Below are 121,304 nucleotides of genomic sequence, written 5' to 3' on the forward strand. Positions count from 1 at the left end.
CCATGATCCCCACTGAGCTCGAGGTGGCCTAGCTTTGGTTACTGGTGGTTACTGGTGGCCTATATAAAACGTTTTTAGCCCGTGTTTTATTGTTATGCTCAAATATGTTTCATAAATTGTTTTTAAATATAGTATGCATGCTCAAGTATGTTTCATGAATTGATTTTAAATATTGCTTTGCATAAACGACTCAATTATTAAAATATTAAATTTGGTCTCCTCGCTATATGGCTGAAATAATGCCGATGCGACGTTAAATTTTAATTCACTCACTTTCATATTACATCAAGCATGGGTTGCTGAAGACCTATTCTAACACGGAGAATGATACTATGAGCAACAATTCATGCCATCTTGATATGATGCAAAAGATATACACAGAAACTCAAACAACCAATGGAGGAGCTTGATAAAGTTATTACCATTAATGGCCGTGACCGCCATACTGAAAATCAGATTCGAACCTCTTTAACAAATCAGGGCATCATCTTTGATGGGAATAAATTTGACAGTTTCAGCTTCGTTGGATGCAGTGTTTTCTTCGGAGAAGATATTTATGTCGGAAAAACAGTCAGCTAAAATAAATTTGAGAAACTCTCAAGATTATTTTACAGCAATACCTTTCCTATTGATATGGCTGCCTCCGTCCTCCAGGCCCTTGCTGTCAATGAGAGTCCCATCAACGCAGCCTTGACCTTGAGGTAATCCTGTCTTGTTCTCAACAGCTGTCATGATGCTTTCAGCCTGTGCTTCAGATGGCCATGCTAAATGACGAGCACTGAGATTGCCTACAGACTTACAATCCGATGTTGATGTCCCTCGTCAATACCAAACTTGTCTGCAACTTCTCTATAAGATTCCCTGGTACCCAGGAACCACAAATATGACAGACCTTACCTTCAAGAGACTGTGATACACATCTACCCATAGAGCTGGCTATATCTCCCGTGAGAATCTTCGATAAAATTTCAGTTATATCAATGTATATCTTGTAAACTTATACCAGTCACTGAAGGAAAACAAAGTTAATTAAGAGTTACTTCCCTTATTCAAGTCTATCCTTATAAGTAACTGCAATTAGTTTGAAGAAAAGGGTATGATGAGTTCATGAATAATTATGAAATAACACTCGTACAATTCTTTATGGAGCGTTGGAATCCAGTACAATATCTTTTTAAACATTAAAACATTTATAATATGAATATGACATTTTGTCACAAAATAAAAAAATAAAAAACATGCAGTGAGTGTTGATTTTCGATGCATTTACCTTTGACCGGAATCGAACCGATGTCAGTTGCAATTGATTACTCTTTAGACTGCCATTCAAAGGTTTCATTTGATACTCCTGGATTGATTGATGATTCCACGCTCGATGATTTGACAATTATTTTCAAAAAAACGACGGCAGCGGAGAGCGATATAACATATTGATATGACATAATATCAACATAATATTGTTATTGGTCTGTCATTGCCAGAAGAACAATTTAGAATATTAAAGATTGTTTTTTAAACGTTTACCATCCCTCCCCAAACTTCAGAACGGATGAAAGTAAGTAAGTATACACGTCGACGGGATGAATGTAGGGCATATGTGATTTTGTACCCAAAACAAAATTGTACCCAAAGTACCGGGTGATTTTATACCCATGAAAACTAAACTAAATCTGTTTGATTATATTGATTTTGTCATGTTTATTGCAAACAATGAGCTGAACATTATGATAAAACATGTCATTAAGTTCATAATTTGACTAACCTAAATGTACGTGGTATTTGATTGAAGCCAGTCCACATTGGCACAACTCAAATTGATTGATTGTGATAGGAAAATAATAAATTCCTGCTTCTCAAGAAGAGGCCAGTAAATTGGTGAACTGTAAATTAATTGTAGTGTTTTGACAGGAAGATGATAATAAGTTACCTTTTCATAAAAAGTAATGTGTATCTTTGATTTCACAATGGTTCATGAGTATTCTCAGTTGGGCTAGTGATTCCAACAATAACATGGGCATATCTTACGCTGTAAAATGCATTCATAACTGAAGATATACTACCACAGTTCTGTATCATTGATAACAGATAAAGAGCACCATGCAAGGGTACTAGCTGAAGACAATCTAGGTACTACTAAAGCGCATCAACACTCTGCCGTAAAAGGCGACTATGCTTGTCGTAAAAGGCAACTAACGGGATCGGGTGGTCAGACTCGCTGACTTGTATAGAGGGCGCTTGTATGGAGTATAGACGTGACGTCATAGCTCGGGGAGTTCATTCTCGCCTGCGGTCTAGCTATAAAGCAAACAGCTTTATATAGAGCACAAGTGCATCTGTTAATTGAACTATGGCCATTCCGCTTGAGATAAACAAAACACTTCCAAAGAAGACACTGACAATGCAGTGGATGCTTAACTCGCAGATTTGCATGCAAGTTTGAATAGAGCTTCTTTGGAACTGCAAAAAAATAAATCTGAGAAAGAATTCGCGCGAACAATGGCAAAGGGGAGTATCTTCACGAGCTGATCGCTACTGAGATTTCACGCATTGAACGAAGAAATACGCAGCAGATACGTCAGAGGCTGGGTGGGAAACAGTGGGTCAATACGAAAACAAGGAGCTGGCTGACAATTCCGACGATGAAAGAGGGTTGTTCCGTTTGACATGTTTTCTCCGTATAGGTGTATTTGGTAGCGAGAGTGTTGTTTTGTTTGTTTGTTTGTTGTTTAACGCCGCACTCAGCAATATTCCAGCTATATGACGGCGGTTTGTAAATAATCGAGTCTCGACCAGACAATCTGGTGATTAATATCATGAGTATCGATCCACGCAATTGGGATCGATGACATGCATCAACCAAGTCAGGTAACAGGCAGGGATAAGTTGCACTCAACTGTGAAGTTTATTGTTTTGATCTAAATGGTTTTATGGAATGTAGGATTTGGAGGAGGAGACCAAGATTACTATTACAATTGGATTAAAAGATAAGTACATAATTGATTGAAAGGTTAGTTTAAATTGCACAGTTCTATGACAGCGATGTAATTAGCTTGTGAGGAAAGGTACTAGATATACTTGCACTTCTGAAAACTGTTCATGTGGCCAACCCCAACTTCGGGATAAAGGTACAAAATTCAACAGTAAAGTCAAAGTTCGGGATAGCGCTACGTACTTTTTTCTCGATCTTAAGATAAGCTCGCAAATTTATATATGTTCATGTAGTGAGCCGGTCGGGACCGAAGAATAAGTTCGAGATATCGATACATTCGAGATAAGGGGGTTCGATATAACAAGTTTCGACTGTTTAGATGTATTATATTTATTGTAACATGGTCACATATTATATTTCGTCAAAACGTCTTCCCCAGCGTGTAAAGGTGGTTTCTTCATAACACGTTCAAAACTACATACAGCATGTAAAACATATTCCCATGTAGCCTGTTACAATGTGATCCGACCCGTGAAGATTCCGGGGTAGAATAGCTCTTCAGCAACCCATGCTTGCCGTAAAAGGTGTCCATGCTTGTCGTAAAAGGCGACTTACGGGATCGGGTGGTCAGGCTCGCTGACTTGGTTGATGCATGACATCGATCCCAATTGCGTGGGGGGGTTGGAGGTGTTTATGAAGGAGGGTGTGCGTGGTGATGTTGGTGGTTTAGCTGGTCATGGAAGATCGTCGTACTGTTCTTTTGAAGCAACAAAGGAACCTGATGTCGCCACTGGTAACAAAGCAGGACCTTTTAAAATAACTGCAGCTTTTAAACAAAAGTTGTCATGAGTTTTAAACGTTGGCTTTGGTGCAAGGGGGCGGTTTTAATTGAATGGTTGTCTCATCCCTTTTCTGGTATTTCTGGAATTTCACCGATAACACAGCATTGTGTTCCGATCAATACTAAACTAGTTCCTGCGTATGGAGGTTTCTAGGCCTCTAATGCCCCTTTTCAGAGGATCCACTTCTAGTTAAGGCTGTATAGTTTACACCAGGTTGTGGAACGTGTTATTTGTCAAGGCGACACTTCTAGTAGATTGCTTGGAGAAATTATTTATGTGATTTACCGTCCCGGTTTCTATACGAATAGGAGATGTGCAGTGCAAAGTTCGATTACGATACGCGGATTTTCTGAGAAATATTGCTTTTTTGTCTCGAACAAAGAAATATGTTGGAGATCCCTGCTAACCTTTAGCCTTGCTTGAAAGGATTTTTTAGTGTGGATACAAAATCTATGGAAAAGCAATAACATCACTTTGGTTAACTTGGTTTCTCAAGCACAGGACATTTCTGTTTGGTTGAGTTAGTGAGTGAATAAGTGAGTTTGATTTAATCCCGCCGAGCAGTTTTTCAGTTTTTGCATTGTTTCATTTTGATGTGTCAGGAGGGTCCAAAATGAAGCAGCCCATAGACGCGTACTGCTTCTGAGAAACCAGTGAGCAAGGCTATGGGTCGTAACTTCGCACGACGAATTGTGATGCTTAAGTAGACTTGGTCACCCGGTTGGACGAATGTTTAGATATTGTACGTACCTTATGGCCACTACGCTAAGACACCAACTATGTCGCTCGGCTGGGACTCCAGTTCCTGCTGCACGACCACCTGCTTAAAGTTGCCTCGAGATCCGTCAGGTATGCTGTATGCATAGAAGCAAGACAGGCGCATAACATCAACGTGGAGGGAATGAGTATTGTCTCATGCGTCTTGGGGGCACACAAAACTAGCTTCACAGATTCTACCATTTTGGGTAGCGACTTTACTAATACCATTAAGTGCAAGCAAAGCCTTCTCACATCACAGGACAAGTATACTTAGTTGAAAGTGGAGAGGGAGAAAGTCATAGAAATTATACCTATGTATAATATAAATGAATTATAAACATTACTAAATGATTTCTGTAATATCAAATATTGAATTAGTGATATTTAGGAGATAAACATACTGTGTTTTCAATGTAGAGCTAGGTTACCTGTAGATTTAACCCCGCTAAATTGAATTTGGAACCGAACGTGTTAAATTTTAGAATTGGATATAGAACAGGGGGAGTGGTTTGAGCCTGATTTCAAAGAATCGGATATAGAACAGGGGGAGTGGTTTGAGCCTGATATCAAAGAATCGGATATAGAACAGGGGGAGTGGTTTGAGCCTGATATCAAAGAATCGGATATAAAACAGGGGGAGTGGTTTAAGCCTAATATCAAGGAATCGGATATAGAACAGGGGGAGTAGTTTGAGCCTAATGTCAAAGAATCGGATATAGAACAGGGGGAGTGGTTTGAGCCTAATATCAAAGAATTGGATATAGAACAGGGGGAGTGGTTTGAGCCTAATATCAAAGAATCGGATATAGAACAGGGGGAGTGGTTTGAGTCTGTTATCAAAGAATCGGATGTAGGACACAAAGAGTATTCTGATAATAAATCAGAGGTTTTTTGTATGGTCATTTAAGAGAGGCACCTGGAGTTTTTTCCAAATAATGTTAAATATAAAACTGTAATAAAATAACTGGTACTAAAACACCTGACAAACAATATGTGGGATTGTTCTTAACCTGACATTTCAGAATAGAAAATGAGGGAGGGGTTGAAAACCTTTATAATACAACATATGTTTGATCTTTTCTGTAATTAATTTAGTTCAAAACAAGGGGAGTCACTTGGACCCAGTAGGGGAGTTAGCTTAGCCTAGAGGGAGTGATTTGAGCCTGGCTAGAGTCAAATTTAGGGGAATCGTTTGAGCCAACTACACCAGCACTAAGATATTATATGTAGTATGGATAAGGGTTTTTGTTTGTTTTGTTTGTTGTTTAACGCCACACTCAGCAATATTCCAGTTATATGACGGCGGTCTGTAAAATAATCGCGTGTGGACCAGACAATCCAGTGATTGACATCATGAGCATCAATCCACGCAATGGGGATCGATGACATGTATCAACCAAGTCAGCGAGCCTGACCCCCCGATCCCGTTAGTCGCCTATTTACGACAAGTATAGTCGCCTTTTACGGCATGTATGTGTTGATGATCGAAGACCTATTCTACCCCGGAATATTCACGGATAAGGGTAGACGTATCAGAATAGAAGGTGAACGTGGGACACAAGTTGGTCTGCCTATGTTCATGTGTGTGTCGTGCATTGTTGCTATAAGAGTTACCTGCCTTGTCCCTATTCTTTTCCCTGCAGCAGTTGTGTGCATGACCAGTTTCATTCACAACACAGCACGAGTCAGGGACAGCAATATGATGAGACTTCCTGCGTATGACTGACTTCAGACGGAATCTGATCATTACCTTAAGGCAAAAGACATGAATGTCACACTGACCAGAACATACTCGCTGTGATTCATTTTCCCCCATTGTAAGTGGAAATAATGTGATAATACCGGTACGTACCGAGCCCTTAAAACCCTCAATGGGCCCCAAATCTCTCATGTCAATGTGTGCTATAGTTTCATAAATAAAAAGGACTTGTTCCAAAAGAGTTAAAGGCTGGACTAAGTTATTGTATAGCGTTAGACACTTGACAGAACATTAATAGTTTTCACCCCATATAATTTTCACCACTCTTTCGCAGTTTACACCCAATAGAATCTGTATCGGGGTATATAAGAGGCTGGGTATTTTTCTGCTTTTTCCGTTTTATATTTACAATGGGTTATAACATGTAAATCAATAAGATTGTATCACAGGATGTCATGCAGAGGAGGGGCGGTCGGGTAGCCTAGTGGTTAAAGCGTTCGCTCGTCACGCCGAAGACCCGGGTTCGAATCCCGACATGGGTACAATGTGTGAAGCCCAATTCTGGTGTCCCCCGCCGTGATATTGCTGAAATATTGCTAAAAGCGGCGTAAAACCATACTCACTCACTCACTCACTCACTCATGCAGAGGATGAAAATCGACTACTTTGGATAGTTGAGGAATATAGGACGGAATAATTCATGAAAAGAGAGAACCTGAAATCAAACATTGTTTCGTGAGTTTAACATATCGTTTTTATTTTCTTGCGCTATCGTGTCACTGGATTTACTGGTCGATCACTTTAGTCTAGTCAAGACGCGATTGTTCACAGGCTGCCGTCGTATGGCGGGAGTACTGCTGCGTGAAGTCACGCAACAAACACTTACTTGTGAGGAATCGATAACAGCCTAGCTTGCATCCCTTTCGCATTATCGGACTGCCATCCTAAAAAAACTTTATCTCAGCACATGTTTGAGTACAAGAGATACAGATGTCTTTGTCAGCTGTCCTGTTGCGTAATTGTTATCATATAACTTAACTCACAATAGTTTTATGTAACCGGTTGTCCTCTCGAAATGTGACATTTTTTTGAAGATGTGTCAGGGTAAGGATACCCTTTTCTCAATCCGGTAAATATTACAGCTGTAAATATCACAGCAATTAATATTACGGCTAGGATAATTAAGGCGGAAAATATAACATTCGTGAAAGAGCAATTGACACATATAAATGTACAAAATTCCAAATATTTATGGAACCTACCAGTTACAACATGGTTGAGGGCAAATATATGACTCTTTTATTTCTCTAGTGATAGAAATATTCATTGAACCGTTTGGTAAGACAAAACAAATGTTTATCGATAGATGTTTGTTTGTTGAGACACACACAGCGATACCACCAGCCTCTCTGTGAATAATCTATGAATAATCTATTCACTGAAGCATTGTCCAAAAATCATCGAAAACATGCAATCAAGTGATTGATGCTCATGCAGACATCGTCCCACGCCGCCAGCGTATGATGAGATGCTATCAACTAAGTCGCCACGCCTAAACACCTACCCATTTAGTCGCCTCTGAGTGAGCTAAAATTTAACGTCGCATCGCCATTATTTCAGCGATATAGCGACGATAGTCACCTATGACGATAAACACACATGAATGTTGCTCAGTAGCTTTTCAGACTTGGTGTCACTCCGATGTTCATCTGTGTCTGTAATTATACAAGCTCAGTCTCGTATCTCTCTCTATCGTCACGTCAGGTGACGTGTATGTACATGTAGTGCAGATATTTATTCTTACATCAGATGTTACATCTACTGTACATGTGCGGGTTGTTATCTGTTTATTGAAGGAGCCTTGTGTCTCGTGACGACAACAGTGTGAATACAGTTGATTCTACTACCAAGATGTCGGACGCTCGCGTACATATAGCCACATGCTTGAATGTTGACTGTGAAATACAGTATGCTCGAATGTGTGAAGATCTGGAGACCCGGGGGGTCGTCTGTGTCATGGAAGGGAGGGGGGATTATGGCATCGGGTCTACTTTTGTGAAGAGGTTCAAGGAAATTGTGGAAAGCACCCTTGTGACAATAATACACCTGTGCCCTGACATGATCAACCGCCTATCGAGTTTAACTGACGTTCTCCGAGATCACCAAACTCAGAAATATTTATTCATACACGTCAAATCTACGCCGAAAGAAGTTCCGGACGTTTACAAAGAAGTTACAAAGATTCTCCTTGTGAATGATTCATACTATAACAAGGTCATTGACAAGGTTGTGGAGATTGCCCAACAGCCTCCTAGCTGTGTGTCGTCTGCTACTGAACTGGCCCACACGTCTGCTTCAGATTTGTCGTCTGCTACAAGGGGGGAGGATGGTTATGATTCTGACTCTGGTACTTATTCCAACCCACCGCTTGGAGAGCCTGACGTCTTTGTCAGTCATGTAGAAAATCAGCAGTGTAGAGACACCGGGGTTTACTTTCTGTCCAGCAAGATACAGTACAAGCCTCACCATCTCTTGAAATGTGAGTACCTGTAAATATCAGATCCGGGGTAGAATAGGTCTTCAGCAACCCATACTTGCCGTAAAGGCCGACTATGCTTGTCGTCAAAGGCGACTTACGGGATCGGGTGGTCAGGCTCGCTGACTTTGTTGAGTGAGTGAGTTAAGATTTAAAGTCATATCGGCAATATTTCAGCCATATAGTGACTAAATCAAGTTATACAGTAATAATACATTCATATAGATATTACAACCTGTCGACAAAGGACAGTAAAAGCACTAGTCTATCGCAGATATAGTTTTAAAACTAACATGTTACCATAGAAATGTGAGTACTCTGAACAATACATTATAAAAATGGGCTAGAGATCACCAGCAACCAAAGTTAGGACACCATACTAGGGACCATGGGGACTTACGGTACATCTGCTTCCTGCATGGTACCCCAGCAGGATTTAAACCATCCCTCTGGCTACTGGTGATTATTAGTCATTTGAAGCCAAAGTATTTTAAAACAACAAGCATACTACGATTAAAATCAAGGAAAATGAAACATACTTTGAAGGAAGTGGGACTTACGCACCCTCTCAGGGGGACAGTTATTTTACGATACTTCAACCCCCTTTGAAGGTACAGCCACAAATAATCACAGTAATTGAATCATTCTACCAAATTAAGATCACATACTTTTTACAATACATGTAATCAAAATTTATCTATTAACTCAATTTCTTTTAAAAATCCAAGAATTAAATGAGAGCTTACATTAAAAAGATCCTTTATGGATAAAACCTGGAAATAATTATCCCTTGTGATGGAAAAATCAATACAGTCAAGCAGGACATGCTTGACCGTGATTCTTTCATCACAAGGGATGCAAAATGGAGGATCTTCACCTTGCAATAAATACTCATGTGTATAACGCGAATGGCCAAAACGACATCTTCGCATTGGTGTCCTCCCATTAGTCATACGGCCCATTAGTCATACGGGTTAAAACAACATATAGAGTGTTGTCTAGTTCTGGCGTATCGTCCATGGCGTCGACCCAGGCATCTTGGACGTCAGCTTCCGATAACAGAGCCAGGGATGATGCTCTTCTGACCCAGCGTCTGACCTGAGGATTTTCTTGGTATGGGACAGTTTACCCCAAGTCTTGTACTTTCATCCAGATGGCTTGGGTGAAGTGAAAGTAACATCCTCTCATTCTGGCTGCAGGAAACTCAGTCTCGATAGCTCGGATGGCGGCTTGCTCAAAGTCGGTCTGAACGGTGACAGGAGCGAGGATTCTGTTGAGTTTCTGCTGTACTTCTGCCTTCAGTCGGTGGAAAAGCCGGCAGTAGGTTGTTGTCTGGCCAACTGGAAGAAGAGCAAACACCAAGGGGTAGGTCTTCGAACATCTTCTGGCATGGTTGGCCGTCAGCTGTCTCAGTCCACTTTCCCTCAAGTTCCACATCACCTCTTGCCAGTGGGAGTGCTGGTATGGTGTGTCGTCTATGCCGGTAAAGAGCACTGCTGAGACTTGCGTAGGATGGTAGATGAGGTACTACTGGTACAGGGTTGGCATCGGAGTGATCTCTTCTCTGGCCCTCTTCCTCATGTTACTGACAAATCTAACTGTGTCAGGTTCTTGTGGGCCGTGGTTATGAGGAGTGGTGTTCCTGACATAGTTTCCAACTGTTGTAACTCTACCACGGCAAGTTCTTGTTGTGAAGGTGACTTTGAAACAGTACCTGCTGTGTACCTCGCCTAGAAGTAACATATTCCACTTCAATCAATCCTGCCATGATAACAAGAGTGATATGCTGGAGTCTAAAACATAGACACTTTTATGTACTAGTTTCTGTTTTTTCACTAAATTGAGTAAACTCAAATTAACTCAGTAAAGAACAGTAAATAGTTTCAGATGAATCCTGTACTTGTTCCTTAAACATCATAGGTATTTATTTAATTAACATTACTTTGAATGTTTTGATTATCAAAGACTGTCATGTATTATGTTCAAATAACTTCAATGTATGTTATGTTTTCATAATAAACTAATCCCAGCTTTCTAATTAGTGGACTAATCCATTTTGACCAAAGGGTATATGCCTATTTTGGTTTTAACTAATCCCTCATTTGCTGTATAACTATTGGGAGTATTACAAATCGGCGTATGACTAATTGGACATGACCGTCTCATTATGACCACATCAAATCTGGACTGACAACCCAAGTAAGTGTAACCGATAGTTGGTTTTATTGCATGTAATTTATTAGTACCTACTTGGGTGTCCCACTTCTTTTGCATAAGGTCTTTGATATAGCATCTAATTAAAAGTTTGTAGTCACTGTATGGTAGAAGAAGTGGTGTCACTGATTTGCTGAGAGCTGCTTTTGCTGCAGCGCCAGCCATAGTGTTACCCGTGATTCCAACATGACTGGGCAACCAGCAAAAGACGATGTCGTATTTGCCGGTAGCAAGGTCATTGTACAATTCTAAAATATCTAAAATGAATGGATGACTTGAAGAGCTCGATTTGATTGCCCGTAAACAAGAAAGTAAATCTGAAAAGATGATGAACCGTTTACTGCTAGATTGTTTTTGAATATATTCCAAAGCCATTAATATGGCTTTGGCTTCAGCTGTGAAAATTGAGCTATGGTCAGATAATCGGGATAATATGGTTTTAGATTCAATGACAGCAGCACTGGAGACTGTGCTGCCGTCCTTGGATCCATCTGTAAAAATGGAACGGTGGGATTCATATTTAGTTCTAACTTGTATATATTCTTGTTGGTATATTAATTTATTTATGTCTGATTTTTTTAAATTGTGTAAGAGTAAAGTCCACCTCCGGTCTGATAAGTTGCCAAGGAGGGGAAGACAGAAGCCTGAAAGGTGAAATATTATCTAAATCAATATTTGCGGCTGTAATGTGGGGTTTAATCCGAATGCCTAGTGGTGGGACCAGCTTAGGCTTACTATGAAAAAGTTATTCGTAAAGGGGTTGAAATATACAGTTATATGCAGGGTTTAACGGGTTAGAACGTAATTTGGCAATGTATTGAAGCGATAATTTGATACGCCGTTGCTTCAATGAAGGTTCATCAGCTTCAACATATAGGCTTTCCACGGAACTTTTGTAAATTGCTCTTACAGGCTCCACCATAAACGATGGAGCCATAATCTAATTTAGAGCGGATCAGAGACCTATACAAGTCGAGGAGGGTTGACTGATCACCTCCCCACTTTGTGTTGGCAACAACTTTCAACAAATCTAGAGCCTTCAGGCATTTAGTTTTAAGATAGTTAATATTTGGCTTAAAAGTTAAATGGTGATCGAAAATGAGACCCAGGAACTTGACCTCTTCTACAACCTTGGTAGGAGTGCCATGTAAAAAGAGCTCCGGATCTTTGTGATGCTTGTATTTCCTACAAAAATGAATACAATTGGTCTTAACTTTTGAAAACTTAAAACCATTTTCAAGACACCATTTTTCGATACAGTACGCATTTTTTTCCAAGACATGAAATATTAAAATCGTCCACAAAAAGAGAACCATCAATGGAATCATTTAAAACCATTGACAGACTATCAATCTTTATACTAAACAGAGTTACAGACAAAATACTGCCTAGTGGAACACCCTGATCCTGATTATGATGGTCAGACAGGGTGGAACCCACACGAACCTGAAATTGTCGGTCTGTTAAAAGTTGGGATATAGATTGAGGCAAACGGCCTTTTAACCCCAAATTATGTAGATCTTTTAAAATACCATGCTTCCAAGTGGTATCATACGCCTTTTCTGAATAAAAAAAAGATTGATACTGCATGCTGATTATTTACAATTGCATTTTTGACAAAGGATTGTAAACGTACCAGATGTTCAATGGTACTTCTATTTTGACGGAAACCACATTGTATGTTACTTATGAGATTATTAGTTTCTAAGTACCACACCAGTCGATTGTTTACCATTCGCTCCATGGTTTTGCACACACAGCTGGTTAGTGATATTGGTCGATAATTGGGTGCATCAGTATGGTCCCTACCAGGTTTAGGTATGGGTACAACTATTGCATTACGCCACGAAGGCGGAAAATTTCCTGATGTCCAGATCTGATCAAATATATCAAGAAGCGTGTCTAAACATGAATTAGGCAAATGCTTCAGGAGCTGATAATGAATATTATCATCTCCCGTTGCAGTATCGTGGGCTTGACTTAAGGCAGTATTTAGCTCGTGGAGCGAAAATACCTCATTATAGTCTTCTCCATTTTGAGATCTTTGAGATGTTGAACACTCGATTTTGAACCTTTGCCTTTAATTTTTGCGATCATGTTCCACACCTTGGATATAGGCGAGAATTAATTTTAGAGACATAATTCCTCCAAGACTTACGTTTATTTTGCTTGAAGGTACGGCGTGCCTGGGCACTTGTAATTTTAACATGATTTAAATTATGGACAGTTGGATGTCAGCTGAAATATTTCTCAGCCTTTTTCCTTCTCTTCCTAGACTGTTTGCACTCATTATCAAACCATTGTTTTCGAATGTGTGGATTTGCAGAGGACTTAGGGATGGTGATATCAGCAATTTCATTCAGCTTATCTCAAAACGATTGGATTGGGTCGGTAACGGTCCTGAACAAATCAGGTGTTAATCTGTCTTTACAGAGTTCCTGAAAGGAAGGCCAGTTGGCCTTGATAAAATTCAACCTTGATGTAGGTGGAACATCAGATGGATTATTTGCTGTTAATATTGTAGGAAAATGGTCCCTTCCACACAAGTCATCGTGGACCGACCACATAAATTCGTTCAAGATATTTGAATCTGTTAGTGACAGATCAAAAGCGGAATTAGTTCCAGTAGCAGGATGTAAATAGGTATTTAATCCATCATTAAAAATGCATAAATTGTTATCAGAAATAAAATCTTAAAGTATTTTCCCCTTAGGATTTATGGTAACATGTCCCCATAATGGGTTATGTCCGTTCAAATCACCCATGATCATGCAGGGCTTAGGGAGCTGATCATATAAGGATTGAAGATCCGATCTCTGAAGCACAGAGGAGGGAGAAATATACAGTGAACACAGAGTAAAGGTTATGTGTAAAGTTAATCTGACTGCTACAGCTTGAAGATGAGTTTGAAGTGAAACAGGGCTGTGGATCACTCCCTTCTTCACCAAAAGTGTAGATCCTCCAGTAGCTTTCACACCTGGTGGAGAAAATGAATGATACGAACTGTACCGGCGCAAATCAAAGGTGTCGGTCTGTTTGAGATACGTCTCTTGAAGACCGATTGCTGAAGGCGTATAATCTTGAATTTAAAGATGTAATTCGTTAAAATTGGTCCGGAGACCTCTGCAATTCCGCTGAACTAGTGGAGTGGAAATGTTCATGTTACGGGTGGGTGAACAGGAGATATATTTCTCCCATTTCGCGGCGACTTACTTCTGTTGCGCCCTTGAGAATGTGGAGAGACATCCATGTCCTCCAAGGTTTCATACCAATTATATATTTGAATAGGGTCACGCTGACCCTTGGGTACACGATCCAATATTTTTGCATAGTCAACATTTTTGTTTGCACTTTTAACAGGGGCTGGTTTTAATGCTGGTTCTGGCGTTGTGCCAATGTTGGCGCCGATGCTGTTGCCTTGTGGGTTGACACTTGAGCTGATGGTGATATATGGTTTAAACATATTTTTATTCATTGGAATGAGTTGGGATTGGTGAACAAGCTTTACAGCTTATGTTAACACCGCTCCCATACAACATATATTACATATTGAAATGAAGGATGTGAAGTCATCGATATAGACATTATTTAAATAATATGTCTGTACATATTACATCAAATACAAGTACAAAGTGATCATAAATAGAAAGTTACAGCTTGTGTGTGTCTAACAAGTCGTTTGTAACACTAGTAATAGTCAATCTTGAGGTTATTGTCCGGTTAATTTAGTTATTAATTTGTGAAGAGCTGAAACGTTTTGTCTTACTGATGAAATCGTGGACGGATTCAACTAATTTCTGGTTTTCAGAGTGACCAAGTTCATTGTTTCCGTTCATATTAGTATCCAGGTTATAGACGCTAGTGTAAAAGTGCATATTAAGTCTTATCTGAGTAAAGTTACAGCAAGTAAAAAAATAATGTAGGTCGTTTTCACTCTGATATCAGCAGGAGCAACGCGGACTGTCAATTAAATGTCTGTTATAATACTTATCGGCGTTAAGGTCGCTACAACCGAGTCTGAGGCGGCAGTGAACGATTTGACAGAATCGAGTGCCATAGCTAAGGTCAAAATAAGTCTTATTTTCGGTTTTCGTAATTAGGTTTTTAAATTCTGACAGACTGCTTGACTCTTTGGACTTTGGTAGAGCATTCCATAAGTGTAATGTGTTTGGTAAAAAGGATTTGGCGTAAGAGGAAGTACGGCTATAAATTCCTTGTATTTTAGAACTGTTTCTTAAATTATAGTTTGTAGTTTCGGAGTTTGGGATCAAATCACAAAGATAGTTTGGGAATTGGTTGTTATACATTTTAAAGAAAAAAGATACTTTTTGGCAGTATCTTCTATCTTGCAAGGATTGAGATTTAGTTTCATTATGAAGTTTCTTATGACTTGGCGCCACGAACGGCACCACATATAGTTCTCAGGGCATCAAGATGTAAGCTTTCTAATATACGCGATTGCTCAGACGTACAGTTATCCCAAATATGCGAACAATAGTCAAATGTTGGCAAGATATAGGACTTGTACATAGTATCCAAGGTTTTACGTGATAATCGGTATTTAAAACTCCTCAGACAACTGATCGTAGGGCGAACTTTTTGTACAATAACATTAATGTGATCAGTCCATGTACAGTCGCTTTGGAGTGCCACTCCTAAATGTTTATGACTTTTGACTTCTAGGTTCGGCTTTAGAGACGGTTTAGCTTCACGTGAGAATTGGATGGTTTTGGTCTTATTTGGGTTAAATGTTACCTGCCACTTACGGGCCCATTGTGAAATTGTATCTAGATCATTGTTAAGACAGGTAGCAGCAACTGATGGATCTTCTATGATAACATATAATGAAGTGTCATCTGCAAAGAGACGAATGTTACTGTCAATATCACATACAATATCGTTAATGTATATCAGAAAAAGAAGTGGTCCAAGGACTGAGCCCTGAGGTACTTCAGCTAGTACAGCTTTCTTGTCAAATTTGTACCCGTTAATTGCTACCCGTTGTACTCTATTTTCTAAATAACTTTCAAACCATTTTAATAGTTCGCCTTGGATACCATGAGTTTTCAGTTTATTAATAATTCCTCTATGCCATACCTTATCAAAGGCTTTACTTATATCGCAGAAGACTGCTCTAACTTCTTTGCCTTCGTCAAGAGCTTTAGCTATGAAATTATACAAATAGGTTAATTGATTTGATGTGGAATCTCCTGGCATAAATCCTGATTGTAAATTTGTAAGTGATCAGTGCGTGATTTTATAAACGCTTTAATCAGGCGCCACCACGTTTTGGTTCTAGGTGAGTTATTAACAGTATTTTCAATTTAAGAGACGAATATTTGTTTAGCAGTTCTGATAGCGAAAGTAACTTTATTTCTTGGTGATCTGAAATTAGCCCACTTAGTTGGATGGTTACTTTTTTTGGCAATTTTATGTAAACGATTACGTTTCCGAATCAAGGATCGTATATGATTCGTCATCCAAAGTGGATCTGCAGGTCTGATGGTGATATATCACCTGTTTGGGAAGATGAGCTGGATGGAACAAACGAATAATTCTCCGTTGATACCCAAGTAATATCTGTCTGACATTCAACAGACATGACGGATTTGGCAGGGATGCGTGACACAGCTGCTGAATAGAACACAGCTGAGGTTGGAGAAACAGAAGATTGATCATACGCTTGGCTTCAGGGAAGGTTATATTCCTTTCATGTTTCACTTTAACGATTTCATGTTGTATTTTGAATTTTGGGCATGACTTCGAAGAAGCCACATGGTCACCTGAACAGTTTGCGCAATGAGTGTTTTTTTGTACATTTTGTATCGGTATTGTGGTCATCTTCACCACATTGATGACATATCTTGCGACGGTTGCAAGATTGTGCACCGTGTCCGAATTGCTGGCATTTGTAACATCGAAGTGGGTTTGCAATGTATTGATCCACTTCGATGTTAAAATATCCCGCTTTTATATTTTTGGGACAAGTTGGCTTTGAAAAAGTCATGAGGTAGGTATTAGAGTTGAAGACTGCATTATCTCTTTTACATGTGAAACGTTTCACATGTGTCTCTCCCTGATCTCTAAGTTCATGAGCTATTTCAGTTTCAGTCATATCAGAGAGACAATGTTCCCTATCTCTGATAAAACCTTTGCTGGAGTTTAAGGTTTTGTGGGGTGAAACCAAAACAGGAGTAGAAACTAAATGTTTGGCAGCGAGTAAAGTTGCTGATTGTTTTGCAGTTTTGCACTCAACAAGCAGCAATCCAGTTCTAATCTTTTTTACATCCTGAACATCTCCAGCAATGCCATAAAGTGCCTTAGAAATTGCAAATGGATTTAACTTCAAAGGTGTACCATCGGTGGCGGAAACCACTAAAAATTGAGACCAAGTACCTGAAAAACTCTCCAATATGGTAGTCTCCTCATCCGAGGAATCTCCCAACGAAGGTTTTTTTTTTTTTGGTAGTGCCATTTTGAGTTTGTAATTGGTTCACCATTCCAGCTTCCCACCCACCATGGAGTATCACAGGGACAATGCTATACGCCAGGGGATCTCCAACTGGCGGCACCAAGGATACTGGAATGGTATACTCAAGCAGACAAATTAAGTTTTACTTAATTTTGTCCACCGGATTGGCCCATGGGCCACCGCCTTCTGGGAATACGACTCTAGGCATCTGAATGATTTGACAGTCAAACAATCAAGTTATATTTCATAACCATTTGGCCAAGACCTAAAGTCCAAGGGAAATTTGAACTAAACTTTTGTGTATACACAAATATTGCACAGGGCTCGGCATGACCAGCCGATTGATAGGGCCCATCCTACCACCCGTCTAGGCGAAGTAAGAGTCGAAGTGGTGTATTGGGCAAAGGAACGCTATTCCTGGAACCAGTGCCCTCAACCACCAGTCTCCCGTCCTCCGCCGACACAGGGGCGCAACCCACGGCAAACAGATTGCCCAATTCGGTCGCCTTTTACGACCAGCAATGGGGTGCTGTGGAAATATTCTGCTCCGGTTCCACACGGGGGAAGAGCTATTGGCGCTACCCACCACTCACCACGAGGAGGATGCTCTTCACGAGTGCCCCTGACTTGGTTGATGCATGTCATCGATCCCAATTGCGTGGATGAATCGATGCTCATGATATATATGCTTCTGTCCAAGTCCTTCACAGTCCTTCTCCTGTTGACGAAGTTACAGTACAGTTATTTCACGAGGAGGTTGCTCTTCACGAGTGCCCCTGACTTGGTTGATGCATGTCATCGATCCCAATTGCGTGGATGGATCGATGCTCATGATAATAATCACTGGATTGTCTGGTCCAGACTCGATTATTTACAGACCGCCGTCATATAGCTGGGATATTGCTGAGTGCGGCGTAAAACAACAAACCAACCAACCAACATACAAGCCACCATTGGAAATTTCTTACAAATGTATGTCTGGATGAATTGTCAGCAATAACATTTTCGAAACACACTTCCCTCAAAGACACATTGTACAATAAAAAAAATAATTACAATTCAAAAGATATATCAGTACATCTCAAACGTCTGTATCACAGATGCAATGCTTTGTAAGCTTGGTAGACAATTCATGACATGAATGGAAGACACCAATATATTTATACTGATTTACAATCTCAATAGGTTCATTACTAACTTTCAAGCTGTGTTTACATCCTACTGCCAAATAAAACTATTTGCGTGTGGTTTCTTCAGATTCATTTTACAAAAAAGTCATTAATAGAATTCAGTGAATTCTGTAATTCTAGAGGGCTGTCAGCTAGCAGCACAGTTGCTCGCATATAACAATGCTAGCAGACCGATAATTATATGTTTGTTTGTTTGTTTGTTATTTAACGCCGCACTCAGCAATATGACGGCAGATAATTATAGACAGTTCACCACCAAGGCTATAGCTAAGTGTTATATGTTCCACATTATCGGATACAAGTTAATTTTCTATGCATTATGCATTTATGCATTTATGCAGTAGTCACAAGTAGTGATAATGATGTTCACCTTGCATTGTCTTACACCACTTTGACCCGTGAAGATTCCGGGGTAGACTAGGACTTCAGCAACCCATGCTTGCCGTAAAAGGTGACTATGCTTGTCGTAAAAGGCGACTAACGGGATCGGGTGGTCAGGCTCGCTGACTTGGTTGATGCATGTCATCGTATCCCAATTGCGTGGATCGATGCTCATGATATCAATCAATGGATTGTCTGGTCCAGACTCGATTATTTGCAGACCGCCGTCATATAGCTGGAATATTGCTGAGTGCAGCGTTAAACAACAAACCAACCAACCAACTTACACCATTTTTACAGAAAATTTGTCATTATGTTCTACACAAGATTTCGTTCATAGATTTGATTACATTAAATCTGCGACTGTTTATATCATAGCTCAAATGTTTTTGCCAGTGACAAGTTCTCCAGCCTTACTAAAATGTATGAGTGAGTGAGTGAGTGAGTGAGATGAGTTAAACACCGTTTTTAACAATATTCAAGTTATATCAAGGCGTGTCAGCTTAACGTGTCACGGGGCGAACCGGGATTCAAACACACAGTCATAGGTTTCTGGCGTGCCCAATGGATGCAACTCTGCACAGCGAATCGCGGCGCGTCAGACGACTGGCTGAAATGTATGGAGGCACAATTATTTAGTATAGCAGATAGTTTATAAAGCGTAAATATGTGTTTATAGGATTATCTGAAGCGTGGTGCCAGCTTGTAAGACTGTACCTAGAAACGTAGATTTAACGACTGTAAAACATTTTGAAATTTTGAAATCAGTGCACAGTTTTATTCTATCTTCTTGCCGATTTAGAGATATTGTCTGAGATGTTGGTTTTGCTATGTGATACTGCGATGTTGTTGTGCTGGATGAAAATAATAACGTAGCTGTAGTTACGAAAGATAATCCAGTAATTAAACACTCACAGAGCAATAATTATCTTTAATGTCAATTTTATAATGTATGCTATGTCTCATGTCACTTTCAATTCATTGTAATTTGTATGTGAATCATGTTTGGGAGAGGCATTCAGATAAGCAAAATTTGCTTGTTTGCCAATCCCTCTACTTTATGGAAATAAGTATGTTTATACGTGGAAACGTCGCTATTTGCAATAAACCGACTTTGATAGAATGTCAAGCAAACAGATTAATACTATGTTGACAAAACACTCGTCCACATCAAAAGGATGTTGATTGTTTACTGTAGAAATTTATAATCCATCATGTGATGATTACAGCTTAATAATACCACGTCTATCTGGAAAGTAAGTGGATTAATGTCACCAAAATCTATTACTGAGAATTATAAATCTCATACACTCATTGGCGTTAGTTTTCCGACACTAAACTGTCCAGTGTCTATATTGCTACTTTTGTACAGTAAAGCTGTTTAAATGTTTTTACTGGAACAAATGGCGTTATTATTTTCCGACAATAAACTGTCCGGGTAGGGATGTGTCGATACTTACTACATTTGTATCAGCAAATATTTTATAAAAATTGATTATTGATGCAACAATTGGTGTTAGTTTTGTCGACAATAAACTGTACAGGTAAAGAAGTGTCTTTAGTTGCTGTTTAAATGAGGTATTTATATAACAATATGAGTGAACAGCATAGCGGCCATGCTCGATGATCGATCCAGTGTATTATGTATCACTGTTTAATTATAAATACCCCGGAACCATTTGGTACCGTATATTTTCATGCGAATGGCATGACGCTAAAGACAGCCATCGAACCAAATAGTACTCTCACGTGCGAGATAAATGATTGGCAAAGTACTGATGTGGGAGATGGAGATTCAACGTCATATCCAAAACTAGGACAGCGAATGGGTTCAGGGTATTTATCATAACTGAAAGGATACTAGTATATATTAATACATTTGATAACGAGTATACATAGCGCAGAGCATCGACGTTCACACAAGATCATACATATATTTCAGTTTGAATGTTGCATCAACAAAAAGGTAGTGAATGGGCATTAAAACCAATCATGCATGTATTCAAATATGAAGTCAGTGCATCCACAAATCTTACTTGACCCTTATATATGCAACTTTACAATTATATCGAAAACCATGTCACGCTATGTCGCAATAAGTTTGCAGTGTTCGTTAAGAAGGCAACACTCACTGATAACTGCGTGCCAAGATAACAACCGGGAGTGTATGACTCACTGCTGACAACAGGCCTAGGACGGAAGCAAAGTCCGCCTTTCGTGATAACAGGCTCAGTTTTGGGAAGGTGACAAGCGGGTTCTTAGAAAATAGGTCATTGTTATAAATACGAAGTAGCAAGCGTCACCGCTTTTCGTCTCTGTGCTATCGTTAACTTTATTAACTGTATGAATGTGAATAAGTCCTTTACTTTGGTCATTTGATTCATTTGGCATACCTTTCACTACCGCCAAAACAGCAAACGATGTTTACAATGTAGAGCTAAGTTACTTGAAGACGTGGTATTATAATATATAATGTCGATTGTGTGCAGGTTCCTGTTTCAGCTGTTTCTAAAATCCAGTCGAACGTTCATCTGTCTATATTGTCCAAAGCGGACAAATCAAAACGCTGCATTTACTTCCCTTTTTGGCGTCAGTCATTTAATGTGACCCGTGTATACTGTGTATACTATATAGTGACACTAAAGAAAAGTTAAGTGGTAAAATCAACAACCCTCCCCATGAATACAGAGGGATATCTTCAGATAGACTGTTGACCTGTCATTTATTGCTCTGGCATTGAGGTATGTCGGATATTGTTTGGTGCATATCTATGCCTACATGTGTGTGAGCTTCCCAACTTTATAATGTCACCAAATAAAAGTATAAGTGGCAATACAAATAAGCTCTGCACCTAAACGCAGTGTAAATGTACGTTGTAAACTGGATGCATACACTTCTTTTCTTTGTTTGTTTGTTGTTTAACGCCGCACTCAGTAATATTTCAGCTACATGACGGCGGTCTGTAAATAATCGAGTCTTGACCAGACAATCCAGTGATTGACATCATGAGCTTCGAACCACGCAATTTGGATCGATGACATGCTTCAACCAAATCAGCGAGCCTGACCACACAACAAGCAGCGTCGCCTTTTACAGAGGCTTGCGGACAGATGGTTGATCAATTATATTCAAAGGAGTGGAAGCGAGATATGTCGAGCATTAGATATAGACTCTTCGGGCATAAGATATATACACTGTTCAAAAAAAGAGTAAATTTATTTAACTAATAAAGTCGATATATAGCTGAAGAACTATTTTACCCCGGAATCTTCACGGGTAGGTCTTCAGCAACCCATGCTTGCCGTAAATGGCGAATATGCTTGTCGTAAAAGGCGACTAACGGGATCGGGTGGTCAGGCTCGCTGACTCGGTTGATACATGTCATCGATTCCAATTGCGAGGATCGATGCTCATGATGTCAATCACTGGATTGTCTGGTCCAGACTCGATTACGTTACAGACCGCCGTTATATAGCTGGAATATTGCTGAGTGCGGCGTTAAACAACAAACAAACAATCATATATTAACCAACATATACTGTATTCGCGTTTCTTTTGTCGGTGAGTATATGAACATCAAATGATTCTTTGTGGACTCAGTTAGTCTTAGGGATATATTTAGGGCACCTTTTTCTCTTCATCTGGTCTTATTGGTCACTGTTCTTAATTCCACATCTTTTTTCCAAATTATCAGGGTCATCCAAAAGTGAACTTCGAGAGATGTGCCGCAAGACTAGACTTTATGACAGTAGCAACAGATCAAACACAGTTCGCTGTCTTCTGACCAAAGTCCTTCCAGAAACCTTTGCAAAGAAGAATATATCTGCAATAGTGGAACTTCTGGCAGTTCCAGTTCCTGAGATACAGAATAAAGTTTTAACTAAACTCGGGGACATCCTACTTTCAACTAAACACGACACTATTGATCGGAATGATCTGAAGTCAGCTGAAAAGGCTTTGCTTGAACGCTGTCTGACAGAGAATGATGTTATAGACCCCGTGTTCCTGCATAATTTGATTTGCACGTACCTTCTGACTCTCACCTATTTAGTGGTGTCCCAAGAAGCTCGTCATTCATCCTTGGATTCGACAATCAAACAGGTAAAGCGATCGGTATGGCAATACATTTCACAGCCAAGCTCAGGAAACGAGGTTCCTCTGAGTGACATCAGTGTGTTTGTCGATGGCATACAAAAACGTATTGATGACGTCACCAAAGCAGTCACAGCATGTGGAACGAATTGGAAGCAACTTTGGTCCGTGAAGAAGAAATCCTGGCCTGTTCATTTCTCTATGGTCTTGGGGACACTTATGGAGGTAAAACAGCAACTTGATAGTAAACATTCTAAATCACAATGCCTAATTTCAAAACTCTTCTAATAGTGGAATTTGTTTCTTGAATGCATATAAATGTTTTTTGTGCATCAACTTGCCTGGAATTGTATTACCCTTTCAGGGATTTCCGTTTTGTAGACTATACACTGGATCACTGTTACCATACATATAACAAAGTACATGATATGGCACAAGGTCAATATATTTGCCGATACATTGCCGGTACATTGACAAACACCTCTTTGATACCGACCTATTATCATTTCATATTTGAATAGTGAGGTGATATTTATATGCTTTCTTTTCTTTTAGATAGAAAAGTTTGATGTTGCACTTTGTTACATTTCCGAAAGCAACTCACAAAGCTCGAAATTGGAAAGTTTCTGTTTTGGTATGGTTATAATTGAAATGTGAACCTCAAAGTAATGTTTGTTTCAATCGACCAATCGGTGTTAGGCAAGTAACGCTGCAATGATATGAAATAACACTTCCGACTTTTAGTTGTTTTAAGAATTTTATGCCCAAAGTTCAGTGACACAATTAATCTTTAAACTAAACTGTTTTGTTTCTTGAAACAGGTATTTCATGGCGACCCCCAGACTGCCCTCGTGGCCTTAGACACACTTCCAGCACTACTGAAGCCAGGGAAACCCAAAGTTCGAAACGTGTTAAAGAAACCAAAAGCACAAAAGAGAGTTGTACAGTTGGTCACTACTGGGATGGTGGCTTACCTGAATGTCTTAGGTAAGTGCATACGTGACTGTCCCAGGATTGCGTGGAATGCCCATTAAATTAATGTAATTTAAAAGAAATTCATTGTCATTCTTATATCATCCTAGTGAGTGAGTTGGGTGTAACGCCGCTTTTACCAGTATTCAAGTTATTTCGCGGCGTGTCAGCTTGATGTGGGAGGAAAGCCCGAAGTGATGCATGTCTCAGACCTTTTCCACTTCGGTGAAACCCACGAGCACGAGTATGGTGCTGACAAACCTAGAAACATAATCGGGGCGAACCGGGATTCGACCCCACATCCATAGGTTTTCTGGCGTGCCCAAGGAACTCCACTCTGCAGAGCGAATCGCGGCGCCTTAGACGACTGTGCCACCCGTGCCCCCTAACATCACCCTAAATAACCAGTTGTCCGCATATCCCTTATCAACGAACCTAAGGAAGTTGGTTTAAGATTTCTATAAAGTATGAAGGACGTTACAATGGAACGAGTTTGCGAGTTACGAAAGGTTCATTTCAGTAAATCACTGTACTGTAACTTCGTTAACAGGAGATGCAGTAGGTGAGGATATAGAAGATCGTGCAAAGGCTGCTTTCACAGCTCTTGGATTGTCACTGAAGGACTTGGACAGAAGCATATATATCATGACAAGATGTTTATTGTTTTCGCAAAGCCCTGTGATCAGACAGGGTGCCCTATCCCTGTGGAAAGATGCCAACGCTGAATCAACACACAGTTTGATGGTGACAGAGGTTCTGACGAATCTACATCCAATCAGCATCAACCGCCTGCACAAGCAACCAACCAACCATTCTACAAGCAGCACAAGCTGGAAAGTAGCTTCTACTCAAATTGGATCAGAAATAATCATGATACACGTCAATTTACCAACAGGTATAAAATTAGGAGGTGTCCAGTTTCATTAGAACACAGCTAGAGGCTATGGTCCAATGGGTGTTTTGTTATTGTTGGTTGGTTGGTTTGTCGTTTAACGTCGCACTCAGCAATATTGCAGCTATATGACGGCGGTCTGTAAATAATCGAATCTGGGCCAGACAATCCCAGTGATTGACATCATGAGCGTCCATCCACGCAATTAGGATTGATGACGTGCATCAACCAAGTCACCGAGCATGACCACCCGATCCCGTTAGTCGCCTTTTACGACAAGCATAGTCACCTTTTACGGCAAGCATGGGTTGCTGAAGACCTATTCTATGTTTTGCTATTGGTTCAAATTGGAAGTGTAAAAGTGCTGCTTACGCACACTGTACACTTTATACATATATGTATTATTCGTTTAGCTCAAGTATTTGACTGTTTTAAAACAGAGTATTAGTGACAGCACTTTTCCTGAATAAACAGGGTACAGTTCTGACAAACGTTTTACTGGGCTCACCATTTGTTCTCGCAACCGTACCTATATATCCCGATAAGGTACTGTAATTTATCCTCTATCTATTACTTAGTTTTGTGCGATCGGACATCAATACTCCACGTTATGGTCTTGCTGCATACAAACTGTGGTTTAAGTATTTACAAACTTTCCAGAGGATGTCCTTGTGGAACATAGCAGAAGTCCATCCAAATCGTCGGATTGTGGTCACCTCACTACAGTCGATATTCTGAGAGCTCTTTCTACACATAAGGGTATCCTGTCTATGTGGGCGTACAGAATCGACCAGTTCCCTGTTTTCTACATCACTGAGGATTACAGCCAACAGAACTTCCAGAAGGTGCTTTATTACAGTGCAAAGAACAAGGACTGGTTTCAACCTCTTCAGCTCATGGAGTTCCTTAAACAAGCTCTGGAAGCAGTTATCGCCCTTCATGAATATGGCACAATACACAGAGATCTTACTGCTGCCAATTTTGCATATAACAAACAGAGCAAATCTGTCAAGCTGTGTCGCTTCATGTTGGCTCGAAAATGTGGCAGAGGCGAAACTCTTGTTGGTATGTCCATACATGTTCTACTTTTGGTAATGCATTATTAAGTACATTCATCTTTAAGTACACAAATATGTATTGTATTTATGCTTGCTACATATAATGACCGACTTTCTTGTTAGACAGAGAATGTTCAACCATTCCCACAAGATGGTCCTCCCCAGAGTCCCTCAAGAAACACCATTTCTCTATGCGGTCTGATTATTGGATGGTTGGGCATCTCATCTATGAAGTCATTACACACGGTTGCCTCCCCTACTCTGATCTCAAAGGACAAAATGAGACCTCCATTGGCAATCTGGTGAATGTTTTGGAACACCGTAAATGTGACAATAACTGTATATTTGTTTTACACTATAAGCAATACTGACCAGTATTCGTCAAAGGACATAGGGGCTATTCATCTCACCGAGATAGTTGATGCATGTCATCGTATCCCATTTGGGGAGATCGATGTTCATGGTGTCAAAACTGGATTGTCTGGTCCATACTCGATTATTTACAGACCGCCGTCATGTAGGTGGAATGGTGCAGCGTCAAACAACAAAGAAACAAACATAGGCTTTGATTTTTATACTACCTTTCACTCGCTGAGGTTTAAAGTAACCTGGGTATTGTTGTGAATTATGTTGTCACATGTTGATGCTGTCAACTGAAAGTCTGATCAGCGTGGTGTTTGTTTTTGTTTGTTTGTTTGCTTGTTGTTTAACGCCGCACTCAGCAATATTCCAGCTTGTGACGGCGGTCTATAAGTAATCGAGTCTGGACCAGACAATCCGCGCAATTGGGATCGATGACATGCTTCCACCAAGTAATCGAGTCTGACCACCCGATCTGTTAGTCGCCTCTTTCGACAAGCATATTCGCCTTATACGACAAGCATGGGTTGCTGAAGACCTATTCATTCCCGGATCTTCTTTGGTGCTATATGGTATTAGTAATTTAACCACATACAACCCGGTTGCCTCCCCTACTCAGATCTCAAAGGACAAAATGAGACCTCCATTGGCAATCTGGTGAATGTTTTGGAACACCGTAAATGTGACAATAACTGTATATTTGTTTTACACTATAAGCAACACTGACTAGTATTCGTCAAAGGACATAGGGGCTATTCATCTCACCGAGACAGTGGATTGGTACCTGTGAAGATCCGGGTTAGAATAGGTCTACACCAACCCATGCTTGCCGTAAGAGGTAGTCAGCCTCGCTGACTTGGTTGATGCATGTCATCAATCCCAATTGCGTGGATCGATGCTCAAGATATCAATCACTGGATTGTCTGATCCAGACTCGATTATTTACAGACTGCCGTCATATAGCTGGAATATTGCTGAGTGCGGCATAAAACAACAAACCAACCAATTTAACCACATACAACCCTTGAAGATCCGGGGTAAAATAGGTCTTCAGCAACCCATGCTTGTCGTAAAATTCTAGCGTAAAAGGCGACGAACGGGATCGAGTGGTCAGGCACGCTGACTTGGTTAAAGCAAGTCATCAATCCCAATTGTGTGGATCGATGCTCATAATAGCTATCACTGGGTTGTCTGGTCCAGACTCGAATATTTACAGACCGCCGTCATATAGCTGGAATAGTGCGGCGTAAAACAACACACCAACCAACCAACATACAAGCCACCATTGGAGTGAGTGAGTTAACGTCACATCGGCGATATTTCAGCCATATCGTGACGAGAAGTTAGACATGAAATACACATATATTTAAACTTTATAAAAATCTGTCATCGAAGGACAGTGTGATAACTAGAATATCACAGATAAGATTTAAAACTAGTTGTGGAACATTTAAAAGCATTAAGTATTAAGGAACATCACAATATAAAAATGGGCTAGAGATCGTCAGTAACTAAAGGGAGATCACCACACCAGGGACCATGGGGACTTACAGTACCTTTGCTTCCTGCATGGGCCTGCCACCATTGGAAATTACTGGATGAATTGTAGAATTTTAAACTATTTTGGACACGCAACATAACGTATAGCGTAGTTTGTATGTATTTATTGTCCCCTGCTTGTTTAGAGTGCTTCTCATGCTCCAGATAAAGGAAGACAGAAAGAAGTTGTGCCAAGAAAGGTGCATCCCAACATCCGTGTTTGACGCCATCCAAGGCTGCACCCGCTATGATGATACCCATCGCCTGTCCGTGTGTGAGGCAAAGAGCAGGTTGGAGGAGACTTTCGATCGTTACATCAGCTGCAACGGTAAACCAATATCAGATTTGTTCCTACAGCGTAATAATTATGCTTTCACTGTTTGACCCATTGTTCATCCTTGTTGCTAAGGACGCAGTTGCCAAGGAGGTCAATGTTTAAGAATGTCCTAATGGGATAACAATCATTGTTGCGATTACATACCTTGGGCGTCGGGCCGTTTGACTGTCCTCTTATTTTCTGCTTCAGAATGTTATCATTATATGAATATCAATATTATTCTCTTTGATTTTATTCAATCAGCTTGCTGTAAGATTTCTGCTTCCTGCTTCTAACATGGATTGCATTAATAGTTGGACATATATTTCTCCGTAAGAGAATAGGTCTTCAGAAACCAATTCAATGCTTGTCTTAAGAGGCGCCTAACGGGATCGGGTGGTCAGGCTCGCTTACTTGGTTGATGCATGTCATCGTATCCCAAATACGTAGATCGATGCTTATGTTGTCAATCACTGGACTGCCTGGTCCATACTCGATTATTTACAGACCACCATCATATTGCCGGAATAGTGCGACAAAGAAACAAACATAAGCTTGATTTTGATATGACACTCATACGCTGATGTTAGCTTAAAGTAACCTGGGTATTGTTGTGAGTGCGGCGTTGAACAACAAACAAACAAAATAAAACAAACATAATTATATTTCTCATGCTAGTCATTTATCAGTTTCTAGTCATTGATCTGACTGACTATCACAAGAAAAAATACCCATATATACAAAATATACAATTTTGTATATTTGGTATTTCCAAAATATACAATTTTGTATATATGGATAGATTTTACCACTGCTTCATTGAATTTTTTGAACTGGTTGAGGTTTTCTTCGGGTTTGAAACTAATGTTACGAACAGTTTTTTTGCACGTGACAATAATACGTTAATACTATTTCATTATGGCAACTATATTTGGAGTGTTATGAAATAATTTTTATTTCTTTATGTTGACAGCATTTTACATAAGAAATAGAACATTTGTGCAGATTTTAGTAACAGATAATGTAAATAATACCGCTGTCTTAATTAGATCGCGGTTTGAAAAAGCACTGTTTGTATAACGAAAGGCTGCTGCTGTTTTAATTAGGTCGGAGTTAGAAAAGCACTGTTTGTTTAACGAAAGGCTGCCGGTGTATAAACTTAATTGGGGTTAGAAAAGCACTGTTTGTATAACGAAAGGCTGCCGCTGTCTTAACTAGGTCGGGGTTAGAAAAACACTGTTTGTATGGGGAAAGGCTGCCGCTGTCTTAACTAAATTGGGGTTAGAAAAAACACTGTTTGTATAGCGAATGACAGACGCTGTCTTAAATAAATCGGGGTTAGAAAAGCACTGGTTGTATAACGAAAGGCTGCCGCTGTATAAACTTAATTGGGGTTAGAAAAGCACTGTTTGTATAGCGAATGACTGACGCTGTCTCAAATAAATCGGGGTTAGAAAAGCACTGGTTGAATAACGAGAGGCTGTCGCTGTCTAAACTAGAATAACCACTAAACGGAATAGCAAGAGAGTAGCCTTTTAGCGATTGTCACGATCATTGCAAAATAATAGATAAAAAATCCATGAATTTAAAATTGTACAAGGAAACATATATAGGAAACACATCGTTGGAATAAATTCCTATTATATTACGTTCACGACATTAGTTCTGGAGTAAAAGTAAAATTTAATATATATGTTTCTGTGATTTCATGTAATGGTGATTCTAAATATGAAATATTGGTTGATATTGTTTGTCAAACAGTTGTACACACCGTCCATTGTGATATTTCTACTTAAGGATGTTTGTTTAGTCAATTGGCATGCGTTCATTGTAAACAAGGATCATTAGTGTGAAAGGATTACTAAGTTTGTCATCCAGTATAATGCACTTCCACGATTAGCATAATTAGAACAGAGTTTGTAATTAGGTACATCCGGACTCCAGTTAATCAAGGCAGCTACATCAGTTGAGAGTGTGAGCAACTGGAGAAGAGGCGAGCAACTCAATGTGATTAATGAATTAGTGGAATTTTAATAAATAAACGAACGCCTGTCGCAATATTGCATTCGAACATTGAGCACAATCGCAGATTTCTATGGTACATTTGAGGGTGAACGTGAACGAAGCCGTGCCGGATGCCTAACAGCGATTTGTCTTCAGAACACACAGTGAGCTCAGGTGAGTTTATATATATTCTTATTCATTCATAGATATGGCGATCATGAGCGCTGACACTATATGTGTTCGCAATAGAACATTTGGAAGACTAGACACATATAGATTCACTATGTGACTACATCAAATCCAGTATTTGTTTAATGCAACAGGTTTAAAGCATTTAAAATTGTGCATTATTATAAAATACAATGTGTGTCGCTTCGTCTCCCATGTAAAATACATTAATTATTTGTTTTAAATATAATTTAATATTACTATGAGTTTTACATTATAACTAAAATTATGGAGTCTTGCATGTCGAGCCAACAAACTATTGTACATATTATTCACATTTGAATTTCTGTTTACTGTGTTTGCGGTGGGGTCCAGACAATTCCCCAAAGGGACAATTCCAAATACTACTGCGTAAAATATTAATGCTGAGTTGGAGAAAATTACCAAATGGATGAAAGTAAGTAAAATTGAATCCAGAGAAAACAGAAGCTTTCTATTTCACGTTAAATTAAAGTCTTCCCAAGTGCAAAACCTAATCTTAAAATGAAAGGAATTAATATTTATGACTTTGGGAATAACATTTCAGTCAGATTCTGATATTGACGAGTTAAAAAGGAAATCCCTATGATTAATTGCATTAGAAGTCTTAGATACCTTTCTGGTGTCCACCGCCGTAAACCATACTCACTCACTCAGTTAAATAACTCCTTTCACATAAATCGTTAGAAGCTATGAACAAGCATATAATGCCCATATTTTGGATAATTGTACCAAGAACAAGAATTAATCCTAGAATGTTTACACTAAGATTCATTCCGGACGCTGAAATATTGCCGATGAGACGTTAAATTTTAACTCACTCACTCATTACGGACTATACGGACTATTTGTGGGGCGATAAGGGGTACAGGCCACGAGAAAATATATAGAGAAACTAACACAGCCATTACACCTTTTTACAAGATGGAAAACGTCTTTGCTGTTAGTAATTACATTTATAGAAATCAAACCAATATACAGGCTATATGTTGTAGAACAGAATGCTTTGCCAAGTTATTCCTACCTGATACCATTAATAATTGGAATAGTCATCTGATATAGAGGATTATTAAACTTGGACAGTGTGACTTATGTACAGTTAAGCCTTGATACCAGATTTTGTCACATAATTCTTTATCGCCTCGGACTCGGTTGTAGTGATTTAAACTTCCATCGGCTTAAAAGACAATATATTAAGAAACGATTCGCCTTTCTATTCTAAAGGCTAAGTGAGTTTATATTCAGTGGGTTTTTTTGGAAACAATTTGTCAATTTAGCTATTTTGAAATCGGTCCATGTACATCCTACGTTCGGGTGAATTTGCACTAATGTTATAACTTAAGAATTAATTCATATTTTAAGACACGTAATAAGTATTAAACAGTTAAATATATAGCTTTTCTTAGTAATTGAACACCTTTCCATCGACCGCACCAAACTGTTGACAAATCGTTTTTCATGTTTTCTACATCAAATAAGATTAGAACACGTGTATAATTACAACATACCCAGGATACCAATAACAACGAAATGTACAAATTAACAAACATGACCAACATTATTATTTCATGATAATGTAGGTGTCATGCATGTAATTATAGCTATATAAACATATGTTTAATTATTCAGTTTGTGTGAAGTCGGTCATAAATACAAGAAACAGTTGATTCTGAAATTCTTTAATCATGTACTTTTAAGTATATTTTCCCAATATTATGTTATCCCCAAAAGGGCAATTATATTCATGTTAAATTTATCAGTCATTTTTTTAATACGAATTACGTAACATTTATGCTACTTTGATTTTATAAGACCAATGTTGTTGTTACAGATTCATGGACCGACTAGGTTCATTACATGTCATAAAAGTGCCGGGACATAATGTGGTGGCAATACATTCTCTAATTAACACCTGTCACAAAGGGACGGGCCATTTGGGTTTGTCCTCAGGGAATGTGTTATGCAATTTGTGTATTCACGAAATAACATTCAACAAGTCGGGTGATTTAGGATTGATGCATTTGTACTTCATATAAATAAATGAATTACATTATTTTCTTAATCGTGTGCGAAATACGCATAATGTCGGAAAGCGCAAGTTAAATCCCCAAATACTGACTTCGTTCCTAAATAAATCACAACCCTCACTTATAATTGTATCACTGTATCACTTTAAATTTTAATGATGTAAATCACGTATCTGTCACTTTTTAATGTAGAATACGTCAGTCACTCAACCAGTTCCACTATTATTTTCCCAAAAGATCAAAGATTAAAAACAGTTATCAAGATTTAATTTCCATATCGTTAGATATATTTAATCTTAACATTGAAACATCTTCATGTATTATTCTGTATTGAATGACATTAGATATATGCTCCTATACCGCCGCTGGTGTCTTAATTTGCGAGAACATTTAGTTTGCATCCAACCATGCGCGTCCCAAATTATACAGCGTCAAGCTTTCAGAGCTCCAAATAAGTTTTCCAAAGTAGAAATTAAGCAAAATGAATATTTATCAAGTTTACTTTTGCTAGAACATATGCATGCTGTTATGGTTTTTCAAAAAAAAATCTTCGTTCTCTCTGTTGTTAACAATATTAAAACAACAAGTACTATAAAATATAATACGGAAATATATTACATATCATTTACGCATCTGGCTGCTCACAAAACACTGCTATTAAACAATATTTGTGTCCCAGGGACTGAATATCAATTAGACCAAGCCAGCTCTACAGATACTGACTCTCTCAAAGACAGCAAGCTACATTATACAGTTAATTGAAAACTGTAATCTCAAACATATCTAATGCTACTTCAACACTTTATCATATACTTAGCAGTTGAATATTCTGTAAAATTGAAATTAATCCTCTATTAGTTTACAATGACGATTCTTGCAGGCTATATAATGCAGGCACGGCCCGTTATGTATCATTCAATCTTTATCTTTCTCACTTTCTTATAAAGGCATAATGATCAATAATCTCTTCTGTTGCAGTGTGAAATGTTAATTTATTGTGAGTAAGGCTAATCCCTTTCTCCAGACATAAATTGATCACTCACCAACAACTGACAAGGGATTACTCCTCGTTAAGGCAATACTAAGTGATACAATATACTGCAGATTAATTAACTAATTAAGGGTTAAATGAGATTGTTTACTCAGAGTGTGATATAATCCGTTTGATGTCGAATTACAAAGAGTGAATCTTCAAAAAGGGTAAGCATACCCAACACTACCAGTAGCACCTGGCATTCCCAAATAGTGTTGTTCTAATACATCAAGCTATAATACTGACACGTTGCTTAAGGGTTATCGGAATAAATTTGAATTTGATTTTCACATATTCTCCTCCATTGCTCATGAGCATATACATGGATATACATACATATGCATTATAAATTTGAAATGCAATTGTAAATAAAGTTGTTGTTTTTCTTCAGAAGAGTCGTAACCGAGTCCTCGGGATACGCCATCGCAACCTTCCCGTCCAGAAGAAACAGAGGTACGAGGACGCATTAAAGATAGCTCAGTTGATGCCCTCCGAGGAAAGTAACTATGACGAAGACGGCATAAGATTTTTTACAGTACGACCAAAGAACTGCGAGTCGACGGAACTGCAGATGGCGAAGAGGCTCGCAGATGAGACATACATTAAGAAGCTGGACAGTACAGCAGCTTTCCCTAAGGCAAGACGTGTCCGTTGACCACCATCCAAAAACCCATTCCATGACATGAAGAAGGATATGTTATGGGTCAATACCGAGTATGGAATCCCGTGGTGTGGTGTGGTGTGGTGTGGTGTGTGTAACGTAATATATGTGGGTGGGTTAGTGACTGAATTTGCGGATGTGTGTGTTCGTTGTACTTCTATGGGGGGGATGGGTATTTTGTCTCAAAAGCCAAAATGGTTGGTTGTTTAAATAGTGACACTTTAATAAACTATTATTCTTCTTCTTCTTCTTTTTGTTCATTGTCAAGATGCTGTGTATTACTTCCCAGACTGCTGTCATGTGTTATCATTTTTTTATCTTCAAATATCACGATGTGCCCACTGATACCGTCATTATGTTGATTGCCTGATTGTTTAGAACTATCAGTTGCGATATGTTATATGATTGCTTTGTATAACATTGGCATGCTGTTCACTTTCATTGGGACTGGACGCTTTGCACAATAGCGATAGTATCTCACTGTTAATTATTTTTTTATCATTTGCATTTACATAAGTAAAGAACATATCAATTTAATCTGAATACGTCAATGTGTCAATTTCTTGTTCTAAAAAGTACAGGTATAAGTATTCATATTCGACTTTTTATCATTTGTATTTGTAAGAATTTTTTAAAATTTTCTTGCGCCTGTTGTACATTACATTTATGTTCGTAGTTTGTTGACTTTGCTAACAATATTAGACTGAGCCCCAAGAAATGTTTTGAACATTTGATTGCATTTTAAGCAATTTTGTGCCGTTTGGACAATATTCATACCAACAAATGTAACAGTGGCAAAAGTAAAAAAAACAGAGATGGCGGATGTAAAATGTCGGAGTTAAATCAGTACTTTTAGAAAATCGGGAATAGTTTCTGCGCACCCGGCCACCTGGGTTCCAGCCACTAATGCCTACGTCCACTTTTGCCTACAGTTACTATTGCCTACAAATAAATAAAACAGTGTGGAATAATGCCTACACAATGAAAACAACATACCCATGCTAGGAATGAACTCTTTGAAATTTCTTTGAAATCATCAAATATCTGCTGCTGTATATACTATAAGAACTAATGCAATGATGCAGAAATGATGCACTGATAGTAGGTGTCGCTGAAAATCACTGGTGCATGATTTTGTTTATTGTAGGCCGTAGGCATTAGTGGATGTAGTCATTAGTGGACGAGGACGCCACCTTTATTGTGTGATGATAATAAAGGCATGTTTGATGCTGAAAACTCGAAAACAGGACAATCCGCAACGGTTGTCCGGCAACACGATATTTTCGGAGTATTTTTAAAAGGACTGCCGTTTTTAAAAAAACGCGATTTTCCGCGTTCCGCCTAGATTTGACATTATAACAATGTTTTCCCTACAATTAAACCGACACCTCAGAACAAACCAAATTCAACACTTTAAATTAATAATAAAATAGTTTTCATCCTCTGTGCAATCCACACTGTTGCACGAGAGCATGTTACAAATCACATCGCGGCCTCCCCGTACAAACGAATCCAAGCTCAGCACAAATTGATTTCAACACTTTCAAAACAGAAGTCACCGCCACTGCAATCACCCACGACAGCTTATCCTCTCTGTGCATTTGACCATAAAGTCTACTCACATACCAAGCACCGCGCCAGGAAAAGTACCAGACGCCTCAATCGCTTACCCGTCAATATCATTGCAAGGAGAGTATGTACTCCCGCTAACAGTGTGGAGTACTAATTAAACATTCCAGTAATGTTACACGCCACTATATCAGTTTTTTGTAACTTGCTGATACTATTTTGCACATACAAAACAATTATCCTCCTTTACAAACATATACAAAGAAACACAGTGCTCAACTTTAAACACTTCAATTTGCATATATATATATAATAATTATACACAAATAAATAACAATTATCTCCCTTTACCAATATATACAAAGAAAACAAATTTGGATATACCATATATACAAATTTGTATATTTTTGTATATGTCGTATATACAAACTTGTATATTTTTGTATATATCATCATTCCAATCTTGTATATCCTTTGGAAATATCATCTTTCCAAAGGATATACAAGCTTGTATAAATGGATTTTTTTTGCAGTGTATATATCATATTGCTGCCTGGATATTAATCATTTTGGTGTACGTGCATTGTGTGATATCTTCTTGTAGAACTACCTGAAAAGATAACTACCGTGACACCAGACATTTTGTTTCCTGGACTTGACAGATCATCCTATCAGAGTCTCCCAAAAGAAGTAGGTGACCAAGCTGCTTTTGGCGATCTTTTTAACAATAGACTAAATAATGCATGTGGATTGTCTGGTCCACACTCGATTATTTACAGACCACCGTCATATAGCTGGAATATTGCTGAGTGCGGCGTTAAACAACAGGGTGTGGGTGAGTGAATGAGTTCAACAATTTAAGTCACACCGGCAATATTTCAGCCACATCGCGACTATCAAGGGTTTGATATAATAAATATTATTAAACTTAAAATAAAAACCTGCCAACGAAGGACAGTAAAAACACTAGATTTATCACAGAAAAGATATAAAACTAGTATGGAATCATAAAAAGAGAACTATACATTACATTAACATGATAAATCGCCAGCTACCGAAGGTTGATCACCACACTGGGGACCATGGGGACTTACAGTACCTTTGCTACCTGCTATTTATACTAGTATGTATATACCTTCAAATTACTTAATGGTGTGAATCAAAACAAAACGTTTTATTGTACATTTAATTATAATTCCTATCATGATGGGATCTAGTACAGGACATAATCAAAGTCGACCCATTAGGAACATTAGGAAATTCACGGAAATAATGTTTTGTTTTTCAGGATTCCGAAGGCGATAATCCATATGGTACGTTCTTACTGTCATAAAATGATATTCAGATATACACCTTATATTGAGTGTGAGGCCACAGATATAATAAATTCCATGACAATCAATGTTTTAGGCTTACACCGCGCATTAACATCATATTAAGATGTCCATTCTTTTGTAATCCCTCTATAACTTCAAGTCATAAAATTAATTTAGTCATGTTGAGTGCACTTTTCTTAGTATCAATATACAAGAAATAGAAAATGCATCTCCGCTTGTTTGTTCAAAACAGTGATTATTTCTGCTCTTTCGACAGTTAATAAAACATGTTTTCTCGCTTGATCCGGCAAGTTCATGTGTGTATTATTAATATAAATTAGTTTGCTGCAAATTACACATTCTAACGGGTACGTAAATGAGTGAGTGTGGTTTTACGCCGTTCATAGCAACATTCCAGCAATCTTACTGCGGGGGACACCAAATATTAACTTCATGCTTCAAACTTCTTTGCCGTGACGAGTGAACGCTTTAACCACTAGACTAACCCAACGCCTCTCCTGGGTATGTACGTCGTGTTGGTACCTTTACGGCTGACTTAGATAATTTGTCTTCTGTCTGTTTGCGCATTGTGAAAAAAAATCACCTACAGTCTATTTCGTTTTGATATTTTCCCCTGGCGAGTCACACTCTTTGTCTGACATAACTGTCATCTGTAACTTACTCGTATTTTATATATCTTTATAACATATCTTGCAGACGAGTGTTTCCATGAGTACCAAAATTTTGAAGAAATTCGAACTACCTCCACAAAAGATGCCACAAAAGATGCCACAAAAGATGAACCGTTGTACGAGGATTTGGGCCTAACTGACGATGTAGATTCTCTGGTAAGGTTCTTTCACATCGCTTTTCGCTCCATGCATAACACGTTGAAGTGATTGCCCTCCGAGCAGAGTAACATTGTTCCTTGTCTTCACACCCAGGATCCCCGAAATCAAACTCAAACATAACATGTCCACACAAGACTAAGATCTTGGTATATTAAACAACGACCTGTTCTGATTCCCTTCATATAACGATATTAGTTTCAATGCAGTTACCCTATTGTGCATATAAAATAGCAAGACGAAACTTCATTCATCGTATGTCAAATGCATTTTAAAAGACCGCCGTCTGGAATATTGCTGAGTGCGGCGTTAAAAAACAAACAAACAAACAGCATGTCATTTTAGTGACTAGTACAAGATGAAATGTTCTGATTCACATAATCCGATATTTTATATGCCAATCAGATCTCATTTCAATGCAATTATTCATGAATTAAACAGTTTAGTGAGTGAGTGAGTTTATGCTTTACGTCACATCGGCAATATTTCAGCCATATCGTGACGAGAAGTTATACAATATTTAAACATATATGTAAACCAAATAAGAACCTGTCAGCGAAGGACAGTAAAATTACTAGAATATCACAGATTGAATGTTTAAAACTAGCATACAACAATAAAAAGATATCATTAGATAGTCATGAAACAGTACAATATAAAAATGGGCTGTAGATCGCCAGCATCTGAAGGCAGATCACCATGCTAGGGTCCATGGGGACTTACATTACTTTTGCTACCTGCATGGATCCCAGCCGGATTTACATCATCCCTTCAGCTGTTGGCGATTATGACAAATTGAGCCAAAGGTAAACGAACATATATACTACTATTAAAAATGTGGCCAAAATAAATATACTTTGAAAGACGTGGTCTTACATACCCTCTCAGGGGGACAATAATTTTACACTACTTCAACCCCCTTCGAGGATACAGCCACTAACAATCTCAGTTAACAAATTTATTTTACCAATTTTAAAAACTATACTATATACAAAACATATCAATCAAAATTGGGTCAACAATTCAATTTCTTTTAAAAAGTTAATAATTAAATGAACGCTGATATTAAAAAGATCCTTTAAGGATGAAACTTTGAAATATTTATCCCTTGTGATGGAAAAATCAACACAATCAAGCAGGACATGCTTGACGGTGATTCTTTCATCACAAGGGATACAAAATGGAGGATCCTCACCTTTTAAAAGATATTCGTGTGTATACCTGCTATGGCCAATACGACATCGTCGTATAATGACCTCTTCAAATCTGGACTGACAGCCCAAGTAGGTGTAACCGATATTTGGTTTAATTTCATGTAATTTATTGATACCTACTTGGGCGTCCCACTTCTGTTGCATAAGATCTCGGATGTAAGATCGAATCATGGGTTTAAAATCAGTGTATGGGATCAGAAGTGGTGTCTCAGATTTGTTGAGGGCTGCTTTTGCAGCAGCATCGGCCATTGTGTTACCAATGATACCAACATGGCTTGGTAACCAACAAAAGACGATGTCATATTGGCCAGTAGCAAGATCATTAAATAATTCGAGAATTTCGATTAAAAGTGGATGTTTGGATGACATATTTTTAATCGCCTGAAGGCATGAAAGAGAATCTGAAAACAGTATGAATTGTTTATGTTTAGCTTGATTACTGATATATTTAAGTGCTGTAAAAATAGCGTTTGCTTCTGCAGTGAATATGGAACTGTTATCAGGTAAACGTGAAGATATTGTTCTGGATCCAATGACGGTGGCACTAGCAACTGCGCCACCATCCTTGGATCCATCTGTAAATATAGATTTATAAGTGTCGTAAGTGTTTCTTAGTTGAAGGTATTCTTGTTGGTAAATTAATTGGTTTGTAGCTGATTTCTTTAATTTTGTTAATGTAAGGTCAACCTCTGGCCGTACCATTTGCCAAGGAGGTGTTGAAAACAGTTGAGTTGGAGCTATATCTTGCAGTTTAATATTGGAAGCAAACAAGGCAGACTGGATTCTGATTCCGAGTGGTGGAACAAGAGATGACTTTTTATTGTAAAGATCTTCGTAGAGAGGATGGAATATACATTCAAAAGCTGGATTGGACGGATTAGAATATAATTTAGTGATGTATTGTAGAGATAATTTTAGTCGGCGTTGTTTAAGAGAAGGCTCATCTGCTTCTATATAGAGACTGTGAATGGGAGACGTTCTAAAAGCTCCAAGGCAAAGCCTCAGTCCTTGATGATGGATGGTATCGAGTTTTTTTAAGTTACTTTTGCAGGCTCCACCATAGATGATGGAGCCATAATCAAGTTTGGAACGAATTAGTGACTAGTACAAGATGAAATGTTCTGATTCACATAATCCGATATTTTATATGCCAATCAGATCTCATTTCAATGCAATTATTCATGAATTAAACAGTTTAATCTTACAAAGAGAGGAATGCAAATATATACAGATATCCTGTTTGTATTTGTTTTCTCATCTTTCTATTCCTTATTGCTTTCCATCTGTTTGCTATTTTTTAGAATGTTTTCAGAGTAGGTTTCCATTACTTGGACCTAATCCATTTTATAATTTCAAAATATGTACTTTAACTATAGACCCCTAAATACATGCTTATCTTCCCCTTATTTTATCTACGGTGAGCCGTTTACTTAATACAGACATTTCAAGATCACTATCTAATCCCGTGTACGTTTCTTAGCTTAAACCAAATCAGAGAATGGACATACTGTGTCATCGCCTGACGCAGACAGAAGAGTCACAATTGAACACAGAGAGCATCCCAGGAATTTACGGCCATGTGACTGTTGAGAAAAGGAATGAAACAGAATACATGGTAAGATTGTCATGTAACAAAGGCTTTCCATACCGACATGGTGGCTACTACGTATATCATAGGGGCTGTGATTACCCCTGTGGTTAAATCGTTCACTCCTCAGTTCGGGTTTATCACAATGTGTTTATTGGAGCGACAAAACCATTTCCGAAATCATAAGAAATATCTTCCGAAAGCGTCCAATGTTTATTTCCAACTAAATCATAAGTATGTGTTTATGAATCACCATCAAGAAATGATACCATGTGTTCATGAAAGGCTGAGCGTATCCGACCATATAACATATGCAAAGACAAGTTCACCCGAAAAAACACGGGAACATACGGTACACGTAAAGGTAGGGAATTGCATCAGACATCATTTTTGTCATTGATGGGTCAAATTTAGAAATGTCCTCAATATGTCTACCATTAAAAGTGTTTTGAAAGCTTTATTGAGGCCATGGATGTTGTAACAGCTTTTGGGCAAGCAAGAGTTTTATGATGCTTTTGGAAATCTCCGTACAAAGAGCATATTCGATTGTACCTCAAAAGTTGTGAAATGTAGACACCACAGGCTGAAGCTGCAGGAGTATTGCTCGACATGAAGGGAAAGTTGACTATTGGAAAGCTGAAGACATCTCTCTTCTCATACAGTCTTGTGGAGGGTTTCTTGTCACTCTTCGCTGGTCTCTTTTATTTCTAGTTCAGGTGGGGAAATCAGTTCCCATGTTTGGTGTGCCAGGAATATAACTAAAACATTCGCTGATTACTTGCACAACGACACAATCCAAGATTATAAGTGTACATTCGCACACATTGATATATAAACCAGAGTCTGTAATTTACTATCACGACTGTACCTTACAATACAAATTTGCAGTCAATTAGCATCCACCTATATTTAGTGCGCACAATATTATGACGACAGCCTACAATACCTATTCTCATACTCAATTTGACCTCCACCAATTCTTCGCTCCTATTATGTTTCAACGTTTGTCTGCTTTGTCTGTTTGTTTGTTTCTTGTTTAAAGCCGCACTCAGCAATATTCAAGCTATATGACGGCGGTCTGTAAATTATCGAGTCTGGACCAGACAATCCAGACATCATAAGCATCGATCCACGCAGTTGGGATCAATGACATGCATCAGCCCAGTCAGCGAGTCTGACCACCCGCTAGTCGCCCAACGACAATCAGTGTTGCTTTTTACAGCAAGGTGAGTTGCTCAAGATCTATTCTACCCCGGATCTTCACGGGTCAGTTTGTCTGCACCATACACGTGCTGGTGGGTTTCATCAACGTTTTAAACAGGTGTGTTATACTGTTTGGGAACAATGTTTCAAACTGAAATTTTCTTGTTGCTTTTAGTGTTGTTTAACCAGACAATGTGTGTGTGATATTCCAAGGTGCGAGCGGTGGCCGAAATGTTCTGAGTCTAATTATGATGGACTGTGTTGATGGAGTTACTTCCTTGTTGTTTTTCAACATAATCCATCTCCCGAAGCAAACACTTCTGCCAGTGATGCTGGAGTGTCTGGATCAAACTGGTGTTAAATGCTATACCCCTAGTGGTGTAACATGTCTTTCACAGCAGAATTTGCATAATGCTTGCCAGACAGTACTTTTAATCACGTTTTGGAGAGGTGGAAATCTGACGGTGCCACATGTGGCGAATATGGAGCGTGTTCATTGAGTTCAAAGCCTCAGTCATGCAGTGCAGCCATGGCGACAACAGACTCTTTCACAAGTGTACTGTCCTGGTAAACAACACACCTTTAGTAAGTTTTTGGGTTGTAGGATTTCTTTCGAATCACAGAAAAACGAAGCCACCACCTTGCCATCTGGATGGGACAGACTTTGCCTTCTTCTTCGGAGGGAACATGCGGTGTCTCCACAACTGTGACTGTTGTTTAGTCTCTGCACTCATCCATAATTACAAATCGCTGAACAAAATCAGCTGAGTCTGCTTCAAAACGATGTAAAGTCTTAAGACAGATAATAAAGCTTGAGCATTTCAGATCAAGGATCAACAGCCTTGGGACCCAGCATGCTGACGTCTTTGTTATGCCCTGTTTATTCCTCTGAAACCGCCTCTGTGGTCTAGAGGTAGAGCGTCCGCCCAGAGAGCGGAAGGTTCAGGGTTCGATCTCCGGCCACGTCATACCAAAAGACGATAAAAGATGGTTGTTGTTGTTACCCTGTCTGTCGCACGGCATTAAGGGGCTAGACCAAGGACTGGTCAGCTCGGAGTCAGTGTACTGTGTCGAAATGTGGTATTCATGTTAAACTGTGGCATGATATCTCACTGTGAAAGCACTCGAAATCGGCATCAGTCCGGACTAGTACAAGCAGCCACACACACACACACACACACACACACACACACACACACACACACACACACACACACACGTCGCTATATAAGTACAATAACCTTGGACGCTACGTTACCCCATTTCACCTCACCTCATTCCTCCGATGCCTAGTGTACTGGCTATGTGGCGTGTGGTGAGCCATCAATGATCCATAATCATATGTATTTTAACATTTGCCTTCGTGGCGGCAGTTAAAGGTCTTCCTGATCTTGGTTCATTTTCGAGGCTCTATCTTCCCCTCTTCAACGCCGCTGCCCTCCTTTGTACAGTGACAAAGGAAGGAGAATCATCCCCTTAAGTAGACACCAAGTCCGTGTTGAGAAATGTTGGAGTTAACCGGTTCGGTCGGAGATAATTGATGACAGCGCAGTAGCCAGTGTGTCCTTTTTCGTCAAGGAGGATTACCTAACCACTTTCATGCCTGAGAAATGCTGCTTGGTTGAGTATTTGTTTCGAATGCAGCCTGTAAGTATGAAAAGTAGTGTACTAAGCACTTTCATACAGCCTTCGTAGTTAGGCTTATAACTGTTCAGCCACCTCTCGTTTGCATTAGATGAACGAAACAAATGAATCATAAAAATTCTGTTGGTAGCCAAGGTAATGTTTAATGCGCAGTTGTATGACTTCCCGACTGGAGATTGTGTCTCACTGAGCAATGCGATGGATGTTAGGAGATTCCGCCTATGGTCTGTGGAGTACATTCGCTGTTTGAGTGCAGTGGCAAAGACGTTGTCTCTTCTACATCAGCAAAACTGGGTCCATGGTTGTCTATGTGCAGATAATATTTGGATAGCTTATACTGAAGATAAAGGCAGTTACAAGGTAAGATCATAAACCTATTTTCTTTGGTTCGAATCACGATTCTCCAGGATTATGTTCCCAGAATTGTCAGAACCATAAGTGGCAGGGGTAGGACTTTTCTGAAGCTGACACGTTAGTAAATCTGTTTTTCAGTAACAATTGTCAGTTGATTCCACAATCAATGTTAATTGACAGATAAATCTGTCTCTTCAGAAACCTAAGAGAAGTAACAACACTACGTTTCCTCAAGCATGCTAAAATGATATCCTCGGGATGACGTGTCGTTCCTTTGCCCAATTGTCAATAACAGCTGCCAAGTCAATCCACGAGATAAACATGTTATTTGACACAAAGTGTGTACTCATCAAACCTACCTCTCTCCCTGTCACAGGTATACTTCTCAGACCTTGGATATATCCGTATGTCACGTGACACTGAGGATGGAATGATTGCCGATGACAGTTTTGTTGTGCCACAGGATGACCATGTGTACAGAAGGTAGGTTCTCGAACTTAATACTTTGTACTGTTTGTTATTTCACAGTGACCTATCTGAAAAGTACTTGAGAGCAAAGATAAAAATTAGCAAAGTGTTACAGTACATAAGCGTTTGCTAACAGATGCCTATCCACTAAGGAATTAACCAAAGGCAGGTATTTGCTATGCAGAGTAGTGTCCCTCACATATGCCAGGTTCCTGTGGTGGCGGCTTCTAATACAAGATTCATACAGATTGTTATCCTTGGTTTGTCAACTTCAAACCAATGGTCGTTGGTTTCATCAAAGAGGTAAATGGCATCCCTTTCCTTTCAGTTTCAATTGACACACCGTGATTTCACTGAAATATTGTTCAAGGCTGCATAAAGTTTTTTGCTACCCCATTCACTCACAACAAATTATTGTTTGATGCAGCTTCGTCCCTGATGATTCATTATTATTATTTTGTCAGATCGCCCCCTGAGGTAATACGAGACGGTACCTACTCATGGGCGAGTGACGTCTTCAGTTTTGGCCTGATCTTGTGGAATGGGTTCTCCAACTTTAGCACTTACCACGATCAAAGGCATGAAAACATACTCGAGAGTATTCCAAAGGATAAGGTAACGTCATTGCTTAGCTATATTTTATTCTGCTGCAACTACCTTAGTTCCTGGGTTCGTATCGGAGTTTCGCTCCTGTCGTTCCGTACCCTTTTGTCATATTTGGTTTCAACAAAGTGGTAAACGTGAACGGCCTGTTTTTCTCAAACATACATTAAATACTCAGAGTTTAAAAAACTCAACCATTCAATCTGTACTTTGCCAGCCTTCAGATATGTTTTAAAGTGTTCCTATTTTTACAGTTATATGAGTACCTGACCACAACATCTGGACAACAGATTCTTCCCAAACCGGAAAAGTGCCCGGATACAATCTATTCTCTCATGCTCCTCTGCTGGAGCCCAGAACGACATGAAAGGCCACGGATGACATTTGTTCAACAGAAATTACTGGAACATATAAGGTATTTTCCAAATCACGACTGTGCAATCATCATTCTCAAAAATACATATTTCAATATACTAGTAATTCCGTCTGGTCTAACAGTAGCATGTGCTGTCTATAAATACTCATAACATTTGCATGTAGATTAAGACATTTAATTTGCTATTCTTCATACATACTTTCTTTATGAAATTTGATGGTTCAAATTCATAACCAATACAAGTGAGTATATAATTCCGCTCTGCAACGGAGGTCATGGAGGCTTACTAATTAGTAAACCCATGAGCCATGGAATCAATACCAAGTGTCAAGATCAGATCCTATCTGCAATTTTGGGATAGGGATCAACCGTAAAGGACGAACTTAATCAGATATATTACCTTGATTATAAACCACTGTTCGCCCATGCCCAGCAAGAGGCTGAAAATATTACAAATTAGTTTGCCTGTTCACTATCACGTCAACAAAACCTTTACCATTAAACATAATGCTTTTTTCAGAGATCAAGACCGTCCCTACAGAAATCCGGATATTTATGATACTTTAGATACTGAGGGGCAATCAAGTGAAGAAGACCCGTATACCTATCCTGATTCTGCAGACATCATACTGCCAGATGACTATGATAGTGTGGATGGGTTTTCCTCACAATGTGATGAGCCGCGCTCGTCCTTTACGCCATCTACACTTGTCGTTGGCGGCACCGGTGTGTCGGTTGACAAAGAAACATTCCAAGTTCACCCGACTCCCAGTAAACCAAGGCTTAAACCAAAACCTTTGCAAAGAAATGAGACAAATGGAAAAGTCTTACAATTACCGAAGTACCTTGCGGAATCTGGGAGTTCGTCTGAAAGCTCCGGATCAAGAACAAATATTTACTGCACAGATCAGAATACAGTGTGTGGTCAACTACCCCGAATTGGCAAGCCAGCTCATATTTCCAAATCTAACCTGGAATCTTTCCCCGAAGACTTGAAATCCGTTAGTAGCGAGGATTACCAGTATGACATGTTTAATGTGAGCAATGATGAGAAGACGAAAACGAATGAGAAACCACGTCTCCCTCCAAAGCCAAAATATGTGTCTCGCCATACTCTCGCCATACCCACAAGTGATCAACTATGTGGTTATGCATCTTCAAGTGATTATCAAATATATGATGACGGTAGGCATCCTGTAGATACAAGTCTCGAATTGTCTCCCATAAATAGACCCGAATCACAGCAACCGACAAACCAAACTGGGCTGAAGCCAAGCACTGTGCCACAACGGCCGGCATATGTCAATTATGGACCGCCCCCACTCGACAGTCCACCACCTCTACCACAGTGGCCGCCCCCACTCGACAGTCCAACACCTCAACGACGGCGGCCGCCCCTACTCGACAGTCGACCACCTTTACCAAAGCGCTTGCCCCCACGACGTTACAGGAAAAAAAATAACCGGTGATGCAACAGTTCAGGTCGGCCCTCTGTATGGATAATTGAGTAGCAACATGAAAACTGATTGCTTGCCCAGGCACTTCATCCTACTGAGATCTCAGACGCTCTTCAGTGGGATTCGTAGGCTACTTGACAAATACTTGTGTCCTGGAGTAAAAACTGACTGAAATGGAATTATGTATTTATGTGAATGTATTCGTGTCCCTTCTTGGCTAATATATACATTTAATTTACTGTAGATTGATTTCTATAGTGACCGAATGGATTATTTATCATTAGTATTTTACACGCACAGGTACCTGTTTCTCGAACTGTCAAAGCACTCCTTGCAAATAGCGATCTTTAGGTAATACGCATCGGCTCCCTATCTGTACGCATTCTTGCTGCCTTAAATACTTATTCTAGTGAGCACTTGAACACTTGAACACTTGATAGCTTGGTGCTGCCCAGCTAACACACTACCTTGTCACAACGTTGTGGTAAGATTGTGGATTGGTATTACTAACGCCGTGATACAACGTTGGCACAACGTTATTATGTCCTTTTTCACACTTTCGCCATCTTGGATCAAAAACGAGCATAGCGAGCATAGCTCCATGCAGTGTAAGTCGCATCAGCTGATAGGGAACAGACATGATGTGCATTTCACTGATAGACATTTCAAACAATATATGGTATCCTCTGTATCTAATACAGAAGATATTGCACATTAAACCTGAGGTCCAACTAAAATATGCCTGTAATACACTGAAATTCGCATTTTGCTGTCAGGATCCACGAAGTGAATCGAAAGAGGCATTTCGAGATACGTATTTCCGAAATAGATTGTTTTATCATAACCTCGTCGGCATATGGGTACAGTATGATAGTATATTGAATGAAAGGAGTTTTGTATCGTAAATGAACTGCATAACATGAAACACGTCCGTGTAGTTTGCTAATTTGCTCAGTCAATTCGGGGCCTGGCGAACTCAATATCGTCGATCATGTTTATTTCACGTTTTTTAGTGGTGTTTGCTGTACCACACACTATCGCTTTGCCATGAGTCCATTTGACATAAGACACTTTTTTCTGCTATGATTTTCATCCAAACATATTACGATGTGAATGCAATTAGCTCACAAAATAGCTCGTGTGTCAAAATAAATATTCAGAAGGGGCGATAACTCTATTCAGTGAGTACAACTTTACTTTTCCTTCAATCATCACATATTAAACCGACTATTGGCACCGTGCATGACAAAAGATATAATGTGTGAAATGTTGAATTTAAAATGAAACTTAAAATTAATAAATTTAATTTTTGCTTGAAATAGAATTCGAAGAATTGATACAAACATCAACTTTTTGAACACACTGACCTATATGATAAAATAAATGTACCGGTACAAATTTTGTTGATGGAATGAGACAAAATAAAAAATAAATTAATCAGCATATACCGTTCATTGTAAAGAGGTTAAAATATGTGATGTGTCATTTTTTACATCAAATTGGAACCCAAATATAAGTGTGCTGTTCCTTTAGCAGGACAATAATTAATTATTTGTTTGATTTCGGAATGATTTGGTTGGTTGGTTTGTTGTTTAACGCCTCACTCAGCATTATTCCAGCTATATGACAGTAGTCTGTAATAATCGAGTCTGGACCAGACAATCCAGTGATTAATATCATGAGCATCGATCCACGCAATTGGGATCGATGACATGCTTCAACCAAGTCAGCGAGTCTGACCACCCGATCCCGTTAGTCGCCTTTTACGACAAGCATAGTCACCTTGTACGGCAAGCATGGGTTGCTGAAGTCCTATTCTACTCCGGAATCTTCATGGGTCGATTTCAGAATGACAATGGAAACCATGTCAGAATAATGAAATAATTAAGGTTGCAATCTGGTTCTGTATATACATTCATTTCAGAGTGACAAGATTAAATTTTACTTATCTTCTTTCAACTTGTGTATATATGTTCTTTCTTTGATACTGATCATGAAATCACTGGCTACCAAACTATTCATACACCATATCTACTAAACAAAATTACACTGGTATAAATTTGGCAACCTCCCGGATAATAGTTAGTGAAACAGGTTTTCAAATGTACCAGTAAGTGTGTCTGGTCTCAATAATGAACTTCATGCAGATAATTGTATGATTTGATAATACTTATGACCAAACACAAAGTATTATTTTCATAAATTTTAAAAAATAAATATACAAATATATATTTATTGTCTATTTACACTCTATCTTGAAAGCTGGATATATGTAAATATAACATTGTTTATGAATTATCCCAAATTGATTATATATACTATATCATATATGTAGATAATCAAGTTTTGTAATAAGAAAATCTGAATTTCGAAGGAAGTATTGAAATTATGTCATTGTTATATGATACCAATTATTAAATGATTGAGATATCTCACAAAAAGTTCAGCATGCATATTACCAAAATCTGATAATATTATCTGCCAGAAATCGGAAATCGTGAACATACCAACCTAAAATTTTACAACCAAAATGGAATAAAATTTCATCTTGGAGAATTATTCCCACAGTCTGTTTAGTCAGTTATATAATGTCAAAGTGGGTCGGGGAAAAGACTATCTGAACATATCATCCCCAAACATTGTTATTTCTTCTACGTTTCCAAAACCGGACAATACGTTTAAGGAATCTATATTATTCTAATTTGGACAATCTGGAAACAAAATAATTAAAATCAATTCTTATATCTAAAATGTGTGTTGGTTCAAATAAATAATTCTGATTTATATCACAGTCGGATATTTGTGAGTGCCTGATATATAGCAATCTAAAATCATCTGGATTCCTCATATGTAACAATCTGGATTTCTCATATTTAATAAAGAAAACCAAACCAAGATTTTCATGTCTTTATTTCTAAGAATATAAGCTTGTTTATCGTCAACTTCAGTTATTTAGGCTTTATAAACTTAACATAACCCGGGTGTCTTTGTCAGTGAAAAGCACCTAATTACATTCCAGGAGAAAATAATTTTCTTGCTTGTAAACAAATGGTACAATGTGTTTTTTTAGAATAGTTTTATTAAAACATCATGAGGCTATTAAATATTGGCCATGTTGTTGAGTGAATGAATAAGGCTTTTCACTTCCTCGTCCTATCTAAGTGAAACGTGACAGGAAGCACATTAGTTGAGTGAGTGAATATGGTTTGTCACTTACGCGTCCTATTTAATTGAAATGTGACAGGAAGCACGTTGTAACCGGTGTGTTACTGTCAGCGGAGAGCTCCTCCAGACATCCATCACCATATACTTCATTGTGTTTGAGTCTCTGGACTCAAAGCCTGAAATTAATAATTCAATAATGTTGTAATAATATTTCTACTTCCATGAATTTTTATAAACAATGCATACATGTATTTACCTTCTCTAAAAATATTGCTATAAACAACATTCTTCAGAAATACAGAAATTTTATGCTTAATAATCAATAATACATTACATGGCATTTGCTTGCACAAAAGAAATTATTTTGTTTTAAAAATTTCAAAATATGTAACATGTTTGTTTACATAAAACCAGATGAATTTCACAATTGAACAAAGGGAATAAATGAGTTATGATTGTAATACCCATGAGAATCAGACAACACTCATAAAAATAATTCTGTTCACAGTCATCTTAATCTCAATTTATGAATTTGAAATATTTGAATACTGAGTGTTAAAAGAGTCATCTGTTCCTGAATATTACATAAAGATCACATGTAGATTTAACATTTACTGGGCATTAATTTGTCGGATTTTGTTCATTTCATGACATGATTAATTTGGTACAGAAAAGTAAATATCCTCTTGGTAGAAATATTGTTTACAAAATTGAAGATCAAACTGTACTTCACTTTAAATATTTTATTCTCATCGCTGTATTTTTACCGATGGTTCCAAGGATGGTGGCAAAGTTTCAAGTGCCACTGTCATAGGATCTAAAATGGTGTCTTCGAGAATCCCAGGAAATACATGTACATCTATTTTTACAGCTGAGGCCAATGCTATACTTATAGCATTGGACTACATTCAAAACCAATCATCTCAACAGTTCATCATCTTTTCTGATTCCGTGTAATGCCTTCAGGCAATACATAATTGTTTTTACGACCATCCGCTGGTTCTGGATATTTTAGATTTGAATAATGTTCTCGCCACTGCCCAATACAACATCCATATCCATATTGAAGTATTAAATATCAACTAGTGTTTTAATTCCTTGATTGTGATTTGATTTTTAATATTGGTAAGCTTTAAATACAACCACTGGTGACGGCATAAATCCTGCCGGGAATCATGCAGGAAGCAAAAGCACTGTAAGTCCCCATGATCCCCAGTTGGGTGGTCTAGCTTTGATTGCCAGTGGCCTATAGCCTGGTTTTAATTTATATTAATTAATTGACTGAACAATTCTTTGTTTTAATAGAGATCAGGTTTGTTTTATATCTAAACTGTGATATTTACCTTACTGTTTTACTGTCCTTTGTTGACAGGAATTTTATTATAATCAACCTGTTCTCATCGCGATATGGCTGCAATATTGCCGATGCGATGTAATATTATAACTCACTAATTTAAATATTTGCACACCCTTCAGTTGAAATATTACACCTCATGCTATCTAACCTGTCAACATTGTCAGTTAAAATAACTACTGTTCACAATCACAGCAGCACTGGTAGATCTAGATCTATTTTATTGGAATGTATTAGAGTCAATTACAATTTACATCAAATACACAACTGATGCATAATTCTGATTTGTTTATGATTGTAAATTCTCAATAGGCTACAATAAGATAAATAAAGTCAACACATCAATTTAGTCAGTTTCTGACATCTATCTAGATGTGGTTAAAAGGTCAATATTTTCTACTCGACTTCTAATACAACTCGCAAAGTTATTCAAACTCACACCTTGAGTAAACACACAAATAAATAGTTTGGGTTGATAGTGTGTAAACAATGAATTATTCTTTACACGATCCAAGTAGTAGGGTTCACTCAAGGATTTTATGTGAACATTTCAAGTATTCCAGAGGTACGCCCAAACATCACAATGTTAAAATGACCATTGTATTTGAAAATGTAGGCCTTTTTCAAATTTAGGGGCTAAAAGCACAAGGCCCCATCCTAGAATTATCCCTGCCAGTAGGATTTGCATGAAGTCTGTTCAGCTACCATAAACTGCACTGGGAGTTACCAGGTGGTCATGACTATTTGAAATTGAAATCACAACAGAACGGCCAAACTCACTTGCTTAATTTATATCAGTAAGGAGACCAGATAACAGTAGACTATTTTGTCAATATTAAAAATAAGAATAATTTTCAATACTTACGATAAATGTTGCCGTGATAGTACCGAATGGTTAAATTGTCACAGTTTATCCCGATTGCGCGCCTTGTTGACATCTCCATGTGTAACATGTGCTACGCAGCCTTTACCTTCTGCACTCCAAGCCTCGCTTTCAAGCCGGAAGTAGCGAAGTGTGAAAAAGGTCAATAACGTAACTGTGTAACGTTATTTCACAACGTTATAACAACATTACACATTTACGTTGTGAAAACGTTGTGCATCAGGCATCACAACACGTTTTGTAACTACGTTGCTGAAACGTCGGTGAAACGTTATAGAGTTTGCTTCTTGATAGTCATATAGGAATAGAACTGCTTCATCATAATACCAAGTCAGTAATGCATTACTTTGCTATAAACATATATACTGTTACTCTATGACAACGTTAGTAATACGTTACATTGTAACGTTATTCCAAAACGTTGCAACAACTTTGCACATTAACGTTGTGATAACGTTGTGTGCATTGGACATCAGAAAACGTTTTTGTAAATAATATTTAGGAAACAACTTGCTGATCTACCATCTCTTAGTTTATCTTTTTTAAACATATAATACATATTTACGAAGTAATCTGTATACTAAATGTCGAATGAGTGAGTGAGTGAGTGAGTATGTTTTACGCCGCTTTTAGCAATATTCCAGCAATATCAAGGCGGGGGACACCAGAAATGGGCTTCACACATTGTACCCATGTCGGGAATCGAACCCGGGTCTTCGGCGTGACGAGCGAACGCTTTAACCACTAGGCTTCCCGACCGTCCCAAATGTCGAATGAAAACTAAGCTTGCATGAGTAGGATGAAACTCCACGTGTTGTTAGTAGCTGTATTGTCATAAGCAATATTAATTATCCGACTGGTGGGGCGCGTTGCAAGCCATGAAGCGCAAATTAAATGCTCATCCGGGGTCTGCAACAGCTTAAAGCGCTTGCGCACCCTTCCAAATTGGCGGCGCGATTACCCTTTGGTTACCTCGCCCTAATGAAGTGATTGAGGGAGTTGTGTTTAACGCCGTTTTTAACAATATTCCCGTTATATCGCGGCGTATTAGCTTAATGTGGGAGGAAAGCCCGAAGTGATGCAGGTCTCAGACGTTTACCACTTCGGTGAAACCCACGAGCACGAGTATGGTGCTGACAAACCTAGAAACATAATCGGAGTTAACCGGGATTCGAACCAACAATCATAGCTTTCTGGCGTGCCCAAGGGACGCAACTCTGCACAGTTCTGTAGTTTCAAATTTGTATGCGTCCTTATAAATATATGTGTTGATTTATTTGTCACAGTGTGCAGCAGTTTTCTAAGTCTGCTGCATTGTTTTAGCATAGGGTGCTGTAAAGAGGGTGGACGATTCCAAACAGTCAGTGCTTTATTAAACAATGACCAATGTTTTGCACATGTATTCCTGATAGAAAACTACACTTTTCTATGTAAGAACTGTCTGATGTTTTCAATCATATAAAGGTTGAGACCAAAGCGAACTCAAAATTTGTAAATATTCCTGAACATGACACGTGAACTACCAAGTCGGCAAGCATGACCACCAGATCCCGTTAGTCGCCTTTGACGACAAGCATAGTCGCCTTTTACGGGAAGCATGTGTTGCTGAAGACCTATTCTACCTCGGAATCTTCACGGGTTTTTTTTTTATATCAAGGAAATGCTTATGCGGCCGCATCATGCAAATAATTCACCCCAGACACGAAAAACAGTGAATGCTTTTATGTTGTCTTGATTGATTGTTTAATACTTCACTTAGCAATATTCTAGTTATATGACGGTGGTCTGTAAATAATCGAGTCTAGATCAGTGATTGACATCATGAACATTGATCCACTAAATTGGGATTCAATGGCAATGATTTACGACGATGTCGTATTGGCCACAGTCGGTTTACACACGAATATCTGCTTAAGACAGATGAGGACTAACCTCTTAAGTGTATCAATTGTGATGAAAGGTTCACCGTCAAGCATATATTGCTTGACGGTGTGGACTGTGCAATCGTAAGGGATTCACATTATCAAAGCGTAAATCTGAAAGATCTCTTTTCCCGTGTCAGCGGGCATCTGATCATCAGCTATTTGAAAGAAATTGGTCTGTATAATAAATTTTGAATATGTAAATGAATAAATAAATACTTGTTTTTAAATTTGGTGTGATGCTATTCGCAACTTACATTATTGAAGGCTCTGTCCAGGAGGTTAACGTAGCGTAAAAATATAGTCCCCCTGTGTGACACGTAATACTATCATAATCGATGTAACTATCATCAACCAGTGTTTTTAAGCCAACTCATTGATGCGTATTTTTTTAATATTGTCTAGTATTATGCACAACCACCAGTAGCTAAAGTGATGACGTAAATCCTTCTGGGATGTCATGCAGGAAGCCGAGGTACCGTAAGTCCCCATGATCCCCAGTGAGCTCGAGGTGGCCTAGCTTTGGTTACTGGTGGTTACTGGTGGCCTATATAAAACGTTTTTAGCCCGTGTTTTATTGTTATGCTCAAATATGTTTCATAAATTGTTTTTAAATATAGTATGCATGCTCAAGTATGTTTCATGAATTGATTTTAAATATTGCTTTGCATTAACGACTCAATTGTTAACATATTAAATTTGGTCTCATCGCTATATGGCTGATATAATGCCGATGCAACGTTAAATTTTAATTCACTCACTCGCATATTACATCAAGCATGGGTTGCTGAAGACCTATTCTAACACGGAGAATGATACTATGAGCAACAATGCATGCCATCTTGATATGATGCAAAAGTTATACACAGAAACTCAAACAACCAATGGAGGAGCTTGATAAAGTTATTACCATTAATGGCCGTGACCGCCATACTGAAAATCAGATTCGAACCTCTTTAAGAAATCAGGGCATCATCTTTGATGGGAATAAATTTGACAGTTTCAGCTTCGTTTGATGCAGTGGTTTCTTCGGAGAAGATATTTATGTCGGAAAAACAGTCAGCTAAAATAAATTTGAGAAACTCTCAAGATTATTTTACAGCAATACCTTTCCTATTGATATGGCTGCCTCCGTCCTCCAGGCCCTTGCTGTCAATGAGAGTCCCATCAACGCAGCCTTGACCTTGAGGTAATCCTGTCTTGTTCCCAACAGCTGTCATGATGCTTTCAGCCTGTGCTTCAGATGGCCATGCTATATGACGAGCACTGAGATTGCTTACAGACTTCCAATCCGATGTTGATGTCCCTCGTCAATAACAAACTTGTCTGCAACTTCTCTATAAGATCCCCTGGTACCCAGGAACCACAAAGATGACAGAGACTGTGATACACATCTACCCATGGAGCTGGCTATTTCTCCCGTGAGAATCTTCGATAACATTTCAGTTATATCAATGTATATCATGTAAACTTATACCAGTCACTGAAGGAAAACAAAGTTAATTAAGAGTTACTTCCCTTATTCAAGTCTATCCTTATCAGTAACTGCAAATAGTTTGAAGAAAAGGGTATGATGAGTTCATGAATCAATATGAAATAACACTCGTACAATTCTTTATGGAGCGTTGGAATCCAGTACAATAGAAAAAATGAACTTAAGTTATCTTTTAAAACATTAAAACATTTATAATATGAATATGACATTTTGTCACAAAATAAAAAATAAAAAAACCATGCAGTGAGTGTTGCCTTTGACCGGAATCGAACCGATGTCAGTTGATTACTCTTTAGACTGCCATTCAAAGGCTTCATTTGATACTCCTGGATTGATCCATGATTCAACGCTCGATGATTTGACAATTATTTTCTAAAAAACGACGGCAGCGGAGAGCGATATAACATATTGATATGACATAATATCAACATAATATTGTTATTGGTCTGTCATTGCCAGAAGAACAATTTAGAATATGAAAGATTGTTTTTTAAACGTTTACCATCCCTCCCCAAACCTCAGAACGGATGAAAGTAAGTATACACGTCGACGGGATGAATGTAGGGCATCTGTGATTTTGTACCCAAAACAAAATTATACCCAAAGTACCGGGTGATTTTGTACCCAAGATTATTAAACTAAATCTTTCTGATTATATTGATTTTGTCATGTTTATTGCAAACAATGAGCTGAACATTATGATAAAACATTTCATTAAGTTCATAATATGACTAACCTAAATGTACGTAGTATTTGATTAAAGCCAGTCCACATTGGCACAACTCAATTGATTGATTGTGATAGGAAAATAATACATTCTTGCCACTGAAGAAGAGGCCAGTAAATTGGTGAAATGTAAATTAATTGTAGTGTTTTGACAAGAAAATGATATCAAATTACTTTTTCATACACAAAGTAATGTATATCTTTGAAACTACAAAACTTTTATATTAAATTATTCTGGGTACATACCGGTTTGGGTACAAACTCTCAAGAAACTTTACATACAAAAAACACATTTCAAATGGATTTTGTGGAACGTTGGGATTAAAAAAGATTTCTCATCAGTGGAATTCCTCTTCACATTAAAACAAGTATTTGTGTACGTATTCAAACTCAAATGGTATTGACACCTAAGAAATTAGGGCTTTTAAAGTTATAATTCTGTCTAATGTGTCAGATGGTTTGGCGTTGGTCTATCAAAGAAAAATCCTTAAAATAATTATTTCAAGCACTTAACCTGAGATTATTCACGGAAAGACAAAGTGTTTGTTTTTTTATTGCAAACACTTTTTTGTGTGGCATTTCTTGTCTCATGATGGCAAGGACACTTTTATACACACCAACTGAGGAACTTGTGAAACACCAGCTGATGAGCTTTGATACACTGATTGCATACAAGGCAAGAATACGTTTGCAGCAGTACATGTTTGTGAAAATAAACCACATATGGTGACATAAAGACAGTGGGTGTGGCTGGCAGGATAAAAAACATTTGGCAAGGGTAATAAAATATACAGGGACATTTCTTTTCACTCCGAAGAAAGGCTGAGACACATAGAACATGATAAGGACATCTGCTGACTGGATATTCAGAAACCCATCAAATGATCAAAGATGTCAGATTCCAAAGCTGGTGAAGATTTGCGTTTGTTTTGAATTTTTGTACATCACATTGACTGATAGACGAAAACCTCTTGATCACATTTAACAATGGTTCATGTTCCTTTAGGGGACATGCATGAGCGTCACTGTCATACACATGAGCATACTGCAACAAACCTAGAAAGTCTTGCCAGACTAATTACACATTATTTCATTGGTGAGAACCTTCCAATACATTTTTTACCAGAGTATTCTCAGTTGGGCTAGTGATTCCAACAATAACACGGGCATATCTTATGCTGTAAAATGCATTCATAACTGAAGATATATTACCACAGTTCTGTATCATTGATAATAGATACAGAGCACAATGCAAGGGTACTACTGGAATAGAACCTGAGAAACCGTGTGATTAGGATCAGAAGCTTGAATCGCCTGAAACCATAACCATACGATTTAGATGTTGAAGCAGATCTTGCTTCATTCAAGATCGCATTCATTGGACTTATCTCATTTTCAAGCTCTCTGGTAGAGTGGATATGACACCATCATACACACATTGTAATATACATTAACCTGAAACAAAAACAACATGCTCTGAATCAAATCAACCTGAATAATCTATGTACAATGCTAACATTAGGAACTGCAAATCTTCAACACCAAATATGACACCTCCACAACGTCCTTGGACATTCTTTGCATATAGGTAACCAGACCAAATCGTTGACTTGCGAAATATAACTTGCATTTGGACACAACAAAGGCCAAAAACTAGCTGAAGACCATCTAGGCACTACCAAAGAGCATCAACACGCTGCCGTAATAGGCGACTATGCTTGTCGTAAAAGGCGACTAACGGGATCGGGTGGTCAGACTCGCTGACTTGGTTGATGCATGTAACTCATGTATAGAGGGCGCTTGTATGGAGTATAGACGTGACGTCATAGTTCGGGGAGTTCATTCTCGCCTGCGGTCTAGCTATAAAGCAAGCAGCTTTATATAGAGCACAAGTGCATCTGTTAATTGAACTATGGCCATTCCGCTGGAGATCAACAAAACACTTCCAAAGAAGACACTGACTATGCAGTAGATGCTAAACTCGCAGATTTGCATGCAAGTTTGAATAGAGCTTCTTTGGAACTGCAATAAATTAAATCTGAGAAAGAATTCGCGCGAACAATGTGCAAAGGGGAGCTGATCGCTACTGAGATTTCACGCATTGAACGTAGAAATACGTACATCAAACTAGCAGATACGTCATAGGCTGGGTGGGAAACAGTGGGTCAATATGAAAACAAGGAGCTTGCTGACAATTCCGACGATGAAAGAAGGTTGTGTGTTGTGAAGTGTTGTTTTGTTTGTTTGTTTGTTGTTTAACGCCGCACTCAGCAATATTCCAGCTATATGACGGCGGTCTGTAAATAATTGAGCCTGGACCAGACAATCCAGTGATTTATATCATGAGCATCGACATTGTCTCTGTTTTCAGCTTGGTTAAGATTTATTTTGTTTGATGTAATTCTTCTATTATTTAATACCATGTATGGGTGTATGTATTGTCGTTATGGTCGTTCAGTGTCTCAGTTTTATGATAGACATGTCGAGGACATTTCTAAATTTAACGCATCAGTGACAAAATTATGTCCAATACAATTCCCTATTTTGACATGTACCATATGGTCCCTCGCCATACATCACTAAAACCTCATTACGTCACTGGTGTGGTCGCTGCACACAAGCGAGCCAATGCAGACGATACAATGCAGTACTATTGCCGAACCATTAAAATAAATGCTAACATGTGTTATTATAATATGGACAGAACCCTCATAGGTTACATTGTTGTCTTCAGAATAGGAGATAGTGGGAGTGATGTGGTTTACGGTAAGGTCTCGAGGCCCTGTTGTAGATACGGATGTTGGCGGGCGGGGGGGGGGGGGGGGGGGGGGGGGGGTTGGAGGGGTTTATGAAGGAGGGTGTTGGTGGTTTAGCTGGTCATGGAAGATCGTCGTACTGTTCTTTTGAAGCAACAAAGGAACCTGATGTCGCCACTGGTAACAAAGCAGGACCTTTTAAAATAACTGCAGCTTTTAAACAAAAGTTGTCATGGATTGTAAACGTTGGCTCGGTGCAAGGGGGCGGTTTTAATTGAATGGTTGTCTCATCCCTTTTCTGGTATTTCTGGAATTTCACCAATAACACAGCATTCGGTTCCGATCAATACTAAACTAGTTCCTGCGTATGGAGGTTTCTAGGCCTCTAATACACCTTTTCAGAGGATCCACTTCTAGTTAAGGCTGTATAGTTTACACCAGGTTGTGGAACGTGTTATTTGTCAAGGCGACGCTTCTAGAAGATTGCTTGGAGAAATTATTTATGTGATTTACCGAACAAAGAAATATGTTGGAGACAAAGTCAGGGGTATTAGTGATCCCTGCTAACCTTTAGCCTTGTTTGAAAGGATTTTTTAGTGTGGATACAAAATCTATGGAAAAGCAATAACATCACTTTGGTTAACTTGGTTTCTCAAGCACAGGACATTTCTGTTTGGTTGAGTTAGTGAGTGAATAAGTGAGTTTGATTTAATCCCGCTGAGCAGTTTTTCAGTTTTTGCATTGTTTCATTTTGGTGCGTCAGGAGGGTCAAAAATGAAGCAGCCCATAGACGCGTACTGCTTCTGAGAAACCAGTGAGCAAGGCTATGGGTCGTAACTTCGCACGACGAATTGTGATGCTTAAGTAGACTTGGTCACCCGGTTGGACGAATGTTTAGATATTGTACGTACCTTATGGCCACTACGCTAAGACACCAACTATGTCGCTCGGCTGGGATCCCAGTTCCTGCTGCACGACCACCTGCTTAAAGTTGCCTCGAGATCCGTCAGGTATGCTGTATGCATAGAAGCAAGACAGGCGCATAACATCAACGTGGAGGGAATGAGTATTGTGTCATGCGTCTTGGGGGCACACAAAACTAGCTTCACAGATTCTACCATTTTGGGTAGCGACTTTACTAATACCATTAAGTGCAAGCAAAGCCTTCTCACATCACAGGACAAGTATACTTAGTTGCAAGTGGAGAGGGAGAAAGTCATAGAACTTATAACTATGTATAATATGAATGAATTATAAACATTACTAAATGATTTCTGTAATATCAAATATTGAATTAGTGATATTTAGGAGATACACATACTGTGTTTTCAATGTAGAGCTAGGTTACCTGTAGATTTAACCCGGCTAAATTGAATTTGGAACCTAACGCGTTAAATTTTAGAATTGGATATAGAACAGGGGGAGTGGTTTGAACCTGATATCAAAGAATCGGATATAGAACAGGGGGAGTGGTTTAAGCCTAATATCAAAGAATCGGATATAGAACAGGGGTAGTAGTTTGAGCCTAATATCAAAGAATCGGATATAGAACAGGGGGAGTGGTTTGAGCCTGATATCAAAGAATCGGATATAGAACAGGGGGAGTGGTTTGAGCCTGATATCAAAGAATCGGATATAGAACAGGGGGAGTGGTTTGAGCCTGATATCAAAGAATCGGATATAGAACAGGGGGAGTAGTTTGAGCCTAATATCAAAGAATCGGATATAGAACAGGGGGAGTGGTTTGAGCCTGATATCAAAGAATCGGATATAAAACAGGGGGAGTGGTTTAAGCCTAATATCAAGGAATCGGATATAGAACAGGGGGAGTAGTTTGAGCGTAATGTCAAAGAATCGGATATAGAACAGGGGGAGTGGTTTGAGCCTAATATCAAAGAATCGGATATAGAACAGGGGGAGCGCTTTGAGCCTAATATCAAAGAATCGGATATAGAACAGGGGGAGTGGTTTGAGCCTGATATCAAAGAATCGGATATAAAACAGGGGGAGTGGTTTAAGCCTAATATCAAAGAATCGGATGTAGGACACAGAGAGTATTCTGATAATAAATCATAGGTTTTTTGTATGGTCATTTAAGAGAGGCACCTGGAGTTTTTTCCAATTAATGTTAAATATAAAACTGTAATAAAATAACTGGTACTTAAACACCTGACAAACAATATGTGGGATTGTTCTTAACCTGACATTTCAGAATAGAAAATGAGGAAGAGGGGTTGAAACCTTTATAATACAACATCTGTTTGATCTTTTCTGTAATTAATTTAGTTCAAAACAAGGGGAGTCATTTGGACCCAGTAGGGGAGTTAGCTTAGCCTAGAGGGAGTGGTTTGAGCCTGGCTAGAGTCAAATTTAGGGGGAATCGTTTGAGCCAACTACACCAGCACTAAGATATTATATGTAGTATGGATGTAACCGGAGTGGTTTATGTGAATGAATCACCAAACGCAGGTTGATTTGTGGATGCCAGTTGTTTTAATACAAAAATAAAACGGCCCTGTGAAAATAAATACACAGAGTTACAATATGCACAATACGTACACATACAAATAAATCATTACATTATAACTTATTAACAAACATTAGAATCTTAAATATGATTATATACATTCATATGATCAATCATAGTTAGCATGATTAGTTTTGTCTTACTGTACTGTAGATATTACAGGAGATTTATCATAAAATAAATTGACAAACATAGTTTATCAATAATAGGTGAATGATGATAAATGCATTAATACATAACACACAATTAAAGTACATATCACTATAAATACATACAAAATATAAATGTCCTCACCAGGTGTATGGCACTGTGCCCTATGATGTCACAACATCAGACATTTGCTTTACAGGGACACACCTGAACATAAATATATATAACATAATTACAGTGTAACATATTACATCAATATGTTTACATCCTTAGGTATTTACAATAACCCTAAAATATATATTCTAATTACTCACCTCATCATACAGACATACAGACATACATTCATACATGTGCAGCTAGGTGCAGAACTTTAATTTACAGGTAAATGGCTCCAGTCTATCAATAAATGTACTCATTATGCTTAGTTACACAATAAGTTAAGTAATATCAACATGAAAATGCTAGTTAAGATTATCTATTATAAACATACTTACATAAAGTATTTAAGCAAATTAAGCCTAACTACATTTACCTGAATACGATGACTGCTATGATATATATTTATCACACCTAACAATATAAGTATTATTAAAAGAAGTTAAGAAACTATACATATGCACCTTAACAAACCCTTCAAAGCACTAAATAAGATCACATAAATATACAATTCAAACAAACTAACCTGTGACAATTGACTCAATTATATCAGCGATGAACCGACTACTCCATACATAATCAACTACAAGTGTGAATTTAAACTGACCAGTCCCATAATGCACCCTGTCACTGAAAGTAAGGGGCTGGGGCTAAACAATAGAAACCAGAGAAACAATAGAGAAGGCAAGCGCAAGGGTGACTGTGCTATTGTATTAGTGAAGCAGGTTAGATTGGAGTGTAGACTAAAACTTAGGTATTAAAATAAGAGGTGACCTTAAAATACACTTGATGATATATACATAATTACATACTACTACATGGATAAGGGTTTTTGTTTGTTTTGTTTGTTTGTTGTTTAACGCCACACTCAGCAATATTCCAGTTATATGACGGCGGTTTGTAAAATAATCGAGTGAGGACCAGACAATCCAGTGATTGACATCATGAGCATCGATCCACGCAATGAGGATCGATGACATGTATCAACCAAGTCAGCGAGCCTGACCAGCCGATCCCGTTAGTCGCCTATTTACGACAAGCATAGTCGCCTTTTACGCCATGTATGTGTTGATGAAGACCTATTCTACCCCGGAATATTCACGGATAAGGGTAGAAGTATCAGAATAGAAGGTGAACGTGGGACACAAGTTGGTCTGTCTATGTTCATGTGTGTGTCGTGCATTGTTGCTATAAGAGTTACCTGCCTTGTCCCTATTCGTGTCCGTGCAGCAGTTGTGTGCATTCACAGTTTCATTCACAACACAGCACGAGTCAAAGACAGCAATAGGATGAGACTTCCTGCGTATGACTGACTTCAGACGGAATCTGATAATTACCTTAAGGCAAAAGACATGAATGTCACACTGACCAGAACATACTCGCTGTGATTCATTTTCCCCCATTGTAAGTGGAAATAATGTGATAATACCGAGCCCTTAAAACCTCAATGGGCCCCAAATCTCTCATGTCAATGTGTGCTAGTCAATAGTTTCATAAATAAAAAGGACTTGTTTCAAAAGCGTTAAAAGATGGACTAAGTCATTGTATAGCGTTACATAATTTTCACAACTCTTTCGCCATTTACACCCAATAGAATCTGTATCGGGGTATATTAGAGGCAGGGTACTTTCTGCATTTTACGTTTTATATTTACAATGGGTTAAACATGTAAACCAACAACACTGCATGGCTACGGTACTGGGTTTTACTTTTTTGCGCTATTGTGTCACTGGATTTACTGGTCGATCACTTCAGTCTAGTCAAGTCGCGATTGTTCACAGGTTGCCGTCGTATGGCGGGAGAACTGTTGTGTGACGTCACGCAACAAACACTTACTGTGTAAATAACACGCTATGAGGTGTAGGATTACATCAGTGGGTTGCAATCAGGGCATACCCCATGTTTGATGAAACTGATGAGGAATCGATAACAGCCTAGCTTGCATCCGTTTCGCATTACCGAACTGCCATCCTAAAAAACTTTATCTCAGCACATGTTTGAGTACAACAGATACAGATGTCTTTGTCAGCTGTCCTGTTGCGTAATTGTTATAATATAACTTAACTTACAATAGATTTATGTAACCGTTTGTCCTCCCGAAATGTGACAATTTTTGAAGATGTGTCAGGGTAAGGTGACCCTTTTCTCAATCCGGCAAATATCACAGCAATTAATATTACGGCTGGAATAATTAAGGCAGAAAATATAACATTCATGAAAGAGCAGTTGACACATATAAATGTACAAAATATCAAATATTTATGGAACCTACCCATTATAACATGGTTGAGGTCAAATATATGACTCTTTTATTTCTCTAGTGATAGAATTATTCATTGAACCGTTTGGTAAGACAAAACAAATGTTTATCGATAGATGTTTGTTGAGACACACACAGTGATACCACCAGCCTGTCTGTGAATAATCTATTCACTGAAGCATTGCCGCCAGCGTATGATGATGAGATGCTATCAACTAAGTCGCCACACCTAAACACCAACCCATATAGTCGCCTCTGAGTGAGCTAAAATTTAACGTCGCATCGGCATTATTTCAGCGATATAGTGACGATATTCACCGCTGACGATAAACACACATGAATGTTGCTCGGGAGCTTTTCAGACCTGGTGTCACTCCGGTGTTCATTTGTGTCTGTAATTATTCAAAATCTCATCTTCTCAATAGTTTCTTGAACCTTTTATCCACACCCAACCTGTTATGACTCAACCCATGTGCAGTCACCTCAAATATTCAATCGCAACCCATGTCAAAGAGGCGACTAACGTGATAGGGTGGTCAGGCTCGCTGACTTGGTTGATGCATGTCATCGTATTCCAATTACGTAGATGGATGTTCATGATGTTAATCACTCGATTGTCTAGTCCAGATTCGATTATTTACAGACCGCTGTCATTTAGCTGTGCGGCGTTAAACAACAAACAAAAAAATACTCGCCTGTCCGACGTCTCCTAATGTTAAGATCTTCAAAGCTACAGCAAGAAGAACATTGTGGTTGCTGTGTCAATATGCTTCATAAATCTGTATCCTATTTTGTATTATGAGTACCACTCGGGTGGGCCAGACACGGGTCGTCTACAGAAGGGAGGTAACTGTGTAAGTCTCATTCATAGGGGATATCCGACACCTGACCTTGACAACACCTGAAATAAACAGCTCCTCACAGCATAAACTAGGTCGGCTGAGAAAAGCGTATTATATCCCGAAGACACAGGGTCATAATATATCCGGGTCTATCCTTAACACTCCATACGCCTCTCTCGGGTATTCCCAGTCTCGGGTAATTGTTCAGCTGAATAATTGCGATTGGCTCAGTCTCGTATGTCTCTCTATCGTCACGTCAGGTAACGTATATGTACATGTAGTGCAGATATTTATTCCTACATCAGATGTTACATCTACTGTACATGTGCGGGCTATTTGGAGAATGGGACAGTTGAATTACATGAATACTTACTGACACATTGAAGCGGTACAAGTTGAAAGGCGAATCTTCAAGGGCCGTGGCTTCGCATTTCTGTCAGGCCTGGTAAATGTATGTATGAATCTGATACACCGTTGTGGACAGACATATCTGTTTATTGAAGGAGCCTTGTGTCTCGTGACGACAACAGTGTGAATACAGTTGATTCTACTACCAAGATGTCGGACGCTCGCGTACATATAGTCACATGCTTGAATGTTGACTGTGAAATACAGTATGCTCGAATGTGTGAAGATCTGGAGACCCGGGGGATCGTGTGTGTCATGGAAGGGAGGGGGGATTATGGCATCGGGTCTACTTTTGTGAAGAGGTTCAAGGAAATTGTGGAAAGCACCCTTGTGACAATAATACACCTGTGCCCTGACATGATCAACCGCCTATCGAGTTTAACTGACGTTCTCCGAGATCACCAAACTCAGAAATATTTATTCATACACGTCAAATCTACGCCGAAAGAAGTTCCTGAGGTTTACAAAGAAGTTACAAAGATGCTCTTAGTGAATGATTCATACTATAACAAGATCATTGACAAGGTTGTGGAGATTGCCCAACAGCGTCCTAGCTGTGTGTCGTTTCCTACTGAACTGGCCCACACGTCTGCTTCAGATTTGTCGTCTGCTACAAGGGAGGAGGATGGTTATGATTCTGACTCTGGTACTTATTCTGACGTCTTTGTCAGTCATGTAGAAAATCAGCAGTGTAGAGACACCGGGGTTTACTTTCTGTCCAGAAAGATACAGTACAAGCCTCACCATCTCCTGAAATGTGAGTACATGTAAATATCAGATCCGGGGTGGGAATAGGTCTTCAGCAACCCATACTTGCCGTAAAGGTCGACTATGCTTGTCGTAAAAGGCGACTAACGGGATCGGGTGGTCAGGCTCGCTGACTTGGCTGATGCAGGTCATCTATCCCAATTGCGTGGATCGATCCTCATGATATCAATCACTGGATTGTCTTGTCCAGACTCGATTATTTACAGACCGCCGTCATATAGCTAGAATATTTCTGAGTAGGGCGTAAAACAACAAACAATCAAACAAACCAACATGTAAATATCACGTAAATGTGATATATTTCACTGATATTCTATGACCTAATGAATCAAGCAATCAAATAATGTCGTAGTATTTAATGATGTTAAGGTAACAGAACACACGAGATATGATTTTATATATATATATATATATATATATATATATATATATGAATATGAGAAAGTCGCTACGTAGCTTCAGCAATAACATTTTCGAAACACACTTCCCTTAAGGACACATTGTACAATAAAAAAATAAAAAATTACATTTCAAAAGATATATCAGTATATCTCAAACGTCTGTATCACAGATGCAATGCTTTGTGAGCTTGGTTGGCAATACATTTTCTGGCGGTTGATGCTGAAGATCACACCAATATATTTATACTAATTTACAATCTCAATAGGTTCATTACTAACTTTCAAGCTGTGTTTACATCCTACTGCCAAATAAAACTATTTGCGTGTGTTTTCTTCAGATTCATTTTACAAAAAAATCATTTATAGAATTCAGTGAATTCTGTAATTCTAGATGGAGGTCAGCTAGCAGCACAGCTGCTCCCATATAACAATACTAGCAGACAGATAATTATATGTTTGTTTGTTTGTTTGTTGTTCAACGCCGCACTCAGCAATATTCCAGCTATATGACGGCAGATAATTATAGACAGTTCATCACCACCAAGGCTATAGCTAAGTGTTATACTTTCCACATTATTGGACACAAGTTAATTTTCTATGTCATTTATGCAGTAGTCATAAGTAGTGATAAATGTTCACCTTGCATTGTCTTACACACTTTTACAGAATATTTGTCATTATGTTCTACACAGGATATCGTTCATAGATTTGATTAGTTTAAATCTGTTACTGTTTATATTATATCTCAAATGTTTTTGCCAGTGACAAGTTCTCCAACCATTATCGAGAAAGCCTTACTAAAATGTATGAGTGTGTGAGTTGGGTTTAACGCCGCTTTTAACAGTATTCCAGTTATATCACTGCGTGTAAGCTTGATGTGGGAGGAAAGCCCGAGGTCATGCAGGTCCCTGACTTTTACCACTACGGTGAAACCCACGAGCACGTGTATGGTGCTGACAAACCTAGAAACATAATCGGTGTGAACAGGGATTCGAACACACAATCATAGGTTTCTGGCGCGCCTAAGGGACGCAACTCTGCACAGCGAATCGCGGCGCCTCAGATGACTGGCTGAAATGTATGGAGGCACAATTATGTAGTATATCAGATAGTTTATGGAGCGTAAATATGTGTTTATAGGATTATCTGAAATGTGGTTTCAGCTTGTAAGACTCTACCTAGAAACGAAGATTTAACGACTGTAACAAATTTTGAAATTTTGAAATCAGTGCACAGTTTTATTCTATCTTCTTGCTGATTTAGAGATATTGTCTGAGATGTTGGTTTTGCTATGTGATACTGCGATGTTGTTGTGCTGGATGTAAATAATAACGTAGCAGTAGTTACGAAAGATAATCCACAGAGCAATAATTATCTTTAATGTCAATTTTATAATGTATGATATGTCTCATGTCACTTTCAATTCATTGTTATTTGTATGTTCATCATGTTTTGGAGAGGCATTCAGAAAAGCAAAATTTCCTTGTTTACCAATCCCTCTACTTTATGGAAATAAGTATGTTTATACCTAGAAACGTCGCTATTTGCAATAAACCAACTTTGATAGAATGCCAAGCAAACAGAATAATATTATGTTGACTAAACACTCGTTTAAAAAGGTTGCTAATTGTTTACTATAGAAACTTATAATCCATCATGTGATGATTACACCTTAACAATACCACGTCTATTTGGAAAGTAGTTGTTGACGTTGGTTTGTTGTTTAACGCCACGCTCAGCAATATTCCAGCTATATGACGGCGGTCTGTAAATAATCGAGTCTGAACCAGACAATCCAGTGATTGATATCATGAGTATCGATCCACGCAATTTGGATCAATGACATGTATCAACCAAGTCAGCGAGCCTGACCATCCGATCCCGTTAGTCGCCTTTTACGACAAGCATAGTCGCCTTTTACGGCAAGCATGAGTTGCTGAAGACCTATTCCACCCCGGAATCTTCACGGGTCTATCTGGAAATTAAGTGGATTAATGTCACCGAAATCTATTACTGAGAATTATAAATGTCATACACTCATTGGCGTTAGTTTGTCCGACACTAAACTGTCCAGGTAGAGAAGTGTCTTTATTTGCTACTTTTGTACAGAAAAGCTGTTTCAATGTGTTTTACTGGAACAATTGGCGTTAGGTTTTTTCCGATAATAAACTGTCCGGGTAGGGATGTGTTGATACTTACTACATTTGTATCAGCAAATATTTTGATCAAATGGATTATTGATACAACAATTGGTGTTAGTTTTGTAGACAATAAACTGTACAGGTAGAGAAGTGTCTTCAGTTGCTGTTTAAATGAGGTACAATATGAGTGAACAGCATAGCGGCCATGCTCGATGATCGATCCAGTGTATTATGTATCACTGTTTAATTATAAATACCCCGGAAGCATTTTGTTACCATATATTTTCATGCGAATGGCATGACGCTAAAGACAGTCATTGAACCAAATAGTACTCTCACGTGCGAGATAAATGATTGGCAAAATACTGATGTCGGAGATGGAGATGCAACGTCATATCCAAAATAAAACTAGGTCAGCGAATGGGTTCAGGGTATTTATCATAACTGAAAGGATTCTAGTATATATTAATACATTTGATAACGAGTATACATAGCGCAGAGCATCGACGTTCACGCAAGATCATACATATATTTCAGTTTGAATGTTGCATCAACAAAAAGGTAGTGAATGGGCATAAAAAACAATCATATATGCAACTTCACAATGATATCGAAAACCATGTCACGCTATGTCGCAATAAGTTTGCACTGTTCGTTAAGAATGCAACACTGATAACTGCGTGCATAGATAACAACCGAGAATGTATGACTGACTGCTGTAGCGTGCGTTATAATAACAGGCCTAGGACATGAACAAAATCCGCCTTTCGCAATAACAAGCTTATTTTGGGAAGGTGACAAGCGGGTTCTTAGAAAACAGGTCATTGTTATAAATACGTAGCAGCATGCGTCACCGCTTTTCATCTCTGTGCTTTCGTTAACTTTATAAACTGAATGAATGTGAGTCTACAGAATTTCTATTATTCCTTTACGTTGGTCATTTTTTTAAATTTGGCATACCTTGTACTCCAATCGCCAAAACAGCAACCGAAGTTTACAATGTAGAGCTAAGTTACTTGAAGACGTGGTATTCTAATATCCCGTGTCGATTGTGTGCAGGTTCCTGTTTCATTTCTCGAAGTAGATACAGTTTCTCAAATCCAGTCGAACTTTCATCATCTGTCTATATTGTCGCAAAGCGGACAAATCGGAGCGGACGTTTTATATTTACAATTGGTTAAACATGTAAATCAACAACACATCACAGGATAGCTACGGCACTGGTTTTTAGTTTTTAGCGCTATCGTGTCACTGGATTTACTGGTCGATCACTTTAGTCTAGTCAAGTCGCGATTGTTCACAGGCTGCCGTCGTATGGCGGGAGTACTGTTGTGTGACGTCACGCAACAAACACTTACTGTGTAAATAACACGCAATGAGGTGTAGGATTGCTTCAGTGGGTTGCAATCAGGGCATACCCCATGTTTGATGAAACTGATGAGGAATCGATAACAGCCTAGCTTGCATCCGTTTCGCATTATCGAACTGCCATCCTAAAAAAACTTTATCTCAGCACATGTTTGAGTACAAGAGATACAGATGTCTTTGTCAGCTGTCCTGTTGCGTAATTGTTATAATATAACTTAACTTACAATAGATTTATGTAACCGTTTCTCCTCTCGAAATGTGACATTTTTTTGAACATGTGTCAGAATATGGAGACCCTTTTCTCAATCCGGTAAATATTACAGCTTTTAATAAGCTACGACTGGGATAATTAAGGCGGAAAATATAACATTCATGAAAGAGTAATTGACACATATAAATGTACAAAATTCCAAATATTTATGGAACCTACCCATTATAACATGGTTGAGGTCAAATATATGACTCTTTTATTTCTCTAGTGATAGAATTATTCATTGAACCGTTTGGTAAGACAAAACAAATGTTTATCGATAGATGTTTGGTTGTTGAGACACACACAGCGATACCACCAGCCTGTCTGTGAATAATCTATTCACTGAAGCATTGCCGCCAGCGTATGATGAGATGCTATCAACTAAGTCGCCACGCCTAAACACTGACCCATTTAGTCGCCTCTGAGTGAGTTAAAATTTAACGTCGCATCGCCATTATTTCAGCGATATAGCGACGATATTCACCGCTGACGATAAACACACATGAATGTTGCTCAGTAGCTTTTCAGACCTGGTGTCACTCCGGTGTTCATTTGTGTCTGTAATTATTAAAAATCTCATCTTCTCAATAATTCCTTGAACCTTTTATCCACACCCAACCTGTTATGACTCAACCCATGTGCAGTCACCTCAAATATTCAATCGCCTGTCACCTATGAAGATCCAGGTTAGAATATTTCTTAAGCAACCCATGTCGAAGAGGCGACTAACGTGATAGGGTGGTCAGGCTTGCTGACTTGGTTGATGCATGTCATCGTATTCCAATTACGTAGATGGATGTTCATGATGTTAATCACTCGATTGTCTAGTCCAGATTCGATTATTTACAGACCGCTGTCATTTAGCTGGAATATTGCTGAGTGCGGCGTTAAACAACAAACAAACAAATACTCGCCTGTCCGACGTCTCCTAATGTTAAGATCTTCAAAGCTACAGCAAGTAGGACATTGTGGTTGCTGTGTCAATATGCTTCATAAATCTGTATCATATTTTGTATTATGAGTACCACTCGGGTGGGCCAGACACGGGTCGTCTACAGAAGGGAGGTAATTGTGTAAGTAACATTCATAGGGGGGGGGCATTATCGAACTGCCATCCTAAAAAACTTTATCACAGCACATGTTTGTGTACAAGAGATACAGATGTCTTTGTCAGCTGTCCTGTTGCGTAATTGTTATAATATAACTTAACTTACAATAGATTTATGTAACCGTTTGTCCTCCCGAAATGTGACATTATTTCTCTAGTGATAGAATTATTCATTGAACCGTTTGGTAAGACAAAACAAATGTTTATCGATAGATGTTTGGTTGTTGAGACACACAGCGATACCACCAGCCTGTCTGTGAATAATCTATTCACTGAAGCATTGCCGCCAGCGTATGATGAGATGCTATCAACTAAGTCGCCACGCCTAAACACTGACCCATTTAGTCGCCTCTGAGTGAGTTAAAATTTAACGTCGCATCGCCATTATTTCAGCGATATAGCAACGATAGTCACCTCTGACGATAAACACACATGAATGTTGCTCAGTAGCTTTTCAGACCTGGTGTCACTCCGGTGTTCATTTGTGTCTGTAATTATTCAAAATCTCATCTTCTCAATAGTTTCTGGAACCTTTTATCCACACCCAACCTGTTATGACTCAACCCATGTGCAGTCACCTCAAATATTCAATCGCCTGTCACCTATGAAGATCCGGTTTAGAATATTTCTTAAGCAACCCATGTCGAAGAGGCGACTAACGTGATATGGTGGTCAGGCTTGCTGACTTGGTTGATGCATGTCATCGTATTCCAATTACGTAGATGGATGTTCATGGTGTTAAACACTCGATTGTCTAGTCCAGATTCGATTATTTACAGACCGCTGTCATTTAGCTGGAATATTGCTGAGTGCGGCGTTAAACAACAAACAAACAAATACTCGCCTGTCCGACGTCTCCTAATGTTAAGATCTTCAAAGCTACAGCAAGTAGGACATTGTGGTTGCTGTGTCAATATGCTTCATAAATCTGTATCATATTTTGTATTATGAGTACAACTCGGGTGGGCCAGACACGGGTCGTCTACAGAAGGGAGGTAATTGTGTAAGTCACATTCATAGGGGGATCCGACACCTGACCTTGACAACACCTGAAATAAACAGCTCCTCACAGCATAAACTAGGTCAGCTAAGAAAGGCGTATTATATCCCGAAGACACAGGGTCATAATATATCCGGGTCTATCCTTAACACTCCATACGCCTCTCTCGGGTATTCCCAGTCTCGGATAATTGTTCAGCTGAATAATTGCGATTGGCTCAGTCTCGTATGTCTCTCTATCGTCACGTCAGGTGACGTATATGTACATGTAGTGCAGATATTTATTCTTACATCAGATGTTACATCTACTGTACATGTGCGGGCTATTTGGAGAATGGGACAGTTGAAATCTCCATGTGTAACATGTGCTACCCAGCCTTCACCTTCTGCACTCCAAATCTCGCTTTCAAACCGGAAGTAGCGAAGTGTTAAAAAGGTTAATAACGTAACCGTGAAACGTTATTTCACAACGTTATAACAACATTACACATTTACGTTGTGAAAACGTTGTGCCTCAGACATCACAAAACGTTTTGTAACTACGTTTCTGAAACGTCAGTGAAACGTTATACAGTTTGCTTCTTGATAGTCATATAGGAATAGAACTTCTTCTTCAGAATACCAGGTCAGTAATGCATTACTTTGCTATATACATATATACTCTTAATACTAAAATCTCCAGAACGTAATTGCTCTCTCTATGACAACGTTAGTAATACGTTACATTTTAACGTTTTTTTCAAAACGTAGCAACAACTTTGCACATTAACGTTGTGATAACGTTGTGTGCATTGGACATCAGAAAACGTTTTTGTAAATAATATTCAGAAAACAACTTGCTGATCTACCATCTCTTGTTTTATCTTTTTTAAACATATAAGACATATTTACGAAGTAATCTGTACACTAAATGTCGAATGAAAATTAAGCTTGCATGAGTAAGATGAAACTCCACGTGTTGTTAGTAGCTGTATTGTCATAAGCAATATTAATTATCCGACTGCTAAGGCGCGTTGTAGGTTACACACAACCAAATGTTTTCCCATAGACTTCTATAGTAACGTTATGATTTTTTTTTAAATAACTAAGCATTCAACAGCTATTACCTGTACGTGTGTGCACAGTTTGGCCTTAGAGCAGCAATAAAAAAAATAAAAATGACTAGCTTACCCAGCTCCTTTTCCGAGTACCGGAAGCTAAACACACCACCCCCAGTTTCGCACCAAATGTCACCTACTTGAAAATAGCTGTGGTCACATTCAGCATAAGTCATCATGTTGAAAAAGACAGTACTAAATATAGAAGAACATGGTCAGTTTTAATAACTGGATGGATGTACATTTGAAAGACATAAAAACCTTACAGAATATCCTCCAATCACAGCCTGCAGATATCTCTCGATCTGCACTGAAGGCTCCCTACGAAAACCGCACTCTCCAAACTGGTACTGATTTGGTGTAGTAGAACCTGTAGACAAATCAGAATATATTTGCACTTGTCAAATCTGTGATTTATATATTGTATATATATGTAGCTTCTCAGAAAAAAAATGGAAATTGGATTAAACTTCACTACTTGTTCCTATCCAGCATGTCTATATGGCACCAGAATACATAGTTTTGATGCACAGAAAGAGTTGTGAGAGTTTAATGGTGTACACTTCATCAATGTTTTACAAAAGGTATTTCTGTATTAATAAAGAAGTTTTTACCTTCATGCACTGACCATGGAAGTTCATTTATATTTCATAAAAGATGGTGGTCAGGGGTCAATTCTATAAATGATTGAGGCTGCATAGATCATATCACCCTAAAATATTTTTTCGACTAAAAAAATTGAACAAATCTTTAAACCTCAAAACCAGTTACAATACATATTTAAAATTGAGTAGTGGTCTGTTGTTTGCCTTCCTTTGCTGACATCATCAGAACATAGCAGAGTCTGCTACATTCATGGAATATGGTTTTGACACTCATGACATGATGCGATTGATATTGTTTGAGATTGCTCGAACTTACACCATCCATTGTTTATATAATTAAACACTCAAATGGCTGTCAGCATTTGGTAAATCATCTATGGAGGGGCTATCACAAATGTTTGTGCTTTCATATACTCCAAAAATCAAAAGTATAATCCTCTATGATATAGGCTGATGACATAAGTACACATGGAAAGGAATCAGAAAAAAATCTCAAAATTGGACAGAGAGCATGGAATTCAGGCCAACAATAAGCAAGGGACACATTAAGCAGCTTTAAAGTCATCATATATGTAAGGCTGGATAATGAACTTTACCAGAAAATAGGAAGTAAAGGGGTGCATTGTTAACAGCAATCTCAAATGCTGACCAGTGAACCATACCGCCTATTAAAGCCGAGAAATTGAAATGGACCCTCAAGTAGAAAAAAGCTTTTTGAAACCACAACATGGAAGGAAATTACACTTAACTCTATTGATTTATTTAGTTAAGACTTTAAAATACTCACAGGACATCAAACATTCTTACTGTTTAATGTTTCAAGGTGGCTAAACTTGCTTATTTCAGTTATTTGCCAGTTTCAATGAAACAAAGTTAAAATTCCATATAATTATGAAAATGTACAGCTTATCCTGACATAAATGTAATTCTTTTTATTCACAATTAACAGTGTCATGCAATACCAGCTTAAAATAGTGTTTCTCTCCAATAATTTATGGGTTTATAGGGGAATGAAAGATACAATGCATTTTACTAAACAGGGGAGATAATTTAGTTTTGTCGAACACTATCACATTCTTTACAGATGATTTCAGAACCATAATGTTACATTCCAAAAGAGCAAGTGGATATTATTTTCATCTAAGCAGGTTCTGGGACTGGTGTATAGCCCTTACTTCATGTTTGCAAACTAAAAAACTGCACAGTGAGGCATTAAGGGAGCACTGTCAGAAATGTCTAGTGCATGAGGGTGATCTTATTATGGCACTTGATAGTGAGCAACAGAGGGGCCTCAAGTGGACTGGGGTTCTTAAATGTACTTACTGTACCTACATGTCCAAGTTCCACAACTTCTACAAGGTAATGAAGCGCAGCGAGGCAAAACAAGGGTTGTCGATCACACACTGCCAACACCGGACTTCGGATCAGCTTCTCCAAATGCCAAATTCGATGTCGAAACTCCTACTTCTTCTGCATGAGTGCACATATACCTCCCCAGTCAACATCAGGCATGTGAAAAGCTGAAAAAAGTGTTCAGACAATATCAAATGGCAAACCAGTTTGGATATAACAGCCAGGAGTCAGTTCTTGAGGGGACAAAATAATTATTTGAAAGTTATATGAGTGAAAAATAAGTCTGTTTTAAGAAACTTAATAGAAAAATAGCATCATTCATTCACACAGGAGCACCTAACAGAAAGACATATTGGTATGCTACATTGTTTACTATAAATAAGGGGATGTTTGACATATTCTGCTGTCAGCAGTGTACATGCTTCATATTCAAGATAACGGCATCGCGTAACTTGACTGGCAAGCGATTGACACAAGGCAGAAATTGTTGTGGCAGTGGTGACTTTATCCTAATTTCTTGTCAAATTCATCAGTTTCAACAAATTCAGAAGGCAGGAGGAGGGCTTGTTGGACAGAGGTACCCTGGGGGGTTCGTGCTGAGTTCGACCACAATACGAAGCAACATTCATTTCCAGCCCATCCAAATGCTCCATTCAACCCAAAATGTCCCAAACTTCACTGTCATTATTTTTAAATTTGCCTCCATGGTGTATCCATGGTGAAATATAAACAGAAAAGCATGTAAAGTATGAATTACTGAAATGTGCACTCACCCTACAGGTTACACACAACCAAATGTTTTCCCATAGACTTCTATAGTAACGTTATGATTTTTTTTTAAATAACTAAGCATTCAACAGCTATTACCTGTACGTGTGTGCACAGTTTGGCCTTAGAGCAGCAATAAAAAAAATAAAAATGACTAGCTTACCCAGCTCCTTTTCCGAGTACCGGAAGCTAAACACACCACCCCCAGTTTCGCACCAAATGTCACCTACTTGAAAATAGCTGTGGTCACATTCAGCATAAGTCATCATGTTGAAAAAGACAGTACTAAATATAGAAGAACATGGTCAGTTTTAATAACTGGATGGATGTACATTTGAAAGACATAAAAATCTTACAGAATATCCTCCAATCACAGCCTGCAGATATCTCTCGATCTGCACTGAAGGCTCCCTACGAAAACCGCACTCTCCAAACTGGTACTGATTTGGTGTAGTAGAACCTTGTAAGCTATGAATCGCTCAAAGTAAGCAAATTAAATGCTCATCCAGGGTCTGAAACAGCTTGAAGCGCTTGCGCACCCTTCCAAAATGGCGGCGCGATTACCGTTTGGTTGCCTCGCCCTAATGAAGTGAGTGAGGGAGTTGTTTTTTACGCCGTTTTTAACAATATTCCCGTTATATCGCGGCGTATGAGCTTAATATGGGAGGAAAGCCCGAGGTGATGCAGGTCTCAGACGTTTACCACTTCGGTGAAACCCACGAGCACGAGTATGGTGCTGACAAACCTAGAAACATAATCAGAGTTAACCGGGATTCGAACCAACAATCATAGGTTTCTGGCGTGCCCAAGGGACGCAACCCTGCTCATCGAACTGCGGCGCCTTAGACGACTGGGCCACACGTGATGTTACTTACACATAATACTTGTGTTTAATGAGAAGAAGAAGAAGAAGAAGAAGAAGAAGAAGTGCATTTATATGCGCCAGATTCCATTCACCAAGTGGATGCTCATACACTATTATTATTTGATTATCCAGTTTTGACATAGATATTTTTGGATGCTCTATCATTTGACTACACTATTCAATGACGGTTTTAGCTCACCTTGCACTGAAAGATTTACACCTACTATCAACCAAATGTACAAATTATGCACGCACGTAGGCACAAAAACATATGTAGGTACGCCAAATTTATTCACACACACACACACACACACACACACACACACACACATGCTTGTCGTAAAAGATGACTATGCTTGTCGTAAAAGGAGACTAACGGGATCGGGTGGTCAGGCTCGCTGACTTGGTTGATGCATGCCATCGATCACAATTGCGTGAATCGATGCTCATGATATCAATCACTGGATTGTCTTGTCCAGACTCGATTATTTAACAAACCGCCGTCATATAGCTGTAATATTGCTGAGTGTGGCATTAAACAACAAACCAGCCAACCAACCAACAACGTGATCCGAAGAACTATCATGAATATACACGGCTGTCAATAAACGAGGTTAATGTCAGCTACCTTCATACACTTTACTGGCAGCGTTAAAGGTATCATAAAGTGTGTCGGGACTTAAAGTCACAGAGTTGCTTCCCTTAGTCGTGTCAGGATCCGCTCATCGATCTGATTATGATCTGATATACATGTATATCAGCACATTTTGTAAAGGAGTATCTGTTCCTGTGGTGAAATTGTTCCTGTGTACTATTTTCCTTCATGGGATTTATATTTACGGAACACTTTTTACTGTTTTTTCACGCTACATTTACAAAGGCAATATTTGTTCCGGATGGAACTAATTGCACGTCCATCTGATCATCGTTGAAAATAATTTTTACTCTTGCTCCTACGTTTCAACAAAGTGTCACCAATCACAACACTCCTCTAACATTAAACTGACATGCTGTGACGCTAAAACATGCTGTTCAAAGTGGCGTTAAACCCAGTTCCCTCATCTCAATGAAAAGTGTAAAAGAGTTGGCTTAAATTTGAATTAAATATTACATGAACGCTTATATAGTAAGTAACAATCACAAAAACGGAGACGAATGTCACTGAATCGGTGAATCCCCAATTCCTAGTCATGTTGGTATTCGTATTCATGAAAAGAAACAAAATTGAAGATAGAATTATTTTTTTAAAACACATGCCAGGTGAAATGTTTCATTTGAAATCAGATTTTGGTCAATCACACACCCTTTGGAATAAGGGAACTAACTCTGCATATGTACCCGAACTCGGTATGTCAAGACATGAGCCTTTTCAGTTTGCCTAAATTTCTCTCTCTCTTTTACCCTTTTACCACGTTACTGCAGTGATGAGAAGGCCGAAAGAAGTCATTATAATATGGACAGAACCCTCATAGTTTACGTTGTTTTCTTCAGAATAGGAGATAGTGGGAGTGAAGTGGTTTACGGTTAGGTCTCGAGGCACTGTTGTAGATGGGAATGGAGGCGGATGCTGATGTTGGGGATGGAAGATCGTCGTAACTGTTCTTTTCAAGCAACAAAGGTACCTGATGTCGCCACTGGTACCAAAGCAGGACCTTTTAAAAATAACTGCAGCTTTTAAACAAAAGTTGTCATGAATTGTAAACGTTGGCTTCGGTGCAAGGGGGCGGTTTTAATTGAATGGTTGTCTCATCCCTTTTCTGGTATTTCTGGAATTTCACCAATAACACAGCATTGTGTTCCGAACAATACTAAACTAGTTCCTGCGTATGGAGGTTTCTAGGCCTTTTATACCCCTTTTCAGAGGATCCACTTCTAGTTAGGGCTGTATAGTTTACACCAGGTTGTGGAACGTGTTATTTGTCAAGGCGACGCTTCGAGAAGATTGCTTGGATAAATTATTTATGTGATTTACCGTCCCGGTTTCTATACGAATAGGAGATTTGCAGTGGAAAGTTCGATTTCGATAAGCGGATTTTCTGAGAAATATTGCTTTTTTTTTGTCTCTAACAAAGAATGTTGGAGACAAAGTCAGGGGTATTAGTGATCCCTCTTAACCTTTAGCCTTGTTTGAAAGGATTTTTTAGTGTGGATACAAAATTTATGGAAAGCAATAACATCACTTTGGTTAACTTGGTTTCTCAAGCAGAGGACATTTCTGTTTGGTTGAGTTTGCGAGTGAATAAGTGAGTTTGATTTAATCCCGCTGTGCAGTTTTTCAGTTTTTGCATTGTTTCATTTTGATGCATCAGGTGGGTCCAAAATGAAGCAGCCAATAGACGTGTACTGCTTCTGAGAAACCAGTGAGCAAGGCTATGGGTCGTAACTCCGCACGACGAATTGTGATACTTAAGTAGACTTGGTCACCCGGGTGGCCGAATGTTTAGATATTGTACCTTTTGGCCACTACGCTAAGACACCACCTATGTCGCTCGGCTGGGATCCCAGTTCCTGCTGCACGACCACCTGCTTAAAGTTGCCTCGAGATCCGTCAGGTATGCTGTATGCATAGAAGCATGGCAGGCGCATAACATCAACGTGGAGTGAATGAGTATTGTCTCACGCGTCTTGGGGGCAAGAGGAAGATTGTACCATTTTGGGAATCTATCCAGGGTCTTGGCGCAAACAGCTTTTAGCGACTTTACTAATACCCTAAGTGCAAGCAAAGCCTTCTCACATCACAGGACAAGTATACTAAGTTGCAAGTGGGGAGGGAGAAAGTCATAGAAATTATACCTATGTATAATATAAATGAATTATGAACATTACTAAATGATTTCTGTAATAGCAAATATTGAATTAGTGATATTTAGGAGATAAACATACTGTGTTTTCAATGTAGAGCTTGGTTACCTGTAGATTTAACCAGCTAAATTGAATTTGGAACCGAACGCACAGCGTGAGGTTTCAAATGTTAAATTTTAGAATTGGATATAGAACAGGGGAGTAGTTTTAGCCTGATATCAAATAATCGTATATAGAACAGGGGTAGTAGTTTGAGCCTGATATCAAAGAATCGGATATAGAACATGGGGCGGGGGGTAGTTTTAGCCTAATATCAAAGAATCGGATATAGAACAGGGGGAGTGGTTTGTGCCTGATATCAAAGAATCGGATATAGAACAGGGGGAGTAGTTTGAGCCTAATATCAAATATTTGGATATAGGTGAGGTGAAACTGGGTTTAACGTCGCGTCCAAGATAATTGCACTTATATAGCGACGTGCATGCACGTGTGTGTGTGTTTGGCTGCTTGTACTAGTCCGGACTGATGCCGATTTATAGTGCTAGCTCACTGAGATACCATGCCGCAGTTTAACATGAATACCCCACTCATACACCACAGTATACTGACTCCGAGCCGACCAGTCCTTGTTTTAGCCCCTTAATGCCGAGCACCAGACAGGGTAACAACAAGTACCATCCTTTAACGTCTTTTGGTATGACGCGGCCGGGAATCGAACCCCGGACCTTCCGCTCTCCGGGCGGACGCTCTACCACTAGACCACGGAGGCGGTCCTAATTGGATAAAGAACAGGGGGAGTAGTTTTAGCCTGATACTCAAGAAACGAATATAGGTCAGGGGTTGTAGTTTGAGTCTGATATCAAAGATTCGGATGTAGGACACAGAGAGTATTCTGATAATAAATCATAGGTTTGTTGTATGGTCATTTAAGAGAGGCACCTGGAGTTTTTTCCAAAAAATGTTAAATATAAAACTTTGATAAAATAACTGGTACTTAAACACCTGACAAACAATATGTGGGATTGTTCTTAACCTGACATTTCAGAATCGAAAATGAGGAAGAGGGGTTGAAAACCTTTATAATACAAGAAATGTTTGATCTTTTCTGTAATTATTTTAGTTCAAAACAAGGGGAGTCATTTGGACCCAGTAGGGGAGTTAGCTGAGCCTAGAGGGAGTGGTTTGAGCCTGGCTAGTCATGTGAGCCTAGGCCCATATGACTAGAGTCAAATTTAGGGGGAATCGCTTGAGACAACTACATGTACACCAGCACTAAGATATTATATGTAGTATGGGTAAGGGTTTTTGTTTGTTTTGTTTGTTTGTTGTTTAACGCCACACTCAGCAATATTCCGGTTATATGAGGGCGGTCTGTAAAATAATCGCGTCTGGACCAGACAATCCAGTGATTGACATCATGAGCATCGATCCACCCAATCTGTATCGGGGTATATTAGAGGCTGGGTATTTTCTGCTTTTTACGCTTTATATTTACAATTGGTTAAACATGTAAATCAACAACACTGCATCACAGGATGGCTACGACACTGGTATTTAGTTTTTAGCGCTATCGTGTCACTGGATTTACTGGTCGATCACTTTAGTCAAGTCAAGTCGCGATTGTTCACAGGCTGCCGTCGTATGGCGGGAGTACTGTTGTGTGACGTCACGCAACAAAGACTTACTGTGTAAATAAACACGCAAAGTGGGGAGGATTGCATCAGTGGGTTGCAATCAGGGCATACCCCATGTTTGATGAAACTGATGAGGAATCGATAACAGCCTAGCTTGCATCCGTTTCGCATTATCGAACTGCCATCCTAAAAAACTTTATCTCAGCACATGTTTGAGTACAAGAGATACAGATGTCTTTGTCAGCTGTCCTGTTGCGTAATTGTTATAATATAACTTAACTTACAATAGATTTATGTAACCGTTTGTCCTCCCGAAATGTGACATTATTTCTCTAGTGATAGAATTATTCATTGAACCGTTTGGTAAGACAAAACAAATGTTTATCGATAGATGTTTGGTTGTTGAGACACACACAGCGATACCACCAGCCTGTCTGTGAATAATCTATTCACTGAAGCATTGCCGCCAGCGTATGATGAGATGCTATCAACTAAGTCGCCACGCCTAAACACTGACCCATTTAGTCGCCTCTGAGTGAGCTAAAATTTAACGTCGCATCGCCATTATAGCGACGATATTCACCGCTGACGATAAACACACATGAATGTTGCTCAGTAGCTTTTCAGACCTGGTGTCACTCCGGTGTTCATTTGTGTCTGTAATTATTCAAAATCTCATCTTCTCAATAATTTCTTGAACCTTTTATCCACACCCAACCTGTTATGACTCAACCCATGTGCAGTCACCTCAAATATTCAATCGCCTGTCACCTATGAAGATCCAGGTTAGAATATTTCTTAAGCAACCCATGTCGAAGAGGCGACTAGCGTGATATGGTGGTCAGGCTTGCTGACTTGGTTGATGCATGTCATCGTATTCCAATTACGTAGATGGATGTTCATGGTGTTAATCACTCGATTGTCTAGTCAAGATTCGATTATTTACAAACCGCTTTCATTTAGCTGGAATATTGCTGAGTGCGGCGTTAAACAACAAACAAACAAATACTCGCCTGTCCGACGTCTCCTAATGTTAAGATCTTCAAAGCTACAGCAAGTAGGACATTGTGGTTGCTGTGTCAATATGCTTCATAAATCTGTATCATATTTTGTATTATGAGTACAACTCGGGTGGGCCAGACACGGGTCGTCTACAGAAGGGAGGTAATTGTTTAAGTCACATTCATAGGGGGATCCGACACCTGACCTTGACAACACCTGAAATAAACAGCTCCTCACAGCATAAACTAGGTCAGCTGAGAAAAGCGTATTATATCCCGAAGACACAGGGTCATAATATATCCGGGTCTATCCTTAACACTCCATACGCCTCTCTCGGGTATTCCCAGTCTCGGGTAATTGTTCAGCTGAATAATTGCGATTGGCTCAGTCTCGTATGTCTCTCTATCGTCACGTCAGGTGACGTATATGTACATGTAGTGCAGATATTTATTCCTACATCAGATGTTACATCTACTGTACATGTGCGGGCTATTTAGAGAATGGGACAGTTGAATTACATGAATACTTACTGACACATTGAAGCGGTACAAGTTGAAAGGCGAATCTTCAAGGGCCGTGGCTTCGCATTTCTGTCAGGCCTGGTAAATGTATGTATGAATCTGATACACCGTTGTGGACAGACATATCTGTTTATTGAAGGAGCCTTGTGTCTCGTGACGACAACAGTGTGAATACAGTTGATTCTACTACCAAGATGTCGGACGCTCGCGTACATATAGTCACATGCTTGAATGTTGACTGTGAAATACAGTATGCTCGAACGTGTGAAGATCTGGAGACCCGGGGGGTCGTGTGTGTCATGGAAGGGAGGGGGATTATGGCATCGGGTCTACTTTTGTGAAGAGGTTCAAGGAAATTGTGGAAAGCACCCTTGTGACAATAATACACCTGTGCCCTGACATGATCAACCGCCTATCGAGTTTAACTGACGTTCTCCGAGATCACCAAACTCAGAAATATTTATTCATACACGTCAAATCTATCTATCTATCTATCTATCTATATATATATATATATATGAGAAAGTCGCTACGTAGCTTCAGCAATAACATTTTCGAAACACACTTCCCTTAAGGACACATATGCATTGTACAATAAAAAAATAAAATTTACATTTCAAAAGATATATCAGTATATCTCAAACGTCTGTATCACAGATGCGATGCTTTGTGAGATGGTTGGCAATACATTTTCTGGCGGTTGATGCTGAAGATCACACCAATATATTTATACTGATTTACAATCTCAATAGGTTCATTACTAACTTTCAAGCTGTGTTTACATCCTACTGCCAAATAAAACTATTTGCGTGTGTTTTCTTCAGATTCATTTTACAAAAAATCATTTATAGAATTCAGTGAATTCTGAAATTCTAGAGGGCTGTCAGCTAGCAGCACAGCTGCTCGCATATAACAATACTAGCAGACAGATAAGTATATGTTTGTTTGTTTGTTTGTTCAACGCCGCACTCAGCAATATTCCAGCTATATGACGGCAGATAATTATAGACAGTTCATCACCACCAAGGCTATAGCTAAGTGTTATACTTTCCACATTATTGGACACAAGTTAATTTTCTATGTCATTTATGCAGTAGTAATGATAAATGTTATGTTCACCTTGCATTGTCTTACACAACTTTTACAGAATATTTGTCATTATGTTCTACACAGGATATCGTTCATAGATTTGATTAGTTTAAATCTGTTACTGTTTATATTATATCTCAAATGTTTTTGCCAGTGACAAGTTCTCCAACCATTATCGAGAAAGCCTTACTAAAATGTATGAGTGTGTGAGTTGGGTTTAACGCCGCTTTTAACAGTATTCCAGTTATATCACTGCGTGTAAGCTTGATGTGGGAGGAAAGCCCGAGGTCATGCAGGTCCCTGACTTTTACCACTACGGTGAAACCCACGAGCACGGGTATGGTGCTGACAAACCTAGAAACATAATCGGTGCGAACAGGGATTCGAACACACAATCATAGGTTTCTGGCGCGCCTAAGGGACGCAACTCTGCACAGCGAATCGCGGCGCCTCAGATGACTGGCTGAAATGTATGGAGGCACAATTATGTAGTATATCAGATAGTTTATGGAGCGTAAATATGTGTTTATAGGATTATCTGAAATGTGGTTTCAGCTTGTAACTACCTAGAAACGTAGATTTAACGACTGTAACAAATTTGAAATTTTGAAATCAGTGCACAGTTTTATTCTATCTTCTTGCCGATTTAGAGATATTGTCTGAGATGTTGGTTTTGCTATGTGATACTGCGATGTTGTTGTACTGGATGTAAATAATAACGTAGCTGTAGTTACGAAAGATAATCCACAGAGCAATAATTATCTTTAATGTCATTTTATAATGTATGCTATGTCTCATGTCACTTTCAATTCATTGTAATTTGTATGTTCACCATGTTTGGGAGAGGCATTCAGTAAAGCAAAATTTGCTTGTTTGCCAATCCCTCTACTTTATGGAAATAAGTATGTTTATACCTAGAAACGTCGCTATTTTCAATAAACCTTCTTTGATAGAAGAATAATATTATGTTGACTAAACACTCGTTTAAAAAGGTTGCTGGTTGTTTACTATAGAAACTTATAATCCATCATGTGATGATTACACCTCAACAATACCACGTCTATTTGGAAAGTAGTTGTTGATGTTGGTTTGTTGTTTAACGCCGCGCTCAGCAATATTCAAGCTATATGACGGCGGTCTGTAAATAATCGAGTCTGAACAAGACAATCCAGTGATTGATATCATGAGTATCGATCCACGCAATTGGGATCGATGACATGTATCAACCAAGTCAGCGAGCCTGACCATCCGATCCCGTTAGTCGCCTTTTACGACAAGCATAGTCGCCTTTTACGGCAAGCATGGGTTGCTGAAGACCTATTCTACCCCGGAATCTTCACGGGTCTATCTGGAAAGTAAGTGGATTAATGTCACCGAAATCTATTACTGAGAATTATAAATGTCATACACTCATTGGCGTTAGTTTGTCCGACACTAAACTGTCCAGGTAGAGAAGTGTCTATATTTGCTGCTTTTGTACAGAAAAGCTGTTTCAATGTGTTTTACTGGAACAATTTGGCGTTAGTTTTTTTTCGATAATAAACTGTCCGGGTAGGGATGTGTCGATACTTACATCATTTGTATCAGCAAATATTTTTGAAAAATGGATTATTGATACAACAACTGGTGTTAGTTTTGTCGACAATAAACTGTACAGGTAGAGAAGTGTCTTCAGTTGCTGTTTAAATGAGGTATTTATATAACAATATGAGTGAACAACATAGCGGCCATGCTCGATGATCGATCCAGTGTATTATGTATCACTGTTTAATTATAAATACCCCGGAAGCATTTTGTTACCATATATTTTCATGCGAATGGCATGACGCTAAAGACAGTCATTGAACCAAATAGTACTCTCACGTGCGAGATAAATGATTGGCAAAGTACTGATGTCGGAGATGGAGATGCAACGTCATATCAATAATTAAACTAGGACAGCGAATGGGTTCAGGGTATTTATCATAACTGAAAGGATACTAGTATATATTAATACATTTGATAACGAGTATACATAGCGCAGTTGCATCAACAAAAAGGTAGAGAATGGGTATGAAAAACAGTCATATATGCAACTTCACAATGATATCGAAAACCATGTCACGCTATGTCGCAATAAGTTTGCACTGTTTTTTAAGAATGCAACACTGATAACTGCGCGCAAAGATAACAACCGAGAGTGTAAGACTGACTGCTGTAGCGTGCGTTATAATAACAGGCCTAGGACGGGAACAAAATCCGCCTTTCGCAATAAGAACCTTATTTTGGGAAGGTGACAGGCGGGTTCTTAGAAAACAGGTCATTGTTATAAATACGTAGTAGCATGCGTCACCGCTTTTTATCTCTTTGCTATCGTTAACTTTATAAACTGAATGAATGTGAGTCTACAGAATTTGTATTATTCCTTTACGTTGGTCATTTGATTAATTTGGCATACCTTGTACTCGAATTGCCAAAACAGCAACCGATGTTTACAATGTAGAGCTAAGTTACATGAAGACGTGGTATTCTAATATCACGTGTCGATTGTGTGCAGGTGTGCAAGAAGATCCAGTTTCTAAAATCCAGTCGAGCGTTCATCATCTGTCTATATTGTCGCAAAGCGGACAAATCAAAACGCTGCATTTACTTCCCTTTTTGGCGTCAGTCATTTAATGTGACCCGTGTGTACTGACTGACTATATAGTGACACTAAAGAAAAGTTTAAGAGGTAAAATCAACAACCCTGCCCGTGAATACACTGTACGTCGTAAGAGGGATATCTTCAGATAGAGTGTTGACCTGTCATTTATTGCTCTGGCAGTAAGTATGTCGGGTATTGTTTGGTGCATATCTATGCCTACATGTGTGTGAACTCCCCAACTTTATAATGTCACCAAATAAAAGTATAAGTGGCAATACAAATACACTCTGCACTTAAACGCAGTGTACATGTACGTTGTAAACTGGATGCTTGCACTTCTTTTCTTTGTTTGTTTGTTGTTTAACGCCGCACTCAGCAATATTCCAGCTACATGACGGAGGTCTGTAAATAATCGAGTCTTGACCAGACACTCCAGTGATTGACATCATGAGCATCGATCCACGCAATTTGGATCGATGACATGCTTCAACCAAGTCAGCGAGTCTGACCACCCGATCCCCTTAGTCGCCTCTTACAACAAGCAGCGTCGCCTTTTACGGATGCTTGCAGACAGATGGTTGATTAATTATAGTCATAGCAGTGGAAGTGAGATATGTCGGGCATAAGATATAGAATCTTCGGGCATTAGATATACACTCTTCAAAAAAAGAAACGCACAGATATATTTTTAGTAAATGTATTTACCTAATAAAGTCGATATATTGTTGAAGACCTATTCTACCCCGGAATCTTCACGGGTCGGTCTTCGGCAACCCATGCTTGCCGTAAATGGCGAATATACTTGTCGTAAAAGGCGAGTAACGGGGTCGGGTGGTCAGGCTCGCTGACTCGGTTGATACATGTCATCGATTCCAATTGCGTGGATCGATGCTCATGATGTCAATCACTGGATTGTCTGGCCCAGACTCGATTACGTTTCAGACCGCCGTTATATAGCTGGAATATTGCTGAATGCGGCGTTAAACAACAAACAAACAAACAAACAATCATTTATTAACCAACATATACTGTATTCGCGTTTCTTTTTCGGTGAGTATATGAACATCAAATGATTCTTTGTAGACTCAGTTAGTCTTAGGGATATATTTAGGGCACCTTTTTCTTTTATCTGGTCTTATTGGTCACTGTTCTTAATTCCACATCTTTTTTCCAAATTATCAGGGTCATCCAAAGGTGAACTTCGAAAGATGTGCCGCCAGTCTAGACTTTATGACAGTAGCAACAGATCAAACACAGTTCGCTGTCTTCTGACCAAAGTCCTTCCAGAAATCTTTGCAAAGAAGGATATATCTGCAATAGTGGAACTTCTGGCGGTTCCAGTTCCTGTGATACAGAATAAAGTTCTAACTAAACTCGGGGACATCCTACTTTCAACTAAACACGACACTATTGATCGGGATGATCTGAAGTCAGCTGAAAAGGCTTTGCTTGAACGCTGTCTGACAGAGACTGATGTTATAGGGCCCGTGTTCCTGCACAATTTGATTTGCACTTACCTTCTGACTCTCACCTATTTGGCGGTGTCCCAAAAATCTCGTCATTCATCCTTGGATTACACGATCACACGGGTAAAGCAATTCATTTCACAGCCAAACTCGGGAAACGAAGTTCTTCTGAGTGACATCAGTGTGTTTGTCGATGACATACAAAAACGTATTGATGACGTCACCAAAGCAGTCACAGCATGTGGAACGAATTGGAAGCAACTTTGGTCCGTGAAGAAGAAATCCTGGCCTGTTCATTTCTCTATGGTCTTGGGGACACTTATGGAGGTAAAACAGCAACTTATGTTGATAGTAAACATTCTAAATCACAATGCCTAATTTCAAAACTCTTCCTTTCCCCTTCAAGTCTTCTAAATTGTGGAATTTGTTTCTTGAAAGCATATAAATGATTTTTGTTTGGTGTATCACCTTGCCTAGAATTGTATTACCCTTCCAGGGATTTCCGTTTTGTAGACTATTCACTGGATCACTGTTACCATACATATAAAAAAGTACATGTATGGCACAAGGTCAATATGTTTGCCGATACATTGCCGGTACATTGACAAACACCTCTTTGATACCGACCTATTATCATGTCATATTTGAATAGTGAAGTGACATTTATATGCTTTCTTTTCTTTTAGATAGAAAAGTCTGATGTTGCACTTTGTTACATTTCCTAAATCAACTCACAAAGCTCGAAATTGGAAAGTTTTCTGTTTTGGTAAAGTCATAATGGAAATGTAAACCTCAAAGTAATGTTTGTTTCAATCGACCAATCGGCGTTAGGCAAGTAACGCTGCAATGATATAAAATAACACTCCCGACTTTTAGTTGTTTTAAGAATTTTATGCCCAAAGTTCAGTGGCACAGTTAATCTTTAAACTAAACTGTTTTGTTTCTTGAAACAGGTGTTTCATGGCGACCCCCAGACTGCCCTCGTGGCCTTAGACACACTTCCAACACTACTGAAGCCAGGGAAACACAAAGTTCGAAACGTGTTAAAGAAACCAAAAGCACAAAAGAGAGTTGTACAGTTGGTCACTACTGGGATGGTTGCTTACCTGAATGTCTTAGGTAAGTGCATACGTGGCTGTCTCAGGATTGCGTGGAATGCCCATTAAATTAATGTAATTTAACAGAAATGCATTAACATTCTTATATCACCCAAGTGAGTGAGTTGGGTTTAACGCCGCTTTTACCAGTATTCAAGTTATTTCGCGGCGTGTCAGCTTGATGTGGGAGGAAAGCCCGAAGTGATGCAGGTCTCAGACGTTTACCACTTCGGGGAAACCCAGGAGCAGGGGTATGGTGCTGACAAACCTAGAAACATAATCGGGGCGAACCGGGATTCAAACTCACAACCATAGGTTTCTGGCGTGCCCAAGAAACGCAACTCGGCACAGCGAATCGCGGCGACTCAGACGACTGTGCCACCCGTGCTCCCTAATATCAGCCTCAATAACAAGTTGTTCGCATATCCCCTATCAACGAACCTAAGGACGTTGGTTTGAGGTTTCTATTCAGTATGAAGAACGTTACAATGGAACGACTTTGCGAGTTATGAAAGGTGTATTTCAGTAAATCACTGTCACTTCGTTAACAGGAGATGCAGTAGGTGAGGATATAGAAGATCGTGCAAAGGCTGCTTTCACAGCTCTTGGATTGTCACTGAAGGACTTGGACAGAAGCATTTATGTCATGACAAGATGTTTATTGTTTTCGCAAAGCCCTGTGATCAGACAGGGTGCCGTTTCCCTGTGGAAAGATGCCAACGCTGAATCAACACACAGTTTGATGGTGACAGAGGTTCTGACACATCTACATCCAATCAGCATCAACCGCCTGCACAAGCAACCAACCAACCATTCTACAAGCAGCACAAGCTGGAAAGTAGCTTCTACTCAAATTGGATCAGAAAAAAATCATGATACACGTCAATTTACCAACAGGTATAAAACTAGGAGGTGCCCAGTTTCGTTAGAACTAACGGCAATGGTCCAATAGGTTTTTTGCTATTGGTTCAAATGGGACGTGTCAAAGTGCTGCTTACGCATACTGTACACTTTATACATATATGAATTATTCGTTTAGCTCAAGTATTTGACTGTTTTATGACAGAGTATTAGTGGCAGCACTTTTCTTGAAAAAAAAGGGTATAGTCCTGACAAACGTTTTACTGGGCTTAACTTCACCATTTGTTCTCGCAACTGTACCTATATATCTCGATAAGGTACTGTAATTCATCCTCTATCTATTACTTAGTTTGTGCGATCAGACATCAACACTCCACGTTATGGTCTTGCTGCATACAAACTATGGTTTAAGTATTTTCAAACTTTCCAGAGGACGTCCTTGTGGAACATAGCAGAAATCCATCCAAATCGTCGGATTGTGGTCACCTCACTACAGTCGAAATTCTGAGAGCTCTTTCTACACATAAGGGTATCCTGTCTATGTGGGCGTACAGAATCGACCAGTTCCCTGTTTTCTACATCACTGAGGATTACAGCCAACAGAACTTCCAGAAGGTGCTTTATTACAGTGCCAAGAACAAGGACTGGTTTAATCCTCTTGAGCTCGTGCAGTTCCTGATACAAGCCCTGGAAGCAGTTATCGCCCTTCATGAACATGGCACAATACACAGAGATCTTACTGCTGCCAGTTTCGCATATAACAAACAGAGCAAATCTGTCAAGCTGTGTCGCTTCATATTGACTCGAACATGTGGACGAGACGAAACTCTTGTTGGTATGTCCATACATGTTCTACTTTTGGTAATGCATTAATAAATACACTCATCTGTAATGTAGACAAATATTTATTGTATTTATGCTTGCTACGTATAATGACTGACTTTATTGTTAGACAGAGAATGTTCAACCATTCCTACGAGATGGTCTTCTCCAGAGTCTCTCAAGAAACGCCATTTCTCTATGCGGTCTGATTATTGGATGGTTGGGCATCTCATCTATGAAGTTATCACACACGGTTGCCTCCCGCACTCAGATCTCAAAGGACAAAATGAGACCTCCATTGGCAATCTGGTGAATGTTTTGGAACACCGTAAATGTGACAATAACTGTATATTTGTTTTACACTATAAGCAACACTGACCAGTATTCGTCAACGGACATAGGGGCTATTCATCTCACCGAGACAGTGGATTGGTACCTGTGAAGATCCGGGTTAGAATAGGTCTACACCAACCCATGCTTGCCGTAAGAGGTGGTCAGCCTCGCTGACTTGGTTGATGCATGTCATCAATCCCAATTGCGCGGATCGATGCTCAAGATATCAATCACTGGATTGTCTGATCCAGACTCGATTATTTACAGACTGCCGTCATATAGCTGGAATATTGCTGAGTGCGGCATAAAACAACAAACCAACCAACATACAAGGCACCATTGGACATTTTTTAATAACAAATGTATGTCTGGATGAATTGTGGTTGAATTTTATGTGTGTGTGTGTGTGTGTGTGTGTGTGTGTGTGTGTGTGTGTGTGTGTGTGTGTATGTATTGTCCCCTGCTTGTTTAGAGTGTATAGTCACTTGGCTTCTCATGCTCCAGATAAAGGAAGACAGAAAGAAGTTGTGCCAAGAAAGGTGCATCCCTACATCCGTATTTGACGCCATCCAATGCTGCACTCGCTATGATGATACCCATCGCCTGTCCGTGTGTGAGGCAAAGAGCAGGTTGGAGGAGACCTTCGAGCGTTACAACGGCCGCAGGGGTAAACCCATATAACATTTGTTCCGACAGCGTAATACACTGTTTGACCCATTGTTCATCCTTGTTGCTAAGGACGCAGTTGCCAAGGAGGTCAATGTTTAAGAATGTCCTAATGGGATAACAATCACTGTTGCAATTACATACCTTGGGCGTCGGGCCGTTTAACTCTCCTCTTATTTTCTGCTTCTGAATGTTATCATAATATGAATACCATATTATTTTCTTTGATTTTATTAAATCAGTATGCGGTAAGATTTCGGCTTCCTGCTTCTAACATGGATTGCATTAATAGTTGGACATATATTTCTCCGTTAGAGAATAGGTCTTCAGCAACCAATGCTTGTCGTAAAAGGCGCCTATCAGGCTCGCTGACTTGGTTGATGCATGTCATCGTATCCCAAATACGTAGATCGATGCTTATGTTGTCAATCACTGGACTGCCTGGTCCATACTCGATTATTTACAGACCACAATCATATTGCCGGAATAGTGCGGCGTTAAGCAACAAAGAAACAAACATAAGCTTGATTTTGATATGACACTCATACGCTGATGTTAGCTTAAAGTAACCTGGGTATTGTTGAGAGTGCGGCGTTGAACAGCAAACAAACAATATATAACAAACATAATTATATTTCAAATGCTAGTCGTCTATCAGTTTCTAGTTATTGATCTGACTGTCTTTATTTCTTATTGCTGCCTTCATATTAATCATGTTGTGGTACGTGGTTGTCTGTCTTCTGTATATCCATTGTGTGATATCTTCTTGTAGAACTACCTGAAAAGATAACTTCAGTGACACCAGACATTTTGTTTCCTGGACTTGACAGATCATCCTATCAGGGTCTTCCAAAAGAAGTAGGTGACCAAGCTGCTTTTGGCGATCTCATTAACAATAGACTAAATAATGCATGTGGATTGTCTGGTCCACACTCGATTATTTACAGACCGCCGTCATATAGCTGGAATATTGCTGAGTGCGGCGTTAAACAACAGGGTGTGAGTGAGTGAGTCATCAGCAATATTTCAGCCATGTCGTGGCTATCAAGGGTTTGATATAATAAATATTATTAAACTTATGATAAAAACCTGTCAACGAAGGACAGTAAAAACACTAGATTTATCACAGAAAAGATATAAAACTAGTATGGAATCATAAAAAAGAGAACTATACATTACAATAACATGATAAAAAACGGGCTATAAATCGCCAGCCACCGAAGGTAGATCACCACACTGGGGACCATGGGGACTTACAGTACCTTTGCCACCTGCTATTTATACTAGTATATATATACCTTCAAATTACTCAATGGTGCGAATCAAAACAAAACGTTTTATTGTAGATTTAATTATAATTCCTATCATGATGGGATCTAGTACAGGACATAATCAAAGTCGATCCATTAGGAACATGAGGAAATTCACGGAAATAAGGTTTTGTTTTTCAGGATTCCGAAGGCGATAATCCATATGGTACGTTCTTACTGTCATAAAACCATATTCAGATATACACCCTATATTGAGTGTGAGGCAACAGGTATAAAAAAAATTCCATGACAATCAATGTTTTAGGCTTACACCGCGCATTAACATCATATTAAGTTGTTTATTCCTTTCTAATCCCTCTCCAACTTCAAGTCATAAAATTAATTTAGTCATGTTGAGTGCACTATTGTTAATATTACTATACAAGATATAGAAAATGCATCTCCGCTAGTTTGTTCAATACAGTAATTATTTCTGCTCTCTCAACAGTTAATAAAATATGATTGTCTCGGTTGATCCAGCAAGTTCATGTGTGTATTAATATAAATTAGTTTGCTGACAATTACACATACCTAACGGGTACGTAAGTGAGTAAGTGAGTGAGTTAGGTTTTACGCCGTTCACAGCAACATTACGCCGTTCATAGCAACATTCCAGCAATGTTACAGCGGGGGACACCAGATATTAACTTCATACTTCACACCCATGTTGCCAATCAAACCCGGGGTCATTGGCGTGACGAGAGAACGCTTTAACCACTAGACTAACCCAACGTCTCTCTACGGTATGTTCGCCGTGTAGGTACCTTTAAGACTGACTGTAGATAATTTGTCTTCTGCAAATCCATGCTCATGGGGTTTGCTCATTGTGAAAAATAATCACCTACAGTAATTTGGATATTTCCCCCTGGAGAGTCACACTCATTGTCTACACATAACTGTCATCTGTAACTTACTCGTATTTTATATATCTTTAAACCATATCTTGCAGACAAGTTTGCGTACCAAAGCTTTGAAAAAAGTCAAACTACCTCCACAAAAGTTGAACCGTTGTACGAGGATTTGGGCCCAAGCTACGATGTAGATTTTCTGGTAAGGTACTTTTGCATCGCTTTTCCCTCCATGCATAACGCGTTGAAGTGATTGCCCTCCAAGCAGAGTAACATTGTTCCTTGTCTTCACACCAAGGATCCCACAGATCAAACTCAAATATAACATGTACACACAAGACTTAGATCTTAGTATATTAAACAACGACCTGTTTTGATTCCCTTCATATAACGATATTAGTTTCAATGCAGTAACCCTGTTGTATATATATAAATAGTAAGATGAAACTTCATTCATTACACGTCAAATGCATGTCATTTTAGTGACAAGCACAAGATGGCTGAAATGTTCTGATTCACATAATCCGAATTTTATATGCCAATCAGATCTCATTTCAATGCAATTATTCATGTATTAGACAGTTTAATCTTTACAAAGAGAGGAATGGAAATATATACAGATATCCTGTTTGTATTTGTCTTCTCATCTTTCTATTCCTTATTGCTTTCCATCTGTTTGCTATTTTTTAGAATGTTTTCATAGTAGGTTTCCATTACATGGACCTAATCCATTTTGTAATTTCAACTATAGACCCCTTTAATACATGCTTATCTTCCCATTATTTTATCTATGGTGAGCCGTTTACTTAATACAGACATTTCAAGATTACTATCTAATCCCTTGTTCGTTTCTTAGCTTAAACCAAATCAGAGAATGGACATACTGTGTCATCGCCTGACGCAGACAGAAGAATCACAATTGAACACAGAGAGCATCCCAGGAATTAACGGCCATGTGGCTGTTGAGAAAAGGAATGAAACAGAATACATGGTAAGATTTTTAGTAACAAAAGCTTTTCATACCGACATGGTGGCTACTACGTATAGCATAGGGGCTGTGGTTAGCCCTGTGGTTAAATCGTTCACTCCTCAGCTCGGGTTTGATACCCCACATTGTCACAATGTGTTTATTGGAGCGACAAAACCATTTCCGAAATCATAAGAAATATCTTCCGAAAGCGTCCAATGTACATTTCCAACTAAATCATAAGTATGTGTTTATGAATCACCATCAAGTGATGATACCAGGTGTTCATGAAAGGCTGAGCGTATCCTGCCATATAACATATGCAAAGACAAGTTCACCCGAAAAAACACGGGAACATACGGTACACGTAAAGGTAGGGAATTGCATAGGACATCATTTTTGGCATTGCTGGGTCAAATTTAGAAATATCTTCAATATGTCTACCATTAAAGGTTTTGAATGCTTGATTGAGGCCATGAATGTTGTAACAGCTTTTGGGCAAGCAAGAGTGTTATGATGCTCTTTGAAATCTCCGTACAAAGAGCATATTCGATTGTACCTCAAAAGTTGTGAAATGTAGACACCAAAGGCTGAAGCTGCAGGAATATTGCTCGACATGAAGGGAAAGTTGACTATTGGAAAGCTGAAGACATCTCTCTTGTCATACGGTCTTGTGGAGAGTTTCTTGTCACTCTTCGCTTGTCTCTTTTATTTCTAGTTCAGGTGGGGAAATCAGTTCCCATGTTTGGTGTGCCAGGAATATAACTAAAACATTCGCTGATTACTTGCACAACGACACAATCCAAGATTATAAATGTACATTCGCACACATTGATATATAAACCAGAGTCTGTAATTTACTATCACGCCTGCACATTACAATACACAATTGCAGTCAATTAGCATCCACCTATGTTTAGTGCGCACAATATTATGAAGACAGCCTACAATACCTATTCTCATACTCAATTTGACCTCAACCAATTCTTCGCTGCTATTATGTTTCAACGTTTGTCTGCTTTGTCTGTTTGTCTGTTTGTTTGTTTGTTTGTTTAACGCCGCACTCAGCAATGTAAATAATCTAGTCTGGACCAGACAATCCAGACATCATAAGCATCTATCCACGCAGTTGGGATCAATGACATGCATCAGCCAAGTCAGCGAGCCTGACCACCCGTTAGTCCATGGGTTCCATCAACGTGTTAAACAGGTCTGTTATAATGTTTGGGAACAATGTTTCAAACTGAAATTTTCTTGTTGCTTTTAGTGTTGTTTAACCAGACAATGTGTGTGTGATATTCCAAGGTGCGACCAGTGGCTGAAATGTTCTGAGTCTAATCATGATGGACTGTGCTGATGGAGTTACTTCCTTGTTGTTTTTCAACATAATCCATCTCCCGAAGCAAACACTTCTGCCAGTGATGCTGGAGTGTCTGGATCAAACTGGTGTAAAATGATATTACCCTAGTGCGGTAACATGTCTTTCACAGCAGAATTTGCATAATGCTTGCCAGACAGTACTTTCGTCACGTTTGGGAGAGGTGGAAATCTGACGGTGCCATGTGTGGCGAATATGGAGCGTGTTCAATGAGTTCAAAGCAACAGTCATGCAGTGCAGCCATGGCGACAACAGACTATTGCACAAGTGTACTGACCTGGTAAACAACACACCTTTAGTAAGTTTTCGGGATGTAGGATTTCTTTCGAATCACAGAAAAACGAAGCCATCACCTTGCCATCTGGATGGGACAGACTTTGCCTCCTTCTTCGGAGGGAACATGCGGTGTCTCCATAACTGTGACTGTTGTTTAGTCTCTGCACTCATCCGTGATTACAAATCGCTCAACAAAATCAGCTGAGACTGCTTCAAAACGATGTAAAGTCTCAAGACAGATGATAAAGCTTGAGCTTTCAGATCAAGGATCGACAGCCTTGGGACCCAGCATGCTCACATCTTTGTTCTGCCCTGTTTATTCCTCTGAAACCGCCTCTGTGGTCTAGAGGTAGAGCGTCCACCCGGAGAGTGGAAGGTTTGGGGTTCGATCTCCGGCCGCGTCATACCAAAAGACGATAAAAGATGGTACTTGTTGTTACCCTGTCTGTCGCACAGCTTTCAGGGGCTAGAGTCAGTGTACTGTGTCTGAGTGGTGTATTCATGTTAAACTGTGGCATGGTATCTCAGTGCGCAAGCACTCGAAATGCACGTTGTTATATAAGTACAAAAATCTTGGACGCGACGTTAAATCCCATTTCACCTCACCTCATTCCTCAGATGCCTAGTGAACTGGCTATGTGGCGTGTGGTGAGCTATCAATAATCCATAATCATATGTATTTTAACATTTGCCTTCGTGGTGGCAGTTAAAGGTCGTCCTGATCTTGGTTCATTTTCGAGGCTCTATCTTCCCCTCTTCAACTCCGCTGCTCTCCTTTGTACAGTGACAAAGGAAGGAGCATCATCCCCTTAAGTAGACACCAAGTCAGAGAAATGCTGCTTGGTTGAGTATTTGGTTCGAATGCAGCCTGTAAGTATGAAAAGTAGTGTACTTAGCACTTCCATACATCCTTCGTAGTTAGGCTTATAACTGTTCAGCCACATCTCGTTTGCATTAGATGAACGTAACAAATGAATCATAACAATTATGTTGGTAGCCAAGGTAATGTTTAATGCGCAGGTGTATGACTTCCCAACTGAAGATTGTGTCCCACTGAGCAATGTGATGGATGTTGGGAGCTTCGGCCTATGGTCTGTGGAGTACATTCGCTGTTTGAGTGCAGTGGCAAAGACGTTGTCTCTTCTACATCAGCAAAACTGGGTCCATGGTTGTCTGTGTGCAGATAATATTTGGATAGCTGATACTGAAGATGAAGGCAATTACACGGTAAGATCATAAACCTATTTTCTTGGGTTCGAATCCCGATTCTCCCGGATTATGTTTCCAGGTTTGTCAGAACCATAAGTGGCAGGGGTAGGACTTTTCTGAAGCTGACACGTTAGTAAATCTGCTTTTCTGTAACAATTGTCAGTTGATTCCACAATCAATGTTAATTGACAGATAAATCTGTCTCTTCAGAAACCTAAGAGAAGTAACAACACTAAGTATCCTCAAGCATGCTAAAATAATATCCTCGGGATGACGTGTCGTTCCTTTGCCCAATTGTTTATAACAGATGCCAAGTCAATCCACGAGATAAACATGTTATTTGACACAAAGTGTGTACTCATCAAACCTACATGTACCTCTCTTCCTGTCACAGGTATACTTCACAGACCTTGGGTATTTCCGGAAGTCATGTGACACTGAGGATGGAATGATTGCCGATGACAGTTTTGTTGTGCCACAGGATGACCATGTGTACAGAAGGTAGGTTCTGGAACTTAATACTTTGTACTGTTTGTTATTTCACAGTGGCCTATCTGAAAAGTACTTGATAGCAAAGATAAAAATTAGCAAAGTGGTACATTACATAACCGTTTGCTAACAGATGCCTATCCACTAAGGAATCAAGCAAACGCAGGTATTTGCTATGCAGAGTAGTGTCCCTCACTTATGCCAGGATCCTGTTGTGGCGGCTTCTAATACAAGATTCGTACAGATTGTTATCCTTGGTTTGTCAACTTCAAACCCATGGTCGTTGGTTTCATCAAAGAGGTAAATGGCATCCCTTTCCTCTCAGTTTCAATTGACACACCGTGATTTCACTGAAATATTGTTCAAGGCAGCATAAAGTTTTTTGCAACCCCATTCACTCACAACACATTATTGTTTGCTGCAGCTTCGTCCCTGATGATTTATTATTATTATTATTATTATTATTATTATTATTGTCAGATCGCCCCCTGAGGTCATACGAGACGGTACCTACTCATGGGCGAGTGACGTCTTCAGTTTTGGCCTGGTCTTGTGGAATGGGTTCTCCAAATTTAGCACTTGCCACAATCAAAGGCATCAAAACATACTCGAGAGTATTCCGAAGGATAAGGTAACGTCATTGCTGAGCTGTATTTATCGTTATTTTCTATTTTATTCTCTGCAACTTCCTTTGTTCCTGGGTTGGTATCGGAGGCTGGCTCTTGTTCTGTACCCTTTGTCATCTTGGGTTTCAAGTGGTAAACGTTTACGGACTGTTTTCCTTAAACATGCCTCAAATACCCAGAGTTAAAAAAAACCCTCAACCATCCATTCTGTATTTTGCCAGCCTTCATATATGTGGTAAAGTGTTCCTATGTTTGCAGTTATATGAGTACCTGACCACAACATCTGGACAACAGATTCTTCCCAAACCGGAAAAGTGCCCGGATACAATCTATTTTCTCATGCTCCTCTGCTGGAGCCAAGAACGACATGAAAGGCCACGGATGACAGTTGTTCAACAGAAATTACTGGAACATATAAGGTATTTTCCAAATCACGACTGTGCAATCATCATTCTCAAAAATACATATTTCAATATCCTAGTAATTCCGTCTGGTCTAACAGTAGCATATGCTGTCTATAAATATATGTAGATTAAGACATTAAGTATGCTGTCATCCATACATACTTTCTTTATGAAATTTGATTGTGTAAATTCATATCCAATATGGAGTGTGTGAGTGAGTTACTCCGCTCTGCGACAGAGGTCATGGACGCTTACCAATTAAGTAAACCCATGAGCCATGGATACCAAGTGTCAAGATCAGATCCTATCTGCAATTTTGGGATAGGGATCAACTGTAAAGGACGAACTAAATCAGATATATTACCTTGATTTTAAACCACTGTTCATCCCATGCCCGGCAAGATTTTTTTATTGCCCTACTTGAGAGGCTGAAAATATTACAAATTGTTTTGCCCGTTTACTGTATCGTCAACATAACCTTTACCATTAAACATAATGCTTCTTTCAGCAATGAAGTCCGTCCCTACAGAAATCCGGATATGTATTATACTGTAGATACTAAGGGGGAAACAAGTGAAGATGACCCGTATACATATCCTGATCCTGTAGACACCATACTGCCAGATGACTATGATAGTGTGGCAGGGTCTTCCTTACAATGTGATGGGCCGCGCTCGTCCTTTACGTCATCTACACTTGTCGGTGGCGGCACCGGTGTGTCGGTTGACAAAGAAACATTCAAAGTTCACCCGAGTCCCAGTAAACCAAGCCTTAAACCAAAACCTTTGCCAAGAAATGAGACAAATGGAAAAGTCTTACAAGTACAAAACTACTTTGCGGAATCTGGGAGTTCGTCTGAAAGCTCCGGATCAAGAACAGATATTTACTGCAGAGATCAGAATACAGTGTGTGGTCAACTACCCCATATTGGCAAGCCAGCTCATATTTCCAAATCTAACCTGGAATCTTTCCCCGAAGACTTGAAATCCGTTAGCAGCGAGAATTACCAGTATGACATGTTTAACGTGAACAATGTTGAGAAGACGAAAAGGAATGAGAAACCACGTCCCCCTCCAAAGCCAAAACATCTGTCTCGCCATACACCAGATGTACCCACAAGGGATCAACCATGTGGTGATGCATCTTCAAGTGATGATCAACTATATGATGACTGTAGGCATCCTGTAGATACAAGTCTCGAACTGTCTCCCAGAAATAGACCCGAATCACAGCAACCGACAAACCAAACTGGTCTGAAGCCAAGCACTGTGCCACAACGGGTCAATGGACCGCCTTCGCTCGACAGTCCACCTCCTCTACCACCGCGTCCGCCCCCACGACGTAAAAGTGAAAACTGATTGCACTTCATCCAAATGGGGAGCACGGGTGACCCAGTCGTCTAAGGCGCCGCGATTCGCTGTGCAGTGTTGCGTCCCTTCGGCACGCCAGAAACCTATGATTGTGGGTTCGAATACCGGTTCGCCCCGATTATGTTTCCAGGTTTGTCAGCACCATACCCGTGCTCGAGGGTTTCACCGAAGTGGAAAAACGTCTGAGACCTGCAGCACTTCGGGCTTTCCTCCCACATCAAGCTTACACGCCGTGATAAAACTGGAATACTGTTAAAAGCGGCGTTAAACTCACTCACTCACTCATTCACTCACTCATCCAAATGAAATCTCAGATGCTCAGTGGGATTCGTAGATTTTTAGGCTACTTGACAAATACTTGTGTCCTAGAGTACAAACTGACATGAAATAGAATGATATATTCATGTGAATATATTCGTGTCCCTTCTTGGCTAATAAATACATTTAATGAACTGTAGATTGATTTCTTTAGTGACCGAAATGGACCGAAATTATTTATCATTTACTATTTTACACGCACAGGTACCTGTTTCTCGAACTATCAAAGCACTCCTTGCAAATAGCGATCTTTAGATAATTCGCATCGGCGCCCTTTCTGTACGCATTCTTGCTGTCTTAAATACTTGTTGTAGTGAGCGCTTGAACACTCCACACTTCATTATAACATGGGACCCGTGAAGATCAATCACTGGATTGTCTGGTCCATATTTACAGACCGCCGTCATATTGCTGGATTATTGCTGAGTGCGGCGTTAAACAATAAACCAACAAACACTATTACATGGATTGTGCCGTGTTATTACTGATTATTGGTTGGTTTGTTGTTTAACGCCGCACTTAGCAATATTCCAGCTATATGACGGAGGTCTGTAAATAATCGGGTCTGGACCAGATATTCTAGTGATTAATATCATGAGCATCGATCCACGCAATTTGGATCAATGACATGCATCAACCAAGTCAGCGAGCCTCACCACCCGATCCCGTTAGTCGCCTTTAACGACAAGCATAGTCACCTTTTTACGGCAAGCATGGGTTGCTGAAGACCTATTCTACCCCGGAATCTTCCCGGGTTATGTGGGGCGGTCGGGTAGCCTCGTGGTTAAAGCGTTCGCTCGTCACGCCGAAGACCCGGGTTCGATTCCCGACATGGGTACAATGTGTGAAGCTTTTTTCTGGTGTCCCCCGCCGTGATATTGTTGGAATATTGCTAAAAGCGGCGTAAAACCATACCCACTCACTCATTCACTCACTCACTCACTCCCGGGTTATGTGACTACACAGACATGATACTTCTGTTATTTGATAAGAGTATATCCCAATCTGACACGTAATTTACTTATTCGTTTTGTATATATCCATCCTGTAAATACTTCTGTAATGACAGACAATAGCATCCATAAGGGTATAGAGTACTTAGATAAAGCTTGTCTGCTGTGTTATATATGAACATCCAGGTTGCGAAATTGTCCTTCCTGGTGACTATAATGCACGGTACGGTAATTTGAAAGATTTTATTATCGACGACAACAACAGATGTATTACATGTTTAGAAGACATGGAGTATGTATCGGACGTATTTCACGTGCACCGCAGTACCAGAGATGATGTGTGTAATGATTACAGGAGGGATCTGGTAGACTTTTGTTGTACGTTTTCTGTCCATATTGTAAATGAACGATTTGCTGGGGATAAGGAAGGATCATTTATTTGTTTTAAGGAGGGTGGCGCTAGTTTGGTTGATTATGTACTATGCTCAACTTGTTTATTTGACAACATTTCCGACTTTAGCATCCATACTCGCTGTAAATCAGATCACTTTTCTATCATACTTACCCTACATGGATGTGATAGACAGGTCGATAATGTTTGTGAAATGCATGTAAATAATATTCCTAGATAGACATGGAGAAATGAAATACGTGATGCCTTTAAACATGTTTCTGAGTCACTGTCTGCACTTCACATGGATGGAGATAGTAAAACATTCTGGAAAAAGATAAGTGCATTGACAAAAAATACAAGTTGTAATCCTGTTTCCAACAAGATTTGCCAAGAAGATTTGTTTGATTATTTTAAGAATATTTTAAACCATACTGATATACTTGTGGACTCGGATATTATTGAGCAAGTAGATTATGTTATAAAAAATCATAATGAACAATTGTGTGATTTCTGTACTGATGATGATGTAAATAATATTCTTAATGGTGATATTACACAGGATGAGATCGAATCATTCATAAGAAATCTGAAGCAGGGTAAAGCTGCAGGACCAGATGGTATTACGGCTGAGATGATCAAATGTTGCAGTACTGTTTTAATTCCATATTTGTTAGTTATGTATAATAATATTTTGTCAACGGGTAATTTTTCATCCGAATGGGCTGAGAGTGTAATTGTACCACTCCATAAAAAAGGAATTTTTGACTGTGTTAATAATTATAGAGGCATATCTTTGAGGGATATTTTGAGGAAGTTATTCTCCTCTATTCTAAATGCGCGTCTTAAACGTTTTTTCTGATCACTTTAACAGTAAACCTGAGGCCCAGGCAGGAATTTAGGAAAGGTTATTGCACAACGGATGATATTTTCACTCTGCAATGTATTGTACAAAAGTATTTATCTAAAAGTGGCGGACGTTTTTACTGTATTTTTGTAGACTTTAAGGAAGCATTTTATTCTGTTTATAGGGAATTACTGTGGTATTTTTAAAATGAATAAAGGCGTTCGTGGTAAATTATTCTCTGTACTGAGAAATATGTATTCGAATATAAAAGCAGCTGTAAGAGTATCCAACACTACTATTACCGATTATTTTGATAGTTTAACTGGAGTCAGACAAGGTTGTGTTATCAGCCCGTTTTTATTTGCAATGTTTATTTCAGAATTTCAATCCATGATGGAAGATGCATGTGTAAGAAGTATATTCATAGGTGTAGAATATTTGTTACTACTGTTATTATTGTATGCTCATGATTTATGTATTTCTGATGACAGTGTTATTGATTTGCAAAGAAAGGTTGACATCTTATGTAAATGTTGTAAATCATGTGGCTTACAGATAAATATGGATAAGACAGAAATATTAGTTTTTCGAAATGGTGGTTATTGACGACATTATGAGAAGTGGTATTTTGATGGCGAGCTACTAAAGACAGCAACTTATTATAATTATTTAGGTATTATGTTTTCTACCAGGTTGTCATGGACAGTGTGTACAAATACTCTTGTTTCAAAAGCCATTAAAGCTCAATTTGTTATTAAGCATGTACAGCATATATACCCAAATATTCCTGTAAATATGTTAAGTTGTTTGATTGTAAAATATAACCTATTTTGTTATATGGGGCGGAGGTGTGGGCTTCCATGAAAGAGCTGTTATTGAAAGATTTCATAATAATTTTTGTAAATATGTATTGGGTGTTGGTAAACATGTACCGAGTGGTGCAGCTTTAGCCGACTGCGGTAGACATGGACTTTATATAGATTACTACCAAAATGTGTAAAGTACTGGTGTAAATTGATAAGAATGTCAGATGTTCGTTACCCCACACAATGTAAGATACTTATTAAGAAGTTAGATTCAGCAGGAAGGAAGACATGGGCATCCTGTGTAAGATTGTTGTTATACACGTATGGTTTTGTATATGCATGGGTTAGTCAAGATATTGGAGATATTCCACATCTTCTGTCGATGTTCAGACAGAGATTAGAAGATTGTGGAAAACAAAACATTTTAGTTTTATCAATGATATAAAACGACTTGCACATTATATGAATATTAAGTCATTGCTGACTGTTGAATATTATGTTACAAACATCAATGTCAGGGAATTAAGAAGATATGTGTTTGTTGAGTTTGCATGAACTGCCGTTGCTTTGTAATATCAGATGTAAAGAAGCTATAACTGTTAACCGAATTTGTAGGATGTGTAATACTAACAGCATTGAAGATGAACTCCATTTTATATTTGATTGCGAGGCATATGTATTGTTGAGGAATAAGTACATACCGAAGTGGCATATTTCATCAAACATTTGTAAATTTCATAAATTACTGACCTCTAATGGTGTGTAAGTCCTTAACAAATGTGCTAAGTTCGTTAAAGAAGTCCTGAAATGTACATATGCACTTGATAGTAAGTATATTGTGTCATCTACCACCTAATTGCCATATATGTATGATTTGGTTGTCTCAATTGTGTATTTGGGCCGATGGCCTTCAAAACAGAAATAAACTTCTACTTCTTCACTTGAACACTATTAACATGTAATTATTCCTAGCAATAGCTGTCATGGTGCTTGTATCCAATGCATCAGAATCATAGAAACAGTTATGTATATCCTCATCTTTAAGGGTTTTTTTCCGGATTTGAACATATGCTTCAATAAGGCAGTTTTTCTCTTACCGTTTTGGTGATCCACACAAATACAAACCTGTGCTTGACCAACATATGAGTGAGCGAATGAGTTTGGCTTTGAACAGCATTTCAGTTATATTCCAGGCGTGTCAGCTTAAGGAAAGCCCGAGGAAATGCAGGTCTCATATACGTTTACCACAAGGTGAATCCCGCAAAGTCCCGTGAGGATCCGGGTTAGAATAGTTCTTCAGCAACCCATACTAGTTGTAAGATGCGACTGACGGGATCGGGTGGTCAGGCTCGCTGACTTGGTTGTTGCATGTCATCGTATCCCAATTGCGGAGATCGATGCTCATGATGTCAATCACTGGATTGTCTGGTTCTGACTCGATTAAGGCGCCTCTGCTTGCCGTAAGAGTCGACTTACGGGATCGGGTGGTCATGCTCGCTTACTTGCTTGATGCATGTAAGCGTATCCCAATTGCGAGGATCGATGCTCATGATATCTATCACTGGATTGTCTGGTCCAGACTCGATATCGATTATTTACAGACCGCCGTCATATAGCTGGAATATTTCTGAGTGCGGCGTTAAACAACAAACAAACAAGTAACATACTCGATTATCAACAGACCGCCGAATTCAGCAAAGACGAGTAGAGTACTGACAAACCTGAAAACATAATCATTGCTAACCGCAATCCGAACCACCCGAACACAGGTTTCTAGCAAGCCTGATGGACGCAACCCCGAACAATGTATGACGAGAAAAACGATTGTTACGACGTATTTTCATGGTACAGATATATCGTACATATTTCTGGGAATGATACTTTTGTGCATTGTTTTAATTATTTTTTAAATATTTTTTTTCCTGAATTGATCATAAAATGTATCATTATCCCCGAACCGTCTAGAAGTATGTGTTGTTTGTCTGTCAATTATTTTAAAGAAAAGATAACGTAGCCATAAATACCTCTCAACATAATTCCACTTAATCCAGAATACATTTAACATTGCCATTATTAAGAACAGTTTATAGAATAATAAATTAATGCACTTAAAACTTTTACTTTTCTATGGACTCACCAGCAAAATAACGTTAAGTATATATACATCTGTAGCAGAATAGTCTGGTATGAAGACAGCTTTGATCTTTGAAATTTCAAAGAAACTTCGTTACTGATATAAAATAATGTACAAGAGTAAATTGTGCTCACAGCAGACAGAAGTGACATCCCCCGGTTCTTAATCAGTTCAGATTGGTTCCGAATCCACTACAAGCGCTCTCGGGGCATTTCAATGCAAAGAGGGTCAAATATTATATTTACGATTAATCTCTTTTTGTAAAAGCGGAGAGAGAAATTGTAAAATTCCTTCATTTGGGGAAACATATATATTATATCAAACATGCATGAAACTCCAACTAGGATATCACACACACAAGGCGTAGCTCTAGCTAGGATCTCGTACACACGAGGCTGTAGCTAGGTCTTACATATATGATGCTACAGCTAGGTGGCATACACACGAGGCTGTAGCTGGTTGCCATACACACGGGGCTGTAGCTAGGTATCATACACACGAGGCTGTAGCTAGATGGCTTTTTGACGAGGCTGTAGCTGGGTGTCATACACACGAGACTGTAGCTGGATGGCATACACACGAGACTGTAGCTAGGTATCATACACAAGAGGCTGTAGCTGGGTGTCATACACACGAGAATGTAGTTAGGTATCATACACACGAGGCTGTAGCTAGGTATCATACACACGAGGCTGTAGCTGGGTGTCATATACACGAGGCTGTAGCTAGGTATCATACACACGAGGCTGTAGCTAGGTATCATACACACGAGGCTGTAGCTAGGTATCATACACACGAGACTGTAGCTAGGTATCATACACACGAGGCTGTAGCTGGATGGCATACACACGAGGCTGTAGCTAGGTGTTACATGAATGATGCTGTAGCTAGGTGGCATAAAAACGAGGCTGTAGCTAGGTATCATGCACACGAGGCTGTAGCTGGATGGCATACACACGAGGCTGTAGCTGGGTGTCATACACACGAGGCTGTAGCTAGGTATCATACACACGAGGCTGTAGTTAAGTGTCATACACACGAGGCTGTAGCTAGGTGTTACATAAATGATGCTGCAGCTAGGTGTCATACACACGAGTCTGTAGCTGGGTGTCATACACAAGAGGCTGTAGTTAAGTGTCATACACACGTAGCTGTAGCTAGGTGTTACAAAAATGATGCTGCAGCTAGTTGTCATACACACGAGTCTGTAGCTGGGTGTCATACACAAGAGGCTGTAGCTAGGTATTACATTTTTTATGCTGTAGCTAGTTGGCATACACACGAGGCTGTAGCTAGGTGGCATACACACGAGGCTGTAGCTGGGTGTCATACACAAGAGGCTGTAGCTAGGTATTACATTTTTTATGCTGTAGCTAGTTGGCATACACACGAGGCTGTAGCTAGGTGGCATACACACGAGGCTGTAGCTGGGTGTCATACACAAGAGGCTGTAGCTAGGTATTACATTTTTTATGCTGTAGCTAGTTGGCATACACAGGAGGCTGTAGCTAGGTGGCATACACAGGAGGCTGTAGCTGGGTGTCATACACACGAGGCTGTAGCTGGATGTCATACACACGAGAATGTAGTTAGGTATCATACACACGAGGCTGTAGCTAGGTATCATACACACGAGGCTGTAGCTAGGTATCATACACACGAGGCTGTAGCTGGATGGCTTTTTGACGAGGCTGTAGCTGGGTGTCATACACACGAGACTGTAGCTGGATGGCATACACACGAGACTGTAGCTAGGTATCATACACACGAGGCTGTAGCTGGGTGTCATACACACGAGAATGTAGTTAGGTATCATACACACGAGGCTGTAGCTAGGTATCATACACACGAGGCTGTAGCTGGGTGTCATATACACGAGGCTGTAGCTAGGTATCATACACACGAGGCTGTAGCTAGGTATCACACACACGAGGCTGTAGCTAGGTATCATACACACGAGACTGTAGCTAGGTATCATACACACGAGGCTGTAGCTGGATGGCATACACACGAGGCTGTAGCTAGGTGTTACATGAATGATGCTGTAGCTAGGTGGCATAAAAACGAGGCTGTAGCTAGGTATCATGCACATGAGGCTGTAGCTGGATGGCATACACACGAGGCTGTAGCTGGGTGTCATACACACGAGGCTGTAGCTAGGTATCATACACACGAGGCTGTAGTTAAGTGTCATACACACGAGGCTGTAGCTAGGTGTTACATAAATGATGCTGCAGCTAGGTGTCATACACACGAGTCTGTAGCTGGGTGTCATACACAAGAGGCTGTAGTTAAGTGTCATACACACGTAGCTGTAGCTAGGTGTTACATAAATGATGCTGCAGCTAGTTGTCATACACACGAGTCTGTAGCTGGGTGTCATACACAAGAGGCTGTAGCTAGGTATTACATTTTTTATGCTGTAGCTAGTTGGCATACACACGAGGCTGTAGCTAGGTGGCATACACACGAGGCTGTAGCTGGGTGTCATACACAAGAGGCTGTAGCTAGGTATTACATTTTTTATGCTGTAGCTAGTTGGCATACACAGGAGGCTGTAGCTAGGTGGCATACACAGGAGGCTGTAGCTGGGTGTCATACACACGAGGCTGTAGCTGGATGTCATACACACGAGAATGTAGTTAGGTATCATACACACGAGGCTGTAGCTAGGTATCATACACAGGAGGCTGTAGCTAGGTATCATACACACGAGGCTGTAGCTGGATGGCTTTTTGACGAGGCTGTAGCTGGGTGTCATACACACGAGACTGTAGCTGGATGACATACACACGAGACTGTAGCTAGGTATCATACACACGAGGCTGTAGCTGGGTGTCATACACACGAGAATGTAGTTAGGTATCATACACACGAGGCTGTAGCTAGGTATCATACACACGAGGCTGTAGCTGGGTGTCATATACACGAGGCTGTAGCTAGGTATCATACACACGAGGCTGTAGCTAGGTATCATACACACGAGGCTGTAGCTAGGTATCATACACACGAGACTGTAGCTAGGTATCATACACACGAGGCTGTAGCTGGATGGCATACACACGAGGCTGTAGCTAGGTGTTACATGAATGATGCTGTAGCTAGGTGGCATAAAAACGAGGCTGTAGCTAGGTATCATGCACATGAGGCTGTAGCTGGATGGCATACACACGAGGCTGTAGCTGGGTGTCATACACACGAGGCTGTAGCTAGGTACCATACACACGAGGCTGTAGTTAAGTGTCATACACACGAGGCTGTAGCTAGGTGTTACATAAATGATGCTGCAGCTAGGTGTCATACACACGAGTCTGTAGCTGGGTGTCATACACAAGAGGCTGTAGCTAGGTATTACATTTTTTATGCTGTAGCTAGTTGGCATACACACGAGGCTGTAGCTAGGTGGCATACACACGAGGCTGTAGCTGGGTGTCATACACACGAGGCTGTAGCTGGATGTCATACACACGAGAATGTAGCTAGGTATCATACACACGAGACTGTAGCTAGGTATCATACACACGAGGCTGCAGCTTGGTATCATACACACGAGGCTGTTGCTAGGTGTTACATAAATGATGCTGTAGCTAGGTGGCATAAAAACGAGGCTGTAGGTGGGTGTCATATACACGAGGCTGTAGCTAGATATCATACAAACGAGGCTGTAGCTAGGTATCGTACACACGAGGCTGTAGCTAGGTGTTACATAAATGATGCTGTAGCTAGGTAGCATACACACGAGGCTGTAGCTTGGTGTTATACACACGAGGCTGTAGCTGGATGGCATACACACGAGGCTGTAGCTGGATGGCATACACACGAGGCTGTAGCTTTGGTTTGGTTGGTTTGTTGTTGAACGCCGCACTCAGCAACATTCCAGCTATATGACGGCGGTCTGTAAAATAATCGAGTCTGGACCAGACAATCCAGTGAGTGATATCATGAGCATCGATCCACGCAATTGGGATCGATGACATGCATCAAACCAAGTCAGCGAGCCTGACCAACCGATCCCGTTAGTCGCTTTTTACGGCAAGCATGGGTTGCTGAAGACCTATTCTACCCCGGAATCTTCACGGGTCTGAGGCTGTAGCGAGGTGTAACATATACGAGGCTGTAGCGAGGTGTTGCATATATGAGGCTGTAGCTAGGTGTTACATATAAAATTCTGCAGCTAGGTGGTATACACAGGAGGCTGTAGCTAGGTGTTACATATATGAGGCTGTAGCTAGGTTTCATACACAGGAGGCTGTAGCTAGCCGTTACATTTTTTATGCTGTAGCTAGGTGGCATACACACGAGGCTGTAGCTAGGTGTTACATTTGTTATGCTGTAGCTAGGTGGCATACACACGAGGATGTAGCTAGGGGGAATACACACGAGGCTGTAGCTAGGTGTTACATTTTTCATGCTGCAGCTAGATGTCATACACACGAGGCTGTAGCTAAGTGTCATACCTTCGAGGCTGTAGCTTGGTGGCATACACACGAGACTGTAGCTAGGTGTTACATTTTTTATGCTGCAGCTAGGTGTCATACACACGATGCTGTAGCTGGGTGTCATACACAGGAGGCTGTAGCTAGGTGTTACATTTTTTATGCTGTAGCTAGGTGGCATACACACGAGGCTGTCTCTAGGTGTCATACACGGGAGGCTGTAGCTTGGTATCGTACACACGAGGCTTTTGCTAGGTGGCATACACACGAGGCTGTAGCTAGGTGGCATACACACAAGGCTGTAGCTACGTGTAACATTTTTTTTATGCTGCAGCTAGGTGGCATACACAGGAGGCTGTAGCTGGGTGTCATACACACGAGGCTGTAGCTAGGTGTTACATATATGATGCTGCAGCTAGGTGGCATACACAGGAGGCTGTAGCTAGGTGTTACATTTTTTATGTTGTAGCTAGGTGGCATACACACGAGGCTGTAGTTAGGTGGCATACACACGAGGCTGTAGCTAGGTGGCATACACACGAGGTTGCAGCTACATGTAGGTTTCATACACACGAGGCTGTAGGTAGGTGACATACACACGAGGTTGCAGCTACATGTAGGTTTCATACACACGAGGCTGTAGCTGTGTGTTACATATATGATGCTGTAGCTAGGTGGCATACACACGAGGTTGCAGCTACATGTAGGCGTTATACACACGAGGCTGTAGCTGGGTGTTACATATATGATGCTGTAGCTAGGTGGCATACACACGAGGTTGCAGCTACATGTAGGTGTCATACACACGAGGCTGTAGCTGTGTGTTACATATATGATGCTGTAGCTAGGTGGCATACACACGAGGTTGCAGCTACATGTAGGCGTTATACACACGAGGATGTAGCTTGTTGTTACATATATGATGCTGTAGCTAGGTGGCATACACACGAGGTTGCAGCTACATGTAGGTGTCATACACACGAGGCTGTAGCTGTGTGTTACATATATGATGCTGTAGCTAGGTGGCATACACACGAGGTTGCAGCTACATGTAGGCGTTATACACACGAGGATGTAGCTTGTTGTTACATATATGATGCTGTAGCTAGGTGGCATACACACGAGGTTGCAGCTACATGTAGGTGTCATACACACGAGGCTGTAGCTGGGTGTAACATATATGATGCTGTAGCTAGGTGGCATGCACACGAGGTTGCAGCTACATGTACATGTAGGTGCCATACGCACGAGGCTGTAGCTGGGTGTTACACATATGATGCTGAAGCTAGGTGGCATGCACACGAGGTTGCAGCTACATGTACATGTAGGTGCCATACACGAGGCTGTAGCTGGGTGTTACATATATGATGCTGTAGCTAGGTGGCATACACACGAGGTTGCAGCTACATGTAGGTGTCATTCACACGAGGCTGTAGCTGGGTGTTACATATATGATGCTGTAGCTAGGTGGCATACACACGAGGTTGCAGCTACATGTAGGTGTCATTCACACGAGGCTGTAGCTGGGTGTTACATATATGATGCTGTAGCTAGGTGGCATACACACGAGGTTGCAGCTACATGTAGGTGTCATACACACGAGGCTGTAGCTGGGTGTTACATATATGATGATGTAGCTAGGTGGCATACACACGAGGTTGCAGCTACATGTAGGTGTCATACACACGAGGCTGTAGGTGGGTGTTACATATATGATGCTGTAGCTAGGTGGCATACACACGAGGTTGCAGCTACATGTAGGTGTCATACACACGAGGGTGTAGGTGGGTGTTACATATATGATGCTGTAGCTAGGTGGCATACACACGAGGCTGTAGCTGGGTGTTACATATATGATGCTGTAGCTAGGTGGCATACACACGAGGTTGCAGCTACATGTACATGTAGGTGTCATACACAGGAGGCTGTAGCTGGGTGTTACACATATGATGCTGAAGCTAGGTGTCATACACCCGAGGCTGTAGCTGGGTGTTACATATATGATGCTGTAGCTAGGTGGCATACACACGAGGTTGCAGCTACATGTACATGTAGGTGTCATACACACGAGGCTGTAGCTGGGTGTTACACATATGATGCTGTAGCTAGGTGTCATACACCCGAGGCTGTAGCTGGGTGTTACATATATGATGCTGTAGCTAGGTGGCATACACACGAGGTTGCAGCTACATGTAGGTGTCATTCAGACGAGGCTGTAGCTGGGTGTTACATATATGATGCTGTAGCTAGGTGGCATACACACGAGGTTGCAGCTACATGTACATGTACGTGTCATACACACGAGGCTGTAGCTGGGTGTTACACATATGATGCTGTAGCTAGGTGTCATACACCCGAGGCTGTAGCTGGGTGTTACATATATGATGCTGTAGCTAGGTGGCATACACACGAGGTTGCAGCTACATGTAGGTGTCATTCACACGAGGCTGTAGCTGGGTGTTACATATACATGTATGATGCTGTAGCTAGGTGGCATACACACGAGGTTGCAGCTACATGTAGGTGTCATACAGACGAGGCTGTAGCTGGGTGTTACATATATGATGCTGTAGCTAGGTGGCATACACACGAGGTTGCAGCTACATGTACATGTAGGTGTCATACACACGAGGCTGTAGCTGGGTGTTTCACATATGATGCTGTAGCTAGGTGTCATACACACGAGGCTGTAGCTGGGTGTTACATATATGATGCTGTAGCTAGGTGGCATACACACGAGGTTGCAGCTACATGTAGGTGTCATTCACACGAGGCTGTAGCTGGGTGTTACATATACATGTATGATGCTGTAGCTAGGTGGCATACACACGAGGCTGTAGCTGGGTGTAACATATATGATGCTGTAGCTAGGTGGCATACACACGAGGTTGCAGCTACATGTAGGTGTCATTCACACGAGGCTGTAGCTGGGTGTTACAAATATGATGCTGTAGCTAGGTGGCATGCACACGAGGTTGCAGCTACATGTAGGTGTCATACACACGAGGCTGTAGCTGGGTGTTACATATATGATGCTGTAGCTAGGTGGCATACACACGAGGTTGCAGCTACATGTAGGTGTCATACACACGAGGGTGTAGCTGGGTGTTACATATATGATGCTGTAGCTAGGTGGCATACACACGAGGTTGCATCTACATGTAGGTGTCATACACACGAGGCTGTAGTTGGGTGTTACATATATGATGCTGTAGCTAGGTGGAATACTCACGAGGTTGCAGCTACATGAAGGTGTCATACACACGAGGCTGTAGCTGGGTGTTACATATATGATGCTGTAGCTAGGTGGCATACACACGAGGTTGCAGCTACATGTAGGTGTCATACAGACGAGGCTGTAGCTGGGTGTTACATATATGATGCTGTAGCTAGGTGGCATACACACGAGGTTGCAGCTACATGTAGGTGTCATACAGACGAGGCTGTAGCTGGGTGTTACATATATGATGCTGTAGCTAGGTGGCATACTCACGAGGTTGCAGCTACATGTACATGTAGGTGTCATACACACGAGGCTGTAGCTGGGTGATACATATATGATGCTGTAGCTAGGTGGCATACACACGAGGTTGCAGCTACATGTAGGTGTCATTCACACGAGGCTGTAGCTGGGTGTTACATATATGATGCTGTAGCTAGGTGGCATGCACACGAGGATAACCATAACCGATTATTGGCGATTAACATTGCACCGTGCACGACAAAAGTAATAATGTGTGAAATGTTTAATTTAAAATGAAACTTAAAATTCATAAATTTATTTTTTGCATGAAATAGAATTCGAAAAATTGATACAAACATCAACTTCTTGAACACACTGACCTAATCCTATATGGTAAAATAAATGTACCGGTACAAATTTTGTTGATGGAATGAGACAAAATAAAATATTAACTACACAGCATATATCGTTCACTGTAAAGAGGTTAAAATGTGTGATGTGTCATTTTTTACATCAAATTGAAAGCCAAATATAAGTTTGCTGTTCCTTTAGCAGGACAATAATTAATTATTTGTTTGATTTCAGAATGACAACAGAAACCATGTCAGAATAATGAAATAATTAAGGTTGCAATCTGGGTCTGTAAATACATTCAGTTCCGAGTGACAAGATTAAATTTAACTTGTCTTCTTTCACAAATATCAAAGTATTCTTTTCATAAAGTTTCAAAAATAAATATACACATATATATTTATAGTCTATTTAGCCTGCAACCTCGGGGTATCGCGGTACTTGTCATGTACGCTAAACGGAACAAAATGCACTCACTAACCTTTATGTTTATTTGTGTTCTCTGTATCAGATATCATTCATGTTATCAAACAATGCATATTTTACTGATAAAAGTTCATTATTTACATTATATTCATTATTATCAGTAGCTCCGAGTAAAAGCCGGGCCTCGCGCTCTGTTTGACAAGGTAGAGAACTCCATCGTATCGCGGTACAGAGAAAAGTTGTGTATGGAGGTCCGAATTGGACAAAAAGAGGACATAATTCTACCAACCACTTGGTATGATCATGCCAGACATCAGTGATTTGTTCAGAAAAGTGCAAAGACAGCACAAGAAAAATTCTAAATGTGTTATCAGCAAGAGGTATTCAATGCATATTTACCGAAAAGTAAGAGAAACATATTTTTATAAGTCAACATCAAAATATAAGAAATGATATTTTAAGATTGTTTAAAAAAAATTGGATGACAATAATTTGTCACAAAATGGAAAAATGTTAAAATTCAACAATAAATATATAAAAGGCACTCCTAGTATGCCCAAAGTATGTATTTATCTTTTGGTTACTAGTGAAGAACGTATTTTTAAGTTTGGCATTATGGCCCTTATGATCTCCCAATAGATTCTGGGCACCGAGCGGGAAAAAATGTGCGGACTACGTAACTTCCGTTACCTCATTAGTCGCCATGAATATGCAGATGATCTAGTTCAGGTCGATAGAGAAAGTTTACTTAGGGAACTGCGGGTTATATCGTTGGCCATTGATAGATGGGGGTAAGGCAATATTACAACAGATGCCAGAAATATGTATCAACGGATTAATAACTCCTTACTTACAGCAGACGGAACATTCCGAGGAAATTGAAATTGTTTACGAAGTGAGCACTTCCTGGTTACTGATTTGAATTAATAGACAGCCGCTAAGAGGCGTGTCCCGCGTGAACTACCGGAAATCACAAATGCCGCGATACGATGAATGCCGCGGTACCATGGGGTCCGAGTATACACTCTTTTTTGAAAGCTGGATATAAGTAAATATAACATTGTTTATGAATTATCCAAAAATGATTATATATACCATATCATATATGTAGATTATCAAGTTTTGTAATGAGAAAATCTGAATTTCGAAGGAAGAATTGAAATTATGTCATTGTAATATGATGTCAATTATTAAATCATTGAGATATCTCACACAAAGTTCAGCATGCATATTATCTAAACCTCATAATATTATCTGCCAGCAATCTTAATTCGTGTTTTATGTTACCTATGAGCATACAAACCTCAAATATTACCCCAAAAATGGAATAAAATTTTATCTTGGAGAATTACTAATATTCCCACAGTCTGTTCAGTCAGTAATATAATGTCAAAGTGGGTCGGGAAAAAACATATCATCCCTAAACATTGTTATTTTTTCTACGTTTCCAAAACCGGAAAATACGTTTAAGGAATCTATATTATTCTCATTTAGACAATCTGGAAACCAAATAATTAAAATCAATTCTTATAGCTAGAACAGGCAATAAAATGTGTGTTGGTTCAAAAAAATAATTCTGATTTATATTATAGTCGGATATTTGTGGGTGCCTGATATATAGCTATCTAAAATCATCTGGATTTCTTATATTTAACAAAGAAAAACAAACCAAGATTTTATGTATTTATTTCTCATATTAAAACATCATAAGCCTGATAAATATTGGCCATGTTGTTGAGTGAATGAATAAGGCTTTTCACTTCCTCGTCATATTTAAGTGAAATGTGACAGGAAGCACATTAGTTGAGTGAGTAAATATGGTTTGTCACTTACTCGTCCTATTTGAGTGTAATGTGACAGGAAGCACGTTGTAACCGGTTGGGTTGATCCCAATTGCGTGGATCGATGTTCATATTAATCACTGGATTGTCTGGTCCAGACTCGATTATTTACAATATTGCTGAGTGCCGCAAAGGTAAGGTCTGTCATCTTTGTGGTTCCTGGGTACCAGGGAATCTTATAGAGAAGTTGCAGACAAGTTTGGTATTGACGAGGGACATCAACATCGGATTGTAAGTCTGTAGGCAATCTCAGTGCTCGTCATATAGCATGGCCATATCTGAAGCACAGGCCGAAAGCATCATGACAGCTGTTAAGAACAAGACAGGATTACCTCAAGGTCAAGGCTGCTTTGAAGGGACTCATTGACAGCACGGGCCTGGAGGACAGGGGTGGGCATATCAATAGGAAAGGTATTGCTGTAAAAAAAATCTTGAGAGTTTCTCAAAATTATTTCTCAAATTTACTTTAGCTCACCTGACATCTTAGCTCTTCCGACATAAATATCTTCTCCTCGGAAACCACTGCACCAAACGAAGCTGAAACTGTCAAATTTATTCCCATCACAACACGTGAAGATCCGGGGTAGAATATAGGTCTTCAGCAACCCATGCTTGCCGTAATAGGCGACTAACGGGATCGGGTGGAAAGGGCTCGCTGACTTGGTTGATGTATTTCATCGATCCAAATTGCGTGGATCGATGCTCATGATATCAATCACTGAGTTGTCTGGTTCAGACTCGATTATTTACAGACCGCAGTCGGTTAGCTGGAATATTGCTGAGTGCGGCGTTCAACAACAAACCAACCAACCCATCAAAGATGATGCCCTGAATTCTTAAAGATCTGATTTTCAGTATGGCGGTCACGGCCATTAATGGTTATAACTTTAGCAAGCTCCTCCATTGGTTGTTTGAGTTTCTGTGTATAACTTTTGCATCATATCAAGATGGCATGAATTGTTGCTCATCGTATCATTCTCAGTGTTAGAATAGGTCTTCAGCAACCCATTCTTGATGTAATATGCGAGTGAGTGAGTGAGTTAAAATTTAACGCCGCATCGGCATTGTTTCAGCCATATAACGACGAGACCAAGTTTAATATGTTAACAATTGAGTCACTTATGCAAAGCAATATTTAAAAACAATTTATGAAACATATTTGAGCATAACAATATAATACGGTTTTAAAACACAGGCTATAGGCCACCAGTAACCAAAGCTAGGCCACCTCACTGGGGATCATGGGGACTTACAGTACCTCGGCTTCCTGCATGACACCCTAGCAGGATTTACATCATCACTTTAGCCACTGGTGGTTGTGCATAATACTAGCCAATATTAAAAAATACTCATCAATGAGTTGGCTTAAAAACTCTGGTTGATGATAGTTACATCGATTATGATAGGATTGCGTGTCACACAGGGGGGACTAGATTTTTACGCTACGTTAACCTCCTGGACAGAGCCTTCAGTAATGTAAGTTGCTAATAGCATCACACCAAATTTAAAAACAAGTATTTATTTATCCACATACATATTTAAAATTTATTATACAGACCAATTTCGTTCAAATAGCTGATAATGAGATGCCCGCTGACACGGGAAAAGAGATCTTTCAGATTTACGCTTTGATAATGTGAATCCCTTGCGATTGCAAAGTCCACACAGTCAAGCAATATATGTTTGACGGTGAACCTTTCATCACAAGGGATACACTTAGGAGGTTCGTCCTCATCTGTCCTAAGCAGATATTCGTGTGTAAACCGACTGTTGCCAATACGACATCGTCGTAAAACGACCTCGCCATGTCTTGACTGACAACCCAAGTAGGTATGACCGATTGTTGGTTTTAATTCGTGAAGTTCATTGCTTCCTACTGTCCCGGTCACCCCTTTTGCATGAGATCCCGAGTATAACTTTTAATTGTTTATTGATGTAATATGCAACTATCCTTATTGAAAGAGGCAACTAATGGGAATGGGTGGTCAGAATGACTCGGTTGATGCATGCCATTGAATCCCAACTGAGTGGATCAATGTTCATGATGTCAATCACTGATCCAGACTCGATTATTTACAGACCACCGTCATATAGCTGGGAAATTGCTAAGTGAAGCATTAAACAATCAATCAAGACAACATAATAGCATTCACTGTTTTTCGTGTCAGGGGTGAATTATTTGCAGGATGCGATCGCATAAGCATTTCCTTGATTCAAAAAAAGACCCCTGAAGATCCGGGGTAGAATAGGTCTTCAGCAACCCATGCCTGCCGTAAAAGACGACTAACGGGATCGGGTGGTCAGGCTCGCTGACTTGGTTGATACATGTCATAGATCTCAATTGCGTGGATCGATGCTGATGATATCAATCACTGGACTGCCTGATCCAGACTCGATTATTTACAGACCACCGCCATATAGCTGGAATATTGCTGAGTGCGGCGTTAAACAACAAACCAAGCTTTAAGGCAAGGACTTTTCCCATTATCCTAAACAAGATAAAAGAGTGAATGAATATACGCCCGGGCGTTTAATCAAGCATAAACGGTAGTTGGAATGCAGCTTTAAACAACAAACAAAAGTTAGGAATACATGCACATGTTTTCTTTCTTTATAGGACAGTCTTCCATCCAAGTACAAGCTGTCTGTGATTACAAGATGATGTTTGTGGGCGTATTTGCTGGGTACCCGGGATCGGTACATGATGCTCGGGTATTCAAAGAGTCCCCGACCCGTGAAGATCCGGGGTAGAATAGGTCTTCAGCAACCCATGCTTGCCGTAAAAGGAGACTAACGGGATCGTGTGGTCAGGCTCGCTGACTTGGTTGATGCATGTCATCGATCTCAATTGCTTGAATCGATGCTCATGATATCAATCACTGGAGTGTCTGGTCCAGACTCGATTATTTACAGACCGCCGTCATATATAGCTGGAATATTGCTGAGTGCGGGGTTAAACAAAAAAAAAACAACCAAAGAGTCCCCTCTTTTGGAGATGCTTGAGAGAAAGGGTACTGTGAAAGAGGGACACCTCTTAGGGGATGCAGCATATCCCCTTTAGGCATATCTTCTGAAACCTTACAGACATAATGGTCATCTCAACCCTTCTCAAATGAGATTCAATTGTGTGCATACTTTTTGCAGATGTGTGATCGAAAGAGCATTTGCTTTGCTAAAGGGGAAAATCACGAAGCTCAAATACTTAGATATGAACCTTAAAATTATTACATGCAGACTGATTTTGTTGTCACGACATGTGTGTTACACAACTTATCCTCATGCATCAATCAGGCTCCCTGACTTGGTTGATGCATGTAATCGATCCCAATTGCGTGGATCGATGCTCATGATATCAATAACTGGATTGTCTGGTCAAGACTCGATTATTTACAGACCGGCGTCATATAGCTGGACTATTGCTGAGGGCAGCGTTAAACAAACCAACCAACCAATCACTGGATTGTCTGGTACAGACCCGATTATTTACAGACCGGCGTCATATAGCTGGAATATTGCTGAGGGCAGCGTTAAACAAACACACAAACAGACAATCCAACCTTGGCCACGTTGACTTTGGCTTCGTATATTGCCTCCTGTATAAGTCAGTATTTCTAAAATGGCTGGGCCATTGTTAAGGTTTGAATTTTTAAAATCTATTCTGAAACTAGAGTGTGTGAGTTAAGATTTAACGTCACATCGGCAGTATTTCAGCCATATCGTGACGAGAAGTACATTAATAATACATAAATGTATACAACATAAAAAGCTGTCAACGATGGACAGTAAAATTACTAGAATATCACAGATTAATATTTAAAACTAGCATACAACTATAAAAGATATCACTATATATAACGGTACAATATAAAAAAGGGCTATAGATCGCCAGCAGCTAAAGGTAGATCACCATGCTAGGGTCCATGGGGACTTACAGTACTTTTGCTACCTGCATGGACCCCAGCCGGATTTACATCATCCCTTCCGCTGTTGGCGATTAATGACAAATCTAGCCAGAATAAATGAACATATATACTACGTCTAAAAACGAGCAGAAATAAACATACTTTGAAAGACGTGGTCTTACATACCCTCTCAGGGGGACAATAATTTTACACTACTTTAACCCCCTTCGAGGATATAGCCACTAACAATCCCAGTTACTGAATAATTCTACCAATTATAAAAGTTATTATTTAATTACAAACTATAACAATCAAAATTTATGCAGTAATTCGATTTCCTTTAAAAAAACAATAATTAAATGACTACTTACCTGATAAAAAAGATCCTTGATACATGATACCTTGAAATATTTATCCCTTGTGATGGAAAAATCAATGCAGTCAAGCAGG

General features: G+C 39.5%; 1 protein-coding gene across 2 annotated transcripts; it reads left to right on the plus strand.

Moving 5' to 3' along the window:
• The first annotated feature begins 8,009 nt into the window (after positions 1–8,009).
• On the plus strand, positions 8,010–101,121 carry LOC124125446. 2 transcript variants are annotated; one of them, XM_048392062.1, is made up of 16 exons: positions 8,010–8,768; positions 22,717–23,339; positions 23,936–24,101; positions 24,637–24,981; positions 25,639–26,043; positions 26,160–26,338; positions 28,101–28,263; positions 36,357–36,442; positions 37,041–37,065; positions 37,786–37,916; positions 95,124–95,258; positions 97,909–98,115; positions 98,492–98,598; positions 99,067–99,217; positions 99,471–99,631; positions 100,125–101,121. In XM_048392062.1, the coding sequence occupies exons 1-16, from the start codon at positions 8,141–8,143 to the stop codon at positions 100,972–100,974; spliced, it is 4,362 nt and encodes a 1,453-aa protein (XP_048248019.1). In that variant the 5' UTR covers positions 8,010–8,140; the 3' UTR covers positions 100,975–101,121. The 2 variants fall into 2 exon arrangements, with proteins under 2 accessions (XP_048248019.1, XP_048248018.1); XM_048392061.1 differs by lacking the exons at positions 95,124–95,258; positions 97,909–98,115; positions 98,492–98,598; ... (1 more) ...; positions 99,471–99,631; positions 100,125–101,121 and adding exons at positions 40,611–40,745; positions 43,719–43,925; positions 44,296–44,402; ... (1 more) ...; positions 45,245–45,405; positions 45,887–48,485.
• Positions 101,122–121,304: the final 20,183 nt, after the last annotated feature.

This window comes from Haliotis rufescens, unplaced genomic scaffold (assembly GCF_023055435.1).
Source record: "Haliotis rufescens isolate VD_foot unplaced genomic scaffold, xgHalRufe1.0.p SCAF_108, whole genome shotgun sequence".
Classification (NCBI taxonomy): Eukaryota; Metazoa; Mollusca; class Gastropoda; order Lepetellida; family Haliotidae; genus Haliotis; species Haliotis rufescens.

Bases quoted from the DNA above. Each gene is read 5' to 3' on its own strand.
- LOC124125446 (XM_048392061.1), top strand. From the start codon at position 8,141: ATGTCGGACGCTCGCGTACATATAGCCACATGCTTGAATGTTGACTGT. The intron at 24,102-24,636 runs GTAAGTGCATAC...CTTCGTTAACAG, and splicing joins GGCTTACCTGAATGTCTTAG to GAGATGCAGTAGGTGAGGAT. The intron at 26,044-26,159 runs GTATGTCCATAC...CTTTCTTGTTAG, and splicing joins CAGAGGCGAAACTCTTGTTG to ACAGAGAATGTTCAACCATT.